At 38.4% G+C, this 111,348-nt stretch overlaps 1 protein-coding gene across 1 annotated transcript; it reads left to right on the plus strand.

The window, feature by feature from the left end:
• The first annotated feature begins 21,492 nt into the window (after positions 1 to 21,492).
• Positions 21,493 to 96,426, plus strand: atp10b (ATPase phospholipid transporting 10B). The gene is made up of 21 exons (XM_067457962.1): positions 21,493 to 22,129; positions 38,259 to 38,463; positions 41,132 to 41,217; positions 47,197 to 47,303; positions 48,387 to 48,518; positions 48,958 to 49,085; positions 49,658 to 49,910; positions 52,927 to 53,141; positions 55,785 to 55,934; positions 61,736 to 62,270; positions 63,317 to 63,423; positions 63,517 to 63,643; positions 63,755 to 63,939; positions 73,523 to 73,823; positions 73,946 to 74,022; positions 76,794 to 76,919; positions 86,165 to 86,365; positions 86,805 to 86,885; positions 86,964 to 87,068; positions 89,427 to 89,614; positions 95,158 to 96,426. Exons 1-21 carry the CDS (start codon positions 21,720 to 21,722, stop codon positions 95,342 to 95,344), a joined length of 3,906 nt encoding a protein of 1,301 aa, XP_067314063.1. The 5' UTR covers positions 21,493 to 21,719; the 3' UTR covers positions 95,345 to 96,426.
• The last annotated feature ends 14,922 nt before the right edge of the window (positions 96,427 to 111,348 follow it).

Raw genomic sequence — 111,348 nt, forward strand, 5'->3', positions numbered from 1 at the left:
GGGAGCTGCGGTAATTAAATAGTAAAAGTCTGCACACACAGGCCAGCGTGAGGAAGACTGTCACGTCTGGGGCTGCACTGAACCACTGCCACAGCGGGACCATCACAGACTGTGTCTTAGTCTTCTCAAAACACAGCATTTTAGTCAAAGTAGTTGATGTGACTCCTTTGAATTTCTCTTTAATATCTCAATTGTCGCTTAGAAAGTAATGATTCTCCTGCTTCTCATATTTTTCACCAGAGAAAAGATCCCATTAATCTCCTTCTAGTTCACATATACACTGTCCAGCCAAAAAGTAACTGTTTGGATTTAAATAGGCAAATGCTTAAGAGTCAGTGATTGGATCATTGTTGCAGTGATTCTTGTTTCTAGCATGTTATATGTTTGGCAACAGTTACATCATTTTTTGGTTCAGATCTTGTATCGCCAAACCAAGAGCTGATCACTCTGTTAAGTCTCCTCCAGCACATCTCAAAGACTTTCAGTGATTTTAAGGTCTGCACTCCGATTCATGTGTGAAAATGATTCTTCATGCTCCCTCACAACCGTTCTTTCCCAGTCTGAGCCTGAGGAATCTTGACCAGTGTTTGGTAAGTTACTCTAAAAAAGTAATTAATTACTGGTTACTAATTACATCTTCAATAGTATAATTAGATTACTGTGCAAATTACTCTCTCCAAAAACAATTTAATTACTTATTACTAATTACTTTCTAAATCCCATATCAACCTCAACTAGTTAAGTAATTCACACGAAACAGCCCTTTTCAAATACACAATATAAAAGTATATAAATTATTCTGACAAAGGTATTACAAATGTGAAAATGATACATAAAAACATGCATTTTAAAGTGAATTGCACTATTGTTACACATAATTGTTCTACAGTCAGTATTTGATCAATTACATCAAAACTAACTGTAAGAAATAAGAGTAATCCCTTACTTTTTCAAGAGAAAAGTTTTTCAATTACAGTAATTCCTTAGTAACTAAACACACCCAACACTGATCTTGACAGTGTCATCCTGGAATATGGCCCTGATGAGACTTCCTACATGGTTGTTTAAGAAATGAACTCCATCAAAAAACTGTCACCAAACACATAATATGCTAGAAACATAATGATCACTGCAATAATGATCCAATCATTGACTCTTAAGGTTTTGCCTAACATTGACTTTTTCTTTGGAGGCAGTGTATTTCATACAGTGTGGAAAGAGACCCAGGTTCAAACACTGAGCAAATAGATATATTATTTTGAATAAACCAAGCAAAATATCAGCTATTGGCAGCTATCAATTATTTATCAGATTAAATACTTTGTCCTGTAACAACTCTGTTATTTTTAATGAGAAAAAGACCCATAATAATAATAACATATGTGTGTGTGTGTGTGTGTGTGTGTGTGTGTGTGTGTGTGTCCAGTGTGCAATACCTGTGATATATATATATTGGGACACCCCTCTAAATCATTGAAATTAGGTGTTCAAATCACTTCCATGGCCACAGGTGTATACACTCTAAAAAATTCTGGGTAAAAAACAACCCAATGTTGGGTCAAATATGGACTAACCCAGTAGTTGGGTTGTTTTAACCCCGCAATTGGGTTGTCTTAAGCAAATATTTAACCCAACTGCAGGATTAAAACAACCCATATTTGGTTAGTCCATATTTGACCCAACATTGGGTTAAAACAACCCAGCATTTTTTAGAGTGTAAAATCAAGCACAGAGGCATGCAGACGCTTCTACAAACATTTGTGAAAGAATTGCTCAGTGTATTCAACACTCTAAAAAAATACTGGGTTAAAAACAACCCAAGTTGGGTTCAAAATAGACAAACCCAGAAATTGGGTTGCTTGAATGCGTCCATTCACTGGGTTCAAACAACGCAATTTCTGGGTTTGTCCATTTTCAACCCAACTTGGGTTGTTTTTAACCCAGTATTTTTTAAAAATAAAGGGTTGTGCCGTGATAGGTTGCCACCTGTGTAATAAGTCCACTTATGAAATTTCCTCACTACTAAAGATTATACAGTCTGATTATAACAAAGTGGAAGAAATTGGTAACAACAGCAACTCAGCCACGAAGTGGTAGGCCACATAAAATCACAAAGAGGGGTCAGCGCATGCTGAGGTTCACAGTGCGCAGAGTTCGGCAACTTTCTGCAGAGTAAATAGTTGCAGACCACCAGACTTCATGTGGCCTTCAGATTAGCTCAAGAACAGTGTGTAGAGAGCTTCATGGAATGGGGTTCCGTGGCCGGATTTTGAACACCAAAATTCAAACTCATCGATGGCATTTAATTCTGTCCTGAACTGAAAGTGACGTGTCCAGTGTGCAATACCTGCAAGTTGAAATGCATTCATAGTAAAGCAATAAAGTGTAATTTGAATGGGACAAGCAACGCATTATAAAATGCGGTTGTGATTTTACTGGGGCCCTTCCCCAGCCCGGGGTCCTGGGCTTAAACCCTGGTAAGCCCATTCATTAATGCAACCCTGGATGAAAACATCAATAACAGCTTTAGGTTGTCAATGCTGGCAAAGATCATGGTATAAGCAAAATAATCCATGGCTAGCTGTGCATTAAACGATTTGAACTCCATGGTGCGTCAAGTGGTTCTTTGACCCCCACATCGGAGCTGTGGATTACCTTTACATTATAGTGTGAATAGGCATTAGGTTATATATCTCATTTATTTATCTTATTATAGATATATAAGTAGTAAGAATAAAGTATGCACAAGTTGTATCATTAAACATTAAATAATTATGGTTTTCCCCAGGCCAAACCTCACCCCATTGGCTGTGTATTACTGTGTTGGGCTGGTTGGGATGCTTGTTCAAACACAGCAATGTCAGAGTCACTGTGTATTAAACTGGAAAGTATTCAAAATAATAACACATTTCAACCTTAAATGGCATATAACTTAACCGTCTGCTTGGCTAAAAAAGAGCAACCTCTATTCTCTGGAAGATAGAAATGCACAGGAGACCTATAAGAAAACATAAAAAGCTTGGAAAAACAAGAGACCCTTCAACACACAACATCGTAGGCTACTCGCTTATATTTAGCATTGAAAGCAAGATCTTGTTCCCTCCCCTTTTCGTTCTTTCTCTTTTCCTCTCTGAAAGGGCCCTAGTGTTGTTGAGATGTGAGAGGGCTGAAAAAAAGAGAAACGCAGAATAACCAGATGCTTTCCGCTCTTCAATGCTTCTGTGCCACTGGAGGAATTAGGGATTCACAGATCTTTGTCCTATTTGTCAGGAAGTGGAGAGATGGAAAGGAGGGGAAGGAAACAGAGAAAGAGAGAGGGATGGAGGGAGAAGGGTGATGCTCTACTATAACAGCTGCGCCACCGCGCTGCACGAAACAAGAGGGCCAGGCATCCTGGGACGAGGCAGCCGTACACTCCACTACTGAACCTCTGCTTTCATCAGACTTACACAACACATGGTGCGCTGCAGGGCCATGTCAGCTAGTGACAGCTGCAGAATGGTCTCTCTCTCTCTCTCCCTCTCTCTCTCTCTCCCTCTCCCTCTCTCTCTCTCTCTCTCTCTCTCTCTCTCTCTCTCTCTCTCTCTCTCTCTCTCTACTGTGTGCGTGTGCTGCTATACTTAGTCAGAATGCACTGAGATATATGAGCTCACTGCTTTTAATCACAGTATGGTATTTATATATTAGTCATTTCACATGCAAATGCTGTAGCTTGAGGTGCAGTGATTATATAGCAGAAGTTGCTGGATTGCAAACGCTTGGGTTCATGTAGGCATTATTTCTCATCCTCAGAGGAAAGGTTTAGCATCGTACAGCAAATTTTTGCAGGTGAAATCCATATGATCGGAAATTGCGCGTTAGGGCAAAAGTTAAGTCATGCGGAACAGAAAGCTGCTTGCGATTTAAAAGTGACTCCTGTGTGAGCTGGCTGATCAGCCACAACATTTAAAACCACCTGCCTATTATCCTGTAGGCCCCCCTTGTGCTGCCAAAACAGATCTGATGCGTCAAGACATGGACTCCACAAGACCTCTGAACGTGTCCTGCGGTTTTTGGCATTGAGATCCTTCAAATCCTGCAAGTTCCGAGGAAGGGCCACCATGGATCGGATCTTTAGATGCTTAATGGGTTGGGATTTGGAGAATTTGGAGACCATGGAAACAACTTGGCCTCTTTGTCATGTTCCTCGAACCATTCCTGAACAGCTTTTTCAGTGTGGAAGGCTGCATTATACTAGCCTGACAAGCCAGACCCACATCAAGATGTTTGGTCTGGAAACTCACCATTGACAGCTCAATCTGAGGGGCGGGATAAACGGTTGTCTTTCAAACTCCCTCTGCACGCGATAGGATAGCGCTACACCAACCAGAGCAACGAAGGTGAAGCAGAGCTCGCTGACTGATTAAACATTCGCCGTATCCAGTCGGCTAAACTACGAACACATCTTCCCTTTTTAAGAATGACTTCAGTGCCGTTCTTTGTCCTTTTCTCAGAGAAAAGCTTAACTCCAAGTCTTCCAGAGTCGCAGTCAAAGCTGATTCTAAAGACCGCCGCCGTTTGCCAGTTTCTGTGTTTACTAGAAGCACGCAAACGCAACTCGGCCGTTGTCATTATGGCCCCGCCCGCCGACTCTATACATGATGTGATTGGGCCGTCCAGATTTTGAGGAACACAGCTCAGAAGGGTATTGAGAGTTCCTAGACGACACTTGCGGGCAAATTAAATTTGCTGCCGCTAGGGTGCGTCTAGATTTCTAGGCTAGCATTATCCTGCATATTAAACCACCATTCTCATGAAGGGGTGTACGTGGTCTGCAACAAACTTTAGGTGGCTTGTGACCAAAGTAGCATCCACATGAATGCCAGAACCCAAGGTTTCCCAGCAGGATATTGCCTTTAGAGCATCACAATCCCTCCACAGCCTGCCCTCTTTCCACAGTGTATCCTGCTGGTCTCTTCCCCAGTTAAATGACAAACACGCACCCTTTTCTAAAAGAAAACATGAATCATAAGACCAGGTGACCTTTTTCATTGCTCCAGGGTCCAGTTCTGACGATCACATGGCCATTGTAGGCGCTTACACAGCCCCTTTCGCACCAAACTGTACACTGACACTTTTGTATCTTGAGAAGCATTAAGTTTTCTAGCAGTTGTTCTGTGTGATTGGACCAAGAGTGCCCAAATGTTTTGATCGCCCCCGGATGGGCAGCCCCAGTATAGGTCATAAACCCTGCCCTCTCCATATAATCGAATGGGATGGTATACAAAATAAACAAATTACAATTAAAATATTTTTTTTTTCCAAAGATGGTTTCTGTCATTTTAGGTTGTTATCATACTGATGTAAGTGTTCGTTTAAAATAATAATAATTTGGTTTTAGTTATTTGATGCTATTAAAAGTGACGTCATGATTGACAGCTGTGATTGACAGCTTCTCTGAGTGAAGTAGCCACTGAAGTGCCAACGGACTAGCCTGACAAGCCAGAGCCACATCAAGATGTTTGGTCTGGGAACTCACTATTGACAGCTCAATCTGAGGGGCGGGATAAACGGTTGTCTTTCAAACTCCCTCTGCACACGATAGGATAGCGCTACAACCAACCAGAGCGACAAAGGTGAAGCGGAGCTACGAGCGAATTGACAGATTAAACTTTCACCGTATCCGGTAGGCAAAACTCCGAACACATCTTCCCTTTTTAAGAATGACTTCAGTGCCGTTCTTTGTTCTTTTCTCAGAGAAAAGCTTAACTCCAAGTCTTCCAGAGTCACGGTCAAAGCTGATTCAACAGACCGCCGTTCCCCAGCTTCTGTGTTTACTAGAAGCACACAAACGCAACTCTGCCGTCTTTATGTTAAGCCCCGCCCACTGACTCTATACACGATGTGATTGGCCTGACCAGAGTTTGGTTTTTACAGCTCAGACGTGTATTAAGAGCTGCCGCTAGGGTGCGTCTAGATTTCTAGGCTACCAACGGACTTTTTCCGGGGGGAGATTGCACTGTAAATTTTTTTTTAGAAAAAAAGTTACCTGGTTGCCTTAAAATTTTGAGTTCATTGAAATTAATAAGTTCATTGAGTTAATACAATGACAATTTTTGGAGATTCGACAACCTTTATTAAAATATTATTAAAAGATTTTGTAAGCATATTGGGTAATTGTGTGTGTTTTATTTCTGATGACGCAGTGAAACATGACAAATAGTGCTATTTTCATGATTTATCACATTTTTATGTGGTTCAGATACAAAAATATTTTGAGTTTCTGTTTATTAAACAAATTTCCTTTATTGTATTAACTCACATTTTTAATTTCAATAAACTCAAAATTTTAAGGCAACCAGGTAACTTTTTTTCTATTTTTTTTTTAGCTTTACTTTTTTAAGTTACACCAACAAAAACTAACCAAATTTTTTTACAGTGTGGAGCTTCAACATCACGCTCACTACTGTGCATCACATGATCACATGATTGGCAGTGTAATGACACCCCCCCTCCCCCCTCCCAAGCGCCTGCTTACAATTCCTAAATCATGTTTATGCTTGAATGTGCGTCGTTCACCATTTTCAGTCAATGGATCAGACCAGGCGGGCTAGCTTTCGCTCCTAATATACATTAATGAGACTTGGATGCTCATGACCCTGACGCTGGTTCACCAGTTGTCCTTCCTTGCACCACTTTTAAGTAGTTACCACTGCATACAAGGAACACCCCACAAGTTTTAAGGTTGCTCGACCCAGCTGTCTAGCCATCACTATTTGGCCGTTGTCAGTCATTCAGATCTTACCCATTTTGACAGGTGCCAGTGTTACGATATAAAGTAATCAGTGTCATTCACTTTACCCATCAGTGGTTTTAATGTTGTGGCAGATCAGTGTGCATCACAACCAGTGTTGCCACAGTTACTTTGAAAAAGTAATCTGATTACTGATTACTCCTTTAAAAAGTAACTTAGTTACTTTACAGATTACTTGATTTTAAAAGTAACTAAGTTAGATTACAAGTTACTTTATTAGTTACATTCAGCAGTTGGCGACAACACCCCTGCCGTCTCAAAATAGAAATGACAACCGTTTTTGGCAACACACTTTATTGCATTTATGCCCGAGACTGACGGCCCCGACTTTTTTACGCCCCCTTTTTTAGGCTTCTCCTTCGTTTTATATTTATTTTAATAATTAAAATGAACAATGAGATGTGCTGGTGGAAACAACATGAGACCATGATAGCTTGCGCCACTGTCAAGATATGGCTTGCACAGGGTTAAAGAGTCCGTTTCTTCAGTGCAGCTGCTAGAGTTATGGCCTTTTTACAACCGGTTCCTTCATTCATTTTCTCTGACCAGGTATCTATCTGATTGCGAAATGACTAGGAGTAGGCCTAAATGCCTTCCGAGAGTCTTTCGAGACGTATTTAATTCAGATCACTCAAACAAACCAATTCAGAAGGTGTATGAAAGCATTTCAAACTAAACCGGACAAATGTAAATATATCTGGTTGTTTAAACCACATGTGTAAATTTTACTCCTGGCAAATAATTAAAAAATAAATGTGTGAGAGCGTGTTATGTTGTAGTCAGATAGATATGATGGTGCTACTGCAACATCGCTGCAAATGAATAAAGCAAGCCAACGCATATGGCCGTAAATGAAACTTTAAAATAAGTCACACAAAACACAATCATCTTCATTATAAATTAATGAGACTAATGATCTTACCAGTGCTTAGGTCTCTCTCTCTCTCTCATATTGCGATCTTTGAATTTGAAATGGGCTGCTGAATAAAATGCTGGAATCTTTTGCTTTGATGTGAACTCCGTTAAATGAGCATATACTGCGGGAATTGAAGATCGGATTTATATTAATTTTGCTGAAGTGTAAGGTAGGCTATAAGACAACCTGCATGTACTTTTGTTTTGTTTGTTTAGATTGTGTAGCCCGTTTCGTTTTTTTGAGCGCCGTTGCGAGCAGTAGGCTAATCTATCAGCCTGCCTCAGCTCGTCAAAAATGCCTTTGTGGTGGTATAATAACTAGCCTACTTTGTTTTTAATGTCAAAGTAGTTATATTTCGTTTCGTTTATTTTTTAAGTTCATTTAGAAAAAATGTTTAGAGCAAATTTTGTTTGTTAAATTAAAGTTTTAATTTTTAAAACTAGTTAACCGCATGTTTAATAGCCTAGTCTCTCAAACCAACTCTTGAATTGTCTTGCCTATATAAACTTTAATTTAACAAACAAAAAATTGCTCTGAACATTTTCTAAATTAGGATAATAAAAAAACGAAACGAAAAATAACTACTTTGACATTAAAAACAAAACTGAACTATTTTAATGGCTGCAACAATGTAAAAAGTAAAAAAAATAAATAAAAAACACGGCTCCAGCCCCCAGGCTGAAAATTTTGATAAGCTGTCGTTTTTAACTATGGAAAATTACTAAAATAGTAACTCACAGTGACTTGCAGGGGCGTAGCCATCTTTTCAGAAGTGAGGGGGACAGAAATGTCGTAATACCATTTTTTTTTTTTTTTTTTTTGGACCAATATAATTTATCGCATCTCTTGCTTTTAATTGGGCAAGATATCAAATACACTGCTGAAAAATAACCAATAATTAATATCTATAATATTATTCTCCTATTCTCCTATTTGTTTTGCCAATTTTATGATTGGTTTATATACTACAAACACTTCTGCATTAAGACTCCATAGATTTTATGCAATGTAAAAAAAATATATATATATATTCTGATGTAACTCATCTGTTCTCTATGTAAATATATAGTAAAATGTAATTTATTCCTGTGATCAAAGCTGAATTTATCATCATTACTCCAGTCTTCAGTGTCACATGATCCTTCACTAATCATTCCCATATGAGGATCTGATGATCAACACACATTTAGGATTATTATCAGTTGTGCTGCTCATGGTGATGCTTAATTTTCTAAACATTTGTGGTAAAATTAAAAAAGAGAGAAATTAATACTTTTATTGATCAGACATGCATTAAATTGATCACAAGTGATATTTTTAATATTACAAATTAGATAATTTATTTAATAAATGCAAATAAATGCTGTCCATTGAACTTTCTATTCATTAAAGAATCCTGAAAAATAACATGTAGGCTATCATGGTTTCCACAACATTTTGGGAACTGTTTTCAACACAGATAATAATCATAAATGTTTCTTGATTATGAAATCCTCATCTGAGAATGATGAAGGATCATGTGACACTGAAGACTGGAGTAATGATGATAAATTCAGCTTTGATCACAGGAATAAATTACTATATATTCTCATAGGAAAAAAAGCGGTTTTAATGTGTAATAATGTTCAAAATATTACTGTTTTAACTATTTTCGATTACATAAATGCAGCCGTGGTGAGCAGAATACTAAACATTAAAAAAGCTGCATTATTCATATGATACTTTATTGTCAATAAATAGCCTACATTGAGATGACTTAAAAAACACACATAAAGCATATATTGTCGCAATCGTCTGATTGTCGTCGTCACGTTTCATCATCATAACGATTGTTTTACTTCAGCTGCAGCTCCAGCTTCACAGGGTATTACGAATCCACTTTTGGACTTTCTGTGAGAGCGCCCTCCTCATATTAAGATTCTGAAAAAATTACAGGTCATGCATAGATAATTTTTTGTCTCTGAGTTTAAATCTTGATGTATTCACATTGGTTTCTATGTATAAATACACTTGCCCCTGACCTCAAGAAGCGCGCTATCAACCGAGTTTAGAGAAGGCTGTCGTTAGCGTTCCTTTTAACTTGTCCGCCCCCGCACAGGGTAACGCCGGTTCGAATCCCGCTCGGAGCGGGTCGACTAGGATCGGTGAGACCCAGTAAAAGTGCGGGGGACGAAAATACATTTTATTAAAAGTGAGGGGGACACGTCCCCCGCGTCCCCCGCGTAATCTACGCCCATGGTGACTTGGATAAGTAACTTTAATCTGATTACTGGTTTGGAAATAGTAACGCGTTAGATTACTCGTTACTGGAAAAAAGTAGTCAGATTAGAGTAACGCGTTACTATGTAACGCGTTACTGGCATCACTGATCACAACACTGTTGGCAATAGACATTTTTTTGTCTAAAATGTAGCTAATGTGACTGGACCTAAAGGTGTTATTTTGCAACACTCACATGCTCTGTCTATAGACCTTTTGTTCTAGAGAAACAAGCACGCAGCTATCTTTAGAATTTTGGTGTTTGAACAACATTTTTTTGCAGGTAGATTTGTATATTTCTATAGCATCACTGTCAAAGAGTAATTAGCTGGTGAAGTGAATTTTCTTGTAGAGTTAAAGAGTATATTGCAGGTTAATTGTTTTCCAAGATGAATATATAACCTTGTATGAAATGCCATATGAAAAGGTAATGCAGGATTTAAAATGTTTTTAAAAGACATAAGAGCACAATTTTAGTATATAAAGTGGCCGCTTCGTTGGCTGTTTGCAAAAAACGCTGTTTTTTCAACATCGCGTCATATTACGTCACGAGAGGGAGTTGTGCGCCAAGCTCTGTGTTGGCTCAGTGCAGAATAGGTTGGTATTCTGTAGTAATCAGTGTATTTTCTGTAGTTTTTCCTATTTCAATTTATCATTGTCATAGAAAATTATTGTGTCCAGCCTGTCAGGACAGGTTTCCTAAAAAAAATTAGAGAAGCCTGCATCGTGGCATTTTGTGCAGGTGAAGAGACGGGACTTCCCTTGTGCGTCGACACATGCAGCACTTTACACCGCAAATTATCATCCTAGCGATAAGATGGAGTTCAACATTGCAATACTCATGTATTGTTAAAAGATAATAATAAACAATTAAACACCCACAATCAGTGCTTCTTTGTTGTTATTTTTATGTGAATCAATTTCAACATTGATGAATACAAAGTAGTACATAGGCTACATAAAAACAAATGCATAGTCTTACACTTAAAAAAATCTGGAATTATGCGCTGATAACAAACATTATTCATGCCATATACATTCAAGTTCACTCAAATACATACTCAAAACATCATATACATCCTTACGCTATCAGTGAATCAGCACAAAATAAACCGATAACAGAATGAGTGAATAAAGGATAACATGTAACAATGTTATACTGTCTGTAGTTCAGCCGCGGCGGGAGATGTGACGGTCACAGATCCTTCAGAGATGCAGCTAAAAAAAAAAACATGAACTGTGCACTGTAACTGAGGCAGCATACACTGTAGCACGAGCTTTCGCATTAAACAGAGACTATAGCTTTCAATGTTGCTGCTAAAAAATCGTCTGCAAGCTCATATGATAGCAAAAACCGCATTGTGTACGCCCGGCTTTAACGTTTAGTGTGACGGATATTAACGAGTGTGACTTATGCCAGATGGTCAGAACTTATTATTAGTTTGTTATCAATACTCCTAAATGACCAATACCATCTTTGCAATTACCTGATACATGATAATTATCTATAAAGCATTGTAATCTGAGCAGTGTTCATATGCTAACATAACGTTATAACATGAGCTATCTGTAACATACCGCTCTGAGACTGAAGGGGGGGTGAAATACTGTTTCATGCATACTGAGCTTTTTACACTGTTAAAGACTTGGATACCTATCCTAAACATAGACAAAGTTTCAAACACTAAGTTGGACGTTTGATGGAGTATTTCTGTGTCAAAAATACTCCTTCTGGTTTCTCACACGTTTTTTTCGAGTATGGGTCCGCTTGACATCGACAGAGCGGAAGGTGCTTGTAGGGGCCGTATGGGCTCTTCTCCCGGAAGGGTGCGCGCGCGTGCGAAAGAGCAAATGCACAAATGCGATTTGAACGCAGAAATGACAAGAAGCGTCACATCACGGTTCGGTCGTGTCGCAATAGTGGATCTCCACGGTCACTGCTGTCACAGGACTTCACCAAATCAACAAGAAGTGTGTTTTTGACGGAGCGGTCCCAGCGATAAAGGTTCACGGTCCTGCTTTGGAAGCAGGCGGTGAGTAAAACTGCTTCAAATGTCTATGTTGTTGGCTATCGTCGCGCAAGTAAACATCAGTAAACAACACGATCGTGTGTACGTTGGTTAATTTATCAATGCAGCATGCGATGTATGGGGTGTGTTTTAATTAGCTGACTAATTTGTCAGTTTGTTTATTGTAAAACCACCCAAACATAAAGCTAGGCTAGGGGACGTTCTCACAAAGTGTGCTTTTTCATTCAAATGCGCTAACGTTACTCCATTGTTTTTTTATACACTATCTGACGTGCAAAACCGTTTTGCTTGCTACTGCTAAGGTTTAGTCGCATACAATAGTCCATAAACCAAATCATGTCCTCATAAACCACGAGTAAAGACACACAAATGTTGACAGGCCACTAAATACAGTACATACCACAGAGACGGACGTCCTGCTGTTGCTGTATCTCCTGTTCAATTTATTTCAGCCTCCAAATCTGATTCTGAATCATCTGTATTAGTTGAATCTGATTGATAGCCATGGTTTATTAGAGTAACGTTTTCTTTTTCACGCTTGAGGATGACAGCTTTCAGCAATCTCTCGTGCAGTAGCTGCGCGCTCGTCATTCTTTAGCTCCGCCCACACGATACGCCTCCAGCCGCTTGTTTTTTTCTGGAAAGACTCGGTACAGCCTAGCTTTCTTTTATAAATATAATAAAACTAAAGACTTTTCGGAGATATGAAGGATGCAATACTACTCTATAGGTACTCAAGATTGACGTGAGATTGACTGAAACTGAGTGTTTGACACCCCCCTTTAAAGATCCAAACGCATTCTTTTTTTGAAGAGTCATAGTCGTAGTCCATAAAACAGGCATACACAGGCAAGCAGTCCAAAAAGGCAAACAAAACAGGGACCGGCAAAAGGGTAATCCACAAAGAAGGCAAGAAATCCAAGACCAAGAGACACGAAACCATACCACAGAAACCACAGAAACCACAGAAACCACAGAAACCACAGAAACCACAGAAACCACAGAAACCACAGAAACCACAGAAACCACAGAAACCACAGAAACCACAGAAACTCTCAAAATGCAGTTGACACTAAACAAGACTTTGCAGTGCATGACAGAGTGAAAATGGCATTTAAAGGCAGAGGTAATGAGATGATGAGACACAGGTGTAAACAGTGAGCGCTAATGAGTCCGGGCAAATGATTATGGGTAATGTAGTCTTTGATAGGATGACGGTCCGGGTTGAAGTGCCCTCTGGTGGTGATCACGGGCACTCACAATGGTGAATTGTAACACTAACTGTCTCTAACCTGCTCTGTTTTCCACTGTTTCTCCTCCTCACACAACAGCTCAATTCATCTCCTCTAATCGTTGTTCTGCTTAATCCCGGCCTGTCCCTTATTGTGTGTCATAATTGTATGACTGTGGTCTGCCATATGAGTATTAATAAACAATTATAATTTCCTCAGCGTCCGAACTGTCATTGCGATTCATTGTTTTCCTATCGTTGAAATTCACTGCACCCCCTCTCGTTATGTCACTTCCGGTTTGGCCATTTTTAGATGCGGAAGTAAAAATTTCTCACAAAAAAACGACTCAAAAAGCCTTATTAGCGTATTTATAAGTATATTTTAAAGAAAATCTAGGTCCTACATTATTTTTCTATACACTGACTCACTGGAGTCTCTAACCTGCAATATGCTCTTTAACTATAATTAAGTATTTAAGTTATCATGAGCATTGTAATGTTTGAAGCAGATGTCAGTAGACTTGAAAGATTTTAAAACAATTTAATTCATAAATCAATAAGATCTCACCTTCATGATGTGCAAATACAAACCCGAAGGGTTGCACAGGGGCGTCGCAAGACCCCTTTTAATGGGGCACGTGCCCCTCTGCCCCAGTATAAATCTGCTGTGCCCCAGAAAAATCTCAAGCTTTAGTTTTTAACATCTTATTTTATTTGACATTGTCAATGTATTTAATTGTTAATCTCACAAATTAATGGATCTTTAAGCAACATAGTAACCAGTTTTGGGCAAGTTACTGAAAATTAATTAGTAAAAGTTACTAGTTGAAGTAATTCAATTGCTTTTCCAATTACTGTATCAAAAGTAATTAGTTACTATGGAAAGTAAGTCTGCTTTTTAAACGTAAATATGATCAGTACTGAACATTCAAACACAATAAACATAATTTTTAGACCTATTTATTGTCATAAACAGGGCAACAGGCCTTCATATCAAGCAGGAGTACAGTATTTAGTGTCCAGCGCCACCAGCAGTGGTGCAGCTGGGAGAGTTATGGCTTTTTTATACCTGCTCACTTCATTCATTTTTTTCTGACCAGATATATATTCAATTGAGACAAGACCAAAAGTATCTGGTTGTTTACAGCCCATATGTCAATTTTACTCCTGGCAAATTGTTAAAAAAATAAACGTGTGAGCGTGTTACCTATATGTTGTAGTCGGCTAAAGCAAGCCAACACGCAAATGACCGCAAGGAAAACTGAAAGTAAAGTCTTAGATGCTCAAAAACAAAATCATCTTCATTACAGCTAATGAGACTAAATGATCTTACCGGTGCTTAGGTCGCTCTTTCTTCTACTGCGGTCTTTGATCTTGAAATGAGCTGATGATAAGATGCATCTCGAATCTTTTGCTTTAATATTTCGTTGAGTTGAACTCTGTTAAATGTGCATAGCGCGAGAATTGAAGATCTGATTTATATTCATTTTGTGCTTTGTGGAGAGGTATAGGCCAAGGTAAGACAACTTGCATGTTTTTATTTTTATGTTTTTAGATTGTGTAGACTGTTTCTTTTGCAGCTATAGTCTACGATCAGCCTATAATTTAACTTATCAAAAATGCCTTTTTACTGTGGTGGTTACTGTGGTTTACTCTAGCCTAAGTGTTTTTAACTTTTTGTAAATATGTTTTATTATAAGACAAGTCCAGTGTTCCTTTGAGAGGCTATGGGTTAACTCTCTGTCAGCCACTGGCCACTTGGGTTTGTCACTTAAAAAAATTAAAACTTTTATTTAACCATCAAAAAGATGCTCTAAACATTTTCTAAATTAACTTAATAAAGAAACAAAACGAAATTTAAATACTTGGACATTCAAAACGAAACTGGACTATTTAATGGCTGCAATGTGTGAGGATAAATAATAATAAAATAAAAAAACACAGGCCCAGGGCCTAGATTTGAGCTTCTTGTCTGCAAGTGTTTATTTTTCGCAAGCCTAACAAGTAAATCATTTAAATTTCAGTAATTGTAATTGCGTTAGTTGATAAAAAAATACTTAGCTACATGCACATTAATGCTAAAAGTATAGGAATTACAGTAGCGTGTTACTTAGCAACACTGGTAGCAACCAAATCAACGCAGTTTAACCAACTGCAACGCGCATGAGTGCACACACAAGAGAGATGATGAGTTTGAGGGAGGTAAGAGGATACAAAAAAATCTACATATAAAGCCTGTGCAACATAACTGAACAATACTTTTACGTTTTGTTCTACGTAGGCCTACACTGCACACACTACTGTCTTACCTTACAGTTCGTTATTAAAAGCCACGTTTTGAAGCCAAGAATAACTACTTCTAAATTCGCGTTTTAGTGCGTGCAATTTACGTTTTAGAACCTCATGTCATAAAGTTGGCTTGACGTTGGATGATAAAATAAAGACTTTGGTAAACATAAGTTGACTATACTTTGACCTTTTTGACTGACATGAATTTTGGCTTGACGTTGGAGGTATATTGCAAATGTAGGGACTGTCTTACACGTTTCTAACGTCAATAGCTGTAAAGTGTTTATCTAGGTGTGAGCTATGATGCACACCTTTTACATTTTTGATATTTATTCAAATAAATGGTCAAATCATGTAAATATTGCTGTTTTCTTTTAGAATATATGCTCTTAATTTTAGTTGTCATAAAATGAATGGTTTCTTGATATATTGTAATGATTAATTCTTGAAAAATATTTAAAAGTCATTATTATCATTGCACAATGTAGAAGAATGGGAATATGCAAGAAAGTTCTCTCCAGTTGTATTATTTGCAGTATGCTTTTTATGCCATAAACATGTCTGCCTTTTATGCCATATAAACATAAACATATAACATGGCAGTAAAGGCATATTACTGCAAATAATACAACTGGAGAGAACTTTCTTGCATATTTAATAAATCATTATTATCATTGCGCAACGTAGAAGAATGTTAACATGCAAGAAAGTTCTCTCCAGTTGTATTATTTGCGGTAGTATGCCTTTTATGCCATAAACATGTTGAGAATGTTAAAGAATCAGTGTTTTGCATATATTGATTTATTTGTGGTGCCCCGCCCCATTAATAGACATCAGAGCTCGATAAGGTTTTGTGTCCTTATCAAATCGCAATGCCTATTAATATCTTCTCTACACATACACACCTTCCCCAGTGCGTGTTGCAGTGTAGCAATAGTGGAAAATGTGTATAGTGTATTGTGTGGCGCACTTGTATGCTTTCAAGAAAAAAAAAATATTGCTTATACTGTAAACATAGCCATAAGTCAAAATATTAAGCCATGTCCAATATTGTGTCAGACTGCATTAAATTGGTGCGCAGTTGCTTTTCTGGTAACATTTATGTGTCGAGGTGCTCTCGATGTAAACACATGTCTGAGATAAATATTTTTCTAAATAAAGTAGTAAATTATTTTGTTTTTTTTTTAGTTTTTTTGAAAGGGATGGTTGTATATCTGTCAATGAAATCTCTCAGATTTCATTAGAAATATTTGAATTTGTGTTATAAAGATGAACGAAAGTCTTACGGGTGAACTAACTCTTTAACTGATGTAAACAAATGAAGTCTTCTTATAAAGTGTTACCACTTTTCTTGTTTTAGAAATGTTTTAACCCCCAACTGCATAGCAATGCACTAGAAGCCACTCAGGACTCCACATAGCAATGCATAGCACCCAGTGACAGATCACCACCATTTCCTTCGGAAACAAAATCTAGTTCTCTTTATGTTTTCATCCATCACTTCTCTCTCCATGTAAGACTTGACAAACCTTAGTATTATTGCACTTGTAATGTATAGATAATGTTTTGTATCCGTATGGGATGTTATTTATATTCCTCATTTCAGGTGAAATGACACATAGGTCTTAATAATACTGCAGGAAATGCCATCCACCAGCGAATAAGTTTGTCTTCATTGCATGAGCACATGACATCACCGACTGACTTGATCATTAAAAAACACAGCCTTCAAAAAGGTTTAGGCATTCTAATCTTTATCGCGAGTATTTTCCACATTTTGTAATCATAGTAGTCATTAAAGTATGGAAAACTGAAAATTGAATTATGGGAATTATGAAGCACTCCAATTTTTAAAAAAAAGCTCCACGCACTTTTCTCTAACCATCAGCATCACAGGGTTGGGCATCGTTTTGATTTGAACAATTATTGATCAATTACTATTAAAATTATCTCACAAATTTTTTCTATCTCAATGTATTTTTTACAATGGGGTAATTGTGTTGCAATAGCTTACACACAGCACAAGAAAGCTTGATTTTGAATGGTAAATTGAATTTAAAAAGACGAGTAAACAGTAATAAAATAAGAACAAATAAACAGATTACAAACAATAGCACAAATAAATGCAATAGAATAGAAGATACAGATTAAAAAGACTGCTTTATTTTTTCAGGTAGGTCTAACATTCAGATAAGAAACTGAATTAAAAAATGCATAGTAATTACATTTAAAACAACATTAGATAATGTTCTTTGTAAAAAATTCAATAGATGAAACTATTAAGCTAGGAACACACCAAGCCGACGCCGATCAACTAGTGGCGACGAAAGCAAACTGCTGAGTCGGCTCACGTTGGCTCACGTCGGCAGCGTCTTGGGTCCAAAGCGGTCCAAAGTTGCCCTGACACACCAAGCCGACGCTCGACATCAGACGGCCAATAGCGCGTCCGTTCTGCGCCTGTGTTAGAGGAAATACCTTTCCGTCCCAGCTGGTGGCAGTAGTCTGTTTTCGTTATTCGAAGCGGGAAACCGGAAGAGCTATAAAGATATCAGCTGTCGTTTTCGTTTCCCCCAAGGGGGTAATCTAGCGCTCGGAAAGCGTTCCACCCCTAGGGGCTGCCATTGCTAACCAAGCCATCACCTGCTGTTAGCATCCCATTGACTCCCATTCATTTTTGAGTCACTTTGACAGTGAATAACTTTACATCTGAGACGTTTAAAGACTCCATTTGTCCATTGTTTATTTCTAAAGAAACACGACAATGTATAAAAGGCCCCATTACCTTGTATCTTACACTATCGCCCCGCAGAAGCTGTTTTTGTAAAAATAGGCTAACGATTGCGTCATAACCAACGCGACCCTGTCGCACAGTTGAGAAATTACCGTATAGACCTGAGGAGACACTCCCAGGCAATCTTTTACTGTCTATGAGGCAGTCGGGGGGACGTGGAGACATGTCCTGGAGACTAGTCTGATAAAGTCAAGGGGGAAGAATGGGGAGAAGCCCATAGTGAGCCAAAAGCAACGGGAGAAAATATTTAAACAACGTGATTCAGATTTCGCTTTCCACATCTACTAGAAGACTCACAGCTGTCAGACAGGAGGCTCACGTCACATCTACGTCGTCAAGCTCAGTCTGAGCCTGCGCAGTTCGCTCAGCCATCAGGAAGTGAGTGCCCCTAGGTTGACTTCATTATTTCGCCGTAGACGTCAATGGGGTCGCTGTGTCCATTTCTTTTACTGTCTATGGTTTCCCCACACAGACGGATTCGTGCATTTCAGAACGTTGCAAATGGCATTGCCGTTGTCAGCCCTTGGTCTTTTACTTGTGGAAGAGGAAAGGTAGAAGCGGACGCGAAAAATACAAAGAAACGCTCACTAAATGGGTGAAACCATACCCGAAGTCAAAATGTGAAACCATAGATTATTACACTTGTTCACCTATCAATGAACAATAACAATAACAGGGCATAGCTCAAACAATACCCTGCAAATTGGCTCATTCAGATGCATTGTGGAAGTTAATGTGACACAATCTGAACAATGGCCACTTATAAGGATTGTTAAAATAAATATATGTGTATGACGCATTCTGATTTACAGTAAATTATGTAAAAAATTCAATAGATGAAACTATTAAAGTTACACAAGTTGATCAGTCAAGAGCAGTTGATCGTTTGTCTTTTTGTAGTTTAAATAACAAATGACTGCGGCCCCTTTAAGACTAGCGGACGCATGGATCCTAAACACTGTTGCTGTTACGCCCGTTTCACACATACTCCGTCTGCAGTGCGTGTGTGGTGCATGTTGCGTGTGCGTTGCAGGAGCCCCACACCCTGTATTGCTTTCACATATGCTGCGTTTGCAGTCCGCAACTGATCCGCTGTTGCATAGGCTACCACAAACACAGCATTTATTCATTATTTTTTAAAATCCAAAAGTTTTTACTGAACATGCCTCGTCAGAATTCAAATTCTCTTTGTTTACTCTTTAATAGAAGTCAGGTTACGTAGCCTACTACATTTAAACAACATTTTATTAAATTCATTTATTCATATTTATATACTTTAGATTTAGCTCACACAAGTGGCAAAACATTTAAACATAGCCTTAAATCACAAACATTTTAAATTAGAAACTTACAATAGTATTCAAAAACAGCCGACTCTCGTCTTTTCTTTAGTTTTTAACCCCTTTTAAAAGAAATCCTGCAGGTCAAAAAGAACTTTGCTTTTCACCTCCAAGAAAGTATGAGTGCTCTCCATTATGGCACATTTTTTTACCTAAATGCCCAGGTAAGGTGTCGTTTTGTTGCTTTACTTGAGAAAAAAAGCCATGTGTTGACTTTGAAACAAGAGTATATTTTAAATGATATACATCTGTGGTGAAATTACTAGATTTTTGCGTAAGTACATGTTTATTTTAATGCGAATGATCTTCTGTCGCTTTAATGCAGCAGTGCAGCGCAGCAAAAAATAGACTCGGTACGAAAACGATCCGTGCACTGCGCCTGCTGCAGACGCAACGCTCCTGGAACGGACTGACGGACCCCATCCGCGTGCAGTGTGAAAGCTGTCATCCGTTAACATGGGGACGGAAAAAAATACGCACCGCACACGCACTGCAGACGGAGTATGTGTGAAACGGGCGTTACTCGTTCTTCCTGAACTGTTTGCGATTGTGTTTACGTTAATACTCTTCCAGATGTGCACTGATAATTCTTTGAGTGTATTTGACCAATAATAAGCTGGAAAAAGAAGCAAATGTTTGCACTTGTATCATGTCAGAGGCGGCTTTATTATGGTAGGCTATGTGTGTGCGCTTCAGATGTGAGCACGAAATCTGCGGGGATTAGTAGAATTAATTTATGTGCAATCCCGTGCGAAATTCAGACCGATCACACACTAACAGTAACACACTGTCATGAGGGAAAAGTCCAGCAGAACGTGCGTTCGCCATGCTCAGAGGTTAACCGGGCTGAGTGAGAATATGCCGGTGTGTGTCAACTCGCTGACGGTCGGAGAGGAGAGCGCAGCTGGTATCGATACTGTAAAAACTGAGAATCGTATCGTTTCAGATATTCCAGTATCGATACATATCGAAATATTGATATTTTTGACAACACTACTCTAATTTATCAATTAGAAAATGAATTATTAAAAATTATTGTTTTGAAAATAAATCCATACCTTTTTGAACCAAAAGCTGCAAAGCTGTCACACGCACACACACACACGCACACACACGTTTGTTTTTGTGACATATGGGGACACTCCATAGGCGTAATGGTTTTTATACTGTACAAACCGTATTTTCTATCCCCCTACACTGCCCCTGCCCCTAAACTTACCCATCTCTGCATTTTTACTTTCTAAAAAAAACTCATCCTGTATGATTTATAAGCATTTTAAAAAGTGAGGACATGGCCATTGTCCTCATATTTCACCCTCTCCTTGTAATACCTATGCACACACACACACACACATACCCGTAGGCACTAATATGTACACTTTAGGTACTATTATGTACCTTTAAGGCATTGATTTGCACGCTACTTTTAGAAAAGATACCACCCAAGTGGAAGCTTTCATACCTTTTTTATGGGAGTGTACTGTAGAAATCTAATTTCAAACATTTAAGCATAAATCTTCAGAACAAAAGCATTTTATTGAATACATTTTTTTTAACTTAATTAACAAAATGTCCAGGCTTTCGACCGGTAATGTGAACACTGTCTGCAGTGAACATACACTATTATTTATGCGGATGACTGCAGTGAGCTTGAGTATATCCTGCTCAGAGCTTTGATTAATGTAATTGGGTCACTGGGGTGCCGTTGTGTCTTTGAATCTTTATTTCCAGCTTTGATTCTGGCATGGTATCTGTGGTATGCGCTGCTCTGACAGCATACCTTTACCTCAGACAGGTGTTTGTTCCTATAGAGAGCGGTCAGGGGAGTTTAACAGGTGTAGTCTCAACCCACATTTTCTTGCTCTCTCTCTAACTCGCTCTCTCTTTCTTTTTCTCTGCACTTCTCTTTTAGTCTCACTCGTACAGGTGATGTGAGAGGCATACAGGGCAGCTTCTTACACATTTTGGTAGCTGCGCAGGAAAGCTTAGAGGACCCCCAAACTGCGGGATTCATATTAAAGCTTCAGATCTAAGTGTCATGCAGGACAGGTTTCTTTTGGCTGAGACATCATGACATGGACAAACCCTCTGACCTTTCTTCGGCAGGGCTGGGTGAGGCACAGGGACCGGGACAGACCCATCAGGATGGTTGTCTCCAATCTGCCCTTTGAAGATCTGAAGAAACGTGACCAGCCGAACCGCCAGTATGAGAGCAACACGATCAAAACCAACAAATACAGACTTTGGTCCTTCATCCCTATGAACTTATTCGAGCAGTTCCACCGCATGGCCAACGTTTATTTTGTGGGCCTGGCCATCTTGAATTTCGTCCCTGTGGTGAACGCGTTCCAGCCGGAGGTGGCCCTCATTCCCATTTGTGTCATCCTGGCACTGACCGCTGTCAAGGATGGCTGGGAGGATTTCCGGAGGTACCAGAGTGACCAGCAGCTCAACAATATGCCTTGCTTCATATTCAGCAGGTAAACAGTTCGCACATCATTGATGCAATTACTGTGAAGCTAAAATAAATGATTAATATGAATAAAATATATTTATATTAAAAGAAATAATAAAATATATTAAAGGGCTGTCAGTTGAGCATGTTAGTTAAGTGTACAGGTTCTCCACCTTATTACCCCCTGTTATACAACATAATATTCAAAGCCTATTGAAAAAATATATTTCCCGTAGGCCTATTTCGGCTGTAATTATGATAAAGATTATGACAAAAAAAACTTTTATTGACATATTGACTAAATGTGGTTAATAAAATGCATATATTAAATGAATTGGCAATGCTTCATTTGAACTCAAATTAATTATTTAAAACAAGCAAAATGATCAGTATAAAAATGTACATAATTATTAATGCCCCCCTGAATCTCACAAGGCATTTCGAATGCCATCGAATCAATTCTGAAATGCTAAAAAACAGCAATTTTATGTTTTGCATATCATAAAATGTAGCACTAATGCTATGCCAATGCTAATGAACAGTGAGATGAGTGCAATGTTTAAAGGGATCATTTACAAAACACATAAAAAAAATGTGTGTCATGTTCATTTTCCATGTAACCCACAAAACCAGTCATAAGTCACACAGGTATATTTGTGGCAATAGCCAAGCCAACAATACATTTTATGGGTCAAAATTATGACTTTTTCTTTTTTTTTTTGCCAAAAATCACTAGGATATTATTTTAGGTAAAGATCATGTTCCATGAAGATATTTGGTAAATTTTCGAATTACATTCAAAAATGTATTAATATCAGTAATATGTGTTGCCAAGGGCTTCATTTTGACAACTTTAAAGGTGATTGTCCCAATAGATTTTTTTGCACCCTCAAGAATCCTCAGATTTTCAAATAGTTGTATCTTGGCCAAATGTTTTCTTTACAAACATACATCAATGGAAAACTTTTTATGTGATGTATAAATATCAATTTCAAAAGATTTAACCCTTATTACTTGTTTTGTAGTCCAGGGTCACATTTGTTTCTTGAGGTTCACTTATAATGTAAGTTATACAAGTGGAAAAAGTTTAATGTTTTTAAGGGCTGGCTACTTAAAGGGCACTTATTAGGGCTGCACGATTTGGGGAAAATATATAATTGCGATTATTCTGGTTAAAATTGCGATTGCGATTTAAAATGCGATTATTATTATTATATTTTTTTTTACACAAATTAAGTGTGCGTATATAACATTGTGTTTATATAGGCCTATTAATATGACTAATAATAATAATTATGATTATTATTACTGCTAAAAATATTTTAAAAAATAAGAAATTACAATAACATTTTCATAATTATAAATAATAAAATTAAATATGGTGTTTATCTACGATATCAATTTCTATGTCTTTAATATGAAATATTAACCTCTTGCGTTTTTTAATTTCTTATGTATTATTTTTCTTATTTATAATTTATTACCCAAACGTTTAATTCATACTGAAAGCCAGAGGCGTGACGGAAAAGCCACATTTGCTTCAGAGAAGTGATATGATGACGTTCATTTTCAGGAAACCCTTTATGTGAAGCTAACGCTGTAGACAGAAGATAGAAACGCTTTGATTAAACATGACGACAATAAACACGGCTGCAGCAAAATATGGTGTATTTGAGTTCTTCAAGCCGTCTAGGGTATTTTCATAATAATAAAGTATAATGCAGTGCTGATTGACGTAGAATTCTATAAAATAGCGCATCGTCTGCCTCACTGTGATGAGAAGCCACATCAGCTCACAAACACTCGACTGACGATATGAAGAGAGGTAAAACGTGTTATTAAACGTTGTCTTTTGTTGAACAGGTTTATGAACGCTTCACTAGATTGTGAAGATGTTTGACTCGTGTTGCTTATTCAAGCGCACGTTATAAGCGACTCAAACTCACAGTTTTTCAGACGGAGCAGCATTTACTCCTGATCTCAGAAACGCTCTTCGCTAACACACTGGGTATTTATTTATTTTATTAAAATCGCAGCCTTTAAGCTTTCATAATCGCACATCATCCAAATCGCGATTGCGGTTCGATTTCGATTAATCGTGCAGCCCTAGCACCTATTATATTCACTATTCACTTTTACATGGTGTTTCAACAGAAATGTATGTTGGCAGTGTGTTCACAATCACTCAATAATGGTAAAAATCCCACTCCTTTTTTTCAATCCCAATAAATCATAAACAGTGCCTCAGAACAGATTCTGGGCAATGTGACATCACATTTCACAGGCCCTGCCCATGACACTGCCGTATTAGAATAGACTCCGCCCTCAGAGAGCTGTACAAAGTCTGCCATGTTTATCTCCTCGCCAGAGCATTTAACAGCAGCATTCAAGTAAGAAATGTGTTCTTGATAAAGCTACTAAAGTCAAGAGCAGTGAGTGGTTTTCTGTTTATCTTTACATAAAGCTCTCTGTGCGCATGTGTCGTGTGTGTGTGTGTGTGTGTGTGTATGTGTGTGCTCAAGTTGAGAGTGGCATGGCTTTAAAACGCATGCAGAAGATAATATTTCATGATGATGAACTGCAATGCCACGTGAGCATGTCCATGATGGAGATGATCAAAACCAAACAGATGTATCATGTTTCATTTTTAATTTGCATGTTCGCAAGCTGTGAAGGCTCTGCCCCCAGGGGCGGGGAGCAGCAGCTCATTTGCGTTTAAAGGACATACACACAAAACAGCTTGTTTTTCTCAAGCACAACCTTTGCCATTTTTTATATGGTATATTAAGTGATCTGTAATGAATTTTGATCTGAAACTTCACAGATACACTCTGGGGACACCTGAGACTTATGTTACATCTTGTAAAAAGAGGCATGAAAGGTGCCCTTTAAAGGCTTGTCAGTAAACGCCCACTGTTATGATTGGCTAACGTCATTACATAGAAGACAGTATCAACTCCTGCTTGCTACTGCACGTAAGTGTTTTGAAAACATTATCCATGTGAAATGAACATACAAAGCAAACTTTCTTTCTTTTCCATTTGTCCTGTTGTCATAGACTCTGCATGGAGCATGTCAGAAACTGAACACGCATCTGTATACCGTATCCAGTGTAGACAGCATCAGTGATTATAATGGCTTCTATATGAATTTAATGTGACACTCACATCCAGTGTAGGCAAATGTCAACCGTTGTGAATGCTACTGGGCCAATGTCATATGCAAATGTATTTTTCCATGTGATATCACAGACCTCGCTATATCAAAACAAGCTTTTTTTGGTGCTTGATTAAACGAATGATTTGGTTATAATGAAGAAGACGTTTTAAGCTATGAAACTTGCAGGTTATTTTAATGAGACCTCTTATTTGTCAAAAGATCAAGGCAAATTTGAGTTCTCATGTAGACCCCTTTAAAAAATAACAGAATAGAACATATGGAATAGAGTGCAAAAGTCGGCTTCTGGAAAGGAAAATTCCATAGGTAATAACTGACAAATTGGTGCTGAAAAACTACATTACCCATGATGCTGTACAGAAAATGACACCAATCTAGTCGAAAGCATAGACTGTAAAAAAATATGGACGTAGTGTCCGTGACATCACCCATAGTATTCTGAAGAGCAGTTCTGAAGCGTAAAGTCGGGTCGAGCTGGCAGTTGCCATCTTGGCAGCACGTCATTGCACGTCACTCCCGGATAACTGACAATCGGCAAAGAGGCGGGATGTGGGCGGATCTGAGGTCACGCGATGACTAACAGACAGCAGATAAACAGCAATCCACCTGTCACTCAAAATGGCTACACCCTTAATTATTAATTTTGCAGAACTTTAAGGCTTTATGTAAACGAATGAGTTACATTCACCCTCCTCACAGTTGTCATGAAGGGCAAAATTAGACGAATATACCAAAACCACAGTTTGTACCAGGCTGTAAACATGTTTTTTTTCTTCTGTAAAGTTGGGCATTTATACAAAGGGTTCAATGAGATTCTGCTCCCTTCTGGAGCCTGTCCCTGGTGGCCAGTCGCTGAATTGCAGTTTAAGTCACTTCTGTATTGGCTTCAAGAGAAACCGGTGGAGGCTGCCGCTTGGTGAAAACAAGCAAAACACTCCAAAAGATCTTGTTAGCTCTGCCCACTCCCATGAAGCTCTGCAAATGGCATAATCCAGTCGATCACTATATGCTATATATGCATATTTTGCAATATACTCTATATATATATATATATATATATATATATATTAGGGATGCCACAATACCCAATATAATATTGAACCGTTTGGTACGGCATTCACGGTTCAATACGCGCTAGTGAATATCGGTTTTGCATTTAATGAATTATTTCCATTTCTCTCCGTTTGAAATATTCCTCTTAGTTTATTTCGGCTCTGTTTGAGTGTGCCTGTGAGTCTACGCGCTGATTTGAGCAAATATCCAATCATATGAACTAGTGTTAAGGGGTGTTTAGCCGCGTTTTAAAGCCTTGCCGGTTAAACATTTCATTCGCTCATTCGCTATGCACTGTTGTGCACTGAACGCGCGCACTAAACGTCTGTCAAACACACGTGATTACTGGACAGTCTTACTGCGCTAATACTGTCAAATACACACAAGGTTAACATATAAACACAGTCGGATATGTCTCAAGTGAAAGTAAAATTGCGAGCGTCTATGAAATGTGAGCAGGTCTTCAATTGACAGCAGCGCAGCCTATAGCGAACACGCTTAAAGGGACAGTTCACCTCTAAAAATGATTTTAATAAAAAAAAAAACATCTTTAATACAGTAGCTTTTAATCAATGTTGTATATTGAAGGATATGTAGTTTTAATTTTAGCCTACATTTATTCATTCAAATTCATCCTTAAATGCTACTGTACATCTCTGAGCTGCCACTGTAAATCTTTATATATATATATATATATATATATATATATATATATATATATTTATTTATTTATTTATTTTATATTTTACAATACACTGGGAATGTGTACAAGGGTTTTTTAAGTAAAGTTTTAAGTTTCAGTAAGGGTTTTCAAGTCTTTTAAGTGAAATAAAGAAAGAGTATTGCAACAAAAACATTTTCTCCTTAACCCTTTTCTGTTCCTGTCACCTAAGAATAGAATAGCAAAAAAACCTGAACCGAACCAAAAAACTGTGGTTAAAAACCGAGGTATGTATTGAACTAACTGAACGTGGACTAACTGTATTGTTGCATCCCTAATATATATATATCAAAATGTGTAAATGTGTACTTATAATGTTTCTCCATAATTCGATATGTTTACAGACTTACATAATTAATAAATACACTTTAGTGCAGATGGATGAAACAGCACCTAAATCTGTACAGAATCCTTTTTGCATCCCCTGTTAGGATTTGTATAGGTTTTTATAAATAAATAAAATGAAGTTGCTGGTGACTATACAGTGACTACGTCAAATGTCTGTCTTGCTCTCTGCACTCTTTCTTGCCATTCTACATCCCTCGCTCCCCCCCCCCCCATCTTTCTGTGAGCTGTGTCGTGGTGCAGGCTCGCTTGAATTTGTGTTTCACTTCATCTGTGTTTCGAAACCCCATGGGAATTTTTGACCTAGAAATAAAATTTGTGTGGGAGATTTTTTTTCCATTCTTTTGAAGCGCTGCACAATGTCTTGCATCCAACGCATTGTGTGCATTTTGACGAGATCCTCATCATTGTGTTGCATCAGAGGAGTAGACAGAGAGGCATCGTTTAGATCTATTTTAAAACGACTGAATAGCTGGTGGGAAAAAATGAGTAATTCACCACACTTGAGAGGTGGAAGGACTGAGAGACTGGGGTTAGAGGGAGGGAGGGAGGGAGAGATTTCGCAGTAGTCACAGGTACACCCTGAGATATATTTTTACTTCCAAAAGAGATTCCAAATCCATCACTTATTACCATGGTTACTTAGTCTCTTTCATTTTATTTTGAGCTAAGCCGCTGCTCCATTTTGTGATTCCCGAAGTGTTTCCATACGGGGGAGCCCAGGTGGCCCATGCAGCAGCACAGGGGCAGGAACTGGCTCGGGTCAGTCGAAACTCAAACTGTCCTGACGTGCCTGCCATGCCCGGAGGAGGTGTTAGAAAAATGACCCCTTTGCCATTTCTATTATTCACAATATGTGCTTTGCTGTTATGTCTCAGTTTTGGACAGCTAGGTTATATTATATTTAGATATAACAGACAACATGAAATCTAAATGTATTTATTTATTGATATCAGTGCAATGTTTTGTCTTGTCAGTAAAACTGAGTGACCTACAGTGGATGATGCCTACTTTGTGGCTAAAATATAAGTTGTAATCAAACAGATGCAGGTACATAAAATATGTATGTAAAATATTTCCAGATTCGTACACTGAAAAATGGTAACCTAACTGGTTTTATTCAAGTCAAAATATAATTTAACATCACTGACTCAACCTAAATGCATTATTTATACTAAACAAGCTAGTTTTTATGGTTTAAATCTTGTATAAGTAGCTCTTTAAGGTAACAACTGTAATTCCTCCTCGTTTACAGTGTAAGTGGAGGAATTAGGAATTTGGACAATCTTTCATTAAGTGATGTTGTGGAAGGTGGTATTGTGTGTGGAATGCTGAATTTTCAGCCCTTACTTTGAGATCGTAGTCAGTACTTTTTGAGGCAGGGAGCACAATGCCGTATTCCAACTTCCCCTGCTGATCTGTGAAGTTTCCATACCACTGTGTGATTGAAAAAGTTAATGCGCTTTCTATCGCTGCTCTATAGAACTGAAGTCTTTGGGTCTTTGATACCTCAAAACTTTTTGAGTTGCCGTGGGAAGAAGAGCCTTTGGTGAGCTTTTTTGATGATGTAAGTTCATTTCAGCACAAGGTTGTTAGCAGAGCTCCATTCAGTTAGAGATGAGACCTCATTCCTGCAACCCTATCTGTGATCAGATTAACAAATGTAGTATTTTGAAATGGTATTAAATGCTATATGACGTACAGCGAATGCCTGGATGGCAGTTTCTTCCAGCTGTTGAAAATTCTGTTTTAGCATTTGGAATTTTTCACCTTATTTTTCAATGTGAATGTAAGCCATTTCCTTCAGATTCATTTCCCAATATAGTGATGATCGGGTTTTGAAGCACTGCTTTGTGAAGCTTCATAGTTCCAGTACTTCAGAGCACTTACATGCTAATCTCACATGATGCCAGTAAATTAAGCTTCACTACGTCCAGTGCTAGGAAGTAACTTACAGGTAATGGAGTTATGTAATCACAAAATAAATTACATTTACTGAGAATTAAAAAAATAAATAAAAGACATTTAGCCTTAGAAAACTTTTAACAATTAGGGGGGTTACATCTGAATATTTTCTGTAAAAACTAGGATATGTTGAAAAATATTACTTTTTTTCTTAACCTGTTTTTGATGTGTCATATCATGTCATATCATTATCATAGCTATCAAAATCCAGTGTTCGGCATTTTGCGTACGTGAGTTTTTGTTGTAGATGTCTATTAAAAAAAATAAAATAATAATAATAATAATAATTGTGTACTGTGCTAATTAATTGAGATTTCTTACAGCTCTTACAGGTTGTTGGACTTGTCTGTTTCGTTGCCTCTATTACTCTCCCCTTTTTTTGTAAGTCGCTTTGGATAAAAGCGTCTGCTAAATGATTAAATGTAAATGTAAATGAAAAATGTGCACTATGCATCCTGCCATTTAAAGGACAACTCCAGCGAATTTTTTAGTTTATCTTGATTGTTATATCTTTGTGAGTACAGTCTATAGAATAAAAAAACTAACCGGATTGGTGCTTGCAACACAGAGTTATTACAGTTAATGCCCAGAGGACCCCCCCCCCCCCCCAGCTAAAACGGCAGCTTTGGGTGCATAGATGTAAAGGGTGTCTTTGTGCCTCTTAACAGACACAAAATGCAATTAAAATGTCCGTCCAACGTGAACAGGTCCCTCATACGACAACGAGATGCGTTTAGCCACTTACCCTCTGTTTAAATTCACCTGTTTTAGCCGGTTACCTGTGTCTCACGCTGAAGTGCCATGGCTTGAGAATGGGACATGTGGTCTTCACCTCACAGCCGGTGGAAAAGAATCAGGATAGAAATCAAGTTCATGGATGTGATGTAATAACATTTCAGTAGTATGTAGCAAAGCAAGACCAAATGCTGAGGGAGCTGAGCAAGGCCACTGTAGTAATTGTTGCCAAACACATGGCTCGCGAGCAGCGGGACTTTTATTATGACGGGACACAGTTGCCGTGTCCTGGCTCCTTGGTTAAAATAGCAATTTTCTCACAATTTACAAATAGTTGGAAACATTTGGGATATTGTAAGAACTCAACTGAACAAAATACACTGGCCTGGTGGTTTTTGTTTTTTTTACTGCAAAAATACTACATAGTGCACCTTTAATGAGTGACTCATCATTTACTGAACTGATCCGTTCAAAAACTCTGATTTATATGAGTGAGTCATTTAATAATGCACTGATTCGTTCAGGAACAGAATACCAGTGCTATGTGTTGCTCACAGTTTCAGTTGATTCTGCTGTGGCTTTGCTTTGAAGTGCTTTCATTGGCAGGGTTAAAACAGACGATATATGTGTAAAACTGTGGTAGCTCAATATTAAGTTCTTGTTTATTGAATTTTTATGCTATAAAAGCTATATTAACTGCACAATAATGTGATAATGCTTAAGTACGCCGCTTTTGTAAGTAAAATGCATTGTTTAGTCTTTGCATGTGATTTTTTTTAAGAGAATAAATGTACAGGCAACATCTAATTTACTCATGCACCATGATGCACGACCACCAGTAGTGATGCTTTCATTCACTTTCTTAGCAAGGGCTGCGCTCTCTTTATGACATTGTTTTATCATGCTGGAGTTTCATACCCTTAAATAAACAATTCAATTTCAAACGGTTCCCAGCAGTCAGACAATCCCTCGTTCCACCGGCTCCACAAGGGAACCGTCTGTCTGAAAGCAGCAAAATCATTACGCTAATCTAATACTTCAGACGGTTTTACACTGTACAGTGTTGCTAATGCTTGTAATGTGCACGTTTCCCTCCCATATTCGAACTGAATGAACCGTGCTGCTTTTCTCCAGCGGTTATGATTGATTGGTTCCTATTCTACCCCAAAGGGAGAGAGTTTTATGATATTGTTCACACACATAGTCAAACCCCTTTCATTAAAACAGCTCAGGGCAGACAAAGTGATGCTTATTCCGTCTTGGCTGTTTAATTCTCTCCTGCAGAGAATTTTAACTGCTGTGGAATATTTAAGAAAATATGCAGCTAGTCCTCACATTCATTTAGTAAACAGGATTTTTACAGTTTCTGAAGAAAACCCGAGTCATGCCTATACTTGCAAAATTAACCACCATGATGTCTTGTGTTGTGGATGGTCGCCAGGGTGTTGCTATGCAGTTGCTAACGTGTTCTGGGTGGTCGCTTGGGCAGTATGCTGGATGGTTGCCCTTTGGTTGCTATATATGGGATGGGTTACTCAATGAAGTGTACTTAACAATAATCAGAATGTCATGCACCTTGTTTTGTTGTTGCTGTTGTTGTTGTTTTGAGGCACATCTTTCCTAAGACTGAAAGACATGATAGTAAGTCTAGTGATGTCATTTTGTAGTAGGGGCTGGAGTCAAATCCTGATATAATATCAATTTCTATAATGCACCTAGCTAATTTGAATTTAATCTTTGTACATTTTTTACTTCTGAATTGTGCATATAAGTACCTTAGAGTACAAATATGTTCCTTACTACTATGAACATTTTTGTGGTAAAAAGTTACAAATATGTCCTTTTAATGGTACTGCACCAGTGACACTGTTTTACTCCTAAAGGTACAATTTTGACACCATTGTGTGTATAGTTAATTAATATTACTCAGTTCTTAAATGTTAAATTATACTGTAACAAAAACAACTTAAAGGCACTATATGTAAGATTTTTTGACTAAAATATTAAAAAACTACTAGAGCAATGTTATATATTTTGTTGACTTACGTACTTAAATTATTCCAAATGTTTCCAAGAATGTTTAAATCCAGAAAAATAAGCAATTTTAACCATGACACAGACCATGTCCATGCGTCTCATATTAATGGTGCTCTAATTCTGGTTTTATTTTGTAGAAACCATGTAAGCACCAAAGACGCTTTAATATAAAATGTGTTTTATTAGAAAAGATGAGCAACTGTTTGGAGACATTCATCGACATAAAATTGATCATTGTTCTATAGCTCAGCACAGTTAGTCTTATTGTTTAAATCTTGTTTTCTTGATTTACCGTGAGTACCGTGTTTTACCACGCCTGATATAGATCTAGCTCACTGCAGTGAGAACAAGTGACTCATATTAGCCACTGAGCGAACACACAGAGTAGCATTATAACATAACTTTAACACACTCAAATTATGATAAAACAACACTGCTTTACCCCACAAACACATGAGCAGAAGAAGCGGAAACGCTCGTCTGCGGGATAATAAAAGCTCCATCTTTAATACATTAGCATATCCGTGAATGAGATATGAGTCCCGTTGGGTCCTTTTCCACTGGCTGTAGAGGTGAAGAAGACAACTCCCATGATTCCACAAAATCAAGGTGTAATAAAGGTATGGTGTTGTTTTGATTAAAAGACTCTGTGAAAATTACATATTGTGCCTTTAAAATAAAGTGTAACCTTTTATTTTTGTAAAATCACTCCTTGATTTTGCATAAACCACTAAATTATTCGGTACCTACAATAATCTGGAATGCAATTGTGAAACTTATCAATTCAGGTCCAAAATCTTGAGGTGGCACTTGCTCCCAACTATAGCAATGATGCATGCTTTACCAAACACCCCTAATACCTAAAAAAAAAGGCAAGTTTGGGCTTGCAGTCTATAATCAGGCTCCCGGACATATGTGTGGAGAAGAGAGGGGCAGTTGGTGTGGAGGAGGGATGCAGAAAGAATTGTCAGGAGTGTGGCAGGTAGTTATTTATAGATCCTTTTCTTGGTGATAGTCAGAACATACTGCCCCCAAACTTTTATTAAGAAATACATCTGCCGCAAATAATGGCAAACTTTAACAAATAGTTCCCAAGTTGGCCTACTTTAATTAGCATGCATGAGCGATGACATTTGACATGGCATGCATTTGTATCAGGAAAATGTGAGTAGGATGCAGTGTAAGTAATGCCTCCATTCCTGTTGAGTCATGCCAACCATGTGCAAATGGTTAAGCTTCAGCATAGTGCATGCATGCACCTTTCCCACATACTGTATAGGTCGTCACGCTTCTGCTAGAGCGCATTTCTTTGCTCTGACGCCCGTCATGTGAACCAGAAGAAATGATGGTTTCTCCCCTGCCATTTAACTAAAGAGGAATGCAGATATATTGGTGGATTAGATTGAAAAAGGATGCTTTGAAATGCTCACAAAAGCTTGTCGATTCACCTACTCGTTTATAATGAACATGTGCCTTGAATATCAAACCAGAGACACTTGAATTCAAAATATGTATCTCAGATAATATGATGAGGACTTTCTCTTTTAGAGAGTAGAACCGGTGATTATGATTGATTATGATGAAATGATAATGATTATGATGAAATTGCCTGCCATGCATGATCATATTTTATCTTCAACCACTGTAGTTTTTCACTTCGCTGCGTGAACGTCACAAAATGAGTTAAAATTCAGCGTGCAGCGGAATGCTGTGAAATGGTATAAGGTGTTGTCTCTCGTTCAAAGATAGAGTATTCAAGAGCAGGTGTTTGTCTCACACGTCATCATTTTTTCACACTCACACATTTTGACTGACAGTTAAATGCCAGAAATAGACATCTCGCTAATCACACACTGCAAACAGTGAGTCCTTCTGGAGGAGCGCTTTATCTCACGCCACTATCTGAAACAGACATCAGCCACTTCATTCAGAGAAATGCTTGCTTGGCACAAAACAGCAGTAGTCTTGCCTGATTTGAGGAACTAATATTCTTTTGTCAGCCATTTTATTAGTAAAAACATCATATTTAATTAATTTTCTTACTTGGTGGTGTAATTGAAATGGATTTAAGTTTGCACGAAGAAAAATAGGTTGTTTTGTGGGCAATATTTGCCTGGCATTGGGGATTTTAGTAGTAAATAGTACATTTATCCATAATATGACACCAGCAAGTTCTGTCATATTGTAACTCAAAATTTTTCACATTTTCTCCACCAATGCTCATTATTTTTTATGTTCATTATTGCTCATTATTTCTTGTCACTGTAATGTGAAAAATTATTTAAAAAAAAACAATATTTAATGTAAGAGTAAAAATACTATATTGCATTGATGTGAATGTTATATCCTTAATTGTGTTTAATTGTTATAAAAAAAAAGTCACAATGCCGAAAATCTCATATTACTGTAATGTGAAAAATATATTTGATTCTTTTATTTTGTAATAGAGTAAAAATACTATATTCCATAAATTTTAGGCTAATCTCATATTACTGTAATGTAAAAAAAATCATATTATCTATTATTATTTTTATAATACAGTAGACATACTATATTACATTAATGCCAATAATGTCCTTAATTGTGCTAAATTGTTATTAAAAAAACGACACAAGACAAATAACCTCTTATTAATGTAATGTGAAAAATTGTATTACGCTTTAAAAAAAAAAAAAAAAAAAAAAAAAAAATATATATATATATATATATATATATATATATATATATATATATATATATATATATATATATATATATATATATATATATATATATATATATATATATATAATAGAGTAAAAAAAACTATACTGACCTAATTCCAAAAAAGTTGGGACACTGTACAAATTGTGAATAAAAAAGGAACTGAATATATTACAAATCTCATAAACTTATATTTTATTGACAATAGAATATAGATAACTTATCAAATGTTGAAAGTAAGACATTTTGAAATGGCATGCAAAATATTGGCTCATTTTGGATTTCATGAGAGCTACACATTTCAAAAAAGTTGGGACTGGTTGCAACAAGAGGCCGGAAAAGTTAAATGTCGGGGTGTCCGCGGGGTTTTAAAAAGTATTAAAAAGTGATAAATCAAAATTGTCAAATTTAAGGCCATTAAAAGTGTTAAATGTGGTCTCAGAGTTATTATTTTTTTCCAAATTAGGTATTATTTTTTCAGACTATCAGGTGTCCTATTCTGATTGAAATTCTATCTGCGTTCACGTTAGTTCATTTAAATATGGGCTTTAGCATATCTGGGCACATAAACAAAAGGCTTGTTCGACTTCACCTAGCGATGCGCAGACCGATCGGCGGCTGACTTGAAGCAGTGCATGCCGGTTAGAAATGTTGTCCGACTTGAGACAGCGCCGACAGCACGTGACTGTGACGTCTGTCAACAAAGTACCGCGAGAGCGATTCGAGAGCAGCCGGCTGATGCAGCCGCTGCAGATTCTCAAGGGGGGCTGCAGGTGGATGCAAGAGCTCTGATGACGACACAGCTGATCCATGATTGGCCGATTCACCGCATGACAGCGATCACGTGCGTGTTGTGTTTATTCTAAAACCTTACGTTATGCTAATGTTATGTTTATGTTAGCATTGTTTAAAGTTTACTTAAATTAAAAACTGTTATATTTTTGAAGCCTAATAATAAATGTAAAATAAAACAAAATCAGTAGCTTAATATCAGTAATACTGGCCTTCATTCATAAAAAGATGCCATTTAAACAAGTATTTAAAATATACTGTTTTTAAGTTGTTTCTATATTAATTTGATTAACTGTGAAATTATTATATTAAAAAAATATATTAAAAACGTACAAAAACATTTCTTTTTTATTGCGACTAATCACAGAAAAAAATTGTGATTAATCTAGTTAAAGTTTTTAATCGATTAACAGCACTAGTTTTTAGTATTTTGTTAAATTCAACAACTTATCACAGTTATAGAAATGTAATATTTGGCTCAGGTTTTGTTGTTGGAAAAAAAAACACTAAATAATTTTTTTAAATTACCAATTATTAATTGAAATCAAATGTGTATGCAGTAATGCTTCTCGTTAACCAACCTTTGTGAATGTTGAAATCTATTTTACTGTGTCTGAATGATAACTTATAACAGATTTCCTCCTGGTGTCGATTGTAAATATATTCTTTTTTGTATGTTATATATGTCAAAATCTGAGTAAATAATAGAAAGGTCGCTGATTAACACTTGGAATTCAGTGTCGTGATGGTTTTAAAAAATATTCTGAAGGTAGTAAAAAAGGTATTAAAAAGTAGTAAATTTAACTTAAGGATTGCTGTATATACCCTGAATGTACATATAAGGACCAATTTACAACTTATTAGGTCAATTGGCAACATAACTTAGTATAAAAAGAGTCTCTCAGAGTGGCGGTGTGTCTCTCAGAAGTCAAGATGGGAAGAGGATCACCAGTTCCCCTAAAGCTGCGGTGAAAAAGAGTAGACCTAAGACAGTTGAGCAACTAGAAGCCTGTATTAGACAAGAATGGGACAACATTCCTATTCCTAAACTTGAGCAACTTGTCTTCTCAGTCCCCAGGCGTTTGCAGACGTCATATAAAAAAGAGGGGATGCCACACAGTGGTAAACATGGCCTTGTCCCAGCTTTTTTGAGATGTGTTGGTGAAATTTAAAATCAACTTACTCCCCAACTTTTCCCTAAAAATTATACATTTTCTCAGTTTAAACATTAGATATGTCATCTAGGTTGTATTCTAAATAAAATATTGAAATTTGAAACACCATTGCATTCTTTTTTAAATTCACAATTTGTACAGTGCCCCAACTTTTTTGGAATTGGGTTTGTAGCATTAATGTGAATCATATATTTGAGTTCAATTGTTATAAAATAATATCACAATGTGAAAAAACCCTCAAATTGTTGTATTGTAAAAAATATATATTTATATTACTTTGTAACAGTATACAATTTTATTACATTCATATGAATCTAATGTCCTTAATTGTGCTTAATTGTTATATATCTCACAATGCAAAAAGTTAAACTTATATTACTGTAATGTGAAAAACTATTAGATTAAATTTTTTTATAATGCTGTTACATTAATGGCAATAATGTGCTTAAATGTTATAAAATAAAGTCACAATTCAGAATACATATATATATACATATACATTTGACAACTATGTAAAGAGAACATTGGAGCTGCACACTGAAGTTGTGTTTAAGTACATCCCGCTTTGTGTGTGAGGTGTGAGCATGACGTTTCTCAAGAGGGCCATCAATCAGTGAAGAACTCACCCTACCCAGTTGTGCGTGTAGAGCAGCATACCTGACGCTCACATCATGACGGTAATATTCTTTTACTGTGTGCTTTGTTGACAACTTGCATTGAGACATATTAGAAGATGCAAACTCATTTAATTTTATTGTTTTATGTTGTGCATACTTAAAAATAAAACCTGTAGATTGAAATGCTTGGCACAGTATTGCATGCTCAAATTAGCTATAAATGTGTCCTGGATTGCTTTCCTTCTTATTTTAAATTTTCATACATATTATGCTGTCTACATCTGTGTATTCTTACACATATTATTGTGTTCAAGTGTCTGTGTATTTATAGGTAAACAGACACAAACCCCACAAAGCATCGGAAGTGGTCCGTATGATAAAATGACCAGATGTCCCTGTTTTCTGGGGACAGTTGGGGTTTTTGGTGGAGCCATCTCTGGAAATGTCCCCGCTTTACAGCTTGTTCAAAACAAACCACAAATACATTGCAAAAAGCCAAATCAACATTCAGCAGCCTGCTGGGGAATGTAATAGGTTATAGATTACAATCTCTCAAAAAAGAGAGACAATCCGAAGCATTAGAATCACATCAGTTTATTAATTTTACATATCCTCGCTTTTTACAGACAATATTCAGATGTAACCACCTTTGTAATCTTTGACATTGTCATAAGTAACTGCACTTTGATTAAAAAAATTCTCAGTAACTGAAACTTGTAATTAGATTATATAATCTAGTAACATGTAGTTACTACACAAACACTGTTTATCCAAGGCCTCAACAGAAATCTGGTCACCTTACCTTGTGAGGCATTAATTCTCATCTTCTCACAGGAAGCAGATGCGTTTCGTGAAGAGGAGATGGAAAGATGTAAGGGTGGGGGATTTTGTGAGAGTGCTCTCTAACGAGATCATCCCAGCTGACATCCTGCTCCTGCACACGTCCGACCCTAATGGAGTGTGCCACATGGAAACAGCCAATCTGGATGGAGAGACCAACCTCAAACAGAGGAGAGTGGTGCCGGGATTTTCTACTCAGGTAAGTGTGCTGCCTATCTCAAAATGCCTGTCTAAATCTTACAGCTACAATCAGCCCGTTAGGACACTTACTGTGTGCCACATTTAAATATTCAGAAAGGCCAGTAGCTATGTTTCTATCCAAAATTGGAATATTGCATAAAACGTGAATAAAGCACCGTTTCCATCCAGTGAGTCGAAGAGAACGAGAACGTCACTTCCTGATAAAATGGTGCTAAATATCACTAAGAAAAGTAGGAGGAGCCACTGTATATAATCATTTTTAGCACAGAGCGCGCAGATGTAACACAATAAACCTTGCTTTCACAGTTCTGAGAGGTAATTATACCGAACCACTTTGACGACAGACTTTGCTCAGGCATTTCAGAACAACCAAAACTTGAACTGTGTCCCAATTCATAGGCAGCATCCTTTGAAGGCGACGAAGGTCGGACCGAACGTTGTTAAATGGGATGGTCTACACTCCTAAAAATAAAGGTTCTTAAATGGTTCTTTGGCACGTTGTATGGTTCTATCTGTCATCGTGTTAAACCCGCCATTAGCACACCAGGTGGATAAGCCAATCTGTGATTGGTTCCCGCAAAAGTCTAACCGAAGCAGTAGAAATGAATGTACAGGTTTCCAGACTGAGTTGCAGGGCGAAATCAAATCGCCGGCAGACCAGGCTGGGCTTACACAGTCTAGCAAAAAGGTTCTTTAGAGTATAAAATGGTTAGACAAAAAATTGTTCTCTAAAGAACCTTTCACAAAACGGTTCTTTGGGGAACCAAAAATGTTTCTTCTATGGTATCACTTTGAAAATCCATTTTTGGTTCTTCCTGGCACCTTTATTTTTAAGGGTGTAGCCTACAGAGGATTGTTCTTGTTGCCTAGCAACTGTGACAGCTGCCGTTGATGAGTGGCACATTTGTACTGGACTTTTTTGAAAGTTATATTAAACTGTCTGAAAACAAACTGGGTTCACAAACTGTCTAAATATGTTCACCACATTTAATTTCAGTATATAATACATAGTTTATGTATATTTATAAAACGGTTAGTTCTACTCCTTGATTCCATATTACCAGCATTTGGATTAATTACCTGCATTTTCCTTCAGGTCAGTCCAATCAAAAACCTGTTTGTCCACTGCGATATCTTTAAGGGGGTTTCCCATGTCCTGACACTGACAGTGCTAGTCAAAGAGTTTGTCAGTTGCGTTTTGCTCCATGTTCAGAACAAGTTTAAATCCTTTCAATATCAAAGTCTTCGCTCCTAACTGACTCACTTATAAAGACGTAAAGGTGTAATAATGTAAGTTCTTCTGCTGTTCATGTTCAGGGACTGCTTTTTCCGGCGGAATGAAGGCTTTCAGTGGTTTCTCTTCATTAAAGTTGCATTGATCCATATTTTTTGGCTTTACTATTTGTATTGCGTTAACCGTTTTATAAAAGCAATAAGGTACTCCAGGCTAGTGCTGTATCGTGAATAAGTCACAGCTGAAGGGGATGGAGGCACTCCACTTTGTGTCGTGCCTAACAACGCCCTTCAGCCATGACTTATTCAGCCATGATCCATCTGTTGTATCCTTCATTTCACTGGAAACAAAGGACACATTAGGAGCCTTCGAAATGGGACAGCCTTTGTCGTGCAGCGGCGCAGGGATGCGGCCTTCTATTTGAGACTCAGCTAGAATTTAGAATGCTGTGCAACTAGTCCATCCCATCACACAAAGTCACGTCGTTTTGTTTCCCTCATCATTTATGCACGTTTTCTTATCTTCTTATAAAAAATGTATCCGACTCAAATGAGCGCATGCGTTTTTATGCACACTTTTTGAATTTTTATCACATCTTGGTGATTCCATCTACATGTGTTTGATGTGATATCCCAAAATACGCATAAAAATAGGCGGAAGATGGAAACTTAGCTATTGATGAAGTTTTATATTAAGTGGAATATATATAATTTTATAATACAACTACATAACTATAATTATTAACACAAACTGGGACTGTAGGTATAGCCAGAAACATATTCCAGAAGTTTCAAGAATAAAATAATGGTAATAAAACAGTTGGGCTGCTTAATATTTTAGTGGAAACCATGATGGAAAAATCAAAAGAACATTGTTTATTTGAAATATAAATGTTTTGTAAATGTCTTTATTGTCACTTTTAATCAATTTAATGCATTCTTGCAGAATAAAAGTATTAATTTATAGCAACAAAATAAAAATAAAAACACTAACAGCAGTGTACAGTATAATTTGTGTTTTTAAAATATATGTCTTTACACTTTAGTCTTTGACAGCTTCTGAAGTTTCATTATAATCATCAGGTCACAAAGTTTATAAAGCTTAACTCTTCATTATGAGTCAGCTAGATGTCTGAGAACAGTAAAGAGTGTGATTGTTGTAATAGATAACTAACAACTCCCGAACACTCCCACATACCTGTCATACAAGTCTGAGTGACACAAAACACTGTTCTCTGTCTTTGAACATGTACAGGTATGACTAGTTGATGTTTATTTTGGTCCTGTGTTCATGACTGCTCAGTTTGCCACGTGTAGTTTCACTGCCAGTAGGACTTGTTGGACAGCTCTTGTTAGTCAGTTCCAATGTAATTAAAAAAATTAGGATATATACAAAGGGAAATCATGCATGGCATCTCTCTCATGTGTTTTAGGGTGAACCATTTCAACCTCAAATATTTGACAGTACTGTAGTGTGTGAAAACCCCAACAACAACCTCAACCTGTTCAAAGGTTATGTGTGAGTATCTGAAATCAATTTCACTCAATTTCATGCACAATTAACTACATCACGACTCCATCGTGACTGCCTCTTTTGTCAGATTCACACCAATGAGCAGCATTTGTCTGGCCTTCACATTTGTCATTTCCTAATCAGGAAAACTGCTTAAACCCTTTGATGCATCACAAAGGAAAACATGTTGTCTCCTTTTTTTTATTAAAAACAATTACATAACCATTACCAGTTTTCTACTATAGAACCCATTACTGCCACACATAAAAAAATATTGTGTCAGGCAATCGATTAATTGCAATAAAAGTTTATAATATGTGTGTGTGTACTGTGTATAATCATCACGTGAATATATTTAAGAAATGAACATTCTGCTATTTTTCACGTTCTCCCACTTGGAAATCATGGAGGGGTCTGAAATTGTCATCGTAGGTGCATGTCCACTGTGAGAGACATAATCTGAAAAAAAAGAATCCAGAAATCCCAATATATGATTTTTTTAAACTATTTATTTATATGATACAGCTGCAAATAAGTATTTGAACACCTGACTATCAGCTAGAATTCTGACCCTTAAAGACCTGTTAGTCTGCCTTTCAAATGTCCACCTCCACTCCATTTATTATCCTAAATTAGATGCACCTGTTTGAGGTTGTTAGCTGCATAAAGACACCTGTCCGCCCCATACAATCAGTAAGAATCCAACTACTAACATGGCCAAGACCAAAGAGCTGTCCAAAGACACTAGAGACAAAATTGTACATCTCCACAAGGCTAGAAAGGGCTATGGGGGAAATTGCCAAGCAGTTAGGTGTAAAAAGGTCCACTGTTGGAGCAATCATTAGAAATTGGAAGAAGCTAAACATGACTGTCAATCTCCCTCGGACTGGGACTCCATGCAAGATCTCACCTCGTGGGGTCTTAATGATCCTAAAAAAGGTGAGAAATCAGTCCAGAACTACACGGGAGGAGCTGGTCAATGACCTGAAAAGAGCTGGGACCACCGTTTCCAAGGTTACTGTTGGTAATACACTAAGACGTAATGGTTTGAAATCATGCATGGCACGGAAGTTTCCCCTGCTTAAACCAGCACATGTCCAGGACCGTCTTCAGTTTACCAATGACCATTTGGATGATCAAGAGGAGTTATGGGAGAAAGTCATGTGGTCAGATGAGACCAAAATATAACTTTTTGGTCATAATTCCACTAAACTTGTTTGGAGGAAAAAGAATGATGAGTACCATCCCAAGAACACCATCCCTACTGTGAAGCATGAAGGTGGTAGCATCATGCTTTGGGGGTGTTTTTCTGCACATGGGACAGGGCGACTGCACTGTATTAAGGAGAGGATGACCTGGGCCATCTATTACAAGATTTTGGGGAACAACCTCCTTCCCTCAGTTAGAGCATTGAAGATGAGTTGAGGCTGGGTCTTCCAACATGACAATGACCTGAATCACACAGCCAGGATAAGAAGCATATCAAGGTTCTGGCGTGGCCTTACCTCTAAACCCAGTATAGAATCTTTGAAGGGAGCTCAAACTCCGTGTTTCTCAGCGACAAGTCAGAAACCTGACTGATCTAGAGACGATTTGTGTGGAGGAGTGGCCCAAAATCCCTCCTGCAGTATGTGCAAACCTGGTGAAAAACTACAGGAAACTGTAATTGCAAACAAAGGCTACTGTACCAAATATTAACATTAATTTTCTCAGGTGTTCAAATACTTATTTGCAGCAGTATCATACAAATAAATAGTTAAAAAAATCATACATTGTGATTTCTGGAATTTTTTTTTTAGATTATGTCCTACCTTTTTTAGAGTATGCATAATATTTCAGACCCCTCCATGATTTCTAAGTGGGAGAACTTGCAAAATAGCAGGGTGTTTAAATATTTTCCTCACTATATATATATATATATATATATATATATATATATATATATATATATATATATATATATATATATATATATATATATATTATTTTTTTAATATTTTTTATTTCTTATCTTATTTATATAAATATTTTATATATAAATATAAGAAAAATATCTTAAAGTCAATTCTGATATTTGTTTCTAAATATATAAATGTTAGAAATGTATTGCTGAAACATGTTACAAAGACTGTAAACTGTAGTTGGCTACTGAATTGTGGAGCGAGACCGTTAGGGCTAGTTCACCCAAAAATGAAAATTCTGTCAATAATTACTTACCCTAATGTAAGAACTCCATTCATCTTCGGAACACAGTTTAAGATATTTTATATGTAGTCCGAAATCTTTCAGTTCCTCCATTGAATGTACTGTATGTACGGTCAAGTTACTGTCCATACTGGTTTTTTTTACTACAGATTACAATTTACAAAACAGCTTACAAAACAAAAACGATGATTTCAAGAAGAGGTAGATTAAAGGGTTACTTCAGCGATTAGCATATGGCTTTGTATCAGTAGTGCATTTTATTTCTGGAAAAATTCCTCCTATGATGCAAATTGACGATATTTGCATCATAGGAGGAATGTTTGGCCAAAGGCTAAAGACTACAGCCAGCAGAGGGAGCCATTTCCGCATGTTTTGAACCCACGCAAGGGGGATGGGAGATCACACACTCAGAGCTCAGCTCGCAGCTACAGGCACTCATTTAAACGGAGCTATGGTGAGCAATGTAAGTCTTTTAACTTCTCGAATTAATTTCTATGAAAATTAATCTTGCAAAGGCATGAACTGAAACGCGCCATACTGAACTCGCGTTGTGAATGTATGCCGCGAGTGTAGTCGCGATTACCTCAGCTCTCATCACTAAAGCTCATTCAGCTCATTTATCTGACTCCTGCAGTTAGTGCTGTGATACTTGTGCGGTGACTCACTCATTATATTGAACAGACACGTTCAGTTTTTAATTGTAGTGTCTTTTCCAACTCAGTCACAGTAATCCAGTAGCGGTGGCTTTGGGAATGGCCTCACAGGGCAGCGAAGCATTCTGGGAATTGTAGTCTTTCATCCCCATGAGACAAAAATACATTTTCTCTTTTCTCAGTCTAGAAGGCACCAAATTCAAAAATAATTTCACATTTCTACTACATTGATGACCCAGTTCAAATACAGATTCATCTTCCTAGGGCCTTTAATTTTGTGAACAGCTACCTGGATAGAGAGCTAAGGGTCAACACCAACACCTGCCTCTGCAGTGACTTTTTACACTGAATAGTTTTACAGACATCTGGTGCCGTCGTGAACAGTACTTTTTTCTGTGGTGTGACAAACTCAACACCTATTTAATTTTGACTTTACAGGGACTTTAAATACATGCATGTCAAAATATTACTCAACGAAAAATGTCAACGTTGTAATAATTCAGATTTTTTCAAATCCATAATTAGTCCTAAAACTTAGTATTTCATCATTTTGACTCTCATAATTTCAATTTTGTCATGATTCTGATTTTTTAAATCTCATAATTAAGCTTAAAAGCCTTTGCACAGAGTCCGAAATTCGCTTGTGAAATTTTCGCACGTCAAAAAATTGATTCGCTCTCACGTTATGTCAATCACGCTTCCGCACTGCGTCCGAAACTTTCGTCCGTCAAAAAAAAATTTGTGACAGGTTAGATTTTCTGCATTTTCTCATCCGTAAAAACACATTTTGAGAGACGTTTTGACAACTCAGAGCCACCATAGGCAACATATTATTCTAGCAAAAATACTACAAATATTATTATATCACAGCTATAGCGCGCGTGTGTGTGTGAGAGCGGATCCATAGACATACTGCCAGTCTCTGTTCGGGATTCAATTGATTCCAGAAATTAGTGGTCTTCTTTTTAATATGTGGCTCTAGTATCGCTAACAAAGACTCACACTGAGCCACTGACACCAAAGAAAACTTCGAATCTGTCGGTCTGGATCAAGCCAGCAGTATTCCTCTCAGATACTGAAGCTTTCCTGCTCTACTTCCTGCTCTCTACTGCGCAACTCCGGTCCCGAAAACTCTACTGCGCAGACTCGGCCCCAAGATGTCCGCACCATGCAGGCCACCTGAAAGCTTCAAATCTGGCAAGCGGAAACGGATGATGTCGAGTCGTCCATATTTTTTACGGTCTATGGTCTGGATATTCCCCCTTGATAGGAGGGGAAACTCCTTCCTCTCTACGCGATTGCAGGAGTGTAACCTAATATCTCCTCAGCGTATGCATATCTGTGATCCTAAGGACAAACAAATCATCCTCACTAGGGCTGTACTAGAATAATCGAATATTCGAATATTCGTTCGGTGAGGTGGCATTCGATTTTCAGTTTTGAGATTCGAATAATCTTTTCTTTTTTTTTACACGTGACTTCCGTCGCGGACTCATTCTCACTCATGCTTGAACCACCCGTTGGCGAACGTAATGATTTATTTCATCTCATACTGAATAGGTACAAAATGCCCAAGACCTCAGCTGTTTGGGAGCACTTTAAATTAAGTGAGGATGACAAGAAAAAAGTAGTGTGTCAAATATGCGATTTGAAACTGGCCTACCACAACAGCACCACAAGTTTGAAAAATCACCTGAGTTCTGTAAGTAGCACGCGGCAAAAAACCCCCAAAAAACTGCTTTTATGCGCTTAATTTGCTATGATAAATAGGCTAATTGCAAATACGACACTATTTAAAAACATACAGCAGCACAGGCTAATAATAATTTGTTTATAGGTACATCCACAGGTATCGCAGCCATCAACATGCTCAACAAAACCCAAACCTTCACAGCAGATCCTGGAATTCCGAAAAACGTTAACAGAGAAAAGAAAGAAAGAGGTAATAGATGCCATAGTAGAGTTTGCCGCTATGGATATGAGGCCCGTTAATGTAGTTGAAGGCGAAGGCTTCAGAAAATTAATGAAGATAATGGAGCCAGACTTTTCGGAGCATAAACCTGCCCGTGTAATGCGTACCGGAAACTGTTCTATTTAAAAGATTATTAAATGGTTATTAATATTTAAAGAATGTGTGCCACCTGATCATATTGCACCAAATGCAACACTGCACTCCACTGGGTCTGCCGCAACACATTTACGATGCCGAAGAGTGAAACGTGAAGTCGTGAAAGATGATACAAATGCAAACCAACACTATTATTATATATTTAGCCCCACCTACCGAAGCTTCGAATATTCGATATTGATTGCCACCTAAGCTTCGAAGCTCAAAAAATGGCATTCGAAACAGCCCTAATCCTCACTTGACGTCACTTTGTCTTGTTTTGCGTTTTTTTCCTTAACGTATTCATTAATACGCATCGGACTCAGTGTGCAAGGTCTCTGTGCGTGACAAATTTTTCGGATCACGAATACGAAAAAACACAATGCGAAAATATCGGACTCGGTGTGCAAAGACCTTTACTGTGTCATAATTTTTAACTTCATCTCATTATTTCAACTTTGTCAATTTAGATTATTTTAATCTCATAAATATGATTTGTCGTAATTCTGCCTATTTTGTAATGATTTTGCCTTTATATCTCATAATTATGCCATTATTGTGATTTACCAAAGCATGAAATGGGCTTCCATAGTCCACTACAATATATTTCAGAGGTTGTTGCATTAGCACTTGCCATGTCATCTGCCATGTTGAATTCATATTGTTATAAATAATAAATACAACATATAAAGAGGACATTCATGTACACTAATGGGTAACGTTGAAAGGTCATGGATGTAACATCTACCTACACCACCATCAGAAGGTTAAAATACCGGTGCAAAGTTTCCCCACACAGCATGATATAAGGTAGGCTGAGAAACAGATTTTGGCCATTTTTTTGGTCCCATTGCAGCCATATTAACTGGGTTATCATGCTGAGAGATGATTCTGATGTTCCCAAGCATTATAAAGCTCTTATCCTCCTCTTTCATTCAAAGACGGGCCCGTTACTCACGTGGCACACACTGAGGTAATTAGTCTGGGTGACTAAGGAAGATGCTGTGTTTGATGTCACAGGGAAAGGCCTGATAAGAGGAGAACAGGCTTCGGCATCGATAGTCTTCTGCTGCGCGGGTGCACAGTGAAAAATACTGATGATGCAGCTGGAATAGTGGTGTACGCAGGTACATTTCATCATCACACTGCCGTCCATAGTACTGTGTGTTCACATACATTATATTATTATACATTATAGCCTACTTCCATACACAAACATTAGATGCACATTCAAACATATTTATTGTTTTTTAATGAAGTAATGAATCACAGTAACATCATACTACAGTAAAATATATATTTTTAAAGGGCTGTGAATGTACCATACCAAAATTATATTTTAATATTTGTCATGGTGCTTAATGATTACCATGGTACTTTCTGGACTTTTGCTGTCGTCGGCTGTAAGGACCTTTGAAATAATTTAATTTATCATTAAAATAATGTAATACACAGCTAGTTGTGAATTATCCCTTTTAATTATAAGAACTGTTTCTTGAGCAGCAGATCATCATGTTAGAATGATTTCTGAAGGATCATGTGACACTGAAGACTGGAGTAATGATGCTGAAAATTCAGCTTTGATCACAAGAATAAATTACATACAAATACAGTATATTACAGTACAGTATATTAGCATAGAAAACAGTTATTTTACATGATAATAATATTACTGTTTTTACATGGCATTTTTATTTAAATAAATGCAGCTTTTGTAAGAATAACACTTAAAAAAAAACGTAACAAAAATACCACCAAGCCCAAACTTTTCTTTAGATTTCCCATATATCATCTGTAAGCCGTTTTGTTTTTATAAATCACATTTCCATTCATCATCATCCATCCTCATTTGCAGCAATAAAGCCTAATATACTGTGACTCTAACATCTAATAGTGCAATAAGCCCAAGCTATACAGCCAGACTCTTTTTTTTAAAGTCTTTAACATCCCATTTATGCTGGCAGTGACGCAGCAAACTAGAACACTCTCCCATTATAATCAATGAAACCGTCTATAATGCAAACATGTGCAACAGCTTTGTTTAATATAATGGGGAATTATAGTTCCGCTCTGTACTTGTGACTTAAAAATGGCATTTTCTGTAGCCCACTATTTCTGTCTTGATAAATTATACACATGGCATGGCTTATAAATGGTTGTTGCTATTTTACAAATGTCCTTGTTTTTACAATGTGATTTATTCATTACAGGACAAGAGACCAAATCCATGTTAAACAACAGCGGGCCCAGGTACAAACGCAGCAAGATTGAGAGGAAGATGAATACGGATGTTCTCTTCTGTGTGGTTCTTCTATTTTTCATGTGTCTCATCGGAGCCCTGGGTACAGTACGGGGAACATCCCCCTCGATAATTCACAACGCACTACACCCCGCAGAGAACACATTACTTTAACATACAAGCTCCAAAATGACACTTTGATTGTGAACTTAAAAAACGAGGCTGTGTCTGTTCTTCTGAGCTGCTTCAGCATACGGCTGATCTCGCAACAGTCCGCAGAGATAAAGAATAAAGTGCTGTTACGACCTCACACGCAACCCTCATGCTCTCTTTTCCTTCTGTAAGGCATGAGCCAAAGAAGGACACTACAGATACCCAGAATAGCTCACTCATACACCGACCTCTTTTGAAAGCAATGATTATTCTCACTCTCTTTCACTATGGTTCAAGTTCAATGACGCTTTATTGGAATATCTGTATTGAAATACAGTACTGTCAGAAGCATTATGACATTAATGAATGTAAATGTCTCTGTCTCTCAGGCCATTCAATCTGGTTGGAAACTTTTACTACCATGCCCTCGTACATCGTCCCTGACCGTAATGGCCAGCATACATCTTCAGTGCTAGCAGGATTTTACATGTTCTTCACAATGATAATCTTACTACAGGTAAACAATCTGTCACTTACATGGCAACTTGTAAAAAAGCAATGGCCACTCCCCACTAATAGGGTACACTTACATAAATTGACCATAAAGGGTTCTTTATTGGCATTGATGGTCTATGAAGAAGCCATACACAAGCAGAACAATGTTATAATTTTGACTTTGATGTTCAAGTCATTGTAGTAAAGCAGTGTTTTTGATTATCAACTTTGATTTTCCCAAAACACTGTCCCACATTTTGACACCCAAGGAACATTTAGACAATTTCTGTAGCAGGGTGGAAACACAAGTAAATAAATCATTTCATTTTTTCCCGTTGTTAATTTGTTGTTATAGTGCTACATTACTATAAATAAAAATATCAAAAATATCCATAAAAGTGCATCTATCCACAATATGGGTGTGTTGCCAACCTCATATAAAAAAGCTCATAACATTTTGTTTCACCTCTTCTTCTTCTTTCAGCTATTTTTATTTATTTTTATTAAGCTTTATATTGTACCTTGTTCATTAAAATGGGCCAAGATTGAGATTGCAGGTGTTTACCTCGCTCTTAACACTAATTTTCTCTCTAGGTGATGATTCCTGTGTCATTGTATGTGTCGATTGAGCTGGTGAAGATGGGGCAGATCTACTTCATCACTCAGGACATGGAGCTTTACGATGAGGAGCTGGACAGGAGGGTCCAATGCCGTGCACTGAACATCACAGAGGACTTGGGACAGATCCAATATGTCTTCTCAGATAAGACAGGGACGCTTACAGAAAACAAGATGGTATTCAGGCGCTGCACCATCATGGGGACTGAATACTGTCACGAAGAGAATGGTGCGTTTGAACAGTTTATTTCTGTGCTCCTGCTAGCTTCCCCCTTTTAAAAAAAATGTATTTTGTAAGTTTTAATAGGTTTATTTTAAAGGGGGTTATGAACTGCATAGGTTTATTGTTTTATAATATTTCTCGTGGTTTACTTATAATATTAGAATTAATTTTACATCAAAACGGATTAATTTAGAAATAAAAGGCATTTTTCCTTCCTTGATTTTAGCCCTATAATTTGTATGCTCTGTTTGAAGGGGCGTGTCTGCTGTGTGACTTCAGTGTAAATGCCCACTGCTGTGATTGGCTGCTGTGTGACTTCAGTGTAAATGCCCACTGCTGTGATTGGCTGCTGTGTGACTTCAGTGTAAACACCCACTGCTGTGATTGGTGACATCTTTGCATTTGAAATGGCTAGTATGAAATGTGGAACTCTCTCAAAACGTTACCTTTTTGTACTATTACAGCTCTCAAGGTTGACTATTGCAAAGTGTTGGTTGTGGCGTTATATTTAGATCTATATTTTGATTGTGAAAGGCTGCATTGTAGCCGATCACAGACATGTTGAGCTCATGAATGCAGTGATCTCGTCATCAACTCGATTTCTGCACACTAACGGATGCTTTCATCATAACTAACAGTGCAAACACAATGTAAATAAGAGACTTATTGATTATAACGTGAGTTTTGGCATGAGTTCAGAACTCAGTCACTGATACACTCACACTGTTTGATTGACAGCTCCAGTGATAGTAAAGGGAGCGTTCTTTGATCACTTTCTGTATATAACTTAATCACAGTTTAAATAACAGATTATTATTATTAAGAGAAACAATGTGAAGTTGACCGTTTAGCCACTGGTTTGATTTACTGACACAAAGACAAAGAACATCTGACTGTACATGAATCATTACATAACCACTGGTCACAAATCAGGCATTAGAATGAACACGTTTACTTACATGTTTGGCATTACTGTCGAGTCCATATCGTAAAATCATAAAAGTCTGTTTTCAAAGCCTGTGCTGAGATTTCTAATTTTTAATTAAATTTAAAAAAACGCACATTGCTAACATTATGATTTTTGGAAGGTACTTTTTTTACACTTCTCTCCTCGTCAGAGGCGGTCTTTCAACTATCTGTCATAGATAGGCATGTTCAGGGCTGGAATGGTAATCTGGCATACCGGGCATTTTCCCGGTGGGCCGACGCACTTTGGGGCCGATAGGTTTTTTTATTTTTTTATTTTTTGCCACTGACAACATGCAGCGACAGCGGCCCATTGGTTTGTCTTCTGAATTGACAAGCCAAAGCGAGAGAGACCTCCCCTCCATATTAGGCACTTTTTTTCTATTTATTTATTTATTTATTTATTTATTTATTTATTTATTTATTTATTTATTTATTTATTTATTTATTTATTTATTTATTTATTTATTTATTTATTTATTAATTATTAGAGCGCATGGAACTGCAAAAGGCAAATATCTGCACAGCGCAGCCCGCCGACAAATGCACGCTGTGTTTAAATCCTGCTCTATGAACGGCACTTTGACTCTGAATTTTGTTTTATACAATCGTGTGATATAGAAACATTACAGATTCTGTGTTGAATCAGCTGAAAACAGCCGCGTGCATGTATTCATGAAGAGGTAAAGTGGAAAAAGGTAATACACACAAACGTTTCACTTTAGCACAACCACAATTTGCCTTGCAGCTACTAACAGTGAAGAAATATGGTGTTTTGGAAAATATTGCTATTATTGCTTAAATTAATATTGCAGAATATAAATAGCTTTCACAGAGGCTGTTTTCGTATTTTCTACAGGTGTTTACAATTTTTATTAATTACAAATATAATAGTTTATATAATATAATAGTTCATATAGCACTATAATGAGGAGCAAGGTTTTTAACAGTCTATGTTTTTTACCCTGTGACTACCATGATCTTACATTTAAATGAACCTGGCCTACGGTTAAACTACAGTTTATAAAACAGTTTTAAAGTCTGGATCCCATGAATTGAGGGGAAACTTTTTTTCCTCTTTGAAAATGTAATTAACTTTTTTAATAGATCTAATGAAATTTAATTTAATTATATTTCAATGATAGCCTCATGAAAGATAGATATCAGTGTCTTACTTAAATTATGTGTTAACTCTTGAAAAATATGATTGTTTTTAAAGGGGGAGTTTAACCCAAAAATGTGACCATTTACTCACCCTAATGTCATTCCAAACCTAAATGAATTTATTTCCGTGTAGCATAAAATAAAATAATTTGAGTCTGTTTATACAATATTCAAATGGTAGCCTAAACAAAATGGCTTGGTTGCCAACATTCTTCAAAACTTCTTCTTTTGTGTTTCACAGAAGTCACACAGGTTTGGAAGGACACGAGAGTGAGTAAATGATGACAGCATTTAAAATTTAATTTACTGCATCCTAGCTCAAAATCATCAGTGCTTTACTGTCAAGGGCATTTCTGTGTGACAAAAGTGCAATATTAAGTTTACCTGCATTCGTACCAAATTCGATAATATCTATCATGATTTGTCCTTGTTCTAGTTTTATATATTTACTCCAATTTAAGGCCCTAACCCCAGCAAAAACATTCACGGGGAACTCATGGGCCGGATGTTCTGGGTTTGCCAGGGCCGAATTTTAGCCCCAGTCCAGCCCTGGGCACATTCCACAACGAGTCGTTTGCTGGGTGGTTACAATACAAGCTGTTTTTGGACTAACAAGGAAGCTTTCAGTTCTGAACCTTATAGGATATTCTCATAGTATGATGACCACTTATATGTCAAAAGCTCAGTGAAAAATTTATTTCTCAGTTCATGACCCCTTTAAATTATTCCACAATATTTATCTTTTCTATTTTGACTTTGTTTATGATCATTTTACTGCATTTTTTAAAAAAAAAAATTATTATTTTGTTTTAGTTAAATATTTTGTTCTGTTTGCTGTTAATTGTTATAAATTGGAATAATAAGGACAGGTTTAATTTTTGTCATTCCTCAGCTGCTCGCTTGGCAGTTGTCGGTGGTGCAAATGAAGAGGAGGAGGTCACTCTCTATCAACAGACAAATCTTCCTCCTCTCTTCCCTCTGGAAGAATTACAGGACGACCACACGGGATACAAAAATCACGGCAACACTCAAGTCACAGCTGCCAATCGACGCAGATCAAAAGTGGCAGCGGGAGCCCAAAGTGACATGGCCTTCAGCAGTCCTCTGGTGAGATCATAGATCAGAAGACGCTGATATCTGTGCTTCACGGTGAAGATTGGGAATTCAGGATGACTTGTTTTGAAAGAAATGTCTCTTTCATGTTTTGACGTAATGGCAATTTAGGGTACGTTTACATGACAAAGATGTGCTAAAAATGAAAATGCATTTTCTTGCATTTTTTCTTTAAATGCATTTTATTCTGTCATCCCCAAAAGGCCTGTAGGTGGTGACACACCGACTTCATTTAACCAACTATGATAACTTCATTAGATCGTAAATCAAAACAAAACACATGGTTTTGGCGAACGCTTTGTAATCTGTATTCACATTCGATTTTTAAAGCAACACATTTCGTTTGCAAATGAGACAAACCACAGATTCAGATTGCCCTGCAAATTCTTAAAGCAAAGAATGATGACATTAAATAATGTCTATGGCTAGGGACATTATAAAACGCTTAATGTGAAAAACGCTTAATGTGGCTTAATTGACTGACAGTGATATTAAAAGACCAAACTCTGTAAAAATCATAAACCATAGGCTACTGTACAGAAAAACAGTTGAGCCCAGAATATGAACACAATGCCTTTAATTACACGTTGTGTTTTCATCCCATAGAAAACCATTATAAAGAAAAAGATATTAAAAGATCAAATTCTGCAGAAACCAATTTTTCTGTATATTATGCTTTATTAGTATTTAATGTTTACTAAGTTTGGTCTTTTAATATCACTGTACACTAAGCCAAGTTAAGAGTTTTCTTTATGAGAGGAAATTATTATTAATTAAATGCGTTTCGTTTCTATTCAGGGCTCATCTACTTTTCTGTACATAGTATGCTTTATTATGGTGTTCACTATGTGTGGTTTGTTAATAACACTGTCTTTTTTCACATTTGCATATTGTGTTTTAGAACTTACCAGTGGCGATATCATTTTAAACTGATTCACATTATGAAAACTGCTAAAACCTTTAGGAACTTCAAAAGATAAAACGGTGAAACTCGTAATATTATTTCCAATAATTCTAAATTAGTTTCCTTTTTTTCCGATTGAACTGTCACATCAGTAAAGGTGCGTTTATTCTGCAAACAGTAAGGTGGAGATCCATGCATTGGTTGAAATTCGTCGGTTTGATCATGGCAGATTTAGTCATACTAATAGCACAAGTGTCTTGTGAAGAAACAAAGCTCTATTTGGGGGATTTAAGCTCTTTGCATCTGGCAACGACAAGCTTGACTGCTAGTGGATTGTTATCAACGCAAACCCCAAAGAAAAAACACCTTTTTAGGATAAATAACGAGCGGGTCAATATCGTGACGATTATTTGAAATCAATTAACAGAAGCAGATATCGTTATCACGATTAAAATACGATTGATCGTGCAGCCCTACTTGTCATTATGATACCTGTTCACACAGATCAGTGAAAATTACTAAAACTTTCAATTATTCATGTCAGGCCAGTAGGTGGCGATGTCACTTTGTAAGGAAACACTATGCGCCTATAGACTCAATGCGGATGGCGTCATTGTTGTTTTTTGTTTTATACATTTTGCGTTTTTGTAGTTTAAATGGAGATGATCACAGTATAGTTTTCAAAAACTTTTTCAGACTGCCAAAACTGCCATTTTAGTTTCAAAACAGTGTTCTGTAAACAGCCTCGAGTAGATAAACAAGAAGCCCATTTTGCTCGGCAATCATTTTGCTCAATTAGCGTGGCATGAGGTATACAGCACATACAGATATTATCTCTGTCCCATAACAGCTCGCCAAATACGCATAACCTTTACGCTATCTGATTATATGCAAGTGTGAACTTGGGAAACTGTCAACAGAGACGTTGTGTTTTGTTTATGTTTGGGAAGGCTGTTCCACAGAGTGTACTCTTGGAAGTTTTGCCATATAAAGAGGTCATTTTTACGGTGATATTAAAGGAGAGACTGCTCAATGCAGCGTAAATGGTTGGAGCCGGACATCCAGCTCCCTCTCTCTGGATGGGAGCTTAAGGTCCAGCCACACCCCCCAAAAACCCTATCCCTAAACATAACTAGGTCAAGCTCTACCCTTTACGTTCCGAGAGGGGGAACTGGACATTCCAGTGAGTACCTGTTCAAGTGGGTGGTGCATATTTTTTTATATTTTTCAGTGTGTATTTGGAAAGGCTTATGATGGGCTTGTTCTTTTTTGCTGTTTTTTCTTGCAAGATCTGGCAAAAAAACAAAAAAACAAGTCTAGGCTCGTTTTCCTTGTGCATACTATAAAAAAAACACATCCCTGATGGGCATTAAACACTAGTTCTTCAGTTTGGTTCTGTACACACAGATACCCCTTAAGTTAACAATTAATGGAAATGACACATGGTAATCATGGTTTAAATCATTTGAATAGAGCTGAAGTGTGTAATTTCTGACATCTTGTCCCTGACCCATCTTCCTTCCATTCTCCTGCATGCTCACGGTCTGCCCAGCAGATGGCCGAGCAGTTTGGTGTCAGTTATGAGCACAGCAATGCTGGCTCTGATCCGCTATGTTTCGATCAGTTGACATATGGGGCTGCTGGGGTGCATTAAACATGGGCTACTGATACTGTACAGATTGTCTCGCGTCCCGCTGCCTTATGCGCCTAACCGTCCCTATTTCCTCAAACAGGAAACGGTGGTGGTTCCAGACAGGAAGCTGATGCTGGAGGTGGACCGTCAGATGGCGAGCATCCAGAGCGGGCCCTACCTGGACTTTTTTCTGGCTTTGGCCATATGCAACACCGTGGTGGTTTCCACAGTGACGGCCCAGAGACAGAGGGTGAGAGCGTGCGACAGCACTAACCTTGCTGGGGCCGAGAGAGTTGGGGACATGCTTAGCGCTCTGACTCACAGCACAAAAACTGCCCTCATGTCAAAACAATAACAATAATAGCCCACCATGTAAATTATGTAAATTAGTACCTGTGGCCGCAGACTCATTGCCCCGAGATATTTTATTACTGCCCCTACATGACTAATTCTTCTTTGGCTAGGGCTTCGCAGCCCAGTGGTATGTTTTATAATTACTACATTTTAATTCTCAAGCAAGCGCCAATGGCTCACTTGGTGGAGGCAATTAGATTTTTCATCAGTTGGGCGGATGGCGTCCCCCAAGTCCACCCCACAAGTCTGTAATGAGTTGAGTCTGAGAGAGAAGTTTAGCGTAGCTGAGTATCCTTCACTGCTGGTCAGTGCTAATTTCCCAAATTGCACTTGAGGACCCCGAGCAAAGCACTTTGTCTAGGGTAGAAATTATATTTGGCCTCAGACCTGTAGCACTGAGACGTTCAAAGACATTGGGTCAACGTTAATTAAGTTGATTACCAATGGAGCATGATTGTATCACCCTGGGCCCATCACAACTTAAGAGGCAGTCACAATGTATGCAGATTCACAGTACCTGAAGAACTAGATTATTAGAGTGTTATATGGGAACATGGGCTCAGGTTCAATATTTGCATTTCAGTTTTATCATAATTAAAACACAGTTATACAGAAAATCTGATTCATTTCAGAAATGGGTTTTTACCAATGATTTAAAATAAAGGTGCAAATAAATACTACTACTACCACTATTATATTTAGAGAAAATCCATTTGTAATTTTACAGATAATCAATACCTTAGCACCCATTTATAGGTTTTGGGTTGGTAAAATGTATTTGATCGGACGTACTGTATTTATTTTTTAACATTTCAAAAGATAATTACGGTGACGCATTGCTGCCACATACATATAATTTTTTTTCACTCAATTATGTCGTAATAACGAGATGTTACGTCATTTTAAAGACATCTTTTCTTGTAATAGCGAGATGTTATGTCATAAAAACAACATATTTTCTCATAATAACGAGATATGTCATTTTAACGCCATCTTTTTTCGTAATAACGAGATATGTCGTTAAAACAACATTTTTCTTGTTAAAACGATGGGTTATATTTTCTCCTAATAAGGATGTGTTGTATAGTGATGTGACTAAATATGCCTTTATCCACATTAGAGAGTTTATATATCCTATGTGCCTTTGTCACACATCCATGTTTGAAAAGCAGAAGCAAGCTCAGCGTAATCTTCCGCTGCCTGTCTCAGTGTCAGTGCCCATAGCACCAAATTGTTGTAATTTATTGATGTAGCCTACAGTTAATTAAAGATCGCCATCTTCTAAATGGACCACTCATGATTAGCATTAGTGTTGTAACTTTAACCTGACGGATATTTATTTATTAAATATTCTGGAAATTATCCATGAAACGTTGATCAAAATTAAAATACAATTTATACAAAACTAAATTCACTTTAAAGAAAGACGTTCTACAAAACAAAACTCAATGAAGTGGTCAAAATCATGACCCCACGCCATGTCTCCAGACATATTGCGCATTTTATAATAGATATTTTACTTATGCTACTTACTTTTCATAATCAACATATGAAATTAAAAAAATAATATCATAGGCTAATATTTAAACATAGCCTATATGAAACGAAATGGGTTACGGTTTCTTTAATCCTCTGTCTGACGAAGGCGTCCGCAGGTTTTTTTTCCCTTTATGACTGCAGAAACAACTCGCAATACTCCGTCATTTTTATCCACACAGATAAGTTAAAGACATAATTATAAAATATAAACGGTATAATATTTATTTGTGTACACTCACCATAACAACAAAGGCAGTGGATTCAGGGAACAGATTGATTTGCATGCATTCCACTCCAAACGCTGTCTTCATTTAAAAAAAGATATATTTTGTTTATTAAATGCAAAGTTATTAATTTCAAAAGCATTTCTAAATTCAGTTCATATTTCCAACAATCAAAATTCTAAGCCAAAATAACAAAGGGGTAAACAAAAAACATTTCGCACATCGCAAAACCCGACAGGGGAACGGTAATTAACTAAATGCTCTAAATAAATATGCACATGGCCTAATAATAATAATAATAATAATAATAATAATAATAATAATAATAATAATAATAATAATAATAATAGGCATAATAGGCATAATAGGCATAATAATAGGCATAATAATAATAATAATAATAATAATAATAATAATAATAATAGGCATAATAATAATAATAATAATAATAATAATAATAATAATAATAATAATAATAATAATAATAATAATAATAATAATAATAATAGGCATAATAATAATAGGCATAATAATAATAATAATAATAATAATAATAATAATAATAATAATAATAATAAATAAACAAACGCACAATTTATAATAAATAAACAACACGTAGCCTATATAGACAAGCTACCATAAATAAAGGAGTAGGCTATTTTAAGTTTTTAAGCTGATATAGGCCTAGGGGAAAATCCAAACTTCACAGTCTATTCATCATCAAACTGAAAATGCAATCAGCCAAACAGAAAAAGTTATTTGGCTCAATTTAGTCTGTCTGTTGTTCACAATTGTGATTACCACTCTACAGTCCAGTGGTGTTATTCCAAACCTGTTTTTGCTCATGTGAATGTTGCTTTAGACTGGGACTGGAGTCATATAAAGCATTGTTAGCATAATATCAATCAATCAATCAATCAATCAATCAACTTTATTTCTATAGCGCTTTTACAATCACGATTGTGTCAAAGCAGCTTCACAGTGTCAAACAGGACAATATTGCAACAAAATTAGATTTGGCTGTACAGTCGTTCTGGAGGAAACAGAGATGTTATCAGCTTATTTTAATTTATCATTATACATAGTTTAGCATCCAAGCGCGAATATAGACATAGTTTGATTTGTGCAGAATGAGATAGGAGAGACTGCAACTCTGGTTTCAGTTTCGCCTTAAATAGGCTGGCCTAATTCGTTTAGGCTTTAAAATAAAAATAGTTTAAATGCTAGTAAATGGCATAATGTATGTTTATTTTACATTTATAATTTTCATTGTTGTTATGAATTTTGTTACATTTAAAGGATTTGTTGTGGAAACAGCCTAAAATAGTTACATGTTGATAATGTTTGTACACATTTAGTTTTTTATCAGGTTTTTTTTATTTTTATAAAATGGGGCTGACACACCAGTGCAATCTTATGTGTCTTATTTCTTTCAACAACTTAAGTCTTACCCAGTGCATCCTCAGGTAGACTCTTTATAATGTGGATAAAGTCATATATTGTACACATCACTATACAACACAGTCCTTATTAGGAGAAAATGTATGTAATTTTAACGAGAAAAATATGTTGTTTTTACGACATAACATCTTGTTATTGCAGCATAACTGAGTGAAAAACTGATATGTATGTGGCAGCAATGCATCACCATACATAATTCATTCATGTGATCAAAGCTCTAGTCTTCAGTGTCACATGATCCTTCAGAAATCATTCTAATACGATGATATTATCAATGTTGAATATTTTTGTGGAAACCTTGATACATTTTTTAAGGATATAAAGTTCAAAAGAACAGCATTAGTTTGAAATAGAAATCTTGGTAACACTAAACTGAAAGCCTTTATATATAATGTGTTATAAAAGTATTTTTAATGCAGTAATTTTGCCTTGTAGCACACTTTATAATGCATTGTATGGTCTCATGAATAATTGGTAACTACAGTTATTATACATTATGACGTATCTATTAATTGAACACACCCTTAGATAGAATAATGCATTAAAACACATGAAAAACTATACATTTCAGAATCTAAAAATATTATAATGCATTTTAACTTTGGTTACAATTACTTAAAAAAATTGGTTTTATAATGTGCATTATTAATACCCTTACGGTACCTTTAAAGGCTAAGTACAGTGTTACTGAAATATTTTGTAACATTATAGATGTCTTTAATGTAACTTTCAAATCCATAATTTTGCAATAAATATAGTAATTTATTTAAAAAAATTATAGTGATCACAAATTTTGAACAGTAGTCTAAAACACAGCTTCATTTCACTGTGGATGCAATTTGCACATGCACTGAAAGAATAAGGCTGTAAAAATAGTCACTGGGTTTGTGAAAAAGTGTAGTGTACATCAGATCCCATTTTTAATCGCCCTTTTAAAATAATATTAGCCATAGTTTTTTTACTTCTTCCTTGATTCATCATTTGAACAGACTGTCAAAAAGGACTTGATAAAAAGACTAAGCTCACTCAAAATTAAAAATAGGGTTACGCTTTATTTTATGGTGTCAGTGTTACAGTGTAATTATACATTTAAAGCTGCAGTCCGTAACTTTTTTTGGTACAAATTAATCCCAAATAAGTTTTTGAGCAAGTACATAACCAGCCAGCATTCAACATTATATTCTTACCGTAGCAGAATTCACAACAGTAAACTTGTAATCATGTGTTATAATTTGAGTGGTACTGGTGGATTTCTGCAGAATATTTAAGCATGTCTTTGCGTCGTTACGCCATATCTGTATACATAGAGGAGTCCAGATGTGTGGATGCTGCAGGTGGCGGATCATTTATAGCCCTTTCTCACAACAGCTGGAATAGTTACATTTATCATATTGATGGCGAATTGCAATCCAGAAAGGTCCAAACCACAATCATCAGTGACAACTGGAGATTCACTCATAGTCAAAAGCAAAAGATTAGACTGTACAGAAATTGAAATCTACAGGTTATTATGCATCATTTGTTGTAATTAAAGGGTTACTTCAGCGATAAGCATATGGCTTTGTATCAGTAGAAACCCTGGAGAATATTCAAATTATTGTGCTTTCCCCCCTCATATCTCCCTGAGACAAGAGATTTATGCATTTTATTTCTGGAAAAATTCTTCCTATGATGCAAAATGACGATTTTTGCATCATAGGAGGAATGTTTGCCCAGAGGCTAAAGACTACAGCCAGCAGAGGGAGCTATTTCCGCATGTTTTGAATCTGCGCATGGGGGATGGGAGATAACACTCAACTGGCAGGGAGAGCTCAGCTTGCAGACAGGATCATTTAAACGGAGCTATGGTGAGCAATGTAAGTCTTTTAACTTCTCAAATTCATTTCTATGAAAGTTAAGCTTGCAAAGGCATGAACTGGCGTTGTGAATGTATGCCGCGAATGAAGTCGCAATTACCTCAGCTCTCATCACTCCTGCAGTTAGTGCTCAGGGCTGTGACACTCGCGCGGTGACTCACTCATTATATTGAACAGACACGTTCAGTTTTTAATTGTAGTGTCTTCTCTAACTCAGTCACAGTAATGAAGTTGGTGGTGTTGGGAATGGCCTCACAGGGCAGCAAAGCATTCTGGGAATTGTAGTCTTTCATCCCCATGGGACAAAAATACATTTTCTGTCTTTTCTCAGTCTAGAAGACACCAAATTCAAAAATAATTTCACATTTTTACTGCATTGATGACCCAGTTTAAATACAGATTCATCTTCCTAGCGCTGAAGTACCCCTTTAATACAATAAATTGTTAGCAAAATAGCCATATTTATTTCAGATGTGATAACTCTACTCACTAAATTTGCATGCTACTTGGCCTAGTCTCCCATGCTCTTCTTAAAAAACAAAACGTAATAATGTAGTAAGCAGTATGCTAGTATTCTACCGAGCATTGGTCAAGCTAACAAACTTGTACTTTTCCAGGTCAAAGGGCACCTTAACACTGCATACTCAGGTGGTTCATTTCATAATATGGGACAGTGGTTCAGAAAGGGTTCTCTACGGAAAGTTTTAAGCTCCATGAAGTACTTCAAGCGAGGCGGCGAGACACTCGCAGATCCTTTCACCGAAGACGGGGATGAGCCTGACATGTTTCACTGCTCTGATGTATCAGACTCAACCACAGGGCAGAAAGTCATTTCAGGTGAACGCGAGGTTAAACGCGGTCTGTCTGGGTCGGAGGAGGTGTGTTATGAGGCCCACAGCCCAGATGAGGCCGCTCTGATACACGCAGCAAAGGCTTATGGGTTCACCATGGTGGAACGCACTCCTCATTACGTGACTGTCAAGCTGCCTGATGATACGCTGCTGAAGTTCGAGGTGTTGGACGTCCTGACCTTCGACTCTACACGGAGGAGGATGTCCATAATAGTCCGACACCCACACACCAATGAAATCATCATGTATACTAAAGGAGCTGATTCCGGCATCATGGAGAGACTGGGGAATATTTTTTCAGGTGAGCATTTAGATTGGACTATTCCTAATGGACCAACATAAATGTTGAGGTCTGTATGGCTGCATTTATTTGATCGCAAATACAGTATATATAAAGCAATATTGTGAAATCATGAACACTTTAGTATGGGGAACACATTCATTATTAACAACAACTTTTGCCTCCATAAACACATAATTACTGCTTATTAATAGTTATTAGGGTAGTTGTTAATTTTAGGTATTGGGTAGGATTAAGGGATCTAAAATATGGTCATGCAGAATAAGGCATTAATATGTGCTTTGTAAGTAATAATAAACAGCCAATGTCCTAGTAATATGCATGCTAATAAGTAACTAGTTATTAGTGAGAATTGAACCCTAAAATAAAGTGTAAAATATTATTACAATACATTTTTAGCATCATTACTCCAGTCTTCAGTCTTCCAGCCACATGACCCTTCAGAAATCATTCTAATATGCTTATTTGTTGCTCAAAACCATTTCTTTTGTTATTAACTTAAATATTAAAAAGAACAGCATTTATTTTAAATATAAGTTTTTGTAACATGATAAATTGAAATGTTTAATGTCCTTGTTGGATAAAAGTACCACAAAAAATGACCCAAACTTTCAAATGGTAGTGCATATTGTGCAAATTAAATTTCATCATGTCCTCATTTTCTTTGTTTTCTTTTAGCTTGTCTTTTTCTGTTGAATAAAGGAAATAGCTTAATTATAGAAAATTATCATTATTTACTTTTTGTTACAATTGTACATTATTTACAATTTGGAAATGTTTTTTATTCATGGAACACAAATAGAAACACCTGAAAGATGAAAAGATGCTAATAGTGAATGACAATCACAAAACAACATGAAAGTATAATAATAATGGGCCGAATGACTTATGTGCACTATATTCCACGACTTCTGTTCATATGATATTATGATAGTGAAGCACATGCTCCATTTTTTTCACGAAAGTCTCCTGCATTAAAGTATGTTGTGACTGAAATGTTGTCAATGTGGCAGTTTTGATGTGAGTGTGTCGTTTGTTTTCCACAGATATGTCACAAGTGGATAGTGTGGTGAAGCAAATTGCCGTAAGAACTCAAAGAGACCTTGACATGTACGCCAGGGATGGATTACGAACGCTGTGCTTTGCCAAAAAGGTAGAAGTTTTGCATGATCGATGTAGTAAGGCTAAATCTATCAGAAAACAGCTTAACAGTCTTGCTCATGAAAAGCTCTGTTTTTCTCTGAAGGTTATCAGTGAAAAGGAGTTCAAGGCCTGGTTTGCTATCAGACAGGAGGCTTTGTCAGCCATCGATGACAAAGAAGAGCGTCTTATGGACACTGCAACCTACATAGAGAACAACTTCACTCTGCTGGGTACAGTCATGTACCACTAATGATTGTCATCCTAAACTTCCAAATAACATTCAAAGTCATGGTGTTATTGAAAACATTAAAATATTGACCAACCAACTCGTATGCCCACAGGGGCCACTGGCATTGAAGACCGTCTCCAAGAAAATGTCCCGGAAACCATCCAGGCTCTGAGACGGGCTGGCATACAGTTCTGGGTGCTGACAGGGGACAAACCCGAGACGGCTATCAACATCGCATACTCCTGCAAGCTGCTAGACCAAGAAGACCTGGTGTTCACCTTCAGCACAAACAGGAAGGTAGTCGATCTGGCGCTGTGTCAGTCGGTGCCAACTAACTAATGCTTTTATAACTGAGCAGAGAGGCGCCCCTTACAATGATTTGACCTCCATTAGTCAAACAACTTCGTAAGAAAGATTATACTTAACATCGCATTATAGTCCCCCTGTGGTGAAAATCAGGTTTTAAATGATGTTTTATATGTCTATGTGGAGTTTTTAACAGACAAACCATGTGCAAATTTATAACTCAACACAATTGCTGAGTATTTACTGTTTAAAACCGCAGTGAACAAAGACAGTCTCCAAAATGCGGTTTCTGACGCCACAAACTACCTTTTAACCAATCACATCAAAGTTTGGGTGGGCTTTAGAATATCATTAACTATGACCGCTGTGAAGCAGGGCAGTCTCAAGAGAAGCGAATGATCTTTATCATTTATATCACGATGTTATGATGAACTATATGCCTTTCTCCACTGACATTCAAAAAATATAATTTTAAATATATGTTTTTGTAAGATGATAAATTGAAATGTTTAATGTGTCCACTAAGACTGATACTGAGATGGCAAAAAAGAACATGGTTTGCAATTATTGCAACATTAGCATTTATTAGGTGTTTGATAACGTAGTCAGGCAAACGATTAATCATATTAATTACTGTTGTGCCCAACATAGAGCAGTGTGCAGCGTTTACTACAGTAACTTGATCAAAAGCTGAGCGAGTGGATCTCTGGGCTGGTGTGAGTGAGAGCAGATGCGGAGCTCATTTGCATATTCATCAATCAGTGTATACTAAATGAAGCAAGGGTGTAGAGTTACATTCAAGCTATTTTAATATTTTATTTTATATTCTAGTTCATAACACAGTTTCTTCCAGTCTCATGTTAATCTTGAGTACTATCACTTTCTGAAATATCAGTTCTCTCTCGCGATTGTGCACAGATGTCACACAGAATCCTTATGTCTTCACACAGACAAGCGCTTCAGTCTATGGCTTAATGCCGTGGCGGAGACTCTATTTGTTCTGGTGAAATCATAAAACAAAATGCACACAACTGTGTCCCTGCTCTTGATATAGAATCACAGATGAACTTGGTTTTAATGAGAGAAGAAAACTATATGAGGGCAGATTAGGACTCAGAACCTCTGACGGGCTTAACAAAAACACTACCCCTACACCACAAGCATTCCACGTGGATCTATGCATTTATCACATCCCTTATATTAGGCTATAGTAGATGAAAGGATGAAACTATCACGTCAAACATGGCTTCTGTGACAATGAATTAAACTGTACTATTGAAATTGATTTCTGGACATTTTTATATTTTTTTTCTGCTATTGTTATTATACATATCAATGCATTAAAACCCCCACCCCTGATTCCTGTCCCACCCACTTTTTAAAACAAAGTTACGCTACTGCTATTGAGTAGTATTGTAGGATTGCATCCTTTATATCTCCGAAGAGTCTTTAGTTTTATCATATTTATAAAAGACAGATGTACCGATTCTTTGTAAAAACAGCCAAACTTGTGCAAGTGTGCAGTGGGCGGGGCTAAAGAGTCACGAGCACACACACATACTGTATATGCACTTACGCTCTGATTGCCAACAAAAAACAGACATTTGATGCAGTTTAACTCACCGCCTGTGGTTTATGACCAGTGTGGCAAGGGGGGCGTGGTTCAGCGAGGTCTGCAGCGGGAGAGAGAGCCGCGGGACGAGCGGTAAGTGAGTGGGTTGGAAGCAGATTAATAACACCTGTCTCTTGTTCCAGTAATGAGCGCGGAGAGGGTATAAAACCTCGGTGGAACCAGAGACCAGGGAGAGAGAGAGACGGACGGTTGATGCACAAACCCCAGAGACTGAGTAACCGGAACCCGGAAGTGCCGACCCGGAAGTAATCGTTGTGACATTGAGAAAGAGAAACTATACACCACTGAGTGTGTTTTGACAGTAAATGAGAATAAATAAAGAACGCATCAACCGTCTAGCCGACCCCCGTGTCCTCTTCCTTCCTCCTATTAACGAACTTTGCTACACTGGTGCCGAAACCCGGGAGGAAGTAGGACAGCGCCGCCGCCATGCAGACGCCCTCCGCCACGCCATTTGCGGACATTATCACATCCCTCGCGGTCCTCCATCAGGACCAACATCAAGCCATGCTGGACCTCCGGGCAGACCAGGAGCGCCGCTTCGAGGCCATTGTCCGAGGCCAGCAAGAGGACCGCGAGAAGTTCCGGAGCTGGATCGACCGGGAGGTTCGCACCGAAGCCGCCGGGCTCGCCAGCGCACCGGTCCACGTGCCCCTGCACAAAATGGGGCCACAGGATGACCCGGAGGCGTTTATTGACCTCTTCCAAAAGGCCGCGGAGGCCTGCGGGTGGCCCCGGGCACAGTGGCCGGTGCGCCTGATACCACTACTGACAGGAGAGGCCCAGGCGGCTGCACAACAGCTACCGGTGGCGAACCTCCTGGAGTACGAGGACCTAAAGAAGGCCATCCTCCAGCGGGTCGGCCGCTCCCCGGAGCAACACCGACAGAGATTCCGCTCCCTGGAGTGGGGGGAGGCCGGCCGACCCTTCGCGATGGCCCAACAGCTCCGGGACTCATGCCGCAGATGGCTCCTGGCCGGCGGAAGCGACGTGGACCACATCGTCGATCTGGTGGTACTGGAGCAGTTCATCGCTCGGCTCCCAAGGAAAACTGCCGAGTGGGTCCAGTGCCACCGGCCCACGTCGCTGGAGACGGCCATCCACCTGGCGGAGGACCACCTGGTGGCGTGCCCGGGGGTCGGCGCACCCCTTTTAACCTCTCGCTCTCTCTCTCCCCCCTCTGTGTCTCCCTCTCCTCCTATCCCTCTCCCTAGGTTCCGTCCTCCGGGCCCTCCTCGGATTCCCCCCAGAGGCCGGGGTGGGATGGGCCCTGGACCGCTCGGGAGTTCGCGGGCTCCGCCCAGGGGGGCGGGGCTGCTGGGGATGGGGGGTGATAGTGGCTCTGGTTCCGCGCCCTCCCCGCGCTCATTTTCCAACCCACTCCCCGCCGCAGGGGTGGCGGGTAAGCCTGGGCTGGCCTGCTGGCGGTGCGGTGATCCGGATAATTTTGTGGACCGATGTCCGAGGATGGACATCGGGACAATGATCCGGATCCCGGACGTCCAGCGGACCACCCCCGATCAAGCAGGAGAGTACCAAATTCCTGTAAGTATCAAGGGGGGTACATATCAGGCCTTGGTGGATTCAGGATGTAACCAAACCTCGATCCATCAAAGCCTGATGCAGCCTGGGGCATTGGATACAAGCCGCATGGTTAAGGTGCGGTGTGTGCACGGGGATGTGGTGGAATATCCGGTTGTCCCAGTCACGATACAGTTTAGGGGGAAAAAGCATAGTGTTGAGGTGGCGGTTAGTCCCCACCTCCGGCATCCGCTAATTCTGGGGACGAATTGGCCCGCCTTTTCGGCATTATTGGGGTCGTTATGCGCGGATGCCACTTGGGAAAACAAGGCTAGGAACGGGGCGGTGCGAGTGCAGGTGGGCGAGACTGATACGGGACCCTTGGGAACAGCTTCAGAGGAACCGAGCGGGGTCGAGAGACTGATTCTCTCGGACCGCGATGACTTCCCTCTGGAGCAGTCTCAAGATGAGACCCTAAAACATGCATTTCAGCAGGTCCGCGCTATCGACGGTCAGTCTCTCCAACCCGCATTGCCCGTCACGTATCCTTATTTTGCCATAATTAAGGATCGGTTGTATCGAGTGACCCAAGACACTCAGACAAAAGTGGATACAACCCAGTTATTAGTACCAAAGAGCCGCCGGGAAATGCTTTTCCAGGCGGCTCACTCGAATCCGATGGCGGGCCACCTGGGGCAGGCGGCCACACTGAATCGCTTAATGACCCGATTTTTTTGGCCAGGCATTCATGACAATGTGCGCAGGTGGTGCGCGTCTTGCCCTGAATGTCAGTTGGTGAATCCACTGGCCGCCCCAAAAGCGCCATTGCGCCCCCTTCCATTAATGCAGGTCCCCTTCGAGAGAATTGCGATGGACCTCATCGGGCCATTAGAGCGATCCGCACGCGGACATCGTTTTGCGTTAGTCATCGTGGACTACGCAACACGATATCCGGAGGCAGTGGCTCTCCGCAACATCTCCGCGAAGAGTGTTGCGGACGCACTGTTTCGTCTGATCTCCCGAGTGGGGATTCCGAAAGAAATCCTCACTGATCAAGGCACGGTGTTTATGTCACGCACGATGAGCGAACTCTACGGATTATTGGGCATTAAATCCATTCGAACAAGCGTCTATCACCCACAAACGGACGGCTTGGTCGAACGATTTAATCGCACTCTTAAATCCATGATCCGTAAGTTCGTACAGGAAGACGCCAAAAATTGGGATCGGTGGTTAGAACCCCTCTTATTTGCCGTGCGGGAGGTTCCACAAGCCTCCACGGGGTTTTCCCCCTTCGAGCTTCTCTACGGACGACAGCCACGGGGGGTGCTGGACGTCCTACGAGAAACTTGGGAGGAGGGACCTTCTTTGGCCAAAAACGAAATTCAGTACGTCATGGACTTGCGAACAAAACTCCACACCTTGGGGCGGCTATCTAGGGAGAATTTGTTGCAAGCCCAGGACCGCCAGAGCCGGTCATATAACAGGGGTACAAAACTACGCAAATTCACACCGGGAGAGAAAGTGCTCGTTCTACTCCCTACGTCGAGCTCAAAATTAATGTCAAAGTGGCAGGGGCCGTTTGAGGTCGCACGACAGATAGGAGAGCTCGATTATGAAGTGATACGATCCGATAGGAACGGGGCACGTCAAATATACCACCTCAACCTGCTAAAAAAATGGAATGAGGTGGAATCAGTGTTGTTGGCAACGGTGATCGGGGGAGAGGATGATCTCGGGCCAGAGGCGAGCATTAAAGCGCAATCAGTCGCGCTGGCCCCTGGGGGAGATCACCTCTCACCGTTACAACTCACTGATTTATCAAAATTGCAGGCGGAGTTCGCTGACGTGTTCTCGCCCCTACCGGGACGTACCGACTTGATTCAGCACCATATCGAGACCGAGCCGGGCGTGGTAGTTCGCAGCCGGCCGTATCGCTTGCCTGAACACAAGAAAAAAGTAGTTCAGGAAGAATTAGGCGCAATGCTCGACATGGGAGTAATCGAGGAGTCCAACAGTGACTGGGCGAGCCCGATAGTTTTGGTCCCCAAAACAGACGGCTCGGTCAGGTTCTGTGTGGACTACCGCAAGGTGAACGCTGTGTCGAAATTCGACGCGTATCCAATGCCGCGGGTTGACGAGTTGCTTGATCGGTTAGGCACGGCTCGATTTTATTCGACACTGGACTTAACAAAGGGCTATTGGCAGATCCCCTTGTCTCCATTGTCCAAAGAAAAAACAGCTTTCACCACGCCGTTTGGATTACACCAATTTGTCACGCTTCCTTTCGGCTTGTTCGGGGCGCCCGCAACCTTCCAGCGACTCATGGATAGGATTTTGCGCCCCCATGCTGCATATGCTGCTGCGTACCTGGATGACATAGTGATTTATAGTCACGATTGGCAGCGGCATATGCAGCATGTGAGGGCGGTCCTGAGGTCGCTGAGGGGAGCGGGGCTCACGGCCAACCCAAAGAAGTGTGCGATTGGGCGGGTGGAAGTAAGGTATCTGGGCTTCCACTTGGGTCATGGTCAGGTGCGTCCCCAAATTGATAAGACTGCCGCAATTGCAACCTGTCCGAGGCCCAAGACCAAAAAGGAGGTAAGACAGTTTTTGGGGCTGGCGGGATATTATAGACGGTTTATACCAAATTATTCGGACCTCACCAGCCCTTTGACTGATCTTACTAGAAAGGGGCTACCAGATACGGTCCAGTGGACGGAGCCGTGTCAACAGGCTTTTACCCAAGTGAAGGCTGCTCTATGTGGCGGGCCGCTTTTACACTCCCCTGACTTTTCTCTCCCTTTCTTGTTGCAAACTGACGCGTCGGACAGGGGGCTGGGCGCAGTCCTGGCCCAGGAGGTGGAGGGGGGAGAGCGGCCGGTGCTGTACATTAGCCGTAAGCTCTCTAAGAGGGAAGCTAAGTACAGCACCATAGAGAAGGAGTGTTTGGCCATCAGATGGGCCGTTCTCACTCTCCGCTATTACCTCCTGGGGCGGGAGTTCACTCTCTGTTCGGACCACGCTCCTCTCCAATGGCTCCACCGCATGAAGGATACCAACGCGCGGATCACCCGTTGGTATCTAGCTCTTCAGCCGTTTAAGTTCAAGGTGGTCCACAGGCCGGGTGCTCAGATGGCTGTGGCCGATTTCCTCTCCAGAAATGGGGGGGGGGGGCTGCAGGCCGGACGGCTCCCCGGCCTGAGTCGGGCGGTGGGGGTATGTGGCAAGGGGGGCGTGGTTCAGCGAGGTCTGCAGCGGGAGAGAGAGCCGCGGGACGAGCGGTAAGTGAGTGGGTTGGAAGCAGATTAATAACACCTGTCTCTTGTTCCAGTAATGAGCGCGGAGAGGGTATAAAACCTCGGTGGAACCAGAGACCAGGGAGAGAGAGAGACGGACGGTTGATGCACAAACCCCAGAGACTGAGTAACCGGAACCCGGAAGTGCCGACCCGGAAGTAATCGTTGTGACATTGAGAAAGAGAAACTATACACCACTGAGTGTGTTTTGACAGTAAATGAGAATAAATAAAGAACGCATCAACCGTCTAGCCGACCCCCGTGTCCTCTTCCTTCCTCCTATTAACGAACTTTGCTACAACCAGGAACAAACAAACACTCGCAGAACTCCGTTGCTGCTCCAGAAAAACAAACTGCATCCACTGTTTCCTTAACACTGGGTTATTTGGGAAGCTGAACAAGGTTATCTTTTCCTCACAACAAGAAACACATACTTCTATAGTGACACCGTTGATTTTGTGGTCTAAACAAAAAATGCCAGCGCTGCCGACGGCTCCCGTAGCCAGAGACAAGCATGTTGATGGCCGTGCTCCTGCTCTCTTTCTAGTTGATGTGGCACGCTCATCCGGGAGCAGTGCCCATATATGACATCATACAGGGCCATACTCAACAAAACCTTCCGAAACTTGTCGAAATCCTGAAGGAGTGTATTTGGCACAGAAGTATGTCATATGTCCAGGTTGTTTTTTAATAAAATTTTGTGCATGTTTAGCATGCGAATCCAACTCTTTAACACTGTGAATACAAAAAGCAGCATGAGACACCCAAAGCCATGAAATTATTATTATTATTATTATTATTATTATTATTATTATTATTATTATTATTATTATTATTATTATTATTATTATTATTATTAAGAAGAAGAAGAAGAAACTTTTTTCATTGGGAAAAAAAGTTTAAATATGTAATTCAAGTGATTAAGGATAAAATGATTGACTACAGGGGGACATTAACATTCTTAAATTGGATCTTTTTAACAGGATTACCCATATCTGATATCGCAGTATGAGCATGTTGAGTGTTTTCCATGTGTTTGGGATTTAAAACACTGAACCCGCACAAAAGGAAAAGGGTTAATTGGTTTATCTGGGACAACGGAGGCTCCAGTGTTACTCGGTTTCATCCCCTCAAGAGTGAAGTTCTACATAGCGTGTTCAAACACATAAATGCGCTTGCAATAATTTGTCAGATATGCTGTTTTTCATTTTATGTCTGCTTGAGAAAAAGTGCATTCACCATTCTGAATGGCTCATATTGCTGCTCTGTAATCCCATTTTCACACTTCTGAGGAGGGCAGGAAACCGTTCTAGTTTCATTTCAACATTAAATCCCTTACTGAAGACTTCCACATATTGTTTTAAACACATTTTTACAAAATGCCTCATCTTATGCATCTAAAACCTTCTCTTTTTGTTGTCTAAATAGTATTTTTTTAAGTTACAAGATTATTTGTCATCTTAGTTTATTCCATAAATAGAAAATGAGAGACTCATAAGCCATTTATGTAACTGAAATTCAGTTTAGACATAACCATAACCTAGAATATTTTCAAACCAATCACGTTGAAACATATAGCAGTGAAGTATGGGGTGCTTCATGACATTGCTATGTCACCACTCATGAATATTAATTAGGTCATGTTGTCATTGCAAATTACCTGTCCATTCACGTAATCTCATTTAAGACAAGATTTGAGCCCAACTTAATGTGACGTCATGCTAAAGTGTTCCACTATAATGCCACAACAAGGCAGCTGCAGTTTTCAGTCAGAGGCTGTAGTTGATCTTCACTGCAAACTGAAGGCATGATGGGAAAAGCCTTACTAACATCACAGCGTAAAGTCTTTTTTTTTTTTTGGCTTGCCTAAAATGTTAGACTAAAAACGTTTGTAAAAAGAATACAATACAATAGTATGTATGTACACTAGCATTCAAAAGTTTGGAGTCTTTTAAAGAAATGAATTTGTATTCAGTAAGGAGGCATTAAATTGATTAAATGGAGCTGTAAAGGAAAAAAATGTTTATGATGTTACAAAAAATTACATTTATAAATCCATTCATCAATAGAATTCTGATAAAATGCATCAAGGTTAAAATATAAAGCAGCACAGAAAGAAGAAGAAATGTTTTTTTGAGCATCAAATCATCATATTTGAATGATTTCTGAAGGATCATGTGACACTGAAGACTGGAGTAATGATGCTGAAAATTGAGACAAATGTATTGTTAATGTTTTTCATTTTTGTTGAAGCTAATTAAAGCAACAGTTTTTCAATTACGGAAGAATGTGTACAAATATGGTATTTGGGGTAAAAAGCGCCCCTGCTGTCGGGGCAAAAGACACAATAATTAACATGATGATAAACAGCCGGCTGACTTTCCATTTGTTGACATGACATGGTTAGATTAAAAGGTTAAATATCATATATTAAGTTGGGTGTCCACCTTAGAGGTAATACCTATATTTATAATGAAACCATCATATTTAAAAATATGATACAAATTATTTAATATAATAAAATATAATTTATTGTCATTACTGTAAATCTTTAATTAAAAAGTAGTTTCTGTATTTTCAAAATATATTTTTAAATTAACATATTTTAATGACAATGTATATTTATTGAACAAATTTTTAATTGAAATTGAAATGTATTATTTTATTTATCAAAATAAACAAAAAATAATTCAAACTTTGCTAAAGTGATGGTTTGAATAAGCGTTAACTTGGACACTATTAACAACATACTTGTGTGTGTGTGTGGGGGGGGATGCCCCCCTCTCCACCTCATACATTTATACAATTTTTAAACAAAATGAACCACTTTAATGATTTATTTTATCGCAAAAAAATTGCTCCATTAATGTTCAATACAAACATATATATTTTATATTTATATTTTTTTCTGCATTCAAACACTATTAGAATAGTATAAAAACAAAAAAAAGTTCAAGTGTGCCTTTAGCTCCGTTGTTCCCTACACTAAATTGCCTGTTTATTATATACATCATCAGGTATATGTATTGCAGACAAATCCATTTTCCACTGCAATAAATAATATGAATGTAGTTTATGTTTTTGTAAATAAAATACTAACACAATCCTTATTATATTCCAGTCTGTGTGTAAAATGAGGTTAGAAGACACACTGGGAGAGCTGCGTCGGAGTTCCCTGTCATCTGGAGCGGAAGCCCAGTTCAGGGGTTGTAACTCAGCGTTTACGCTAGTGGAGCACAGTATCGGGCTGGTGATAGATGGGCCGACTCTAAGCATGGCCATGTCAGACGACCTGGTGGAGCAGTTTGTGGAGCTTTGCAAACACTGTCGTGCAGTGCTTTGCTGTAGAGTGACGCCGCTGCAGAAGAGCAGTGTGGTCAAACTCATACGGCAGAAACTGAGGGTCATGACCCTCGCTGTAGGTAATGAAACCTTTGATTTGAGGTGGAAGGGTCATGAAATCATTTATAAGATTACTTTTGTGCGGGTTTGTGAAGTACATTGGTTTTCTGTTGTGATACATTATGGTTTGTGTCGATTTAAGGTGATGGCGCCAATGATGTGAACATGATTCAAGCTGCAGATGTTGGCATTGGAGTTTCGGGACAAGAGGGAATGCAGGTTTGTATTTTTAGTATTTTGTAACCAACTCTCATGTGAAGTTAAGGCACTTAAATGAATCAGTCAAGAAGACCTTTATTTTAAAGAGGGCTTTTCTGATTGACTGGATCAGGTGTGTTTTAAGTCACCATTGTGATCGTTGTTTTTTCCCTATTGTGACGAATGTCTGAATGAAATGGCTTAAAAATAATTAAAATTAAAATAAATAATAAGAATAATTAAAAACTTTTCCCCCCCTTGTTTTAAGAAATACTTTTGTACACACGAGATCACTGAAACCGACTCAAAACGATGTAGTATACATACCAGGCCAGTGTGTGGCGCTGTAATTCTGCCACAGAAATACACTAAAAACAGAGAAGAAGAGTTGTGGCTGGAAGGGGTATAGCAGTGGTAGGAGGTGAGGCAAAATCTCATGATAAAAAAACAAAAACATTTGCTACTAAAGGGTTAATTCACCCAAAAATGAAATTTATGTCATTAATGACTCACCCTAATCTCGTTCCACACCCGTAAGATCTCCGTTCATCTTCAGAACACAGTTTAAGATATTTTATATTAAGTCCGAGAGCTTTTCTGTTCCTTCAATTATGCACATACTGTTCTTGTCCAGAAAGGTAATAAAAACATCATCAAAGTAGTCCATTTGTGACATCAGTGGGTTAATTAGAATCTCTTGAAGCATCGAAAATACATTGTGGTCAAAAAAAATCACAAAAACTATGACTTTATTCAGCATTGTCTTCGTATTCAGTATTGGTCATGAATCAGCGTATTGATTCATGATACGAATCGTGTGTCAAACTGCCAAACTGCTGAAATCACTTGACATTGGCGATCCGAATCATGAATCAATACACTGATTCATAACCGTTCAAATCTTTATTTGAGGATTGAAAACCAAAACACTGAGTCCGTGTGGATGAAACAGGGCCGGCGTTTGCTAAAGGTGAGCTAGGCGGGTTGCCTAGGGTGACAAGTGTGTTGGGGGCGCGAGCGTAAAACCGTGAAATGGCGCTCTGTGGCGCGGCAGGATTTTGAAAAAATTCCTGAATCGCCGTGGACAAGCACCGAATGCCGCCACCAGTGTGTGTATACACTCATTGAAAAAAATGTGTTCGAATTTTAAAGACATGGCGTGCACTGCATGGTGCTGAGCTGAGCTGAGCGTCCAGTGTGCGACCACCTTCAGGATTATTTCCCATTAACCATAGAATCAGAACAAGCGAAATACAACATAATGTTTATTGAACATGATCATCCTAGGGCGCCCCCCTCTGTCACACGTTTAATTACTTATCAACCTGATTATTAGTTTGAATTTGATTATTGGTGATTATTGATTATTGGTTCAGGCGTTAGGTCAGGCAAGTGCTCATCCCTTGCGCGTTCATCAAAAATGAAGCGTCTAAACCCGCAGATGCACCGGTACGGAAAAAGAGAAAGGAAGAAGATCAAAAGAAAGCCCAATATAGAGGTTAGTCTTCTTATCTCAGCCAATAAGTTGTCAAACAAAATAAATAACATAGTATTATCAATATTATCAACTAACATTGGACGTATTGGACATTTCATTGCTGTCACTAAGCTACCACTAGCTAGTTTTCTACGTATTAGCTACTACGTATTACAAACATAACTTCACTGACAATAATCTACAATAACCTACATGGATGTAATTTAAATATCAAAAGTCCAGTACGTTATAAGTGTATCATATCTAGTTATGAAAAGTACAAATGCTCTCTAGTCTCTTTACATTCATTATAAATGCATAAGTTCTGTTTAGTTCATAACTAGTAGGTGCATACACACACAGCAACCATTATGGTGATAGGCTAGTGGTGTTCGTTCTTCGGTATAGTTTCCTTTCAGAAATATAACAAAATATGTGTGTGTGTGTGTGTGTGTGTGTGTGTGTGTGTGTGTGTGTGTGTGTGTGTGTGTGTGTGTGTGTGTGTGTGTGTGTGTGTGTGTGTGTGTGTGTGTGTGTGTGTTTTAGAGGGTATAGTTAATCAGGTTTATGGGTCATATTTTGCTCAAGTGTCCTTACAGGTGCTTTAGAGTGTTTTTGCAAATTCCATCTCGCCTAGGACAACCAAAGAGCTAGAGCCGGCCCTGGGACTAAACGCTGATACGGTTCAAAATATATACGTATACAGTTAAACGCGTCTCGGTGTGGACGTGGCCTTAATTTTGTCCATCAGGAATTGATGGAGGGACACAATAATGTTTTTAATTAAACATTACCTCCATTTTTTTTTCCCGCCATTGACGGAAATGTCCAGCTTACTGTGTTTTCACTGTTACATAGTAAGGGGCGATATTACGAATATTCGGAAAGATTACTGAATCTTCAGATCAAAACATGGAAAAAAGAAGCAGAAACAAGCAATAAAACATTAATTCACATTGTAGTCATGTAAACATGATTTTCTCAGCTTTTTGTTCAAAATGTTGCTTTTTAAATGAACCAGACCCACATTCAGCTGTTTATGACAATGCATGAAGCTTGGATACAATTTTTTTTTTCTTTTGATATACTGCATGTTTATATATTCATACAGCAAAATATTCTGGGGCCCATTATTTTTTTGTGCAAAAAATGCTGACAATGACTGGCAACTTTTTCAAAAAATGCTGCTGAGGAAGAGTTAAAATAATACTTATAATGATGTGCACAAATAAACCATTTTCCATAAAAAGGAATTGTCAGTTTATATTTCATGGTGGTGAAGTGCTGTGGTAAGTGCTGTGTTTGTGTCTTACAGGCCGTCATGGCAAGTGATTTTGCCATCACATGCTTTAAACACCTGCAAAGACTGTTGCTGGTTCACGGACACTGGTGCTACTCAAGACTGGCCAACATGGTCATCTATTTCTTCTACAAGAATGTGGTAATTATCACCATGGCAACAAATTTTGCTACATTTAATATAAACTGTTTAAGAAATGAGTGATGTGTGGCTTGAGCATTTATGCAACCACCTAGTAACAACCTAGCAACAACCTTGTAACCACCCAAAATAGCAACATGCTAAAAACTAGGGATGTCCCGATCAGGTTTTTTTGCCCTCGAGTCCGAGTCATTTGATTTTGAATATCTGCCGATATCGAGTCCCAATCCGATACTTCAATAATACATTAAAAAAGAATAAAGAAGAGCGAAAAAACGAACCAGGATGTTCCTTATTTTTTATTTTATTCACCTTATTTTAACATTCAACAACTCTAACAAACAGAGAACTTCTGTGAGGTAGATTGAACAATCAAGTAATAAATAACATAAATTCTTCACTTTTGGATTTTAGTGCAACAGTAAATATAAAAAAGTCCGGGACCGGATTTGCGCAGAGCAGGAAGTACAGTCGCGATATCAAAAGCCCGCCCATACTCTCACAGATGCAGAACAATTAATTATGTTGGTGTGAAATAAACAGTTATGGAAATTAAATTAAATTAAATAATCTGCTCCCAAAAATCCCGAAAAAAGTCTGTTAGTGCCTCAGTGACAACTTCACTCAGAGAAGACGTGGATCTCAGCTGTCAATCATGACATCACACAGCCGTTTTTATAGCATCAAATAACTAACTAAAACTAAATTTATTTAAAAAACAAACACTTGAAATGAAATCATCATGATGATAACTGCCTACAATGACATAAACTAACTTTGGGGAAAAAATATTTGAAGTGTAATTTGATTGAAGTGTAATTAACAATGCTTTTCAGGTGTTTAAAGGTGTAACATTAGTTTTTAGGTAGAGAAATTGAATAGAGTAGGCTAATCAAACTGTTTAAATTAAAGAACAATCCTTACAAAAGCTATTCAATCAAGAGCAGTGAGTGATTCCTTATCTTTTGTTTGACATTAAACAGACAGCAGTAAAGGCTACTGGCCCTTTAAGACCTGAAGGAAGGCGCTGCGTCGTCTTTCTCGACTGTATAAAGTCCTCTTAAAGGGGGGGTGAAATGCTTTTTCATGCATACTGATCTTTTTACACTGTTAAAGACATGGAATCCCATACTAAACATGGACAAAGTTTGAAAAGTTAAGGTGGACGTTTGATGGGAGTATTTCTTTGTCAAAAATACTACTTCCGGTTAGTCATAAGTTTCGGCAAGTTTTTTGCGATCATGCGTCCCCTTTGACGTTAATGGGGGCGGAATTTCCTTGTATGGGCCTTACGGACAATTCTACCGGAAGAGCGTGAGAGAGAGAGAGGGAGAGAGCGAAAGTAACAGGCTACGCCCATCAAAGCGCTGGCTTGTAGGATGCGCTGCACAGGTGATGTGCACATAACAATGTCACCAAAAAAGTGCGTTTTTGGTTGCCAGACCAAGACAGTCCTGCACAGATTCTCCAAAAACCCCGCGGTAAGGCAACAGTGGATGGAATTTGCTTTTCCAGATCAGCAACTGAGTTGCGCGAATGTTTATATCTGTTCGCTGCATTTCGGTGCCGACTGTTTCATAAACAAGGCCCAGCTCGACGCCGGATTTTCCCGATCGCCTAATGCTGAATGATGGAGCAGTCCCAACGATAAAGGTCCCAACGTTAGAACCGCAGGCGGTGAGTAAGACTGCTTCAAATGTCTGTGTTTTTTGCCTATGCTCATCAAGTAGCCCAAACATGATCACGTATAGTTAATTGATCAATGGAGCATGCGATGTGTAGTGCGTGTACATTTGTTTAGCTGGCCACTATATGTGTAACTTTATGTTTGTGTATTGTATAGCACTCCAAACAACAATACACAAAGAGTGAGGAAATATGTTGAACTAAATAAGCGCGCTTCTTCATTCAAATGCGCTACTATTCCGTGTCTTTCTATGTAAACACTAACTTAGCCTGCCGTGCAAAACCAGTCCGCTTAATAACGTTACAATTGTCTACACATACCACGCGTAAACACACACACGTGCACAACTGCACTTCCCACATGTACACCTTCAAAGACAAAAATATGACGATATAATTCAAGTATAAATATGTAAATAACACAAGTCGCTAAGCATATTATATAGTTAGTGTATAACTTGTACCACATAGAGACGTCCTGCTCTAGTCGTTTTTGCTGCTGCTCCTGTTCAACTGCAGCCTCTGGGTCTGATTCCGGATCATAGATGTATGGCTGTATCTGATTAAAAGCCATATTTTTATTTTGAATAAAGTTTTTCCCGCTGTTAGGGATGACACAGCTTTACGACGCACTCGACTCAACACAACAGCGGCGTGCACACGTGATTATTTAGCTCCGCTCACACGACACGCCCCCACCCGCTCTGCTTTTTTCGGAAAGACTCGGAACAGCGCATCTTTCTTATATAATTATAAAAAAAATAAAGACTTTTCGGAGATATGCAGGATGCAATGCTACTCTATAGGTACTCAAGATTGACATGACACTGACTGAAACTGAGTGTTTCACCCCCCCTTTAAGGCATATTCAGACTATGTCTGCTTAGATACTCATCAATATGGACATGTTGACATACTTCTTGTGTGAGTTGGTCCGTTTAAGCGCAAGACTTGAAAGAATAATTCAATATTTTCGCGCTGTGAGATGAGTGCGTGCTTCCGGATGATGCACAAAGACAGATCAGCGCGCGCCTTCTCATTCGCGTCTTCTGGCGGATATACCTGGATGATGACTGTGAAAATGACTGGTCATATTCGAACACACGGCAGCACTTGCATGAATTTAACAAAGTTTACACAGATAGACCGTTTTGCCCATGTTTTTCTTTTATTAGCGCTGTTGTAATGCATCACTGAGGAGCCAGCACGTGTATCCATCTACAGAAACATACATAAAGCATTATTTTCAAGTTACAACCCATATTATTGATGCGTCATCAGATATGAGATGAACCACGGTGCAAGTGCACACCTTTTGCACGGCACCCCGGAATTGAAAAGTTTGTTTTTTATTTTATTAATTGTATGTTGTCTGCATCTGTATATTGTTTGTGTAGACTTGTGTAGAATCAGTGATTATAATGGATTCTATTCGCTTCTGACGTGACCCTCACATCCAGTGCAGGCAAATGTCAGCTGTTAAAGGAACTGTATGTAAGAAATGTATTTCAATTAATCATAAAATTGCCCTGATATGTCACTAGACATTAAGAAATCATGTTCATTTCAAATACTTATATCACTGACACCAGTAGTCCGGTCAGGATATTGTCATTTAAAAGTTGTTGTTGCAGCCCTCAACTGATGTTGATGTTGACATGTTGTGTTTTGACCTGAAGCTCCACCCTCCACCTATCGACCAATCATGAAGCCAGTAGTGTTTGGGCACCCGGGTTGCCAGATCTGCTCTAGTTACCACAGCTGCAGCTACAAACGTTCCTGCTGATCCTGCAGAGGGATACTGCTGTAATTTGAAAGTGATTGCAGTACCAGTTTTGGCCACAATCTTACATACACTTCCTTTAAGCGACTGAATGCCAGTGGGTGGAGCCTATGTTTTGGTGATGTATAACTATTTGTCGATGTCTTGCTCTGTTTAAAGGTGCCCTAGAATGATTTGAAACAATATGTTAAATTGTTGTCTGATATCTACATAGAGGGTAAGTGGCTTATTTAAGGGGAAACTTGTCCAGATAGAGTTTTACAGGTCCATTTACAACCCTATAAATTGTCCCTAGGATGTAATGTTCTGTTTTTGCCTTATTTGGAAGGGACAGGAATATTAATGTTGAGCTCTGCTCTTATTGGCTTATTTCAGGAGCTCACAGCTCACAGTAGTTCAGTAAAGCGGCTCATGAGTCCTGACCGTCCTGACACAACACAGACCGACTAAATGAAACTTTAAGCAAAACATCTCAAAGGGAGATTGATAAAATGCAGCTTATTTGTTTATTTGGTGTTTTCAGAACATGCGGTTGCCAGATTTCAGTAATTAAATCCCCCAAACAGAGCTTTTCTGTAAAAAGAAACCTCTATACTCTCCGATTTTTACCTAAACATGTCCAATCTGGCAACCATATGCACGCAAGCTCTCTCTTACGCACGGACGATCTGAAAACACCAATAAACAAGTAAGCTGCATTTTATCAATCTCCATTTGAGATGTTCTGCTTAAAGTGCTTCATTCAGCCTACATTTTTGACTTGTCTTCTTTCTTCAATGATATTGCATGTTTATATAACGTTACTCACAATGTAGGCTAATGTTACGCAGTGACTGTAATGTAGACTAATCTGAAAAACTAATTTTAGAAATCAAGTGAACGATCTAAGCAAAGTATCTACGGTTGCATTTTATAATACAAAATAATATTACCCTTTGTCATTAGACACACTATTTAGTTTTGTATGGTACTTGGAGTTTCCTATTGTTACTGTACTAGCATCTTGCGATATCTAGACAATGCTGTCTCTCTAAGAAACTTTCATTTTAAGCAGAAATTGTTTAAACAGTCAATAAGTGGATACTTACTGCTTGCAGGAATATAGTTACCCCTTTCTTCAGTTTAAGACGCTGAGCAAAACTTGCTTGAAATGGGCCGAACAAATGAACGATCTTGAATTAAATTGTTGTGGTATCCGATTATAAACATTAACCATTACTGATGACATGTTTTATCTGTGCGAAGGGTATAAGTCTCCTGAACAGCCTGGAACTTGAAAGTGTGTCCATGCGAGCAGCATGTTTTGATGATTAGCTCCATTTCCGCCTGAAAATGCACGTGTTTGGACAGATGCAAATATTGGGGGCGTGCATATAAATGATCCCCAACGCTTGCGTCATGGTTGGGTTTATGTTAAGAAGCAATTTTTTTTCTGTGGAGTTTTGTATTCACGAGATTTACGTAAGAAATAGGAGGCAATGTTTGAGACTCACAGTATGTGATGTCCATGTACTGAACTCTTATTATTTCGCCATGGCAAGGTTAATTCAATTTTTATTCTAGGGCACCTTTAACGTGTATAAATTATGTTCTGTTTTGGTTTAGTTTTCACTAAACCTGGGTCTCTGGCATGGGAGGCAGGCACTCTAACAAGGAGGCTAAGCCTCTAGCAGCCTCTAGCGTCAGTCAGTAGAGCCCCTCTTGAGATCAGGGGAGTGAGGTTTACACACACAGCTCTTACTGTACAACAGTTACACTCACCCCCCAAACGGAAGGACCTGGAAGGACCTGCAATATCAAAACTAGCCATTTTTGGAGTTTGATTAAATAAATGCTTTATTTATAATGAGGCAGATGTTTTACGCTATGAAACTTGCAGGATGTTTGTACCCATACGGAAATGTAATATATGTCTATATATGAAATATCAATATATGCGATATATGTGAAATATAAAGTAAAACATATATGAAACATATTAGAAATTGGAACAATTCCATATATTGACATATATATGTATCCCATATATTATATATGTTAATGTATGTATAAAACATATTTTGACATATAGGTCTTATATATGAAATATCCTAATATGCTCATATAGAGTAAAAACATAAATGCACATATATGCACAGCATCAGAAATTCCATATATTGACATATATCTTTAGTCCACATATTATATATGTTTAAATTATATATGTGACAAATCATTATCACTGTCAAATGCCGTAGAGTCTTAAAATATATACTATGTATAAAACAAATGACATTTAAAATATAAATATTTATAATGTTATTTATTGTCAGGTGAGGCAAGAGATTAGGGACTCAAGGGTGCAGAGGTTAATGGGCTTTTTATTAGACTTTTTTTTTTTATTAGACAATCGAAACAATCAAACCCCTTCATGCTTGTAACTGGCTCGTCTTAGTTTTTTATACAATAAGAGATACTCAAAAAAACGGGAATTCACTTTTGCCTGTAGTTTGTGTTCAAAGTAACTGTAAGATTCTCAATGAGGGAGTGAAAATAAATTGTATCTATTTAACCACTGAATGAGATAACATAGTAACAATTAGCACATGGACAGAAATCCAAGACAGCATTGTGAATATCAAAGCTCAACACTATAAGTAAACAAATAAACAGTAAATCAATTCTAAATAGGGCTGGGCGATAAAACGATAACGATAATTATCACGATATAATTTTCCTCGATAAAACGATAACAACAGGTCGATAAATTCTCGATATAATGCTTACGCGCTATGCGTAATGCTGCGCATGCGTATTGCAGACCGGGCGTCTGCGTGCTGCACGCGGTAATGTTTACAGTCTGTGGCTGACCATATGGCTGACAGGCTTGGAGGATCGGAGATAAGTGGAGCGATAAAAATGAGCAATAGTGAAGAAAATTCAGCGCTCACGGCCAGCTCGGGGGACACAGATATCGTTGACAAGTTAGTTCGCTCAACTTGAGTGGTTTGGAGATATTTTAGCGATCCCATCCGACATATAACAGAGCGACGTGCGTGGACTGCTTATCATAGGTTCACGTTCACCACAGGAATTTAATTATTAAATGATCGTGTTTCTTCAAAGTCCTTCCATATAACATGCAGCCCAACACAGAATCTACATTAACTACATTCACACACCGGCTTATTACCTTGTTAGCTGTAGTGGGTGACTTATTTACAACAGGCTAACGTTTCCAAACTATAATCACTAAAACATCGGACTTGTACATCGCTATCATAATTGTTTGTCTTTGGTGATGTATTAATGACTCCGCATCGCCTGTATCAAAAGAGAAATAATGTCATCTGGTGTTTAAAATTAATAAAATAGACTAGACAGCCCTTACTGGAGATCCACAAATACTGAACTTTTCTCTCTCCCGACCAGCCCACTGTCGGTGAGGTGTGTTTGTGTGTGTGTGTGTCGGTGAGATGCACGGTGGACCAATCCACTGTGAGGCAAGAGAAGGGGCCTCAAAATGTTTCTTAAAACGCTTTTTTTTTTTGACCGTTTGCGTTTTTAGTGTTTACTTTCACAATTAAATATATATGATGCAATATTGAGCGTTTTTGTTCTATTTAAGCTGCGAAAATCGTTCACAGCAGAACCGCAACGCGTCTCACAACAACCTGTGTAAATGAACGATTCATTGTTTGAATGAATCGTTTGAATGAACGACTCAATGACTCGCTCATTAAGACGGCCACCTGCTGCCACCTACTGGTGGTTTAATTTGATCTTTAAACATACTTTCCGACATGTCTTATTTGTCTATTCAAAACTACAAATCTCAAAACATTATTTAATGCTGTTGTAATTTTTCAGTGTAAATTATTTAATTTGAATGGTAACAGCCCTTATAGTGTTTTATTTTAATTAAATGTATTGATCAAAATTACAAATATAAAATGAAACATGAAGCTTAGCCTATATTTAATAAGATTAAGGGAAAATGCCCTTTATAAAAGGTGAAAATATCACATATTTCAAATGATGCAGATTTAAATATGTCAAAGCTGATTGAACACTGGTGAGAATATTGCTTCAGAATAAATTATATTTACAACACACAAACACACACACACACTTTTCCGGACAAGCTAATCTTTTACTTGGACAAGCTTGAACGATGTACTTGTTCGAAGGACAAGCACATGAACATGCTTAATGTCAAGCCCTGTATAATGATATATTATTGATATATAGTGTTGAGTAAAAAAATGCTGACCACAGTTAAGATTTTAATAAATAAATCTACCTCAGTTTAAATAAATTGTTCACTTGTTTGGGAAGTGTTTGTCATGTTTTGACAATAAAGGATAGTTTAAAACCACAGCTAACTGTTTGTTTTCTACATATTTCACTCAGGAGCAAAAATATGCCTTTAAACTTTAAAGAAATAAACATTTTACATTTATCGTGATATTTATCGATATCGACTGATATGCTAAATTATATCGTGATAATTTTTTTGGGCCATATCGCCCAGCCCTAATTCTAAACCCAAAATACTAGTGATACACAAACAAAAAACAGTACCAAACAATTCAAAATGCCCTAGAGGGAAAAGGATATACAGTCTGCAATGCAAGTCTCTTGAGTGTTGTAGAAGTCCCAGTCCTAACAGGCAATGAAGATATACAATCCTAAATCCTAGATTAGGCGCCGGCACAATCCAACACAGGTCAGAAGTAGGTATCAGTGCACTCAAGCCCCATAACAGAGTCCTCTGCGAGCTTCTCTGCAAACTTCCAAACACTATGAATTAACATTTTTATGGGTACATAAAAATGTGCATTTGAACAAGATTGTAAAGCATTAGAATGTACAATTCACTTAACTCTCAAACACAATGTGATTCAGGCATTTTCACCCATGCTCCATTGCCATGCCTCTCCTCTATGCTACTCGTAACCTTAAAACCACTTCCTCCCTCTGTTGCCCTCTAGAGGACAGGATGAAAAATGTCACCCATGTACCAGAGTAACCGTTACATGCTACACAGTACAAAACATGAAAGTACACGCAATGGCTATGATGAGCACAAGCCGCATGCTAAACAAACAACCCTAAACACATGGACAAAAGAGTGTATACTGCCCAAGCAAAACTAGATGCTCACACAAGACCAAGCGAATGCTCAAACTGTACACTTACAATGGGGAGAAAAACACACATGGAGCTTTTAATGTCCAAAGCCTGAACCAAAACCAAATTATGAAATGCCAGGATTCAAACACCACTATATAAATCCATATAAAATCCAATACAAGCATACTGAATGTTTGCATATATTATGTTTAAATAAACTTACATATATAAATTCGACATATATTGTTTACATATATGGCATTAACATACAGTACCATATAAAAAATCATCATATAAATAATTTTAATATCTGTATATATAATAATTATTCTATGGGTATTTCATACATGGTATAAACCTATATCTTCATATATCGTGAGAATGTATATATGCGCTAATAATGTATTGCCTTATATGAAACATATATGACATCACTACTCGGATATAGGGACATATATGTACATATATTACATTTCCGTATGGGTAATGATAGGACGACCTCTTATATGTCAGAAAATCAAGGGAAAATGGACTTCCCATGTCGTGAAAAAAAATACTCTAGCTTGTCATCATTTTTCACGATGTCCCTGTATTTACTGTATATTTGATCAAATAAATGAAGCACCAACACTCACTAACTAACCTGTGTCATCTCATTTAGGCGTACGTGAATCTGCTGTTCTGGTATCAGTTCTTCTGTGGCTTCTCTGCCACAGCCATGATCGACTACTGGCTCATGATATTTTTCAATCTGTTCTTCACCTCGGCTCCTCCCATCATGTTTGGGATAATGGACAAGGAGGTGTCAGACTTCACTTTACTGAGCCTGCCCGAGCTCTATAGGAGAGGACAGCACTCGGAGGTGTGGAACTTATGACAATCTATCATTACTATATACAACCATATTAACCCAGTAAGGTATTTTTGTTCGAAAATGCAGTAGCACTTTCTGTAGATTTAGACATTCTGTTGACTATAAGTAACTTTGCAACTACGTTTCAACTTGTTATACTAACGCTAACCCTAACCTAACAGTTTACTAATACTCTAATGAGAGTTAACTGAAGTGCAAAGTTACTTAGTTAGTATTGGCTAAAGTGGCTATTGAAATAAAGTGTTACTGAAAATTCAAATTAAACATGAATTAGGAGTGTTAGAGAATCAATTCAACGCAACCATGGCAGTTAGTTATATTTCCTAAATCCATTCTGCTATTATTTTCATAACAAATTCCATAGTATGTTTTATAGGAACAAGAACCTAACCATGATAATGCAATGCATTTAAATGTTTGATTACAGGGCTACAGGCGTTCAACGTTTTGGATCGCAATTCTAGATGCTTTCTATCAGAGTCTAGTGTGCTTCTTTATTCCTTACTGGGTGAGAACATCTGTTAAGTTATTGTATCATATGTTTGGGAGTAGCATGTTATCTGATCGCTGCTTGTACTTTCTCAAGACATACAACGGTTCAGACATCGGCATATTCTCGTTCGGCACTCCCATGAACACGGTCTCTCTGTTCACCATCATTCTGCATCTGGCCATTGAGATCAAGAGCTGGGTGAGTTTACGCTCCACTTCATCACTGCAGAACACCATCACACGGCATCTATCATCTCACATTCACTTTGTATAGACTGCGGTCAGGGTACCGCCATATTTAATCCTTAACAGGAATGAAAACGAGGCTGTGAGGGATAGAATACAGTACGTTCAGTGGACTGTAATGTTTAACAACAATACTATTCTTCCTATTTTCAGGAAAATAAACTTTCAGCGTATAAAAATGTGATCTTCAAATTTTGTAGATGAAAATAAATACAATTTGTTAATTTAAATATGGCTTCTTACCTGACTAAGGTCTATTAGTGCAACTTTTTCTTTACCGATTAACATTTAAAATATATTAATATGATTGTGAATGATAACACTTTGATCAATCATGTTTTTAAAAGGCTCAGTGGGTTTGTTGTTGTGTTCAATAAATTTGCCGTTGTCCTTCAGCCACAACACAATGTTTGCTTTCCCTGCATCTTACTCTTATTATTTGTTACATACACTACCAATCAAAAGATTGGGGTCAGTAAGATTTATTAAGAAATTTAAACCTTTATTCTGCAAGGACACATTAGACTGATCAAAAGTGAGAGTAAAGACATTTATACGTTTAAATTATGTTCTTTTGAACTTTCCATTCATCAAAGAATCCTGAAATTTTATCACAGTTTCCATGAAAATATGAAGCTGTCAACTGTTTTCAACTGATAATAATAAGCATCAAATCATCACATTAGAATGATTTCTGAAGGTACTGAAATGATGCTGAAAATTCAGCTTTAATCACAGAAATAAATTACATTTTCAAATATATTCTTATAGAAATGTTATAATGAATTGTATTTTTGTTTTGCTGTATTTTATTGGTTAAATAAATGCAGCCTTGGTGAGCAAAAGAGACTTCTTTTCAAAAACATTAAAACATCTTACTGACCCCAAGCATATGAACGACAACCAGATGTGTACTACCAGAATACAAGTATGTTCTTTTAGTGTTTAACAATAATCATATCTAACCTACTTCTTACTTTTTGTTACTTTAACTGGGTGGGCCAAGTCTTTGAACACAGAATAGGCATTTTGTGATGTAAATTGAGTTGCTTATTAGTATAAACCCAATTCCATAAAAAATTATAAATACAAAAAGGAATCTAATAATTTACACATCTCATAAACTTATATTTTATTCTCAATAGAATATAGATAACATATCAAGTGTTGAAAGTGACACATTTTGAAAAATCATACCAAATATTAGCTCATTTTGGATTTCGTGATAGCTACACAATCCAAAAAAGGTGGGGCAGGTATGAGGCCGAAAAAGTTAAATGTACATAATTATAAGGAACAGCTGGAGGACCAAATTGTACTTAATTAGGTCAATTGGCAACATAATTGGGTGTAAAAAGAGCCTCACAGAGAGAGTGGCAGTGTCTCTCAGAAGTCAAGATGGGCAGAGGATCACCACTTCTGTTCTGCAAATAAATGTTTTTAGAAAACATTTTTTTGGCAAACTGGGACGCCATGTCATCCAGACTAAAGAGGACAAGGACAACCCAAGTTGTTATCAGCGCTTAGTTCAGAAGCCTGCATCTCTGATGGTATGGGGTTGCATGAGTGTGTGTGGCATGGGCAGCTTACACATCTGTCAATGCTGAAAGGTATATATCCAAGTTCTAGAACAACATATGCTCCCATCCAGACATCGTCTTTTTCAGGAAAGACCTTGCATTTCCCAACATGACAATGCCAGACCACATATTGCATCAATTACAACATCATGGCTGCATAGAACAAGGATCAGGGTACTGAAATGGCCAGCCTGCAGTCCAGATATTTCACTCATAGAAAACATTTGGCGCATCATAAAGAGGAAGATGCGACAAAGAAGACCTAAGACAGTTGAGACAATTGGGACAAGAATGGGACAACATTTCTATTCCTAAACTTGAGCAACTTGTCTCCTCAGTCCCCAGATGTTTGCAGACTGTTATAAAAAGAAGAGGGGGGGATGCCACACAATGGTAAACATGGCCTTGCCCCAACTTTTTTGAGATATGTTGATGCCATAAAATTTAAAATCAACTTATTTTCCCCTTAAAATTATACATTTTCTCAGTTTAAACATTTGATATGTCATTATGTTGTATTCTGAATAAAATATTGACATGTGAAACTTCCAGATCGTATTGTGTTTTTATTCACAATTTATACACTGTCCCACCTTTTTCGGAATCGGGTTTGTAGCTTATTTTCAATTAATTATGTTTTTTTTTAACACTTTAGAGGTTTTTAAGGCTACAGCATGCCTAAATTATTCTCTATGTAAAATATTTTTAATGAAATTACCCCTTTTTTGCAGACTGTGGTGCATTGGGTGATCATGATCGGCAGTGTGCTGGTGTACTTCATCGTGACTCTGGCCTACAGTGCCATCTGTATCAGCTGCAACCCTCCCTCCGACCCCTACTGGATCATGCACATACAAATGGCCGATCCCATGTTTTATCTCGTCTGCATTTTAACAACTGTTGTTGCTTTACTGCCAAGGTAACCAAAGTTTAGCATAACCATTATGTGTGTACAATAGCATCATATCAGTGACGTTGTTTAGATGCCATACATGAACACCAGGGGCCCTATTTTAGCGTTGGTCTAAAGCGCAGGTGCATTTCAGGTGTGTCCATTCCCACTTTTGCTAGTTAATAATAGAAAAACAGCCTGGCGCATGGCCCAAAACTCTGGATGTTTCATTGTCAGGCTCTGGCTCAAATTAGTTAGGCAAAATTGATGCCATGTCTATTCATACACTGTATATAAACACTTGACAAGTCGTAATCCAGTAATGGTAATAGGCATTCCATTTGCGACATGTGCTGCATGCAGTAGACCAATCACAACTGACTGCCTCATCTGACCAATCACCGCTGGTTAGCATCACACACATTCTAGGACTTCTACATTTTTGCTCTAAGGATATTTTGCAAAGCATTTTAGTGCTAAAACTAGCTAAATGTTAGGGGTAGTCAAGAGGACTGCACAGTCACTAAGACCAAATCAATCATAATGGCTGTTGCAGAACTTTCTCCCCTTTCTCTCTGCCACTTTGCTTCCTATCTATTCACTGTCCAATCATAAAAAGGCAAAAATGCCAATAATAATGTTTATTTATTAAATAAGTATCCTAAAAAAAAGGAAATAATGTCTGATTAGGCATACCTGTAGCCGTTGATTCACGCTTCACACTTAGAAAACATAGAATAGAGTAAAAGAGTAAAATAAGCCTATTTGGCGTGCTGTCCGAGGGGATTGAGGGCTTGAACTCAGAATTTAGCCCTAACCTGGAGTTCTCCCCTGAATCCCCAGCTGAAAACAGCATCCCCCCTCCCCCTTAAAGAAAGTCAAAGAACAAAAGGAAAAGGGGAAATCACTCACTGCTCTTGACTGAATAACTTTTGCAGCTTTAATAAAGATTAATCTATATTTCATTTATAATTCATGCTGTGCAGACTGTGAAGTGTTTGCTAATTTATTTAATTCCATATATCCTAGCTGTTGGACCTACCAACAAATCTTAAAGCACTGTTTACATTTTTACATGGGTCAAAAACAACGAAAACAATAACTTTTTGTGCATTTTTGAAAGGGCAAATAAAAATCTGAACCGATCTGACCGGGCCAAAAGAAATGCCCTGATATATTGAAGGGCAGGTAAATGTGACATTTATTATAAAGGATTTATGTGAAGATTGATTTAAGTTCACTTAAATTAACATTTTTAAAGCCTAATAAATATTAAAATTGATAGCTTTCAATTATACTGTAATGTTGAATGCCTATAATTAATGGCTAATGGCTTCTGTCATCATTTAATCACCCCCAGTTATTCCAAACCTGTATGAGTTTCTTTCTTCTGCCAAACACAAAAGAAGATATTTTAAAGAATATTGGTTATCAAACAGTTGACGGCCATTGACTTCCTACTAGGAAAATAATACTATGGAAGTCAATGGCTGCCATCAACTGTCTGGTTACCAACATGCTTTAAAATATATTCTTTTAAAAATCATGTGTCCTCTTCTGTCCTCTTTAATCAAAACAACTTCTCCTTCCTCTTGAAGCAACATCTTTTCTCTGATGAGGGCGGGATCAACCTGTCACTCACATGAGATCCACCAATAGCAAACCACAACCATTCAATCAATTCAAACACTGCCCTACATTTGTTCTTGTTCGAGAAGCTGTTTCACTCAGATATACATCACAATGGGGAACATATACTATCGCAACTTCCGTTTCATGCCCAATTTAAGATTTTATTTTGCACAAAAGGTACATTTTCATATGCAATAAAAATAAAACATGAACATTAAATTGAACTCTCTGAAATTAACAAATCCTGTATCCAAAATGGGACATCCACAACAAATAAAACTATGTATTTATTTATTTAATTTAGAATGAGAAATAATGGAGAAAAAAAATCAAGCTTCACACATTTGTAAGAGCTCAATGGCTTTTGCGGTGAAATAAGTAATGACAACAGTCTTTCAGCCTTCTGTGTTTTCTAAAAGCTGCAAATCTAGTATCCCATTAGGCCATATACAACAAAGTGAGGTACTCCAGTTGTTGGAAAAGAAAACATTAAAATGGAAAAATACTTATGTGTATACTAAAAAAATATTATACTGTGTTCAGCTGTGTTTCAAATCAGAGGCTGCATCCTTCGAAGGCGGCGAAGGTCGGACTGAGCATCGGACTGAGCAACAGTCTCGTATACAGGGTATTGTTCTTGTTGCCTAGCAACTGTGACAACTGCCGTTGATGAGTGGCCCGTTAGAAAGTTATATTAAACTGTCTGAAAACAAAACAGGGTTTACAAACTGTAAATTATGTTCACCACAGTTAATTTCTGTATATAATAGAATATAAACTATATATATAATCGTACCTTAGTAAGATGTAAGTCAACATTTGAACCAATTTAAAGTTTTTTGTATCTTAAGATATTTAATTTGAAACCCAATACTTACATTTAAAAGTGGAATTCTGCAATTTCTCTTAGAAAATCCTGTCGTCACTGGTGGGCAATCAATTCTAGGGTAGGCAAGGACACAAAGGAAACAAAGGCAAATTTGAAGGAGCCTTCAAGTTGGGACAGCCTTCGTTGTGCCTTCGAAAGATGCAGCCTCTGAATTAGGACGCAGCTATCCACAACTTTCCTGCAAGTCTTAGTGGGCGGCGCCATTACAATCGTTACTTCCGGTTGATAAAAATAAATAGTGCTATTCGCGAGAAGTTGGACGCGTAAACATTTTGAATCCATTCGCTTCATTCACTACACAACAGATACAAATTTGCGTCATGGGAGGGTCTTCTGCCAGGCAGCGGCAGTCATCAGAAGGACGAGCCGAGTTAAGGCTGCTCTCGCCGGGGTTAATGAGCGCTGAGCGCCTGGGTCTCACACCTCCGAAATCTTGCTTCCATAAACCATGCAACATAAACGGACCCGTTTGACATGTTGCCTAGCACCCTATGGACTCTATTCAATGCCCAACAAGCTATAAACTCACGAAATGTGATGTAGAAGTAATATTTGTATTTTAATATTTGTAATTGTTGAAATGTTGTTCATGTCAGACATTGTCAGTAGACTTTTTTTTAATCAACCTGAAAATAGATGCATGAACTTCAATGAATTTAAGTGCATTGTAATAAAAATTTACATTTCATTGCTGTAAATGTAATTATTGAGTTTATATATTAGTTTAAACTATTTAAAATACTGCAGTAAAACTATATAATTTTTTGCAAGGGTATGTTTATTGTTTTCAATCATTTACAGATTTAATGTGTAGCAAGACCGCTCTAACAGCCTAACGTTACTATCCCAGCACAACCGAGTGTGGCGCGGGATAATATTTGTTGGGTGAATGCGGGCGGCAATATATTATTGTGTGCGAGTTGTGGGAAAATACAATTATTTTGAGGGACTCCCGCAAAGTGGAAATATAAAACAAAATAAAATAATTAGTTAGAAACAACTAAACCTTTATTTATAATAAAATAAAACCGATTTACAGGCGCATGGACGGAAGGTAACTCTCGCGTGGTTCATAGGAACAGCCAAGCCTACCACACAGTGGCAAAATGTCTGCGCCGCGTAACTCAGATGAACCGCTTAGTGCTACAGATATTAGTAAGTTCTTGTAAGATAGTCAGATCCATGCGACCATCTGGGACATGTGATCATTTTGCCTGAAGCGTTGTTATAAAAGTCTACTCCTGAATTCTGATAATACAACCAAGCGTTTAGCTGAAAACAGTACAGACTAACGTAAACCAGAAGTTCGTTACCGGCTTGTTCTACGTTGCCATAGCCATCATGGGAAAGGTCAGAGTTCGGGAAAGTTGTGGATAGTGCGGTTGAACTTTGTGCGACCAGCGTTGTGTGAATTCTGACTCCGACCAGCTGTAAAAAACCTTTATGTACTTATAAATCAACTTTTTTTCGGAGAGCCACGACTGCTGCACCACACCTGACCATTGCAGATTAAAGAGGTGTGTTCAACTTGAAGTGGCGCTGCACAGACTGATTGCCGTATTACATGAAAGTAACGTGACGTGGCATGAACGCAGCAAATTACATTTGTTCATTTTATCGAACCTTTAACCTCAGAAACTTTAAAAGTGTCATGAACTGGCATTTAAAATTTTTTATACTGTTGTCTGAGGTCAACTAATGATGTTCGTGTGGTTTTTACATTCAAAAACATCATAACTAAGAAGTAATAGGTTATTTTTTACAATGGTTTTAAAGGCTTTCTCCTGAATGCTGGGTTTTGATGGGCGTGCAGCACTGGAGACTCGGAAGTAAACGCCCACGGCTAGGATTGGATAAGATTTGCATATTTAATGAGCTCCAGCTCCTGTCATATCTATGCCCCTGTCAGTTCAGTTCACATGAGGGAGGGGTTGTTTTGAAAGCGGCAACCGGAATGGTTCAAGTACATCTTTATCAAACAAACACAATGATTTATTTCTCATCCACCTGCGATTGATTGGAATATTATTTTTTGTATTACATAGCCAGCACAATCGTTCGATATCAGCGCTAACCGCGCGCACACACATACACGTGCGCAAGCGCGTCCTTCAAATGTCATGGAGAGATAGAATAGCAGAACAAGATAGGAATATTAAAAGATTTATCGGTCTGCCGACGGGCTTCCGTTTTGGTAGCCCGTCTGGAAAACACACAGCTAAAAGAGAAGTCGCTGCCAAAGGAAAAAGATGCGAACATGATCGTTTTCTGGGTCTATAAAAGCTTTTCTTTGACTAACAAGGACGTTTTCAGCTCTAAAACTTACAGGATAATCTTACATTACCATGACCTTTTATATATCAAAAGCTCAAGGGAAAGTTTATTTCTCAATTCATCACCCCTTTAATCTATGGTAAATGGACTGCATTTATATAGCGCTTTTAACAGACCCTATGGCCATCCAAAGCGCTTTACATTTTTGCCTCACATTCACCCATTCATACACCGACGGCGATGTCAGCCATGTGAGGCGCCATCCAGCTCGTCAGGAGCAGCTGGGGTTAGGTGTCTTGCTCATGGACACTTCGACACTTGGTCAGGTGGAACCGGGGATTGAACCACCATCCTTTTGGTTTGTAGACAAGCTACATGAACCACTGAGCCACTGCCGCCCCTAAATCTAAATAGCTTCTTCCTCATGCAGCGACTTCTCATTTCTGATGAGGGCAGGGCAACCTGTCACTCACATGAGATCCACCAATAGCAAACCACAAACATCCATCAGTTCCCCATGAACAAACGCAAGTTCTGCCATACATTTGTTCTTGCTCGAGAAGCTGTTTCACTGAGATATACGTAACCATAGGAATGATATACTACCACAACTTCCGTTTCATGCCGACTAAGATTTTATTTTACACAAACCTTAATAATTTTTTAACAATGTATCATTACACCCCTAATGAACAGAGGAATTCAAATGCAATATCCTCCTTTTTTTGTATTTCCTCTCAGCATGCCCACTTATCTACCACTGTTTTTTTTTCAGGTACACCTGGCATGTCCTAAGGGGAACTCTGGCACCCTCCCCTCACCTCCGCGCACAGCAGCTAGAGCGGCTCCCCCCCTCCCATCGGGAGCAGCGGATCAGAGAGTGGCGTGGTCTCCGAGACACGTGTATTCCTCCTTCTCTCAGATCCCAGGAACACAGCTCCTCTCCCTGCCCCGTTGCATAAAGTACACGCCACAGTCCGGCACGCCACACAGAGAATGACAATGCCGCAAAGCTTGAATTTTTAATTCAGAAAATAGCCAACCGATACTGATGTTTTGCACACATGGATGCGCTGCAGAGGGAGCGTCCGGCTGCATTTGATGCCGAGTTTACAGTGCTCAAGCACTTCAAGGAATGAAGCTGGGCTTTTCAATATTGAATGTGCTCTTTGCGCTCACAAACCATTTGCATGAATTTCACATGTTCCTGGGCGGCTGTTATGAACTCAGTCCACACTTGATCAATACTTGCACATCATTTCTCTAAGGCGTGAATGTAATCTGTTCAGTGGATGCAGCTGAGCCTTTTCCCTTCTGTGAAACCCACTTCCTGTTGTCGTGTGGACCACATTGGTATGCATTTGCGCTTTGAGCTGCTCATGTAATAATTGAGGTTTGCAGATGTTACATAATATCATATATTCAGAGCATTCTGTGCATGCTGACATAAATACAAGCACCACAGTGAGATTAAGGAGGCTGGATCTTCTTCTTAATTCCTAATAAATGCTTTGGTTCATAAGACATTGATGATATCTGTGTACGTATGCGTGTAATACACTAGATCACACAGTCCTGCACCGACATTTGAATATTTAATTGCACTGCTGACGTCTGGCTGACGTTCTTCACTCATGACGGGGTCAGTGATGACCTCACGCTCAGACAGATCATAGCCGAGTGAGCGTGTCTCTTTTCCCCGTCCTTCCAGCATGTGTGTAACATACACCACAGTCAAGGCTCAGTACAAAAAAGTGTCCATGGCTGCTTCTATTTGCAGAAACCCAGGGCGGTTTTATGTAATGATGTCAGACATGTTTCTGAACGGGTCGCTTCTGCTCTCTGGTGGCAGTCTGATGAACAGCAAACACAATCATCCATTTGTTAAAGCCATGTGACCGTTTCATCTCACTAACTGAAGGATTTCTTTAAGACAGGAATAGGCTTTTAATCAAAAATAAACTGATAAATTAAACTATACATAAAAAATGATATTGTGATTTTTAAACATTTAATATTTACTAATGAGGTATTATCTTATTATTTAATATGCACACATTTGTATTTTATACATGCCCCCAAACAATTATTTTGTGAAAAGCATAATTTAAAATAATATTTAATAAATGTTTGTAATGACATCGTGTGTTGACATTTGTAATTAAATATTATGTTTGAAAAATTAAACATTTTAATACAATTCAATAAGTAATATTTAAAAGAATGGGTTTCTATATCTGTGTTTAAGTATAAGAGTTACATTATGATTTGTGTCTATAATATGTTCTTTAACGGGTCAGAAATTGATGAATCAAATATTCCTTGAGCTTACTAGTATGATGACCTCCTATGTAAATGAGGTCATAATACTAGAAGAATGTCCTGTAAATTCAAAAACAGCTTGTATTGAAACCAAGCCCATTTATGATGTCATAGATTGGTGAAAGACCGCCTCTGCAGAAGATCAATCATTACCACTATACCCCTGCCCACTGATTCGCATATGACAAGTAGTAGGTAAATAACACACGTGACTCTCGCTAATACTGGATCTAGCGACTAAGCTATAAACATGCCTTTGAAGTGTGCAAAATGTTTATGTGTCAGTAAATCAAATCAGTGACTAAATGGTCACCTTCACATTGTTTCTTAGACTGGGTAAACCCAACCTGATCTGCCGGCGATTTGATTTCGCCCTGCAACTCAGTCTGGAAACCTGTACATTAATTTCTACTGCTTCTGTTACACTTTTCCGGGAACCGATCACAAACTGGCTGATCCACCTGGCGCGCTATTGGGGGTTTAACACGATGACAGATAGAGAAATGATGGGTCGTTGACAGTTGATCACGCTTCTTGTTGTCTGATTGGTTGAAGGACTAACCAATTGCATACAGTCATTCAAATAATGCTCGTTGATCACACCTCTTGTGCAGTAGAAAATACAGAGCAGATTCCCAGACCAATGTTCAATTTTAAAGGGTTACTTCAGTGATTTAGCATTAAGATTTGTATTTAAACTGGGTCATTAATGTAGTAGAAATGTGAAATTATTTTTGAATTTGGTGCCTTCTAGACTGAGAAAAGACAGACAATGTATATAAAAGAATAAAAGACAACAACTCCCATAATGCACTTGCTTCGCTGCCCCACGAGGCTACTCCCAAAGCCCCCAGTACTGGATTACTTTCCCACCGCGTTCATTTTCATAAAATCATTTCAGTTGGAAATCAGACACTACAATTAAAAACTGAAAGTGTCTGTTCAATATAATTTGAGTGAGCCGACCGAGTGTCACGGCACAAACGCAGCAGGGGTCAGATTTAGTGTCAGGAAGTTTTTTTCCGCGAACCGGTTGTCGGAGAAGAACTGAACTTCTCGACACTAAATCTGACCCCTGCAGCATTTGTGCCGTGACACTCAGTTCTTTCGAACAGTTTGTTTCAATGAACCGGTTAAAAAAAACTGATCACCGTTTTTTTTTTACATCCTTACGTAATGACGTAATTTCTATCATCCCTGCAGATGAAAATACATTCAAACACATTCATATAAAGTATTTGTAATCAAAACTTAGTATAGTAATAATTATTATTGTCATTATCATCATCATCTTGGATACGTTTTTTCAGTTATGTTTTGCAAAAGCACTCAATACAGCCACTGTCATGCAAACACTGATGTTTTACACAGATTAAATACATTTACATTGACATAACATAAACTTATGTTATAATCATTAAACTAATACAAATCCTAGGTGCACCCATGCTCATATTATCAGCATCAGCTGTCCGAGAGAAATAATTTGGTTCAAGACGACTCTATCACTCATAACTTAGTATACCAGCTCTCCGATAGAAACGGTTCTCGATTCTATACCGGTGATCTGAGACATCGGATGTGTCCGATAGAAACGGTTCTCGATTCTGTACTGGTGATCCGAGAGATCGAACGTGTCCGATAGAAACGGTTCTCGATTCTGTACCGGTGATCCGAGAGATCGAACGTGTCCGATAGAAACGGTCGACTTCCGAATATCGAATGTGTCCGATAGAAACATTCTATCGGACTATCGAATGTGTCCAATAGAAACGGTTCTCGATTCTGTACCGGTGATCCGAGAGATCGAATGTGTTCGATAGAAACGGCTCTCGATTCTGTACTGGTGATCCGAAAGATCGAACATGTCCGATAGAAAAGGCTCTCGATTCTGTACTGGTGATCCGAAAGATCGAACATGTCCGATAGAAACGGTTCTCGATTCTGTACCGGTGATCCGAGAGGTCGTACGTGTCAGATAGAAACGGTTCTCGATTCTGTACCGGTGATCCGAGAGATCGAACGTGTCAGATAGAAACGGTTCTCGATTCTGTACCGGTGATCCGAGAGGTCGAACGTGTCCGATAGAAACGGCTCTCGATTCTGTACCGGTGATCCGAGAGATCGAATGTGTCAGATAGAAACGGTTCTCGATTCTGTACTGGTGATCGAACGTGTCCGATAGAAACGGTTCTCGATTCTGTACCGGTGATCCGAGAGATCGAACGTGTCAGATAGAAACGGCTCTCAAATCTGTACCGGTGATCCGAGAGATTGAATGTGTCAGATAGAAACGGTTCTCGATTCTGTACCGGTAATCCGAGAGATCGAACGTGTCCGATAGAGACGGCTCTCGATTCTGTACCGGTGATCCGAGAGATCGAACGTGTCAGATAGAAATGGTTCTCGATTCTGTACCAGTCATCTGAGAGATCGTACGTGTCAGATAGAAACGGTTCTCGATTCTGTACCGGTGATCCGAGAGATCGAACGTGTCCGATAGAAACGGCTCTCGATTCTGTACCGGTGATCCGAGAGATCGAACGTGTCAGATAGAAACTGTTCTCGATTCTGTACCGGTAATCTGAGAGATCGAACGTGTCCGATAGAAACGGTTCTCGATTCTGTACCGGTGATCCGAGAGATCGAACGTGTCAGATAGAAACGGTTCTCGATTCTGTACCGGTGATCCGAGAGGTCGTACGTGTCAGATAGAAACGGTTCTCGATTCTGTACCGGTGATCCGGTACTGGTAATCCGAGAGATTGAATGTGTCCAATAGAAACGGTTCTCGATTCTGTACTGGTGATCCGAGAGATTGAACGCGTCCGAAAGAAACGGTTCTCAATTCTGTACTGGTAATCCGAGAGATCAAATGTGTCCAATAGAAACGTTTCTCGATTCTTTACTGGTGATCCGAGAACCGCTGCAACCCGTTCCTGACTCGAGAACCACTGTATCAGTGTGTGTGCTGAGCTGCGAACTGCTAGCCTAGAAATCTAGACGCACCCTAGCGGCAGCAAATTTAATTTGCCCGCAAGTGTCGTCTAGGAACTCTCAATACCATTCTGAGTCGGCGGGCGGGGCCATAATGACGACGGCCGAGTTGCTTCTAGTAAACACAGAAACTGGCGAACGGCGGCGGTCTTTCGAATCAGCTCTGAAGGCGACTCTGGAAGACTTGGAGTTAAGCTTTTCTCTGAGAAAAGAAAAAAGAGCGGCACTGAAGTCATTCTTAAAAAGGGAAGATGTGTTCGTAGTTTAGCCGACCGGATACGGCGAATGTTTAATCAGTCAGTGAGCTCTGCTTCACCTTCGTTGCTTTGGTTGGTGTAGCGCTATCCTATCGCGTGCAGAGGGAGTTTGAAAGACAACCGTTTATCCCGCCCCTCAGATTGAGCTCTGTCTATGGTGAGTTTCCAGACCAAACATCTTGATGTGGGTCTGGCTTGTCAGGCTAGCGAACTGCTGCAAGCTGAATATGTAGATATCAAACCTACTGTTTTGATTACATTTTAAAATGTGTATCAACTTAGAAATTAAATAAGAAAAAAGCTGTTTCTGAAAATATCATACATTATTGATAAAACAAATAAATGTTAAGTTTGACCGTTTTACAATCCATTGTGTTTCCAAACTTTAAAATAATACAGTGATAAGACAGCTTTATGTGATGTTTCCTAACGTGATTCGTTTTATACACTTTAAACCTGCATTTCGGTCCTCTGAACAAATAACTCGCATGCTCAGCTCATCGGTTCTCAGTATTGAACGTGTCCGAAAGAAACGGTTTTCGATTCTCTACTGCTGATCCGAGAACCGCTGCACATTCGGTTACTCGCACATGCTCAGTATTAGCTGCTCTTGAGTTCTCATCAGTTCTCTCAGGAAAACATGTCTCAGTTCAGTGAACTTTTGGAGTTACAACATATAATTCAAGATATTTGTTTATTTCTAGTCGGAGGGACTGTCACTCATGTCAGAAAGTTAGTAACTATAGTAACTTGTGGGATCAGTGCTGATTAGAGACGCAAACCATTTAGAACGATTCAGTCCGATTTGGTGAACTGGTTCGACCGGTTCATAAAAAGATCCGGTTAAAAAGAACAATTCATTTGTGAACTGGACATCACTAGTCAGATTACATAGCAGAGCAGAATCATTCGAATATACTTCCGGGTTTCTACTGATACAAAGCCATATGCTAAATCGCTGAAGTAACCCTTTAAACTGAGCTTGGTCTGGTGATAGCCAGATTGTGTTTGCACTGTTAGTTATGATGAAAGCATCCGTTAATGTGCAGAAATCGAGTTGATGACGAGATCACTGCATTTATGACCTCAACATGTCTGTGATCGGCTACAATGCAGCCTTTCACAATCTAAATATAGATCTAAATATAACGCCACAACCGCGGTGTGTGTGGAGAGGTGAAGCATCGATTGACTGAGAGACAACTACTCTGTAAATGTTTGTTACTTTTCTCATTTGATTGTTTGTTCATTTGATTAATGCCATAATCAACACTTTTCGAGAGAGTTCCGCATGTAATACTAGCTATTTTAGATGCAATGGAGTCATCTAATCACAGCATTGGGCGTTTACACTGAAGTCTCACAGCAGCCAATCACAGCATTGGGCATTTACACTGAAGTCTCACAGCAGCCAATCACAGCAGTGGGCGTTTACACTGAAGTCTCACAGCAGCCAATCACAGCAGTGGGCGATTACGCTGAAGTCTCACAGCAGCCAATCACAGCAGTGGGCGTTTACACTGAAGTCACACAACAGACACGCCCCTTCAAACAGTGTTCAGATCAGAGGGATTAAATCAGGTTAGGAAAATGCATTTTATTTCTAAATTATGTACAAATCATACTAACATAAGTGCCCCACAGGAAACATCATAAAACAATAATGCAGTTTGTGACCCCTTTAAATGGTGCTATTTGATTCGGTAATAGGTGAATGGAATATAAAACTATAAAATATAATTTTTATTCATTTCAATTGTGTATGTTTTTTAATAATTTGTTTAATAGTTTGATGAATAGTTTAATCTATTGTGGAAAGTAAAAATTGTTAAATCCAACCACCAACCCTATCTGTAAAACCTCCCTAACAGCACAAATAAACTCAAGAGAAATACAACCTTTGAAATGAGTCGACTCCTTATATTGACCTTCCCTTTGAAATGTACACATTATTTAATATCACTCTAAAATATGTTGCGTTGTTTCAACCCAAATTTGAGTCAAATATGGACAAACCCTGGCCTAGAAATCTAGACGCACCCTAGCGGCAGCAAATCTAATCTGCCCGCAAGTGTCGTCTAGCAACTCTCAATACCCTTCTGAGCTGTATTCGCCTAACTCTTGCCGGGTCAATCACATCGTGTATAGAGTTGGTGGGCGGGGCCATAATGACGACGACCGAGTTGCGTTTGCGTGCTTCTAGTAAACACAAAAACTGGCGAACGGCGGCGGTCTTTCGAATCAGCTTTGACCGCGACTCTGGAAGACTTGGAGTTAAGCTTTTCTCTGAGAAAAGAACAAAGAACGGCACTGAAGTCATTCTTAAAAAGGGAAGATGTGTTCAGAGTTTTGCTGACCGGATACAGCAAATGTTTAATCTTTCAACGAGCTCTGTTTCACCTTCGTTGCTCTGGTTGGTTGTAGCGCTATCCTATCGCGTGCAGAGAGAGTTTGAAAGACAACCGTTTATCCCGCCCCTCAGATTGAGCCCTGTCTATGGTGAGTTTCCAGACCAAACATCTTGATGTGGGTCTGGCTTGTCAGGCTAGACAAACCCAACAGTTTGGTTAAAATCTGTATTTAAAAATATAAACGAACAGTTGGGTTTGTCCATATTTGACCCACATTTGTTTTAACCCAACATGTTTTAGAGTGAAGAAAAAAAAAAAAAAAAAAAAAAACCTTTCCAGTAAAGCTAAAGTTTATCTTGCGATTTTCAGTGAGTGACATATCAGTTGCACTGGTTTGATATGTATGAGTCTTGATACGACTACTACAAATCCTAGATAAGAGATACAGTATCTTTCAATGATCAGAGTAACACGAGTGTAAATGCATATTATACTTTGTATATGAATATAAAAATAAACAATGGCAGTGTTTTATAGGCGCCAGAATGTTCTGTACACAATTTCCAATGAAAGATTTGCATGGACAAGTAGCAAATTATATTTTTGCAAGGTTATTCTATTGCCAGATAATAATTATTTTTAATGTAGTGAAATATACTTCATAAATTAACCTGTTTATACTATTTCTGTAAAGATTACTGGCATCACTTTACAATAAGATCTCATTTTGTAACATTAATGCATTACATGAGCTAACAGAAATATATTTTTTCAGCATCCATTCAGTACGAATATTGTTTCTTGTTAGTTTATGTTAACTAATGTAAACCATTGAAACCTTAGTGTTACCAAATTGTTTGTAAGGATTTGTCTTTATTTTTATAGACTGAGAAAAGTCTTCCTCTCTTCCTACAACCAGTAGCTTAAAATATTCTGGTTAGGCAATAGAAGAAAGGTTAGGCCATAAAATATGAGCTATTTAACAAGTCCCAGAGGGCCAATGAATTTTACATAAAGAACTTGTTTTATGTGTGTGTGCACTGTAAACACTTTGCATTCGAATCCCATCTCTGAGCTCCAATCACAAATCATGTTTCCACTACAGCAGCTCTTCCACACTAATGATCCAGATGTGCAGTCAGATGTCACGTTTCCCATACTAAATTTTAATTACCCAGTTCTATCTAATGGCTTCCGTGTCTGCCAAATGCAGACTGCTTGTTCGCATAGGTAGACTAGTGTGGATCTCTAAATGCTTTGATGCATCTACCATGTGGGCATCATATCAGGAAACCAAATCCGGCCCAAATGTTTGGAGACCCTGCTGTGGATTTGCTCGATGTTGTACGTGTTTTTAGGCATGAGTACCTCCTCTGTGATGGACAGATGGATCAAGTAGCCACCACTTATCTTCACAAACTCCATGAAGCCGCTGCAGGTGACCCCGCTCTCGGCCAGGCCGATGGCCTCCAGGCTCTTGCAGCGCTCGTTGATACGGATCAGCTCTTTGTCCAGTGGCTCAAGCACATTGGCGCGCACCACTAGTTCAGCCCGATGCGTAAGTACTGGACCAGCTTGCTTCTCAGAATCACAACTGTTATAAATAAATATGAATAAGTAGTTTTGTGTTTAATATTGTTTTTAAGTTTCTGGCTAAATCACGATATTACTGTCTTACTGAAATACTTCTGCTATCAGCTGTGGGCCGCTATTACCTAAACCGTCTATTAATGCAGATTGTCTATCGTTCTTACTACTTTGAGTAAAGATAAAGGATGGATTAAGATTTGTTTTACAAATGTTTGTTACATCAGTCATTCACGTTAGTGCTGGGCTAACTTATGCGCTGTTATTGATACAGTTCCCGCATATGCACTTCAATAAGAAATATACACATGGGCTTGTGGATGGACATTAACATTGATGTCATAATGTACCTCAAGTCTTATTTGCGATTAATTACCTGTATGCGGTAAACCAATCACAACAGACTGGGCCAATCAGAGCAGAGCTTGAAAAGAGGTGGGATTTAGAGAGACTGATTCATCAGATGAGTCGTTTAATAATCATTGAAGAATGTGATATGCAATGTACATTAAGAGTAAATGAAAGTGATTTATTGACCTCTGATGCATCGAAACCTGTTGTTGGAGACCTCAGGAAAAAATAGGAAACTTTAAAATAGCATAACAGAGGTACGTTAAGGAATAATAAAGGTTTTGCCCAGTGAAAAAGCAGTTGAAAATAACAATGGTGTGTAGACCACAACAGGACATGCTTGGCAAATGGGTGTATTAATGGTGAATAGCGACGGCAAAGTGACCAGTCTTCATAAAATTACAAATTCATGGTTTCTAACAGCGGCAACGATCATTGTAAAGGCACATTAATGCAACAGGGAATGCCTTCAGCCAATGCCGGGACTTTGTTGAACGTCTGTCGGCCTAGATTTTGCGGTGTGTTCTGCATCGTTGATGTCTGTGGGTTCTTTTTTTTTTTTTTGGCCAACTGACTGTGCGTTCACACCGCCGGCGGCAAGAGCGGCAAGCTGGCCGGAAGTCATTCATTTTCAGTGGGGGAGAGTTGAAATCAGCTCAACTTTATGGTAATGAGCTATGACGCGGTTCGGCGGCAACAGGCGGCAACCAGTCAGAATGTAGAAGTGCTCCGCTTGAGAGAAATCCAGATAACGCAGGCCTGTAAACTTTGGTTCCGACCACATTAGTTCCCAAGCAAATTGTAGGAGAGGTTGATCATTGCTGTGCGGGTTTCCCTATCATTTCAAGACCATTCATAGTGATGTGTAATTTGTTTAGAAGTCGCGCAACACTATATATCGTCAATTTGCGTCATTGGAGGAATTTTTGGCCAGAGGCTAAAGACTACAGCCAGCAGAGGGAGCCATTTCCACGTTTTCAACCCGAGGATGGGGGATGGGAGATCGAACTCACAGCAATCAGCTCAGAGCTGCAGCCTCAGGCATTCATGTAAACGACGGCCAGCGGAGCAAAGTAAGTGTTTTAACTTCTCAATTTAATTCCTATGAAAGTTAAGCTTCCAAAGGCATGAACTGATAACGCGCCAGACTGAACACACGCTGTGAATCTATGCCCCGAGTCCAGTCGTGTTTACCTCAGCTCTCATCAGGAGAGCTCATTCAGCTCATCACGAATGTATATAATCTGACTCCTGCTGCGTTTGTGCTGACACTCCCTCAGCGGCTAAATCACATATTGAACAGACACGTTCAGTTTTTAATTGTAGTGTTGTTCTCTAACTGACCTGATTTTATGAAAATGAACGCGGTAGTTGTGGGAAAGTGAAAGTGATCCAGTAATCTAATAGCTGGCTTTGGGAGTGTCCTCACAGGGCAGCGAAACATTCTGGGAAATGTTGTCTTCAGGGCTTGACATTAACACCCGCCAAATGCGGGTAGATTTCAGCTGTGGCGGGTAAGGCAGCCACTCCCACTAGCCACTTTGGCGGGTTGAATATAATTTCAGCCAACAGCCAAATGAAATCTTTAGTCTTACAATTCTTTATCGATCAACTTGCAGTAAGTGAAGGCGGGATAGGCGGAATCGCGCTGAATGACAACAGAAGCGTGCAGAAGCTCTGTCACACGCGCAATCAGTTTTCCTTGTCAGTGTTGGGCAGTAGCATTGCTACATTTTTGAAGATCAAGCTCAAATTGGAAACCAACTGCCAAGTTGCGGATATACTTCACTTTCTACGTTCCTTTCTGCCTCGCGCAGAGCCTTTCAAAGGACTCCTTTGGCAATGAGCGCGGAAAGACGGGTTCGTCGCGTGAACTGGATACGCGCACTATCTAGTAGTTGACGTTTGTTTCCGAGTGCTCAGTTCGCTGTTGCACGCGCGTCATCCGCGCGGTGACAAAAGAGAAATCGTCTTCAAGTTTTAAAAGAATCTATTGTGTCTCTTGAATAAACACCTCTTATTAAAAGCATCAGGGTCCAGCCTGGCCACCTCTTGATATGAACGAATGAAACTTTTCCATGGAGAACACACACACACACACAAACATAGGCACGTTTTGTTTTTTGCCATGTTGGTACTGTTTGGAGCAGGTCTTAATTATTTTGCTACTGTAGCTTACTTTGAGCTGAGCTGAGTTGAGTTGTAAATTAACTTAGTTTCCTGCAAAAGTGCCCAAGTCTAAATTGAGCGTAAATGCAAACACATATCATACACATAGGCTACAGTGAGCATACAAACACTCTCGACACCTGGTTTTGTTAATATTATCGATCACATGTTTTTGTTGCCAAATCGATTTCGAAAATTTTTGAATAGCCTTTAAAAAAGTATCCATGTCTATCTGCTTGCATTTTATTGATCACAGAGATAGCGTTGATTGGAATGAAGTTGGTTCAATGTAAAATTAAATAAATAAAAACCAGCTTAGATATAGTAAACCACTTTTGCCAAGTTGCTGTAGCTTAGCTTGCTACATTTCCTATAGGGGGGTAACTTCAGTGTAGTGAAGCTTAATTTAACATAGAGTAGGCTATCTCACTCTGCATGTGAAAGTTTGAAAGGGTTTTAAATCTTCAAAATCAAGTAAAATGACTCAAAATCAAGTAATTTAGGCATGCCAAAGTCAACTTTAATCATATAAAATGTAATTTCCAAACTGCAAAATTGTGGCCAGTGAAAATGCTGAGTGGCTAGTAACTTTAGAAAACCACTAGCCACGGTGGCTGGTGAGCAAAAAAGTTAATGTCAAGCCCTGGTTGTCTTTCATCCCCATGAGAAAAAAATACATTTTCTGTCTTTTCTCAGTCTAGAAAGGGCCAAATAAAAAAAATAATTTCACATTTCTACTACATTAATGACCCAGTTTAAATACATATTCATCTTCCCAGCGCTGAAGTACCCCTTTAAAGGAACATGCTGACTTTTTGGGACTTTAGCTTTTTCACCGTATCCCCCAGAGTTAGATAAGTCCATACATACCATTCTCATCTCCGTGCGTGCCATAACTCTGTGTGACGCACCCACCGCTAGCCTAGCTTAGCACAAAGACTGAAGGTAAACGGCTCTATCTGGCCTACGGCTTAATGAGTGACTAAATAACGCCAACATTTTCCAACTCATTACGAAAAATTACGAACTTCCTAATTTTTATTCAAACAAAGTTCAATTTTACAATTACATCATATAGGCCTAAGCCTAAAGTTATGTTATAATTTGTAGAATCATTTGGATATATATATATGGATTTTTTTTTTTTTTTTAATTCAAGTGCGAGTTTAAAGTATGCACCTTGTCAATGACATGACATAAGCTTATATTAGTTTGCATGCAATAAATTGATAAACTCACACACAAGCAACGGGTCAATTTGGATTTCTTGTTGAGTTGGAACCTAGTTCATATTCAGTCTATATCCAGCCCATTAGATTTGCCATGACTCAGATGGTGAAGCGCTGACCTGCATGAGATACATGAGGACAGCTACTCATCTTCGGCAGCTTGAGCGTGTCACTGTTGATGGCGACCAGTACCTTCAGGGAAGGGTCATCAGCCGGTGTGTCATCAATTTTTATAGAGGATATAGAGCCTTGGAATTCACAAATACCACCGTCAGAGCAGAGACAAAGTGTGACTGAGAACAGACCAGACAAGACAGGCAAATTCAGTGCCGCTGGCTTCTCATACCCTTTACGTGAAGCATTATTTCATTATTTTATGAGGTCACCCCCACTATGGTCCTATTTGGATTGTAGGCATGCTGGTTTGTTTTATATTTATAACCTTTATTTAACAAGGGGAAAAAACTCTTGAAGGTCCTGGGCAAGACAGACAGCACACACTTAGTTAAACATGAAAAAACATTTAAACATGAAAAAATAATTGCTTATGAAAAATGTGTCAGTGAAAACAATTACAATCGGGTAAATCCATAAACAAATCATTTAAAATACTCTTAGAGTTTTCATTAGAGAGACCAACTCTTTAAAGCATAATTCACTTTGTAACTGATTCCATTTGGATGGAGCAGCATAACTAAATGTCCTTTGACCTTCAGGATGTTTAAAAGATCATACTTTTGTAAATGAAGAAGACCATACTTTTTTTTTTTTTTTACAGCTTTTTAAATGGTATACTACTGTAAATAAGAGGGAAGCAAACCCAGGATAGTTTTAAAGGGGTGGTTGATTATGATTTCACTTTTTTTAACATTAGTAATGTTGTTGTTTGAGTATATACAACATCTGCAAAGTTACGACGCTCAAGTTCAAGCAAATAGGGATATTATCTTTTAAAGAAATCGCTGGGACATACAACGTGTTTATTCATGAGTCACTAACCCTAAAATGTACATAAACCCCGTCCCCGGGAACACACAACAGAGGCCATGATGAGCAGAGGAAGAGCTGTTGTAGTTGAGCACATTTGGGAGTCTGCCCAACCTCTCACCTCCATCTTTTCACATTTATTGCAATACAGTACAAACACATATGCAATAGCATGCCATAAAAGCATGATGACAAAAGTCATAACCGTAATTAAACTAAACTACATATATTTTACCTCCATGCAGCATATATTCTCTGGCTCTGGATCTTACAACAGTTCCCACATGAGAGATTTCATGACAGAATATGCTAATCAATGTCTTGAAGATAGTTAATAACACATCAGCTACATAAATTCATCAACTAAATCAACTAAACATTTATTTAACACCCTGTCTCATTCTACATGTTGGCACTACTTCTTGAGTCTCTCCATCATTGTCAGACTCCGGTTTGAACATAAAAGGCTGAACAGTTTCTGATCTTTTCGTTGCATGTCTGTGAGGAACTGTTAAGGCAAGATCTTGAAGCTCCTCCCTCTTCCTGAAATAGGTCAGAGAGTAGCAGCTCATTTGCATTTAAAGGGACACACACAGAAACAGGGTGTTTTTACTCAGCCTCAAAACCTTACTTCACATACATACTGGGGACATCAGAGACTTATTTTACATCTTGTAAAAAGGGGTATTATAGGACCCTTTTAATATAAAGATGTACTAGTGCTTGAGTCTACAGATTGACAGCGCAGGCAATCCAAGCCGAGAGTACGGTAAACAATGATCGGTAAGGGCTTTTAAATTGGTTTTAAAACTTAAAGATCCATGATGCACTAAATCCAATGCTTATGTGTCTGCAGATATAATATCATAATAATCTAACACTGAAAAGAAAGTAGCAGCTCTCCTTGCTTCAAACAAAAGACATGACTTAACTCTAAAGAAAAATTTCAATTTGAATAAAGATTCAAACTTTTATGAATCAGTGTATTGATTCATGATTCGGATCGCCTGTCAAACTGCTGAAATCACGTGACATTGGCGATCCGAATTATTAATCAATACGCTGATTCATAACTGTTCAAATCTTTATTTGAGGATTGAAAACAAACGCGGAAGAGAAGACAATGCTGAATAAAGTCGTAGTTTTTGTTATTTTTGGACCAAAATGTATTTTTGATGCTTCAAGAGATTCTAATGAACTAACTGATGTCACATATGGACTACTCTGATGATGTTTTTATTCCCTTTCTGGACAGTCTGGACACAGTTTAGTGTGCATACACTTCCATGCACTCTCGGACTAAATATTAAATATCTTAAACTGTGTTCCGAAGGTCTTACGGGTGTGGCATGACATTAGGGTGAGTCATTAATGACATACATTTCTTTGTGGGTGAACTAACCCTTTAAATACAACTTTTTAATAAACAAGTTGAAATAATACAAACAATCTGGCTTTAACAGAAGCATATACCATTTATTAACAACCTCTGGGTTCACATTAGGTCTGTCTTTAATGGTTTATGAGTAATTGTTAAAAATCAATTTCCCTCTGGAGAAATTGAATTGGTTTTTACTTCTGGAACCTGGCTGTTTACTATGTTTTTGTACCTCCTCTCTTGCCTTCTGAGAGAAAATGGCCCTGATCTCAACAGAGAGCACTAGACAGAGTGAAATGACGACTGAAGGATAATCCAGCCTCCAGGTAAGGGCACTGACTCATCCAGATCTTTCTGGATGTTGAATTGTGTGACGACAATAAGGACACAAACAACAGAGCCACCTGGAAGCCATCACATTGATGTGTGATAAATCTTGTGAATCCCCTCCATCAAATTGGTACTTTTGAGTCCGGTGCAGTAAAAAGAAAAAAAAAAACTAACAAAAAAAAACATAAGAAGAACAGCTTTCTTTGTTTTTTAATCTTTTGTGACTAAGTAAGCCACAACGAGCCGCAACTTGTCACTTTCAATACTGGTTATGCAGTGTTTCAAACTGTCAGGATTTCGTGGAGTGTGAAATTACATGGTACAGAATTTTGACAGTGTGATATTCTATAGTAGCTCTCAACTATCGACAGGTTTTAAAACAGATGTTTGATGTTCAGCTGGTAGATGTCATATGGCAGGGGGGGTGAACAAGTTTCTGTTGTACATGAGACGTATATGTCCATGAAGCTTGGTCGTGCTGTGGAAATCATCCAGTGTCTTAATGGTCGCAGATTTTTACAGCTGTCAACCTGAAAAAAAAGTATATTATCTATATATATTAGCTTTTTAATTATTTTGTAAACTTACTTTTTTAAATCTTTTATCAGTTTTAAAATGCCAATTTTGATTTTAAAGGGTTTTTTCAATTTTAAAGGGTTTTTTTTAAAGACGAGAGAGGTATGTATCAACTCATTTAAGTTAAGGGAATAACATAGTTTAATATGAAAAGTCAGTGAAGTAACCCTTTAAAGGTGCACTGTGTCTTAAAACACTGAGTGGACAGGTGCACTTTTTTTTAAAGGTGCACTATCGTGGACTACTATATTTTAGTTCAATAAATGTTTTATTTAATATTTTGTACTTTTAGGGGATTTTATGGTACTAAATTATATTTATGCAGCAGTCATAATCCATTTATTAAAGGTGCACTAATGCAACAAAGGCGTAGTTTGATGATGCCAAGTTTGAGCGCAGAATCTTGGGACATGTGGTCTTCATCTCACAGAA

The sequence above is a fragment of the Pseudorasbora parva genome, chromosome 11 (genome assembly GCF_024679245.1).
Source record: "Pseudorasbora parva isolate DD20220531a chromosome 11, ASM2467924v1, whole genome shotgun sequence".
Classification (NCBI taxonomy): Eukaryota; Metazoa; Chordata; class Actinopteri; order Cypriniformes; family Gobionidae; genus Pseudorasbora; species Pseudorasbora parva.

What these genes read in the sequence shown, in the direction of transcription:
- atp10b (XM_067457962.1), top strand. Translation starts at nt 21,720, where the DNA reads ATGACATGGACAAACCCTCTGACCTTTCTTCGGCAGGGCTGGGTGAGG. An exon ending in CGCTGTGCTTTGCCAAAAAG is followed by an intron (nt 63,424 to 63,516) that starts GTAGAAGTTTTG and finishes TTTTCTCTGAAG; the next exon opens with GTTATCAGTGAAAAGGAGTT. An exon ending in CGGGACAAGAGGGAATGCAG is followed by an intron (nt 74,023 to 76,793) that starts GTTTGTATTTTT and finishes TGTGTCTTACAG; the next exon opens with GCCGTCATGGCAAGTGATTT.